The following is a 144,179-nucleotide window of genomic DNA, read 5'->3' on the forward strand; positions in this document are numbered from 1 at the left end:
TACTCCATAGCCACACTTTGGAACCTCCTCCCACCCTCCCTTCGAAGCACTGCAAATCCCACCAACTTCAAATCCCTCCTTCACTCACATCTATCCTGCAACTGGATTTGCCCCTGCTCTTCACCCATATGGGTTCCCACTTTTTAATTGATCATTCACACTTAACACACCGCTTTTCTCGTGTATCCTCTATTCTACTAGCATATTCTCTGCACAGACTATACTATGTTCACTGTCTATAGAACAAATTTTCACTACCACTAGACCTATACTACCATTGACTTATGCTAACTTCACTAAGTTGTAATGTAATATGCACTGTATGTCTGTTGTTTTGAACATCTAAATTCACTAAGTTGTACTGTAACATGTACTATATGTCTGTTGTTTTGAACAAATTGTCCTCTAAATGATGGATCTAACTTGCTATTGATAATATTTTGACATTTTTGAATTGTAATTTGTCTTGTTACAGTAACTGTATCATGAAGCTTATCTCCCCAGGCCTCCACTGAAAATGGGCCTTTCAAAGCACAGTGGACTTCCCCGGTCATCAAACTGTAATAAATACATATTCACCTTTTAATTTATGTCTCCCAAATCTCATATGCTTAGTTTTTGATGTATATACCCCTGATGTTATATGCCGAGATTCTGATGTTAAACATTTTTTTTATTTTTTTCACTCAAACAATTTATCTTTCAAAACTTTCTACATTCCATCTGCAGTTTTTCCACTGAACACCTCACTCCAGTTAGTTTTACATAGTGACTGTTTTGCTTTCATATACTCTGCAATTAAGCTACTGTGCACTGGTTTAGATTTCAGTTTGGCAGAATTATCTAGCAAATATATCTTTATAACCCCATGATCACTGTACATTAATAATGGTTTTTGGTCAGCATCCATGAATTTGGGACTCCTTGTGTGATGTGAGGAGGTAGGCTTAACTTGTTGAGCATGCTTTGCACTTGTGTTGTATTTTGGAGGTCTTTGATGTTTAGGCAAATTAATATTTAGAACCTCAGTATATAATGGGATTATGAGTATTGTGATGGCCTTAGTAAGATGTTATGTACTGTGTACTGCTGACAGTTTTGGTATCTGCGTTTACAGTGTGTGAGATTTCTGCTGGCAAGGGCATTATATTGTATATTGTATTGTATATTATATATACACCTCTCACACATTATGCTGTTTGAGTGATAGACAATAGTCTGACAGCATGACAATTCTTGCACTTTCTCAAGATACCCATCTCAGTCAGGATGGCTAGAGAAGTTGTGGGGAAGTTCTGGTCCATGGTACTGACAGGAAGGACTCGGGTGGGGGGGGGCAGGGATAACCATGACTGCTTTGAGTTTGTTTTGTTTATTATAAAATTTGGGTGGATTTGCTACTGAGTAATTAAAGTTTAGTACAAAACAACTAACCTGAAAACACTCTTCTGCCCCAGTAGGAAGCAGTAAACTAGTTATAGTAAAAAGTCACTAATTTAATACTAAAATCAATGAAAGCAACATCAGTACTTTCAATATTAAGCAATTTTATAAAGGTCTTTATGCCTGGTGAGCAGTTCAAGTGGAGAGACTTTGAAAAATTATACTTATGTCTTTATTGTAAATAACCAATAAATGAAGAGAAGGTGGGAATTATATTATAAAATAAAGCAGGCAACAACAGAAACACTGGGTTTAAGAACACAACTCCAACACAGCGTGTGGGAAAGAAAAAGTATTAAACCCTTATCTCTAAGCTGACTGGCCTGAACTAGCCTGACATACACTCAGTACAAAAGAATGAAACTAAACAGTAAGACTGGTTAAACAGAAAAATGCAGTGCAACGGTGTACTGGAATTACTAACAGGCTTAAAAACTTAGCTAAAGCAGATACAAATGGTTAAAATTAATTTCAAAACAGATTAAGAAATGAAAAAACAATATAAATTTCATTCTGTATGTGATGGAGCTATTACAAATGCAACAGTAATTTAAAAGATCACAGCAGATAACAGCTTCAAGTTGCTGAAAAATCTATTAACCACAGTATCAACTCTGAAATATTACAAAGTGACATCACCCAAATCTTTATAAGTCAGTGAAATTCAACAAGAATTACGATAGGGAAGACCTGTTGCTTATGCACCAAAGGCATTGACTGACGCTCAGATATTCCATGCATAAACTGGAAAAAAAAAGAATGATGGCAATCATGTTTGGATGTCAAAAGTTCATTGATTACTTTTGTGTGGAAAGTATTACTCATGGAGTTTGATTGTAAAACATTGCAGGGTGCCTTTAGGAGGTCTTTGCACAAAGGTCCTGCATGTCTACAAACAATGTTACTGTAGAAATATAACCTGCATGTACATTATAAGCCAGAGAGGCCTGTGCTCATCACAGATAGTGTCAGTGGAGTGTACTTAAATGGATGCAAAGTGGTCTCCTAAAGAAGGGTCTAGAAGTATTATGAACTGCATCACTGACAGTTGAGAAGTTGTGGGAACTGAAAGCTTGCACAAGAGTTGATTTAGAGTTACAGTTATTGTAAGGTATTATTGAAAGAAATCAACCAGATGGAATCAAGCAGTTGCATCCCTCAGTAAAGCCATACATATATATATATATATATATATATATATATATATATATATATAGAGCTATCTATCTATATATATATATATATATATATATATATATATATGTGTGTGTGTGTGTGAATATATCTATAGCTATATATATATATATATATATATATATATATATATATATATATATTTTTTTTTTTTTTCATTTTGTGATGATTTATCCTGTATGCAAGAGCTGATATTTAAGGGTAATAAAGCTGAATCGCTATAGAGTTATGTAAACAAATGTTGAAAAAAGTACATGAATCATACCTAATCCTGACAAAATGCATGAAAGGACACATAGTGCCAGGTAGTAGATGAATATAAAAATGAAAACAGAACAAATGATTCAGACGTTTGAAGTCTATGGAATGTTTAAAAACAGAACCAAAAGGAGGAACTTAGTGTACATAAAATTCTTAAATTGCCACTGTTGAAACTGAGCATTGATTTGTTTCACTATGAGAATCTTTGTTTTTTGCTTTGTGTGGATCACTATTTTAAGTAACCTGAAATGAGTGCATTTGAGAAGTAAAACAACAAAATCAGTGATTATATTTCTAAAATCTATATTTTTAAGAAATCGGATACCAGAGCAAGTGGTGTCTGGCAAAGTAGCACAATTTTTGAGTCACACATTTCAAGATACTGCAAAATTATGAGAATTTGCCTATATCACTTTGAATCCACATTAAAATGATGACTCGAGCAATAGAGAACATCCTCAGCAAGTGTAAAAATTCTTATGACGCAGATTATTTGTCATTAATTAACGAATTTCAGCCCTGCAATCTGTTGGTTTGTCAGTACCACAAGTCTTTATGGGTAGATGAGATTTAACGATCCAACTTAATTTCAGTTTTTGGTTCCTAAGAGTAGACAGTCAGATCTTGAAACAAAAAGAGAAGCTGGCTGTTTTGTCATAAAAGTAGCATGACTATTGGTTAGTGAAGTTGTAATATTAACTGTTGCATATAATATAACTATTTGTCTTTGTCGTTACTGATGTGGCAATGTCATCATGACAATGTGATGAACTAAGGATGTCTGTTTGTTGGTGAAAATGTTTAACGCAGAGAAGATGCATATTTTTAATTTCCTAAAGCTGTGATTTAAAATCAAAATTAACAATGATTTATTTTTACTTCCTACCAGAAATAGAATTTCAAGTAAGTGATATGTTGCTGACAAAAGGCCAAACTTTATTCGTTTCAAAGTAAAAACAGTTCTTTGCAGGGTAGAAGTGCTGATGGGCACATATTGCACATTTTTCTTGTTTTTTGTACAAAGTGACACTACTGTTCAATTACCTCTACATTATCCCAAAGGAAGTATTTTCCTTTACTGCATACATCAGCAACAGAACATAGCTATAAACTGGAAATGCAGTATTTACATTCATTTTCTATTAATATAATGCCAAGGATTATGACATTTTGAATGTGAAATGTCAGATTTTCCAACATTTCTGCTCAGTGTATTGCTGCTTGAAGATGTAGTCATAAACATGCCCTACAGAGTAACCTTCCTCATCTGGCCATCGCCTGTTATTCACTTTGCAGGTTTTCTGTAGTTCTATAGGTCACTTCATTTGCCAATGTGTCTGACTTGCAGCCTTTAGTTACCTTGCTGTCCATTTTAGCCTCTGCTATTTCACAGTGCGTATTTCTGTCTTTACAATAAATGCCAGAGGGTTTTCAGGAATCAGTGTCTGATGCAGTTTGGGTCCTAGATACTCTATCAAAAATATCAAGTGCAGCTGCAGTTAACAAACTACATCATCAAAATTATTTGTCTGTCGACATTTGGCAAACTAGGCAAACATGATAACTTGCACTAATGGCTATCAAACAATTGTTGGGATTCTATTTATGCATTTGTCATAGGAACTTAGAACTGCTAAGCAAATGTTACAAAGTCTGAACATATCATAAGGTAACAAAAGCAGATAGTACAATTAAGTATCCTGCATCTTCTTACTTGCCTCCTGTACTAAAAAATTCATAGTCCAACTCAATCACCTGTATAGTTAGGAGCAAGCTTTCCTCCTGCATACATCATCTCTTGGCCATTACTTCATTCAGGAGCGATAGATAGTGATGTTATACTAACACAGAAGTTGTGGTGAAGCCAGATCAATGTCATGATTTGTGCAATCAGCAGTAGACTCATCATGTCTATCTAGCCTGAAAGACAGGTTCCTTACACACGATGCAGGAGAAGCTTCAGAGAATGAACATGAATAAGTTATGTGAATATGTATGATGTGCTGCCATACTTATGGTGAGACCAGAAAATAAATGCAATTTGTTTTCATCTGCATCAACTGGTATGTGCACTGGTTTGAATGTATGTTGAAAGCATCCCATTGTGGCATGGTGTCAGATTCCAAATTTTGGGGGTTAGATGAATTGACTGCCATCAATGCCATAGAGGGCCAAGAATATGGATGGAGAAGCAGAAACCATGCCACATAGCCAATAAGAATGCCACCAATTAGTTTCAAGACCGTCTGATGTGATGATCGCTCTAGTAAAGGAATGACTGTTGCAAATCAAGCTAAAGAGCCAAATGATCAACACAATTCCAACATTTTACCTTCTAGATCCCTTCAGAATCTTGCAACAACTTATTTGACCAACATGGAAACAAAGGCTCCACTCCTCAGAATCTCATCCAAGCTTGACAAAGAGCAAACAGAAACCAAAGTGAATTCTTTATGTTATTAAATTTGCAAAGAATTTGAACTAATATGAAAAACATTTATTTTCCCTAAGGAAAAAGCACAATGTTTGAGTGTGTTATAACTAAATGGATGAACATTTTGCATTGAAAAGGAATGTGATTCAAGAAAGGACACATTTCCACACATGTATACAAGATGGTGATCAATCTGTTTTTTTTTTGGCTCTTAGCAGCTGACAAAAGGCTCCTCTCCTTGTTCACTGGACTACTGGACATGCTTAAGTCTCCTCATGGCTGTACCTGACCCAAATCCAAGGTCATTGAGAACTTTTGGGCAGCATTGTCTGGAGAGGACATGCACTGGGGATGTGCTGGAGTATCATCCAACTCTCATGGTGACTCAGCCAATGCCCTTACCTATCGCCTTAGAACAACACCCCAGTGCACATTTTCAGACTCCATCATGGACTAACCATGAATCATGTAATGGTCCATCCACTTGCACCACAGGATTGACATACCCATCCTTCCTGGCCAACACTTGATATGGTCAAGTTTCTAATTTAACCCAGATCACTTAGGGTATGCCTTTATATACATATGTTATAGTACCGGCTGAGTGGTGGTTAATCTGTTGAAGCATTTGACTCATTTATATAAATAGTTTGAACACTGCAAATTAAGGCTGCTAAATATGAATAAATAAGAGACAGAATTGTTATAGGCATTGCTGACAGTAAAGTTTTGCAGATGCTGCAGTTAGAGCTAATTTGAACACAGGAAAGATTTATACAGATAGCTCACCATTTTGATTTTCTTAAATGGTAGGGCACTGATATTTGTGCTGTGAGAGATGTGGTTGAAGTGAAAGATAGAATGAATGTTAAATAAGATAAAAAGCATGGCAATGGTAAAAAAAATATAAGTAAAAAAGAGGGTGAATGCAAGCTGGAAGATGTCTCAGTTGCAGTTCCAACACTGTATGATAAGAAATTGTGATGCTGTTGTCATAAGGAGAACATTAATCATTCTTATGAGAGAAGTGTCAGTACTGTGGTGAGTATAAAGCTTGACTGAAAGGGATCCATTTGTCCACTGACTGTAAAAAAAGTTTCAAAATCCTTGTACACAACCTTCTCTATAACTATCCCCAAAAAAGGGAGGTTAGAAATAGGGCAGTAACTGTTATTCTGGTCCAAAAATGGTTACTTTTGAGTTGGAATAACAATATCCACTTTTGTGGCAGAGGAAAATATCCCATCCCTCAGTGATAAAACCATACTCTGGTAAATTACTGGTCACAGCACATCAAAACAAGTCTGTGGATCAAATGTTTTAATAATTTGCTGAGGGTCAGTGAACTGGGATAGACTGAAAAATGTGATGACGTGAAAGTAGGTCTGTTTGGTAATTTCACATCCTTGATTGTGGCCAGTTAAAATGAGACTAAAACCAAGTGCTCTCCCATGTTCACTTACTACCCCTAGAGGAGTACTCTTCCTGGTTTCTCCAAGGGGAAGTGGAGTTAAAATGAATTCAGGCAATTGGTTTGGTAAAAGAGATTAGTAAGCCTACAGACTGGTGTGCAACAATGGGACTACTCATTAAAGACAGAATATGTGGTGATTTAAAGAAACTAAATTACGCAGTAAAAATGAAAGGTGTATGGTGACTACTTTGGGAGACACAGTACCTTAACTAGAAAGGGCAAAGATGTTTCCTACATTAGATGCATCAAGTGAGTTTTACCAAATTATTCTAGATCCAAGCAGCAAGAAACTGACATTTTTCACTCTGATGATAAGATTCTATTTTAGATGGTTACCTTCTGTGATCACATATCCACCTGAAATTTTCCAGCATGAAATGGTTTCCTTATTAAGAAGACATAAACATGCCATGGTCATAACGGATGGTATTCTAGTGTTTGGGCCTAATAATCAAGAAAAGAATGAATGGATCTTTGGAAGCCATATATTTAACCATTTAGAATGCAGAGCTCAGAATAACAAAGACAAGTGTTTCTTTGCCAAGACTAAAATTCAGTACTTTGGACATCGCATCAGTGGTGATGGTATCTGTGCTGCTGTAGTGGTAGTTCCATAGTGGGTAGTGTGCACAAGTAAATTCTCTTCTTGTGTTATTGAAAGGGGACCTTTTTCTAACTCCTTTAAGTTATTTATCCATTTCTGCTCTGTCTAGGCACATTGCTGACTTGAGCAGCAGTATAGTTGTACTGATTTGTGCGACCCTTCTCTTATCTGCTTGTTCCTGTATTAAATACATCACCAGTATAACAACATCCCCTGTTGTATTTCCTCAGTCCCTCTTTAGTTCCTTATTAACCTTTATCACAAGGCAGCACTTGCCATCATGGAGAGATAACAGATTAACCTTCTTTCTATTGCCATGTAGCACATGGTATCCTAAGACAGTGCAATAACTCCCTCATGCTACACTGCAGTTGTCTGTGAGAGGTGTAAATATTTAACCAAACTAGTGGTCTCTTTCTGTCTCTCTCCATTTCCTTGTCTCTCTGATTAAGTTACATGCAGTGAGTTTTTACACCCACACATATGCAACATCCACAAACTGTAAACACAGAACTGTCTTATAATGATGCAAATAAAAAACTCTACCTAAACATTCTAGAACTCGCAAGACTACAAATATACCTCCTACATGCAATCCAGTAACAGCACATCTAAATCAACACACAGCATACTCTGACTGTCCATGGAGAAAGTGGGTGTATGTTTGTGTGTGTGTGTATGTGCATGTGTGCATGTGTGCGTGCATGCGTGTGTGTGTGTGTGTGTGTGTGTGTGTGTGTGTGTGTGTGTGTGTGTGTGTGTGTGTGTGTGTGTGTGTGTGTATGTGTGTGTGTGATATGCTACCACGCTTATGCTGAGACTAGAAAATAAAAGGAACATACTGTCAACCACACTTACTAGTTTATACACTCATTTGAACTCTTGCAAAGAGTAACCCATGAATTAGAAAAGTTAGTGGTGGCTCATATGAATAGTTACAGAGATGCAGTATTTAGCTATTCATATCCTGTTTCAAGATCTTACACATCTGTTTTCATCTTTCCTGTCCACTATCCTTCTTAAAGGAGACTCGAATGTGCTTTGCATATGAATCCTGCTACCATTAGTTACCAGGGAAGTTCCCTTTATACTAGATGCTTCACTTGGCTGTTGAAGCTGTGGTCGCTGGGACATATATGCCCACTATGATTTTCATCATTCCATTTATTTATAAATATTACAGTATAAAACTAATTGAAATCAGTGTATTTTAAACAATTTGTCTTCCTGAAATGCTATATATTCTTGGAAATAACACAAATTGGTGCAGTGTCAAACAAATAAACTTAGAACCAAATTAAATCAGTGCCACGGAGGGTCCAGAAATGGTCCAAAAGAGTTTATTGAAGTAACTTAAAAATAAAAGTCTAAAAACATTGAGCACTTTCATCTCAGAAAAGAGGCTTCATCAGAAGTCTTTTCTTTTAGGTTACTTTAATAAACTCTTTTGGACCATTTCTGGAGCCACCGTGGTATTTATTTAATTTGATACTACATATCTTTACTATAAATTGCTCTTGCTATAGATATTTGTGTACATATTTTAATTAAATGTGTATATTAGCATTCAAGTGATTAAGATTCAAAAGTCAGCTGACAAATTAGGGGGATAATTGATCAGTAAGACTTTTGAGTCATCATATACCGATAAATAAGTAACCCACAAGCAAACCCTTCGGTTTCTGCTACTGCTGGCTTTAGTTAGTGTTAATGAATATGCATTTATACAGTGTTATGGGATCTGTCAGTGGTGAAGGAATTAAATGGTATTTATTTCAGGAGCTTTAGTGGGCTTATATGCTGTTCATCACCTAAAATGGCACTAGCTGAATTAGTTTTTGTGCCGCAGGGAATTCAACACATAAAGCAGTGAAAAGATATCTTTGTGACATACGACCAGTAATCCTTACTTTGTTAATTATACTCAGCCAGGGGAATAGATAAACTGACCTTGATGTGCTACATCACCAAATAAACAGACAGAGTAAACGTTAGTGTCGGTAATTGATAACATTAATGCTATATTGTTTATGAACAAAATAACTGTCCTGCTGTGCTTTCTCTCTGGGATTTTAACTGTCATTTGAGAGATATATCTCTCAGGCTTTAATGGGAAAGTCAATTCACTTGTATTTTAAAAAGGAAGAAAACTGAATGAATAGTAATATTGCACAGCTTGTAAAATGTCAGCTAAAATTAAAGGAATGTTTCACAGTATTTACTTGTTCTTAAGGAGTATATGTATCACACATTATTAGTAAAGCTGTGGTAGCCCATTATCAAAAGATATAGTAAACTATGGTCATATTTTTTACCAAGAAAATAATATTATCTACCTACTTGTCTATTTATCTATGTATCTATCTACCTATCTATCTAAAACCATTAATAAGTAAGGAAAAGGACAGTCATTAATGATTCATTCTAACCAAATTTGCACTTTGTCCAACTTCAGGATCTCAAAGCTAAAAGTTACCAAGCCTAGTATAGAGAAGCTTTATGAATAATGTCTTAAATACTAGGTAGAGCAATTGTTAAATGACACTTGGACAAAGACCTCGGCATGGAGTCGCATGGTAATTCAACCACCACACTGATGTGATAGATTGGGAATGTATATAAATGTAATTCATTCAAAAATTGTTCTGGCATCTCAGATTATGTTCACAGAAGGAATGCACATCCCTCGCATGACAGAGGATTGTGTAGGCAGTCCACATTTCAGAAACTGTGCCTAATGTTCAAATTAGTTGAATTCATCTTAAATGTACAGTTCCTTATGAAAGTTTTGCTGATCAAGAGAGGTAGAGGGATGGCAATGAATTCTTGCACTTTTTATGTTAACTTTTGCTAATAAAGGTAATAGAAAGAAAAGTATTTTTATATGTACTCCATTGCTTTTGTTGCTGTCAGTTTACATTTTATTTCAGACCAGAGTCTGTGCAAAAAAGCTTGTATGTTTCTTTTGTAAAACCGCAGCCTACAGCAAGCCCCAAACATGAGGACTCATGTTGCATTCTTCCTCACTATGACACATACAGGGACAAGATAGTGAAGTACAGTATGTAGATAAAAGGCCACGTTTTATGCAGCTAAATAGTTCTATATCTGGAAATAAGCTATTTAGTGTGAGGCACAAAAATCACCAGTTGTAGAGTGTCAGAGATGCCCATCCGAAGCTCATCAGGTCAGCAGTTCCAAAAGGACACAGATGGTGCATGCTGGAGGAATTTGATGACTTTCCATTCTCTGGAAACTATTTGTTTAGAAGTAGTACACCCTGACCTCATTTTGGTCATAAACAGACAATGGAGTACTTTTAATTTGATATTATATGCTCTTAGCAAACATAGCAGATCTGGATATTTAAAAATGTATATTTTGGAAGTCCAGTTTTGCTTTGATCTGATCAGATGAAATAGCCTGTCCATGTGAGACCAGGCAGTCACAAAACTTAAGATCCCTTGTTGCCGAAACTGAACGCTCTATTTTTTTTTTTTTTTTGCAAGGGAGTATTTAAATTCTGGAAGTTCAATTTAGGTTGTTAGTGTAGTTGAGAAGATGGGTTAACCTCAAGAAAATCAACGTCTGAAAGGAAGCTGGAACAAGGAAAGGAGTGCACTGTCTTAGGTGGGTCATTAGATTTACGTGTTTCCACAGAACAATGTAATTTGAATTAAGTCCTTATCTCATTGGCAGGGTATATCAGAAAAAACAAAACCTCTCCCATTTAGCAGTCAGGGATTTGGTCAATGAGATCTGAAGTTAATCTGTAGCCCAAACAAGACTTCTAGATTCTATACTAATGTTGTGGTACCTCCAATCCATGAAATGAGCTAAAATGGCTTGATTTAAATGCATGGGAAGAATAAGCATCTGAACAACACCTGTTTTGTCAGAGAAACATTAGACATCATAGGGTATGCTTTATGGCGGGTGCTAATCAAATGGGCCTACAACTGACCAGGTAAGCTTGGTTTGACACAGAATGAAATAACCAACATATCACAAGTTGGTCCAGTAGCACACAGCATGATATGTTCTGTGAAGCAGGTCAGTTTCCTATACCGGACTTTCGGTCTGGGAGTTTATCAGCCGGCACAGGGCTCATTCCTCTTCCATGATCATTCCCCAGCTAGGTCACAATACATGCCCTGTGTTCCAAATAAACAATGAATAGTAGCAATTCATTCAATAATTTCCTGTGTAAAAAATGGGAGAGCTGTGTCCCTTACTGACTTCCCAGTTAATGAGGTCTCTCATTGAAGGCATGTAAGTTATAATTTACTTATATGCAGCATAGCATATCATATGGAGTGTGTTGTGAATAAAGACAATGCATTTGGTGTACCTCTCTCATTGTACGTATGTCACTGAGCATTCTGCCATCTAAGTACTGACTGAATTTTTAATGCTTTAAGCCTATACCATGTCACTAAGTGTTTATCTGATGACTAAGACTGTATTATTAAACAAATATTTGGAATCCTGAACACATACACTCTGTTAGTGTGACAACTGTATTCTAGGAGAGTAATAACAAAGTTTCAAAGAAGATGCGTAAAACAACCAGCAAGAAAGACTATGGAAAACACAGAACTAAAAGATCATGGAAAACACAGAACTACGTGCACAAAGACATTTTCAGACCTTACTTTATCATGTCATTATAGAAAATTTGAAAATTTCCATGAGAAAAAGTTAAACCTTTTGGCTAAATGGATGAAGAATATATGAAAACGCACAGATCTTTAATAACATACTCAGATCTACAAAGCTGGATTCCAACAGCTTTTTGATATCAATATGATTTTACCTCACTAATATACTCCAAGTCCCTTAATGGAAACATAGAGAATATAGCCAAAAAACTCAAAAACACATAAACTCATGCACAAAGACATTTAAATCTGTCAATGTATCATAGGAAATTTATATTTCTGTCTCAAAAAAGTCATCACATTGCTTCAGAAAAGCAGTGTGATACAAAGATCTTCAGCAATGCACTCAAACCAGCAAGTTAGATTTGTTTTTCCTCATCACTTTACTCTAAGGAAAGATTGCATCTTTTTTTGTTAATCACTGTTTGACTAAGAGAATGTCTGATGGTCAGTAGTCAGTGGGCCAATCTGCCCATTTGTTTCCATCACTTGGTGAACGCTAACCAAGAGGGGTCATCATTCATGAGGCCATCAGGAGTGGTTCAAGTATTTTTCAGCTTTTATCAGCATCCCTATCCTTGCATGCACCCATTGAAGTGGCAAGGAAGGATGTGCAATGGGTTACTTACAAAGGGTGTCTTCTCACTTCTGCGAGAGGTGTGTCCTTCAAGCAACCTTGTCTCTCCGCTGCAGGACAAACGCATCTCTCTGCAGTCTCCACCATGGAGATCATACCATCTTGTATGACACCAAATGTCTGCAGCCCCCTCCCACTAGGAGGTGAGTTAGCCATGCACTTTCACCCCCCAACACCTGGTGCCTCTAGTTCCAGGACTTTTAAATGAACCTTGATCACCTGGGTCCCAGTCAGGTCTCCATCCATCTGCACCACAGATCTAGATAATAAGAGGAAGTGACTTTTTCTGTTTTTCCCTTCAGTACTTTGTATCTACCAATAGATTAGCAAGGTTTAATTAAATACTTAATTAAGTAATTCATTTATGTTTGTTTATCAGGGTAGAGCATGGCCAATTGCAGGCTCTGATTGAGTTGCATGATGCAGCTAAATAACAGAAAGTAGATAGTACACAGGTACAAAAGGAGCAACAAAAATACAACTTTGACAAGATTCAATAAAGTATACATGGCCAATTATTTAGACTGCTAAATGTATAAAAATGCAAATGAATATGTGTAGTGTTAACATAAATCACTTTATTTATTTTTCTAGAGTACTTTGGTGTAGTCATTGCTTCTCACATTTGCTGGAATTATCACATTTACTTATGTAATGCCATCCTGACACCATGTGTAAAAAAATTAGATCAAGCTGGATTTGAACAGAGTCACTTGGGCTTTGAAGAGGAACTTACTGCTCTTACATGTACTGCCACAGACAAATCTAGGCCGCTAGTGTACTTTCTTACACTCAGTACTGTCCAAAGTGCTGACGGCTGTGCCTCACCACTTAGCATGCTTGCACGAAGCAAGGCAGACCAATAAAATTATTACTGTTTTCCTGTTTAGCAGAGACCCATGTTTGCTCATCTCTTAACTCTGTGCAGACGGGGAAGGCAATAGCAACAGGTCTTAATGACAGACATAACATATACAATATAAACTCGTGTGAACACCATAGTATCTGTCAGCATATATGAATAACTACTTCTCAAGTTCAAGTTGTATTCATTAAATATGAATCTTGCATGTGCAACCATTTTGCCATCATTGGAAAGAAAGCTTCGATAAACCACCACGGCAATCCAAATTCCTGTTAAAATCAGATGAGCAATTTAATAAAACAAACAAAACATATGCAAAACATAAAAATAATAATAAAATGAAGTCCGATAAGCACTTTTGGCTATTCAGCCTTCTTCTGATCGTAAAACATATCTCCGCTGATAGTGTTTTAAAAATGTCACCAATCAATCATTTCTTTTCCTCTTACATCCCCCTTGGATTCAGGGCCAATAGCATGGTGATAATACTAGTTCTTCATAGGAGGCGATATAGAATTGACGACCAATCAGATGGTCAGAGATCACACCAATCACTTCTCTTCTTCACCACACACCTCCTTTAATCAAAGCCAATGACAATTATGTAATGGGTTAAACCTCCATTGGATAAAATATATACCATCAGCCAGTCATATAATCATAGTAAAGACAAGCCTCTTATTTATGTCCAATAATATTCCTTCTGGCTTTTAGTATGGGCTTCAATGGAACAACACTATTTAAGCCAGGTCGACGATGTGCTTGCATATTAACTATCCAGTTTACTTCACGTAACTCCATGCAGTTGCTTACATCTCCTGCTCTATAAGTTAGAGCCACTACTTCAATAGCTTTAAACATGAAATTACGTGAAAGATTGTCAACAACATGTGCTGCCAGTGCATTATTTATTTCCTTATGGTTTATGTCCCTAAGATGTCTCAAAATCCGGTCCTTAAATCTTTGATCCATTTTACCAATATAGAAAACATTGCATTGGCAGCATACCGCTAAGTAAACTAAATGTTGCGTATGGCAATCCACATACAAATTAAACATATATGTCTTTTTGGTAGTTGGATGTACAAAAATGTTAGCACTATCTATATAAGCACAAGCCTTACATCTAAAGCACTTAAAAGTGCCTTTTCTCTCAGATCGTGCATTATGAGAAAAGCCATCTTTGTTGCACAGGAGCCTCTTAATATTTTTCTTATTTTTTAAATAAAAATCGAGGGGTATCACCTATAACTTTTCCGACTTTGTCATCAGTGGTCAAAACAGGCCAAAACCTCTTAATGACACCGCGGATCTGTATGTTGTCATTACTATAGGTTAATGCACATTTGATTCGCAAGTCACTATTCCTAGTGACAGAGTCAACCATTTGAGGAAGTACCTCTTGGGATGAAAAGTAGGGTCTACCTTTTCTTTCCCTGAGCTCTTTAGAATTACCTTTCATGATCAAGTTAACATCTTTGTAACCTCTGGCTTTTAGGTTGCTGTAGAGATTAGTCTGCTCTGCTTCAAAGTCGCCTTCTGTGCACAATCTAGAGGCACGTAGTACTTGGTTTTCATAAATATTATTAAAAATACCCCTCGATTTTTATTTAAAAATAAGAAAAGTTATAGATGATACCCCTCGATTTTTATTTTAAAATAAAGAAAAGTTATAGGTGATACCCCTCGATTTTTATTTAAAAATAAGAAAAATATTAAGAGGCTCCTGTGCAACAAAGATGGCTTTTCTCGTAATGCACGATCTGAGAGAAAAGGCACTTTTAAGTGCTTTAGATGTAAGACTTGTGCCTATATAGATAGTGCTAACATTTTTGTACATCCAACTACCAAAAACACATATGGCCGGATTGACAACTGAGTACCGTTCTGCAAATAGCACAATGGAGCCTTGTCAGCTCTAAATAAAGGTTGCATATGGTTGAGGAAGCATGCCAATGGCCAAATATATGGCCATTGGAAAGTTTCCCAGATGCAAAATTAAAATAAAAAGAATTTATTTTTTTCGGCGATTTCCGATGTTTAATCGTAGCGCAGTGCTGTGCAAATGGGGTGCGCTATAAAAATCATAAAATAAGACAATAAAAGCCACAAACGTGGAATTTATGAAAATTGTTAAATGACAATGTAAGGGAATAGCAGGCTGAAGACAACATGGCCACCGAGTAGGGGTTGTTAAGGGGAGAAGCCCAGTCTAAGACATGTAACCAAGCATTAGTAGGCAATCCTATGTAAATGAGTGTTAGGATAGTGAATCGCACTTTTACAAAGCAAATGAGCACAGTCAGTGGAGTGTAAAAGTAGGATATGGGGAGGAACAGAGTAGGAGATAGGTGACATCACAAGGGGAGTATGCATGAAAGTAGTGAAGCTCATTGGAGCACAATGGCATATGTTAGCTGTCAGTTAGACAGCATGGAAAGAGGTGTGTCAACAGGTAGGCCAGGGAAAGCCAAGAAATGGAAGGTGTATACTGTGGATAACACCAAAGTTTCTTGCTGAGTGGGTATGCGCGTGTGTGCATGCCTGTAAACTCAAGTAAGACAGAGTGCATGCATGGAAGCGTGAGTGCGCGCGTTTAAGCAGGAGTAAGCATGTATACGGCTGTTGGAAGACCTGTAAGCATGTTTGCGCAGGTGCGTGCGCGGTTTAACCCGAATAAGCAAGTTTTAGTCCATCTAAGCCTGTGTGCGTGCATGTGAGCTGCTGTGAGTGTGTTTCCGCTTGTATGCGAGTCGCTCCCCTGAGGAAACAGAAAGGAAAAAGGAAGCAAAACAAATAGTAGGAAGCTACCAGGGAATACTAATAGAGCTAGAAGGTGCAAACAATCAGAATCAGGCAATTACACAGGCAGAACACTAGCCCAGCCCAGCACTTAAAACTCTGCAAACAACAGTGCAGTTTGTTTCTCTCAAGAGACATTGCAACACTGGAGTAAGCTACTAGAAGTGAAAACTGAAAAAGCTACACTCAGACAAAAAATGCTAGGGGCTGCCATTGCTGTTATAAGGCGACATATGCAACATGCTGAGGGTGGTGACAATGCAAATGCTGCTGGACAACCGACAGTGAGGAGACAGAGAAGAGTGTACAGGCTCAGGGTCACCTACCAGGGGTTACATGAGCTGGAGATAGTGGAGTGCTATAGAGTGGACAGAGACCTCTTGCAGCAAATTGTTGAGCTGTGCAGGCCACGCCTCACACACAAAACCAACAGAGGGGAACCCATCCCAGTGGAAACCAAGGTATGTGTTGGCCTAAGAATACTAGCAACAGGTACCTTTCAGAGACCAACTGGTGATATGATGGGGATGTCACAGGCATCAGCATCCAGGGTACTGCACCAGTTCCTGGATGCCATGTCAGCACATGTCGGTGATCATGTATATTTCCCCAATTCCCGTGAGGTATTGGCCAGCAATATGTGTCTCTTCCAGCAAATAGCAGAATACCCTGAGGTAGTGGGTGCAATAGACTGCACGCATATATGCATCAAAGCACCAGCTGGTGAGTGGGGTAGAGCCTACATTAACCGCAAGGGCTTCCCCTTCATCAACTGCCAGGTTGTGTGTGATGCCCAGGGCATAATAATGAATGTGTGTGCTGGCTGCCCTGGAAGCTACCATGATTCCCATATCTGGCATCTGACGCAGCTGTACCAGACATTTGCCAATGGGGACATCCCACATGGTCACTTAGTGGGGGATGCTGGCTATGCACTGGAGCCGTGGCTGATGACACCCATCAGAAATACACACACACCTGTACAGGAATGCCATAATGAGGCACACGCACAAACATGAAATTTAATCGAGCGTGTGTTTGGGTTGCTCAAGTCATGGTTCCGGTGCCTGGACACATCTGGTGGAGTCTTGCAATACTCACCAACTACATGCACCCAAATTGTCATGGTATGTGCTATGCTACATAATATGATTCTGAGAAAACAGCTGCAGCAGGACCAGCATAGGCCCGGGCCAAACAGCCCCCCACCAGTGCCAAGGCCATCACAGGCAGAACGTGACTCAGAGGAGGAACAACCTGAGCCTGCCCCAGTAGGCAGAAGGAGGCATGCCCAGTATGCCTTGGCCTTGGCAAAGAGGCAGCACATAGCACATACACTGGCTCAGTAGGAACCCTGGAAATGATACCTCTCTCACTCGCACATATAGTAAAAGGGATGCCTAACTTGACACTACCTGTTTCCAAACATGTATAGGGAGTGCAGTATGTGCATCTGACATAGGCAGCCCTGCAGCACCACCTGAGGCATGATTGACATGTGTTAAGCAATGTAAGGTAGTGCTAAACAGCAGTTACCATTATGTAGTATATGCAAACTTGATGACTTTGAGTATCATCCTACCCTCACCAAACATGAGGCCACAATATGAAGACAAGATGATCAATTACAACAATTGGCTTAAGTATTGGTGTCAGTAAAAGGTGATACAATGCCTGTCAGCCTGGGATGACATGCTCGACAAGACATGATGCTTCACTAGGGATGGATTTCACCTATCACCTGTGGCCTTTTGGATATTGTCAAAGGCTCTTGTCATCCCCATAGTGCCTTTTTTAGGTAAGGCTCAAAACACAAACCCACCTCCATAGGTATCACAAGGGATAAAAAACTATAAGTAATGCTACTCAATGCCAGAAGTCTAAACTGCAAGATGCATGCACACCAAACTCTCCTCAGCATGGAGAATGTTGATATCTGTGCAGTAACAAAAACCTGGTTCAAGGCTCCCAAGATCACCCTAGCATTAACAGGTTACACCTCATACCATGCTTCACAGCTGCAAAACATGGAACGAACTACTAAAGGAGGGTGAGTATCAATATTTTTCAAAGATACCCACACCCCCAGGTCGGTGGCACAGCATGAAGCATCGGAGACTATCCATGTGCAACTAACAGTGGCTAAAACCACCTTCCAGTTCATAGCCTGCTACAGACCACCCTCCTAAACCCAGGAACCACACTTGGCTAACTGGAGAACACATGAAAATATGAAGGTCTCCCCAAACACCATTACACTGGGTGACTTCAACTACCCAAACATAGACTGGGAGCATTACCCTAGCCCCAACACCCTAGCCCAAATGTTCCCAGAATTTATAAACCAAAAATGCTATGGAACAACTTGCTACCACTCACACAACAGGGGAAAACATACTGGACCTGATCATCACCAACATGGGGACTCTATGCCCAAGACCAGAAGTGTATCCCTCACTGGTAAGATCAGACCAGAGTGTAATCTCACTGGATATTCACATCCCGATCCCAGCCCATGGCCAGAAAAACACAGTGAAAATTATTCACTAAAGCAAATGTCACACTCCTCAAAACTGAGGTGGAATCCTTCACAGCCCCTGTGCCTGTGGAAAATATGGCCCATACCTCATAACCCTTTATAAACACATTCTATGAACACCTTCAGGAATGCATGGATCATGCAATCCCAAATAAAACCAAGACCCAATCCTCCAAAGCCAGGCATCCTGTCCGGTGGACCCCAGCCATAAACAAACCATACAATACAAGGAGGAAGCTACTATATGATAGATCAAAATCCCAAAAAGGGTAGTCATCTCTGATCAGTATTATTGAAAAACTACGGCCACACATAAGATCATCTAAGGCCATCTTTGAGATAAAAATTGTACAGGACACCAAGGATAATCACAAGGCATTCTTTACTTATGGTAGGAACCTATGTGGGAATCCCCAGATATGCTCAGAAGTAGTCAAAATGACAAACAATACATGAAACCCACAGACATTGCCAACATCTGAGCTGACAGGTTCAGTGCAAACTCTCCCCCCCCACCAAAAGGGCAAATATCTATCCCAGCAGAGTGCTGGCCCCCTGACATCGCAGATACTCAGGTAACAGCCAGCCTCTCCAAAGCAAAACACACAGCATCAATGGGACCAGACGGTGTCCTGGGCTGTGTCCAACATGAACCCCAAGAAGAATTGAACACAACATAAAACCACTCTTCAATCTCAGCCTTACCTCAGGATATGTACTCAAAGAGCAATGTACAGCAACAGTGGTCCCTCTCCACAAAGGTGGTGCCTCAACAGATCCTGGAAACTATCGTCCCATAAGCCTGACTAGCTTGGTCTGCAAAGCTATGGAAAGGATCATCATGGAACTCATAAATAAAGATATTGGGGACCTACAGACACTGGACCCTACCCAGTTCGGCTTTGTTAAGGGCAGATCCTGCCTCTTAAACCTGGTTGATTTCTTTGAAACAGTCACCAAGGCCATTGACTAAGGGAAGGTGGTCCACACAACCTACTTGGACCTCGCAAAAGCCTTCGATACAATACCCCACTCGGGCATCATAGATAAGCTATCCAGCTTAAATATAAACCCCTATGTCACTAGATGGGTTGCAAACTGGCTCAGGGACAGAACCTACATGGTTAGAATTGCTGGAGCCATGTCAGACTCCAAACCAGTTACAAGTGGCATCCCACAAGGCTCAGTCCTGGGACATCTCTTGTTCGGTATATATTTCTCGGAGGTACAGGCCAACATGGAAAGACTGTGGCTGACCAAGTTCGCAGATGACTGCAAACTGGGCACCATAATCAACTCTCCAGCTGACACAAGCATCCTCCAAAAGGGTCTCATAGAAACAGACAACTGGTGCCAGAGCCATGGCCTCAAGCTAAACACCAGAAAGTGTATAGTCATCCCCTTTGGCAAAAACAAAGTGCCCACAAATTACCACATAGGTAGTAATCCATTAAGTAATCCATTAAGTACGGAAGAAGTAATTAGGGACCTGGGGACCCAAGTTGATAGCAATCTCTCATTTGACAACCATGTGGCCAAAGTGGTTAGAAAAACATTCTCTATAGCCCACCTAATCATGAAGGGATTCACATCTAGATCAGGGAGGTCATTGTGCCTCTTTACTCGTCCCTCATCAGGCCCATAATTGAGTACAATGCCCCTTTTGGGATGTACCTTACCAGACACCTGCAGCAACTGGAAAGACCCCAAAAGTACCTCACCAAGAGGATCAAAGGGCTCAAACAGATGCCATATGCTGCCCGGTTAAAGAAACTCCAGCTCTACTCAGTTGCATACCGCCTGCTTAGAGGCGATCTGTGCATGATGTATAAAGCCATGTCCAACCCGGAATTAATGGACATGCTGCACCTCAGAAAATCCAAATCCCATCGAGCTACGCGCTCGAGGGACTTGAACCTCAGCACATAAATAAATAGGACATGCTGGAGGGACAGATTCATAACCCAGAGGCTCCCTTCACTCTGGAATAAAATCCCAGTCCAAGTTAGGCAGAGTCCCCCACTGACTCTCTTCAAGAGGAATCTTGATGAGTGGATGGGAGATCATAGGTTTACCACGATGATACACTCAAAAAATTGATTCATTAATTTCATGTAGCTCATACTCAGTTCAAGATTCAGCTGCTGCCACTGCATTAACAGTTCTTGGTAGGTATTACCATATGATGGCATCTTTAATATACGCAGTCCATGTGGTACTACCCCCATATCTAAATAGGCTAAAAAACTAAGCCTTTGCCATTGTAAATGTTTATAATTTTGAACTTTTTTCTCCAACAGGCTAAGCAGCTCTCTGATGTGTCGAAGAAGGAGCAGAAGTAGACACACTCGACGTATGTGCTTCCTGATTGGCTGCTGCAAGTCTTGGAGTTAACGGCAATTCAAATACATCTAGTTCATCAAGAAGCTTATTGGTGGGTTTTGCTGATCTACTATTTAATCTTTCAATTCTCCGTTGACCAAAATTTCCCCTCGACCAACTAAAGATATGACCATTTTTAAAATCATTAATATCAAGTTGAAGCTTTCGCTTTTTTTGTATTTCTAACCTGTGATCCAGTGCTTGAACACGACTTATAAATAACTGATATAATTCATTCAGACATTCTGTATTACAAAGTTTAGAGACTTCCTTTTCAAGACAGTCTATTTCCTCTAACAAATCATTTTCCACCCTCTCAAAAAATTGATTAATTAATTTCATATAGCTCATATTCAGTTCAAGATTCAGCTGCTACATAAATATTCCACCACGATGATACACTAAGTCACTGCTCATCCAAAAGTAACCAAAAACACGGTAGTCACAAACAAACACTTTTAATGACTTTAGTGACTTAGTGTATCATTGTGGTGGAATATTTGTGTAGCAGGTTGCCACTTACAACAACATAGGAGGAATTTAAAGCCAGCTTTTTGATATTGTCCTATAACACCACTGCTGTTTGCAGGGATGAATTCAACTAGCAAAAGGTTAATTAAGTCAACTAATCCGCTGCTACAGTCTAAGTCTGTGGAATCTTCACAAAGTGGTAATGTAACTAATGACTTAACTAAGTTTAATAAGCTGCTTAGCCTGTTGGAGAAAAAAGTTCAAAATTATAAACATTTACAATGGCAAAGGCTTAGTTTTTTAGCCTATTTAGATATGGGGGTAGTACCACGTGGACTGCGTATATTAAAGATGCCATCATATGGTAATACCTACCAAGAACTGTTAATGCAGTGGCAGCAGCTGAATCTTGAACTGAGTATGAGCTACATGAAATTAATGAATCAGTTTTTTGAGAGGGTGGAAAATGATTTGTTAGAGGAAATAGACTGTCTTGAAAAGGAAGTCTCTAAACTTTGTAATACAGAATGTCTGAATGAATTATATCAGTTATTTATAAGTCGTGTTCAAGCACTGGATCACAGGTTAGAAATACAAAAAAAGCGAAAGCTTCAACGTGATATTAATGATTTTAAAAATGGTCATATCTTTTGTTGGCCGAGGGGAAATTTTGGTCAACGTAGAATTGAAAGATTAAATAGTAGATCAGCAAAACCCACCAATAAGCTTCTTGATGACCTAGATGTATTTGAATTGCCGTTAACTCCAAGACTTGCAGCAGCCAATCAGGAAGCACATACGTCGAGTGTGTCTACTTCTGCTCCTTCTTCGACGCATCAGAGTGAGTGGAATACGATGAATGTAAATGCAGGGACAAGGAAACGCTACCTAGTGATGCAGTGGTTGGAGAATTAAATGAGTATGTAGCTACCTCCCACGCTGGGATTCCTGTACCTGGAACAGAAGGAAAGGAGAAGAGTAAGCAGCTTGAAATTTCATCTTTTTTACCTTTCAGGCTAAAACAACCGGAGGAGGTAGTTTCTCAGCAGAGGAACTTGCAGGAGCCTCAAGGACAAAAAACGCTGCAGAAACCTGCGCAGGTATTAAAGTGAAAAAACGTGAGTCGAAATTACCCAGCAAGACTCCTTGTCACTGAGGACAGAGGTTTGCTTATTACAAGGTACTATTAATCTTTCTAAATATGTTTTGACTGAGCAGCATTATGGTTTATTGAAGAATGGGATGAAGTTTATCCCTACTTTAAGGATAATATTGTGGACATTTTAACTGATGTTAAACTATTTGCAAGAAATGTTATGCTTAAAGCTTTGTATAAGCAAGCGAATGATTAGGACTCTGTATGTAAGACGTTAAGTATTTTTGTACCTCAACTTTCACCTGTCATTTTAGCTTTTTTAAATATTGTTGAGAATGTGATAAGAGTTTTGTATAATGCCAAAAGTAAACATAAAAGTAGGGATGTTAAATATAACCTATCTTTTAATGATTATAAGTTGTTACAGCAAATTAAAAAAGACAAGAGTATCGTGATTAAACAAGCAGATAAGGGAGGGGCAACAGTCTTTATGGACAAATCATGGTATATGAGTAAATTTAAAGAATTCTTGTCTGACACTAATACTTTTAAAGTGATAACATTTGCAGATGTGAAAAAATATATTTCTCAGGTGAATTTATTCTTATATGATATGCAATTGAATCAGGACATTACAATTGAATTATTTACTTATTTAACAGTAACATGTCCTAAAATCCCAGAGATTCATGGTATCCCTAAGGTGCATAAATCCATGAGTGATCCACCACTAAGGCCTATCGTATCTGGTAAAGGATGGGTGACTGAGCCCATCTCTAGGTATTTACAAAAAGTGTTAGGAAAGTATTTACTGAAATGTGAAACAGTTTTAAAGGATACGGTGCACTTTTTAGAGAAGCTTAGTCTGTGGTTTAATGGTGAAACTAGTTTTGATTATGTTTTAGTTACACTGGATATTGTGTCACTTTTTACGGTGATTCCGATAGAATATGGGATTGAGGCAATTAGAAGTTTTTTAATAATGCAATCCTCTTAACAAACACGTGAAATAGAGAATATTTCCCACTTATTAGATTTGGTATCGACTAAGAATGATTTTATTTTTGATGGTGTTCCCTACCTTTAGTTAACTGGGGTGGCCATGGGGCCGTCCGTGGCCAATACCTTTGCTAACTTAGTTTTATATGTATGGGAAAAACAATACATTTTAAATGAAAATAATGAATTTGCTCTTTACTTTGATTGTTATTGCAGATTTGTTGATGACTGTTTTTTTGTTTGGAAAGGGACTCTGACTCAGTTAGAAAAATTTCTGTCCTATCTCAAAACTAAGACAAGTTTCCTTAAATTTAAGATGGATTTTTCTTTAGATACAATGGATTTTTTAGATTTAAGGGTATATAGGAAACTTGGAAGGTTGGAAACAAAGGTGCATAGGAAGGATGTGCATGCAGCAAGATATTTAAATACTGCTAGCATGCATCCAGTACATATATATAGAGGCATTATAAAATCTCAGTTAATAAGAGTCAGTAGATTAACAACTGAGGAGGGTGTGTTTTTGGAGGAAACTGAGAAGATGAGGAAATAATTAATTGAGAATGGTTATTACCTTAGAGATGTAAATATGAGTTATGCAGAGGTTATGCAAGGCAGAAGAGGTCTTTATAAACCAGTTTTTAGTTCCGTGCCTTTGACTCACTCAGGGTATATATTAGGAAATGAAGCTGATAAGGTAGTAAACAAGCCTGTTATCAGGTTTACTACCACCTATAATGCCAATACAAATGATGTTTGTAAAATAATTCAAAAGAACTGGGTAATTTTAATGTCTCAACCAGATCTAAAGGACATTTTAGGTCCAGTACCAAGGTTAGCCTTTAGGAATGGTCAGACGTTTAAGCAAATATTATGTTATAAGGATTTTCAAACTGAATCTGCTCCTCTATGTACTAAAGTGGGCACTTTCAAGTGCTGTAATTGTGTCTGTTGCTCTGATATTAATGATAGTAATAATAGCTTCTGACATCCTACAACAGGTGAATGTTTTAAATTTACTTGCAAAGCAGATTGTAGTACCACTAAGTTAGTCTATTTAGCTACCTGTGTTTCATGCAATGCATTTTATGTAGGGAAAACATCCAGGAAGCTTAAAGATAGAATAATAGAGCATAGGTCCGAAATAAGACGGAAGATTGAGACAAATGGTTTATTTAGACATTTACATGAATTTCAAACTCATGCTTTTAAATTTAGATGCATATGCACTGTACGAATGGGTATTAGGGGTGGTGATTTGGAAAATCTTCTGTTATTGAAGGAATATGAGTGGATAGTACGTTTACAGGCTGATAAATGGCCTGGTTTGAATGGAGCAGTAAGTCTCAAACCAGTTTTGATTAAGCGTCAGAGGGAGAATTTATGATGCTAACTTTGAGCTGTTACCTTTTCATAAAGTTTTTAAAAAGAGTTTTTTATAAAAGTTCTTATTTGACATGAATGATTATTTATATGTAACAATTTTTAATCTATACAAAATTGTTTTTTATTAATATAAGTAAGACTTCTTTAAGAGTTTTGGGTGTGATACATTTTAATTAATTGTATAATTAATTTTGTTTTTGGTTGGCTGGCTTGATCATGTGTTTTTCAGTGCTTCCTCTATTTAAATGCAACTTATGTAAGGTGATTTTATGTGCTGATGAAGGGTGTAGACCCAAAAGCTTCATTAAAACTGTTTGTTTGTGACTACCGTGTTTTTGGTTACTTTTGGATGAGCAGTGACTTAGTGTATCATTGTGGTGGAATATTTGTGTAGCAGGTTGCCACTTACAACAACATAGGAGGAATTTAAAGCCAGCTTTTTGATATTGTCCTATAACACCACTGCTGTTTGCAGGGATGAATTCAACTAGCAAAAGGTTAATTAAGTCAACTAATCCGCTGCTACAGTCTAAGTCTGTGGAATCTTCACAAAGTGGTAATGTAACTAATGACTTAACTAAGTTTAATAAGCTGCTTAGCCTGTTGGAGAAAAAAGTTCAAAATTATAAACATTTACAATGGCAAAGGCTTAGTTTTTTAGCCTATTTAGATATGGGGGTAGTACCACGTGGACTGCGTATATTAAAGATGCCATCATATGGTAATACCTACCAAGAACTGTTAATGCAGTGGCAGCAGCTGAATCTTGAACTGAGTATGAGCTACATGAAATTAATGAATCAGTTTTTTGAGAGGGTGGAAAATGATTTGTTAGAGGAAATAGACTGTCTTGAAAAGGAAGTCTCTAAACTTTGTAATACAGAATGTCTGAATGAATTATATCAGTTATTTATAAGTCGTGTTCAAGCACTGGATCACAGGTTAGAAATACAAAAAAAGCGAAAGCTTCAACGTGATATTAATGATTTTAAAAATGGTCATATCTTTTGTTGGCCGAGGGGAAATTTTGGTCAACGTAGAATTGAAAGATTAAATAGTAGATCAGCAAAACCCACCAATAAGCTTCTTGATGACCTAGATGTATTTGAATTGCCGTTAACTCCAAGACTTGCAGCAGCCAATCAGGAAGCACATACGTCGAGTGTGTCTACTTCTGCTCCTTCTTCGACGCATCAGAGTGAGCAGAATATGATGAATGTAAATGAGTATGTAGCTACCTCCCACGCTGGGATTCCTGTACCTGGAACAGAAGGAAAGGAGAAGAGTAAGCAGCTTGAAATTTCAGCTTTTTTACCTTTCAGGCTAAAACAACTGGAGAAGGTAGTTTCTCAGCAAAGGAACTTGCAGGAGCCTCAAGGACAAAAAATGCTGCAGAAACCTGCGCAGGTATTAAAGAGAAAAAACGAGAGTCCGAAATTACCCAGCAAGGCTCCTCGTCGCTGAGGACAGAGGTTTGCTTATTACAAGGTACTATTAATCTTTCTAAATATGTTTTGACTGAGCAGCATTATGGTTTATTGAAGAATGGGATGAAGTTTATCCCTACTTTAAGGATAATATTGTGGACATTTTAACTGATGTTAAACTATTTGCAAGAAATGTTATGCTTAAATCTTTGTATAAGCAAGCGAATGATTTGGACTCTGTATGTAAGAAGTTAAGTGGTTTTTGTACCTCAACTTTCACCTGTCATTATAGCTTTTTTACATATTGTTGAGAATGAGATAAGAGTCTTGTATAATGCCAAAAGTAAACATAAAAGTAGGGATGTTAAATATAACCTATCTTTTAATGATTATAAGTTGTTACAGCAAATTAAAAAAGACAAGAGTATCGTGATTAAACAAGCAGATAAGGGAGGGGCAACAGTCTTTATGGACAAATCATGGTATATGAGTAAATTTAAAGAATTCTTGTCTGACACTAATACTTTTAAAGTGATAACATTTGCAGATGTGAAAAAACATATTTCTCAGGTGAATTTATTCTTATATGGTATGCAATTGAATCAGGACATTACAATTGAATTATTTACTTATTTAACAGTAACATGTCCTAAAATCCCACAGATGTATGGTATCCCCAAGGTGCATAAATCTATGAGTGATCCACCACTAAGGCCTATCGTATCTGGTAAAGGATGGGTGACTGAGCCCATCTCTAGGTATTTACAAAAAGTGTTGGGAAAGTACTTACTGAAATGTGAAACAGTTTTAAAGGATACGGTGCACTTTTTAGAGAAGCTTAGTCTGTGGTTTAATGGTGAAACTAGTTTTGATTATTTTTTAGTTACACTGGATATTGTGTCACTTTTTATGGTGATTCCGATAGAATATGAGATTGAGGCAATTAGAAGTTTTTTAATAATGCAATCCTCTCAACAAACACGTGAAATAGAGAATATTTGCCACTTATTAGATTTGGTGTTGACAAAGAATGATTTTATTTTTGATGGTGTTCCCTACCAGCAGTTAACTGGGGTGACCATGGGGACGTCCGTGGCCAATACCTTTGCTAACTTAGTTTTATATGTATGGGAAAAACAATACATTTTAAATGAAAATAATGAATTTGCTCTTTACTTTGATTGTTATTGCAGATTTGTTGATGACTGTTTTTTTGTTTGGAAAGGGACTCTGACTCAGTTAGAAAAAATTCTGTCCTATCTCAATACTACGACAAGTTTCCATAAATTTAAGATGGATTTGTCTTTAGATACAATGGATTTTTTAGATATAAGGGTATATAGGAAACTTGGAAGGTTGGAAACAAAGGTGCATAGGAAGGATGTGCATGCAGCAAGATATTTAAATACTGCTAGCATGCATCCAGTACATATATATAGAGGCATTATAAAATCTCAGTTAATAAGAGTCAGTAGATTAACAACTGAGGAGGGTGTGTTTTTGGAGGAAACTGAGAAGATGAGGAAAGAATTAATTGAGAATGGTTATTACCTTAGAGATGTAAATATGAGTTATGCAGAGGTTATGCAAGGCAGAAGAGGTCTTTATAAACCAGTTTTTAGTTCCGTGCCTTTGACTCACTCAGGGTATATATTAGGAAATGAAGCTGATAAGGTAGTAAGTAAGCCTGTTATCAGGTTTACTACCACCTATAATGCCAATACAAATGATGTTTGTAAAATAATTCAAAAGAACTGGGTAATTTTAATGTCTCAACCAGATCTAAAGGACATTTTAGGTCCAGTACCAAGGTTAGCCTTTAGGAATGGTCAGACGTTTAAGCAAATATTATGTTATAAGGATTTTCAAACTGAATCTGCTCCTTTATGTACTAAAGTGGGCACTTTCAAGTGCTATAATTGTGTCTGTTGCTCTGATATTAATGATAGTAATAATAGCTTCTGACATCCTACAACAGGTGAATGTTTTAAATTTACTTGCAAAGCAGATTGTAGTACCACTAAGTTAGTCTATTTAGCTACCTGTGTTTCATGCAATGCATTTTATGTAGGGAAAACATCCAGGAAGCTTAAAGATAGAATAATAGAGCATAGGTCCGAAATAAGACGGAAGATTGAGACAAATGGTTCATTTAGACATTTGCATGAATTTCAAACGCTTGCTTTTAAATTTAGATGCATATGCACTGTACGAATGGGTATTAGGGGTGGTGATTTGGAAAATCTTCTGTTATTGAAGGAATATGAGTGGATAGTACGTTTACAGGCTGATAAATGGCCTGGTTTGAATGGAGCAGTAAATCTCAAACCAGTTTTGATTAAGCGTCAGAGGGAGAATTTATGATGCTAACTTTGAGCTGTTACCTTTTCATAAAGTTTTTAAAAAGAGTTTTTTATAAAAGTTCTTATTTGACATGAATGATTATTTATATGTAACTATTTTTAATCTATACAAAATTGTTTTTTATTAATATAAGTAAGACTTCTTTAAGAGTTTTGAGTGTGATACATTTTAATTAATTGTATAATTAATTTTGTTTTTGGTTGGCTGGCTTGATCATGTGTTTTTCAGTGCTTCCTCTATTTAAATGCCACTTATGTAAGGTGATTTTATGTGCTGATGAAGGGTGTAGACCCGAAAGCTTCATTAAAACTGTTTGTTTGTGACTACCGTGTTTTTAGATCATAGGTTTACCCCGGGTATCACTTCTGTGTCACTGTTAGACAGAGGCACAGTAAACTAAGCCTCGAAAAAGGGCATAGCAAAATTAATTTAAATGGGTGGCGAATGCCAAACACACTCTGGCTAGGCTTACAAATGCCCTAGGGCAGATAGCCTAGTATGAACCTATGAACCTATGAACCTATGTTCAGACTTCAAAATGAGCATGAAGGAACCAAAGGTGGTGGTGTATCCATCTCCATTAATACCAAATACACTTCAAGACTGGTCAAACAGCATGACTGTCTCAAACTACTCCATGTCCAGTTAACTATTGGGAAAGTAACATACCACATCATTGCTATAGACCCCCCACCATGAACCAGGATAAGCACACCACCTACTTAAATTTACTGGAATCCCTTGCCATACAGCCCAGCACCTTGGTCATGGGAGATTTTGGCTATCCTTCCATAGACTGGGGGACATGCACAAGCGAAAACGCACTCTTCCAGAGGTTCCTTGACTTTGTTAACACAAATGCTCTGGAACAGATATTCTGCACCCCCACTATGGGCTCTAATGTTTTCGACACAGTACTCACCAACATGGGGGCTCACTTTACTTCCCCATGCATGATGGCCTTCTTGGTTAGGTCAGACCACAAATCAGTCTTGTTTAAAGTAATGGTTAAATTATTTAAAATGACAAGTGACCAGACTCTTAACATACTACTGTATCTGTTATAGTTTATTATAAGAAACATATATTGCCATGCAGTTATACTGTCTTGAGTTATTTTAGTTCTATTATAACATAGCTAGAAAAATGTCTGCTTCTCACAAATTGTGTCATGCCTAGGATCAATGCATACTTGATCAAGATGGCTTTAAAGAAGAGCAAGAAGTGTCCAGCCTATATACACTTTTAGATAGCAGCAGGTATTGTTTTTAGTGTCTTTGTGATTTGCATGTCTGATTTCTGTTCCATGTCATATTCATGCCAGTTGATGTGTCTGTATTTTATTTCTTTCACTTCTGTACCTGGAGACTCACAAAAAAGTCCTTGTTATTTCCTTTTAAAATATCAAATGTCTCAACAGCTTCCTTCTTTGTATGCTTCAGTTTGTCATAACAGGATGCCATTTTACTGTGACAGTTTAAGCCCACAACCACATGATTTCACAAACAATCTAAATTAGATATGTTTTATTTTTTCTGTGAACCGGCTGTAAACCAGATGTATTCACAGATAAACTAAACTAAGCATGTTTTATATTTTTTTAGTGAAATTGCTCTAACAGGTGTCCAACTGACATGGCTGTGGTAAGCACATTGTACTTTCCATATCTACTTTTAACTTTGCATTTCATGTTACATTTCTGCACTTTAGAAAAAGGACATTTCCTTTCTAAGCATTGTATTAAAAGCAAACATTTCTTATTTCAAACTTTGCATTATAAGCAAACAATTTATTTTACATTATTGCTTTGGAGAAAATATTTTAGTTTATATAATATCTATCAGTAACTATTGAAAGTGACACCCTTACAGGAACAAAAATTGTAAAAAACTATACCAAAGCTAACTACAGCCTACTAAGTGATGGTATAAAAGGCTTCATACCACCCACAATCATAGACATTATTTATTTATTTATTTATTTCCAGTTTGATTACTGGGGAAGTCCACTGGGCCCAGAGAGCCCATTTTCAGTGGAGGCCCAGGGAGAAAAGCTCCAAGAAACAGATTACAGTAAAGATTGCAGTCCAATAAAAAATAAAACTACAAGTACAAATACATATCAAATAATACAAAGCATGAGCAATATTGCCCATAGTGGAAAAATATCGTGCAGATACATTTTAACAAATTCACACAGTTAAAGTCAAAAGTCAAAAGCTATTTAAATATTTACAGAGTATGAGAGATCATATGGGAATTAGCTATAGAAGGTTATAGCCATCTATAAAGTGCTTAGGAACTCAGGAGGATACCCTCCCAGGGGCTTTTGTTAAAGAGTTCTAGGTAGGAAGAATGCAGTTACGTTTCCATTTGGAGGAGAGGTAGGTATAAAGCTGAGTTTTGAAGTGTTTGTGTTTGACACTGTCCTTAGTGTGGAAGGGAGAGTTCCATTTCTTACCTAAGGAGAAGGAGAGGAGAAGTTGTCTAGCAGGACATTTAGGTTTGTGGACAGCAATTAAGTTTTGGTGTTCAGATCTGAGAGTTCTATTTGGGGTGTATGGGGGAAGGATGTTAGTTAGAGCGAGGCATTTGGTTGGATTAAATATTAGTCTATGTGCTGTAGTGAGCTGGAGGAAGTCCAGGTAATTTGTGAATTCTAACCAGTTGAGTGACTGGAGGGTAACACAGTGCTAAGTGGAATGTTTGGCTTTGGTGGCAAATTTAGAAATTTTGTTATAACAGCTTTCAAGTTTGGAAGTGATGGAAGAGGACAGGTTAGGTAGTAGCGGGGCGCCATACAGAAGAGAGAGAAGGAGGTAAGAGGAGGCCAGAGTATGCCTGGTAAAAGTAGAGAGGAAGTGGTTGTTCCTGTATAGCATACCTAGTTTTTGGAGTGTTTTCTTTATATTTTGCAGAATATGGATGTTGAACTTGAGGTGTTCCTCTATAGTTACACCGAGTAATTTGGCAAAGGGAATAATGTCGATTGGAGAGTTGCTTTGGCTAAGGACTTGGAAAGAATTTTTATCAAAAGAGAAAGATTTTGAGGTGTAAATAGCATTTTAGATTTGTTAGCATTGACAGAAAGGTGATTTTGGTGCATCCAGATCTCAGTAGTTGAGAAGGCAGTCTGAGTTTTAGATAGGAGTTCAGGAAGGTTAAAGGCTGAGCAGACAAGTGTAGAGTCATCTGCATATTGGATGACTTTGACATTAGGAATAGCAGAGTAAAAGTTATTGATAAAGATATTAAACAGCAGTGGTCTGAAGATGGAACCCTGTGATAGTCCGGTAGGGGTGGGTAAGAAAGGTGAGGTGCCTTTTTTCCATTTCACAGCTTGTGATCTATCTGACAGATAGCTTGAGAACCAGGAAAGAGTGTTTTGGGAGAGATTTAGGTTTGAGAAGTGACGTAGAATGTGCTTATGGGAAACAGTATTGAATGCTTTAGAGAGATCTAGGAGCACTGTGGATACTAAGTTCCCAGAATCTCTGGTCTGATTGACAGTTTCTAAGAATGAGAGTAGAGCTGTTATGGTGCTATGTCCTGGTTGAAAGCAATGTTGGGTAGGGATAAGAAGTTGTTTTTTAGTCAGAAAAGGCATACGTTGGCGGTTGATGCATTTTTCTAGGATTTTGGAGATGGGAGAGAGAAGAGCTATAGGGTGGAAGTTAAAAATGGTAGTGTTTTTGCCTCCCTTGTGGAGAGAAAGAATAAAGGTGGAACACTAGAGTTTAAGGACATAGGATTCCTTTATGGATCTATTAATTTGGATACCAATTGGGAGGGGTATACCATCGGCAGCAGACTTGAGAAAGGAAGAGGGGATGTATTCAGGTTCATTGGAGCAGGGTTTAAGTTTGGATAGAAGTCTTTTTATGTAGTTAGTGGAGACAGGTTTAAGCTCAAACATGGGTTTATATTAGAACATCAAAGTGTTAAAACATTGAATGTTCTAATATCGACCCCTATTCAGTAAATGCTTGAAATAGCGAAGCTGCAGAACACCGAATATTTTCCTAGGGAAATATTCAGTGGGCCATTTCTGCAGCTTCACTATTTCCTCGACTGTGGTGTGAAGGTGACGGACCGGGTTAATGTAATTGTGCAAATGGACCGAGGTAAGGTGAGTGTGCAATAGTTAGGGACCTTAGGGTTAGGGAGTGTGTAAGGTGAGTGTGCAATAGTTATGGACCTTAGGGTTAGGGTTGGGTTAAGGTACGTGGATAGCTAGCAGTGTATGTATGGTTTAGTGTAGGGTTTTGTGAAGTGTGTATGTGTAAATTATGTATCTCAGAACAGTGAATTTTTTCCCTTGGAAAAAATTCACTGTTCTGAGTGTTCGAGTATATCACATCTCGAGATTCCAAGGTCAAGCTTATGGTATTCGATATTTTGGAATTTTGATAATGTAATATAGACCCCTCAAACATAGAGGAGAAATTATTTGGGGACTTAGATGAGGTGGAGTGTAGGAGAGATGAGTCGTTGTTGGGAAAAGGGTCGGATATTGATTCTATAAAGAAAGAGTTGAATAGTGAGGCTAATTCAAGGTCAGATTTACTTGGGTCTGGACAAGGGTTATTCTTGGAGCCTGGGTTGAGGAGTGAGCTTATGGAGTTGAAAAAAAGCTTAGGGTTTTGGGAATGGTTGGACTGGAGCTTAGTGTAGGAGGATTTTTTGTCTTTGAAGATTTGTTTTTTTGCAAAGTTACAGAGCTGTGTATATTGGAGAAGGGTGTGTAGAAGTGTATTCTTTTGGTAAAGCTTCCAGGATTTGTCTCTGATGCATAATTTACTTTGTTTCTTTGGTTAGCCAAGGGTCAGTTATAGTCTTTATTATTTTCTTCCTTGGTGGAGCTAGGTAATTTAGAGCATCTAGGAAAGTAGAATTAAAGTGGTCTATAGCTTTATTCAGTGGAAGGGTTTTTAGAATGTTCCAATTCATTTGTTTGAGATAGTTAGAGAAGGTTTTGGGGTCAAATTTACTAAGGTTATGGGTCTGAATATATTGATGTTGGTGTGGATGGGAGGTGGTTACATGGTAAATGAAAGCTAGGAGGTGGTCACTAATAGAGTCAGGGATGGTGCCATTGTTGGTAATTTCATTTGGATGGGTGACTAAGATCCAGTCAAGAGTGGGATCCTGGGGGATTTGTTTTATTGAGTCTGGTGATGGAGTAGGTTACTTGAGTAAAGTTAAAGAGGTTAATGGACAGGAAGGGTATGGGACTGTTGATTTTATTCCAGTTGATGTTTACATCACCTATATGTAAGTTTCAAGGTTAATTTCAGCTGAGGCCCATTGGAGTATGTCTTCAAGGGTTGAGATGTTATTTCCAGGTGGGATATAAAGGGAGATGATACAGAGGCTTTTGTAATTATTAATTTTTGCTAGACCAACTGTTAGTTCTGCAATGGCGAATTTAGGAATGGGGTTTGGTTGGAGAATTAAGGTAAGTAGATTGGAATAGATTAATGCAATGTCTCCACCTTTTTTCTTTGGATGGTCACATCTAAGAGTGTGAAATCCAGAGGGTAGGATTTCAGAGTCAGACATGTGGGGTTTGAGCCAAGTTTCAGAGATGGCTACAATGTCAGGTTGGTTATGACTTAGCCATGCTTGAAACTGATGTGCTTTTTATTGTTGTGACTCTGGGCATTGAGTGTGAAACTTTTAAGAGTATTGTAGGGGGATGAATGGTTAGAGGAAGGGGGAGGGTAATTATTATTTGTGGGTGTGTTAGGTCCGTGGTTGGGGTGAATGTTTTCAGTTAAGACGAGGTTATTGAAGGAAGTTATTTTAGTGTGTTTTGGTTTGGATTTAAGGTATTCTGGATGGTCTATTATTTGTTTAAGAGTAAGTGCCTTAGCAGTAGTGGAAATAATTTTAGGATTAAAAAGGTGCAGAGGGTTGAGCTGAAACAGAGAGGAGGAGATGGAAAAGAAATGTTTATTTGTGTGAGGGAGGAGATGGTTTTGTGTGGTAAGGAGTAGAGACTGGAAGCTGATTGGAGGTATAGGAGCTGGCATGGTATAAAGTTGTTAGGAGTAGTAGGAGAGAGATAGGAACAGTAAGCAAAGCATGGTTAGGAAAAGGTAGTTTAATATGGGAGGATTTGTATTTGGAGAGAAGAGCTGTGGGGTAAGAGGGGGTAGTGAGAGAGTGATATATTCAATTAGTGATGTATTTAATTACTGTGGGTGAAAGGAGGAGGAGGATTAAGAGGGGAAGGCTTTGCTTGGATGGTTGATTGTGGGTGGAAGGAGGAGGGGTAAAGAGGGGAAGGCTTTGACAGGATGGTTGAATGTGGGTGAAAGGAGGAGGTGTAAAAAGGGGAAGGCTTTGACATGATGTTTGTCTTGACTGGATGGGGAGTGGTTGAAATAAAAGTAGGAGTAGTGGGGGTGGGTGAGAATTGGGGGCAGGGTAGGGGAGTGGAGTGAGCCCGCAGGGCAAACAGAGTGGGTAGAGCCAAGGAGAAGGAAGAAAGCCAGCAAAAAAATATCAGTGAAGCTAAGAACTAGCTCAGAGGTAAAGAGGCACTGGCATAAGTCACATTATGTGTGAAATTAGAAGGATGCAGAGAGTTGACAGGGGATAGGAGCTGAAAACAGGGCAGTAGCATTTTAGTAGACTATAGTAAGTATTAATAGGGCTAAAATAGGGCAGAGGCAAATTAATAGAACAGTTACAGGGTTTTTTGGCTTGTATTAAAAGATAGGTATTGGTTGAACAATGCCACCTGGTGGCATAACTAAGTACAATGGTAAGCTATGAGCACTCAGAGCAACATCAATAATCACTATGCAGAAGTATACACAGATGCCTTGTATAAACACTTAAGTGACTGCATAAACTCTGCTGTAGCTGACTGGATCAAAACAGGCTCTTCCCATAGAAACAAGCCACCATAGTAGACTTCAAGCATAAAGAAATTATATAACAAGTGGAATAAACTGTTGTCCAAAAGCAAGAGGGATATCACTCTGCAGAGGAAGAGTTTCCTCCTAAGCCTAAACAAGACAATTGATAATCTTGTAAAGTCTTTTAAAACATTCTATGAAACTAAAATTGCATCCCTAGCCAAGGATAGGCATAATGCATTCTTTAACTACATCCGAAGTCTAAAAAGGAATGTCCAGCTATGTGCCAAACTGGTTGTAGATGGGATCACGCTTACTACACTGGAATATATCTCCAACCTGCTAGCTGACAGATTCAGCACAAACTTCACCCCCTATCCCCACCTATCATATCCCAAAGCATACCTGACACCAGCCCTCTGCCTAGTGTCTCTAGAGAACAGGTCATCTTTGCACTTGTCAAGGCCAAAAACACAGTCTCAGTAGGACCAGATAATATCCCAGGTTGATTACTAAACCATCTAAAAGAACTCACTTGGCATTCTCTTTAATCATAGCTTGAGAACTGGCTATGTTCCTGCAGAAAGGAGTACAGAAACATTAATCCCCCTGCACAGAGGGGAACCATTAACTGACCCTGGGAACTATAAACCCATAAGTCTAACCAGCCTCATCTGCAAGTCATGGAATGAATTAACATCAACTGTATCAACAAGGACATAGTTGACCACCAGTGCTGAACTCAGCCCAGTTGTAAGGGTAGATCATGCTTATTAAACCTGGTGGACTTCTTTGAGATTGTCACCAAAGCCATGGATGAAGGTAAGATAGTACACACAGCCTATCATGGCCTTGCCAAGGCTTTTGATACAATTCCTGACTTTGGCATCAGTGAGAAACTCTCCCAGATAGGGATTAATCCTTACTTTAATAGACAGGTAGCCAGTTGGCTCACCAACAGAACATACTCTATCAAAATTGGTGACTCCACCTCCACCAATAGACTTGTTACCAGTGGAGTACCACAAGGGTCTGTACTGGGCCCCTTACTGTTTAGCCTCATTTTCTCAGAAGTCCAGGCTAAAGTAGATGGACTTTGGCACACCATGTTTGCTGTTGATTGCAAACTAGAAGCAATTACTGAATCCCTCAAAGATGTCAACATGTTACATGAGGGGCTAACACAAACAAATGAGTGGTGCCAAAGCCATGGTCTAAAACTAAATGCAAAAAAAATGCATTATTATTCCCTTTGACAAAACAGAATTATGTGCAAATTAGAATATTGACAGCACCCCACTGATTTCTAATGCAGTGGTGTGAGACTTGGAAACACATGTTAATGGCAATCTAAATTTTGACCACTAAGTTTCTACAGTGGTAAGGAAAGCCTTCTATGTAGTGCACCTCAAAAGCAAGGGCATAGCACCTAGGTCAAAGGATGTTATAATTCACTGTACTTGACCCTCATAAGACCAATAATGGAGTATAATGCACCCCTTTGTATGTACCTCACCAGACACTTGCAGCGGCTGGGCAGACTTCAGAGGTTTCCCACTCTAAAAATACAGGGTCTTCAAACCATGACCTACATGGACAGACTGAAAGCCTGTCACTTTCCTCTGTATCTTATAGGCTGCTGAGAGGTGACTTGTGCCTGGCTTATAGGGCAATTTCCAACCCTGCCCTAATGGAAATGCTGTACATCTGCAAGTCAACTGGCACAAGAGTTACTTACTCTAAGGATCTCAGTCTAGCCTGTGACATTAGCAGAAAATGCTGGAGAGAAAGACATGTCTATATCAAAAGAAATTCCTCTACTCACATAAAGCCATATAACCAAACAAAACTCAAACACAAAAATGTGTAAAATGGCACCACAACACTCAAAAAGTAACAAAAATATGCTTTATTTCACATAACTGCTAGTAAAACAAACTTTCAACTTTCAGGCTTCTTCAGGCAAATAACCAGAACATCAGCTAAACACTAACTATATAGTCCAAATGAAGTCATGTGATATTAAAACCTTAGTAGAATCCAATTAGGCAATAAAATACCCAACAGTTGCTCAATATCCAACAATCGATTAAAAGTATAAAAATGTCAAAACATATAAAAGTATAAATTACATTGTTACATTAAACTATATTATGTTTTTCTTTCAAAACAGGTTTTATAGTAAGTGTCTTTAAGACCTGGGGGTTGGTGTGCTTTAAATCATACTATACATTTGTTTTCTAAAACCTCTATATGATTACTGTAATCACCCTTCTTATATTTTCATGCACATTTTGTAAAATAAAAAAATCTTAATTCATGGGAATTGTCTGTATTAATAATACAGACAGTGACTCCCCTGCACTGGCCCAGTAATCAAGGAGCCTCAATCCTAATAAGTGGCAACAGTGAGGAACATACACACTGGGAGGATGACAAGCACACACACAGTAAAATGCAATTTCCCTTAAGAGCACACAGAGATCATAGTCAGTCCGGGGCTGGTTTCTCTGTCTTTCTCCATATCCCCAATAAGACTCCCCACTGGCACAGCTACAGGGTTTAGATCTAATCTGAGTGGTCAAACCAAGATTTTCAGTACCCTCTCTGTCCAACCAGTGCTTCATGTCTCTGCCCAAGTAGCTGACACACAAACTCTTTGAAATTTGATTTATGCACATGCACGCATGCACACACACACACACACACACACACACACACACACACACACACACACACACACACACACACACACACACACACACACACTCACACACTCCTGGGAAAGGCTGGCACAGGTTTAATAGCTATATCCCCTTCTGCCTAGACTATAAGGTAGTTTCCACTGCCACCAGCCACTACTTATCAGCTACTTTAAGGCCCTTAACAAAGGGTCTCCAATCCTACTGTGTAATGTTACTATTAATCCAAATGGTAGTCTGACCAAGAGCAAGGCTATTTAGGAGTGGCCTGTACAGTGTCACAAATAGATCTAAAAGTTAAATATCTCTAAACAGACCAGCCACAATTAAAAGGTTTAAATATATTTAATAATAAATAATAAAAGAACAAGACATTACTCAGTAAGTAATCAGTTACATCAGAGTTCAAAATCACAGGAAATATGTAAGACAACTTTGCAGGACAGCCTCAAATAAATAAAGAAAACATCTAAGCTACACTTTAGTATATTCCTATCTGAATTTAAGAGTTACTATGCATTAAAAACTTACTTACAGCAAGGCAAGTGCAGAGGTGGTGATGAGTGGATGGTCTTGTTAGATAAAAGACAAAATACAAAATGCACAGTCTCTCTCTGAGACAGGTCTTACATTAATATCAAAGATTACTGCTGGGTAAGTTTGGATGACATCACCTTTTGTCACCTGACTTTAGTTCTCAAGCTAATACCCCATTGTCAGTACTAACAGAATTTAGCATCTCAAGGGGGGGGGGGCGGAGCCTAGATGGCCAACCGAGAGCAGTGAATTGTGAAAGCTTCATAAACTAGTATAATAATATAGGAAAATGTTATTATTTTCCAAGTTTAAAACATCAGAAATCTATAGATAAACTACTAAAGTACATAAATATCAATTTTGGTGGAGATATACAAAAATGCTCTTGTCAAGTAACTTGGAGATATATTGAGTCACTGAATATGAACAACTCAAGGAATTCTCATCCAGATGCTGCTTTGAAATAACTATCTTTGAAGATGGATGGCTTTAAAATTGACTTAGAAAACCTCAAATTAAATTCTCAAAAATGGACTGATACTCTTAAGGAACTATTGCGGCAGCACCATACAAAAATAACAAATATGGAGACTTCTCTAAATGACATTGAAGGGAAACTCAAAGAGGAAGAATTCCAAAAAGAATTTCTGCTTAAACAGAATACATGGCTGCTTAACAAAATAGATGACTTAGAAAGCAGGGGAAGGAGAAACAACATAAGGACCTTGGTCTGCCTGAAAACCCTGAATGAGAAGACATTATTTCATTCTTAACAACCTGGATTCCTGAATTTTTAGACTTGAAAGAGGGTCTTGGAATTGAAAGGGCGCATAGAGCACTGAGGAAACCTTCTTCTAACTCAACAAATACTCCACCTAGATCCATAGTTATAAAATTTCTTTCATTTCTGGACAAGGAACTAATATTAAAATCTGCTTGGAGAAAATGACCCTTAAAATACAATCAAAGCCTGATAAGGTTTGACAATGATTATTCTTACAGAATACTAGAACAAAGAAAAAAAGTCTGGCCAATAATAAAAATGTTGAAACAAAACAACATTAAAGCACAGCTGGACTTTCCAGCCAAGATAAAAATACTTTTTGACAATGAGATGAGAAACTTTAATGACATAGAAGAAGCTACTATATTCATCAAAAACAACACAGTGTCTATCCCAGAAGAAATGGAATGGATAGCCCCTACTCTTAATAGAATAAAAGAAACAAATCCTTGGACTGATGCTAGAAAGAAGAAACAAAAAAATGATTCTAAGATAACTGTCCCAAAATATATCTCTTACAACTACATCTCTCAAAGTATCAACTGATATGGTACATCACTTGTCATCTGTTTTTATTTTAAAAAGGAGGGTTTCTTAAACAACTGAGAAACAGTAATGTTTTATTCAGAATGTTCAAAGAGTCCAGTAATTCTTCACAAACAAAGGTAGGTCAAGATGGGCTGCTATTTACATTATATATAAGCCAAACAAGGCAACATATAATATAAACATAGAAGTTTCTATTTCCCTACTTGAACTCAGTAATTACTTATCTTGTTCATTTTTCATTGTTTTACTTATAATAATTTAAGTAATTAATTAACTAATTCAACAAGGTACCATTCATCAGAATTCAGACTGAAATGTAACAAATTAACATCATATATAATAGCAGTAATAGTAGAGTGCTTTGAAAAAAAAAATGCTGTCATGGAGACTAATGCCTTCTTCAGTTTAAGTATGATTTAGAAATATCATGTATATCCTGGTTGAATAATAGTAGCAAGCTCTTAGCACAAATGTCATCATTATTCTGTCTAAATATAGTTAATATCAATTATGGCAGGTATCACAGCTACGAGTGCTATTTTATCAATCTTGATATGGCGTGCATGGATGCAGCTGTGTCTGACAGCTAGTACAAATGTCATTATTATTCTGTCTGAACATAGTTAATATCAATTATGGCAGGTATCATAGCTCTGAGTGCTGTTTGATAAATCCTGATGTGTGTGTGTGGATGTAGCTGTGTCTGGCAGCTGTTGTATGTTGCCGTTTTCATCTCTGGGAAGCTGTGGGTTGCGGATTTTGATACGAGGTTTACTTATGCTTGTGTATTAGGAAGAGACATTTGGTGTTTTAGTCTGGATCCAGGGGAAGGTGGGTGGATAAAACTGTGATTTGGGATATTTTGCCAGAGAATAGTTTGTTTATACATCTGCTGAGTGAGAGGTGGGAAGTGTGAAAGAAAGTGTTATCTCTTGTTGTGGTGGCTTGTTGGGAGGGGTTTTCTTTTTTTTTTATCTGTTTGCTCTCTGTTCTTTTCCTGGCTGCTGCCTCAATGAAAGGAAGGGAATTTAGGCTTGAAGATGCAGTGAAGTGAAGCTTTGCTTCATGTGCATCATGAGCCACTGGTATGCAGTACACAGACACACTAACAGAAACAGACACTCCCAGGATGCTATGGGAATAGAGACAGAGTATCAGTAATCCTTAATGGCTCTGAGGAGCCTCTGAGATGATTCTTGGCAATGTTTTTGGTTAAAAAAAAAAAAAAATATATATATATATATATATATATATATATATATATATATATATACACACATATATAAAAGGGCTGTTTTTGTCGTATTCTTTTACCTTAGAAAGAAGACGCGGGACAACTGTGTGCAGTTGGTACCAACTCCAAACTTTATTGACCGGCCAGCATACATACAGTACACAACAACTTCCTGTCTCACGCCTTGCGTCATGCACTTTCCCCGCCCCCAAAGAGCACTAGCTAAGGCAAGACAACACAGTCCATTGAATACACCACATCTCCTTTTCCACAAGGCCCCTTTTCACTTAACACAAAACCCAGATCTATTCAATTTCTTCCACTTCACTACGAACTTGGTACATTGACACCAAATGCTCACTTAGCCACATTCAGATTACTATAAACCCCAAATGACATTGTTATTTATACACTGATCTTCACAGATCCAAACGGTCCGGCTTGTTAATAACTCTTCCTGATCTGGTCCTCACAACATCACTGTGTGCCCGGGTTCGGGAGGGTCCTTGCAAATGGCAAGGCCTCATTGGTCTTACTAGCACACTTTCCGGACACTCAGGGTTTGATTCACAGTCAGGCTCAGATAGGGAATCAAATGCACGGTTTCGCACAGTCCCTTGGGGCACATCCACCTTGAATGACCTCGGCGAATAATGTTTTTGCTCTACAGTACCTGGGGTCTTCATATCTGTCACCCACACCTGGTCACCGGGCAACACATCCCCCAGCGGCCTCGCCCGATGGCGTCTGTTGTAGTTTTCGCCATTATACACCCTCTTCTCCCCCTCTTTCCCCCTGAGCCTTCTCCAGTCCGGCTGCACAGGGTCCAACTGCGAAGGATGAATCGGAAGAGAGGTCCGCAACCGTCGTCCCATAAGAAGTTCCGCAGGGCTATAACCATTCTGCAGTGGCGTTGTCCTGTACGCCAAGAGAGCCATGTACGGATCAGCACTTTTTTTTAGCAGGTTCTTCACCGTCTGCACCGCACGTTCTGCCTCCCGTTACTCTCGGGAACCTGGGGCTGCTAGTGACATGCTCGAAGCCATAAGCGGTTGCAAAGGCCGCAAAGACTGCCCTGAAAACTGAGGTCCATTATCAGACACAAGTACCTCTGGGATACCATGGCGGCGAAGAAAGATTTTAGGTGGGTGATGACCTCGTTGGATTTGCTATGTTTCAACAATGCGATCTCAAGAAACCTGGATAAGTAGTCCACAGCAAGAAGGTAAGTGTGACCTTTTAATTCAAATAAATCTGCCCACTCTTTGCCATGGTCGGTCAGGACATTCTGTTGGGATGAGGGGCTCAGGAGGATTCCTTCTCTCTGAGATGCACGTCCTGCATCTTAAAACCATGTCATTTATCTGCTGGCTAAGTCCCGCCACCAGACGGTCTGACAGGCTCTGGCTTTGCACTTCACGATGCCTTGATGTCCCTCATGTAATTTCAACAACACCTCATTACATGGCAGAGGGATAACAAGGCCGCGCCAATCTTTTAAAAGCAACCCATCTTTCACTGTTAGTGTGGACCGATCTGGCCAGTAGCTCTTCAGTAAGGGTTCCTGGTTCGCATACAGCGGCCACCCCTGGCTGCACAAGTCCATGACCAGCGCACACACACTGACCGCTTTCAGCTGCTCCCGTAGTGTTTGGAGGAAGGATGGCTTCACCTGCATGTTTTCCACAATACTGTTCACGTAAATATCCGTGTCCTCCATTAGCTCCGTTTCCTCCGGGTTAGCTTGGTTTTAAGTGGAGAACGTGACAGGGCATCTGCCACCCACAGTGATTTCCTGGAGCGTACTGCACCGTGTATGAGAACTGCATCAATCTCATCCTAAAGCGTTGGATTCTGGGCGGTAGAAGATCCAGCGCCTGACCTCCCAGCAATGAAACCAGGGGTTTGTGATCAGTCTCTAGACAGAACGATTTGCCTAATAGGTAATCTCGAAAGCACATGCCCAGGTAGACGCTAGGGCCTCTTTCTCAACCTGTGCGTATCGTTGCTCTATGGGTGAGAGTGACCTTGATGCATATGCCACGGGTCTCCAGCCATCCTCCCATTGTTGCTGCAACACACTCCCTAACCCAAAGGAAGAAGCATCCACGGAAACCTTCGTATCCCTCTCCGGGTCATACACAGCCAAAACTGGAGGTGAGGTGATGGCCTCTTTTAAATCCTTGAATGCCTTTTCCTGGTCCCCACCCCAGTACCAGCTGTTCCTTTTGGATAATAAGTCTCTCAAAGCTCTGTCCCTCTCAGCCAAATGAGGGATGAACTTCCCCACCTGATTCACCATGCCCAGGAAACTCCTAAGTTCTCCTACTGTAGCAGGTGCCGCCATCTCCGTGATGGACGCGGTCCTCCTTGGGTCCGGGCTTATACCAGCATTCGTAATGACATGGCCCAAGAAAGTCACTGTGCCCCTCGACAGGTCACATTTCCCTACATTCAACGTAATACCTGATTCTTCCAGTCTCTTCAATACCGCGTGAAGCCGGGCATCGTGCTCCTCCTGGCAACGCCCCCAGACCAACACATCGTCCATGTGACAAATCACACCCTCTAAGCCTTCAATGACCTCTGCCATCATGCGTTGAAAGTGTTCGGGTGCAGAATTAATGCCAAAGGGAAGGCGATTGAAACGGAAACCAAAGGGGTTATGAATGTGGTAAGCGGCCGACTCCTCTGACAAAGGAATTTGCCAAAATCCCATATTTGCATCCAGTTTGCTAAACACCTTCGCCCCAGCGAGCATCCCAAGACTCTGCTCAACCGAGGGCAGCACGAACCTTTCCTGCATACGTATTCATTTAGCTTAGTGTAGTCTACACATAGTCTCAGTCTGTTACTGTCTTTCTTTGGGACTACCACCATGCCTGCACACCAATCAGTAGGTTCTTCCATTCTGGTAACGACACCCAGCGCCTCCATCCTCATTAACTCCTCTTTCACTTTCCCCATCAATGGCAGTGGTATCCTCCTGGGAGTCTTCAGAGTATGGCACCTTTGGCTGAAGCTTTATGTGGTACTTTCGCTGCACTACCCCCAACCCAGAGCATAAGTCCGGGTATGAGGTCTTCAAAGACTCCATGGTGATAGTATCAACACGTTTCAGGAGGCCCAGCCCCAAAATAGCAGGAAGGCCTAAAAGCGGCATGCGGTCCTTTTACAACGTACACTTTCTCACATGTCTGTCTTTGCCCATAGCCAAGCTGAAGCTCCAAGGATCCTGTAACCTCCAGTGGCATCCCTCCAGGACCCAACAAGGGTTTCTCCGGCTGCTGGAGCACAGGAGCATTCTTCCCACTGAACAAGTTGTGCAGGTCTGACTTGGAGATAACAGTAACATCCGCCCCCGTGTCAAGCTTGAAAGTCATAGGTGTGCCCTGTATTTTCACCTCCACAATCCAGGAATGGTTCCCGGAGGAGACAGAACCAAGGAAGAACCCATGTTCTTCACGCTCACCCGCTCCTCGTCTTCCTCAATACTCTGCACCGCCTTGAACTGTCGGCAGACCGCTGGTAGTGGCCCTTCTTCCCACACGGCGACATCTTGCAGCAGTCGCCGGGCATAGGAGTCTATGGTGAAATGGCCCCCACACCTGTAACACTGCGAGCTCGGGCGTCTTTACTCTTTTCGCCTGGCGCTGAAAATCGGTGCCAAAGGCTTACCCCAACCTTTAGGCCTCTGGCCTGCGTCTGGCGTCAGTGGTGTCTGCACAGCATTCACGTTATACTGCAGGCGGTACTGTCGCACCGCAAGGCCGTTGCTGCTTCTTGACCTCCTCCGACTGTCTGGCCATATTTACAGCTCTCTAAGTCCAACTCTTTCTCCATCTGCATCCGCTCGGACAGTCTGGTGTCTGCCAAGCCCACAACAATTCTATCCCTTATAAGCTCGTGCGTAGCGTCCCATAACTGCAATGTTCGCTAAAGCATGCAGGGCAGTAACAAAACCATCAACAGTCTCGTTCAGTTCTTGTTTTCGCATGTTAAATCATGCACGTTTAAACAATGTTCTTTTGACAATAAAAATCTTTGAAACCCTCCTTCACTTTGGCATACTCTGATGCTCTGCCTCGGTTAGCTTGAGGCCTCTCAAGACATCGCCGGCCTCATCGCCCATACAGTATATCAGGGTGTTCACCTGGTTCCCCTCTGGGTTGGAGGATAAATTACTGGCCTGCGGAACCGTTCAAACCGGGCGAATCCATCGTGTCCATTGGGGTTTGGAGAAGTCAAAGGGCTCTGGCGGCTGAATACTGAATGTAGCATTAGGAGCACTAGCCGCCATGTTGATTCTAGCTCGTGGCTGCCGACCATTCTCGTTCCGACATGTCCGCTCTCCACGTCACTTGTCCACTCGTAGGGTCTTCAGCAACAGGTCAGCACGCCCAGGCACAGCCACACAGCAGTTCTGACAGGATGTCATATTCTTTACCTTAGAAAGAAGACGCGGGACAACTGTGTGCAGTTGGTACCAACTCCAAACTTTATTGACCGGCCAGCATACATACAGTACACAACAACTTCCTGTCTCACTCCCTTGCGTCATGCACTTTCCCCCGCCCCCAAAGAGCACTAGCTAAGGCAAGACAACACAGTCCATTGAATACACCACAGTTTTAAACCACATGTCCACATATTGATGGTCTCCCAACACTTCGTTTAGCTCATTAAGTTGATTCTTGATTAAAAAAAAAAGAAAATAATAAGCGTAGTCTTATATTTAAAATGTTTTTTGGTCCAAATACATTAAGGACTTGCATAAGAGTGGAAGTCTGAGCACTTGGTCTTGTGCAGAACCCTTTGCAGTGATCTGGGAGGTGAGCTTGCTCGGACTTGTTGGGCATATGGGGATAGCTGATTCTAGGGGCGTCTGGGGTTGCTGGGAAGTGCTAGAAAGTCATCAGATTTCCTTGGTGGAAATATCTGTGGGAATAGAAGGTGTGTTGAGTGGTTCACTGGCAGAGTGGCCACTGCATGGAACAGGCTGGTAAAATGGAACAGGGCAAATATTGGTTTGGACATTTTAAGAACAGCCTGGAAACACACCACATGAACTAGTGAATGGTATTCTGGCAAAACTGGATGGATATTGTTGCCCGTGCTTGAAGTACTGATATGTGTGTATGTAAGGATGGAAATATATATATATATATATATATATATATATATATATATATATATATATATAAATAAGAAACTAGAAGGGTCTCCTAATTTAAAGTCTATGGACTGTATAAACATGCTTGGAAGGAGCTAGTAATAAGAATAAGCATTACAGTTTGTGGTCTCTCAAATAACTAAGCAACAGCCAAAAAAAAAAAAAAACACACACAATAGTTATGTAATGTATGATTTTAGTAAATCTAGACATAAAATATATAATCATCATATAAAATGAAGCAGTTTTCTGAATTTAGATATTAAAGACATGATTTAATAACATGGGCTTGTGTATAATAACACCACTGTCTTAACTTGTCATAAATGACATACACTACATTGAACATCAAGGGGAAGCATGATGATTTTCTTATATAAGTAAATATGCATAACAAGTCATGCAATTGCTTTAACTTTGAATTGTAGTTTTTGTAACCCATCTTGACCATATATAATACTTAAGTGGTTACCAAGGTAACTAATGTTTATACATGACATCAAACTGATCAAGTTGTTCAAGAGAAACAATAGAAGCCTGAACTTGAAATATCACAGAATGTAACAATCATATTCTGAACAAATACTTTTAAATTGACAATAGACACTCAGTTTAATAACATGGGCTTGTGTATAATAACACTAGTATTTTAACGTTATAAATTACATACACTATATTGAACATCAAGGGGAAGCATGATAATTTTCTCATATAAGTAAATGTGCATAATAAGTCATATAATTGCTTTGACTTGAATTGTGGTTTTTGTAACCCATATTGACCATACATAATACTTAAGCTGTTACCAAGGCAATTAATGTTTTATACATGATATCAAACTGACAAAGTTGTTCAAGGGAAACAATAGAAACCTGTACTAGGAATGTCACAGAATATAACAATCACATTCTGAACAAATAGTATTAAATTGACAATAATCACTCAGTTTAACCTTTGTTGATTATACAAAATAGAATGTTGCCATTTAAATCTAAAAATGTTCAGTATATACCATACAATGGCAATTTATGAATATGGAAAGGGAACTTGTAATCATTAATCACAATAAGTGAATTTGTTGTTTTTAACCAATAATTTCACTCATTTTATAATATGAAATGACAGATATGAAAATCCTTATGTGTAGGAAATGGGGGAAGAGGAATGCACTGATAATTAAAATGCACTAACTTTCATCAATGTTCACATAAAACAAACTTGATGCTTTAAGTAAGTTAGCAACAAAGTGATTACTTAAATGCTGGCAAACAATGAAATATAACTTCTGATATATCCAGTAAAATACATTGTATTATAAACATTAGGTATAAATATTACCATCTATTTATATTAAGTAATATGTTTTGAAAGACTTCTTCAATAAGGGTGAATATGTTAAATAACTGTTTGCTATAATCTTTTACTGAGGGTTTATATATGATACATCCTACTTTACTATGACTGAATTGCTTGTTATATATATATTTCATGTAAATATTAATTGCTTATACAATAAGTAGACATTTATATTATATTAGAATTCTGTCTAATCTACAATAGTACTATATCTGTTCAAAATAATATAAATATTGCTTATTCCTATTACTAATATTATCCATATGATAATTTAATTTATGGAGCTCAGATGTTCTGGATTGTCAAGGTATGAGTGATAATCTGATGGACTTAGGTTTATCCATCAGGTTAGGAATGAGTTTCATTCCATGGCTAGTGCAGATCTTAGTTTTGTTAATATTTATTCATTTAAATTTATTTCACAAAAATATTTTTAGAATGCCTGACCAAAACATTATTTTATTGTCTAACACTCAAAGTATAAAACTGATAATTTCCTTTAAAAGCTCAAACATATACTTTGTTTTTATCAGAGGAAAATGTTTAATAGTCACAATTAAACAAAAAATTCATAGTCTAAATAACCTAAGATGGATTTAACTTTATTATCTTTAAATACCAATGGCTTAAAAATCCTAGCAAGAGATCAAATTTACTGAAATATTTAAAATTGAACAAAGCACAAATTGTCTTCCTTCAAGAAACTCATTTCAAAACAAATGACAATTATAAATGGAACCCTAAGGATTATATGATATTGGTGCAATCCACTTATAAGACAAAGACAAAAGGGGTAACAATTTTATGGAAAACAATTGTGACTAACCCAGAAATCATTTATAAGTATGAAGATAAAGAAGGCCTTATGACATTAGTAATAGTTAAATATAATAACAGAATATGGACCCTAGCCAATCTACACTGGTTCCCAAGCATTGGAACAGGAACTGTTAAAAATAAACCTTGGATTTCATTTCCAATAATTATAAAGGCAACTTAATATTAGGAGGAGATTTTAACTGTATATTTGATATTTCTGAAACTACAAATAAAAGACTGCTGTGTACATCTGCTGTATCAAAAGCTTTAAACAAGTGGGTAGAATCATTTCATCTTGTAGATACTTTCAAATTTAAAGAAGATAAATCTTTATTGTTTTCCCATCAAGATCACAGATTTGGTATCCAAACTAGAATAGATAAAACATTTTCTGCCCATGACTTACACTCTAAAATCATTCATTTCTTAATCACTCCCTGCCTGTTTTCAGACCACAATTAATTGATGCCAAAACTTCAAAATGGGTGCAAACCATTAATCTTTAACTCCAGAATTCCAGCATATATAACTAAAATTAAAGAGTTCTGAATTACAGTTCTTCTTAGATATTAATTACACCACAGAGATAAATAAAATATTGATATGGGACTCATTTAAAGCTTACATATATGATAAAACCCTAACTTGGTATAAAAAAATCAGAATGGAATTCTGAATTATTAGATCTAAAATCCAAATTTTGTCAGTGAAAGCTGAAAAAAATCAAAATCATTTGGAGATGAAAAAGAAAGTAGAAGTATTAAACAATAAATACAATGAAATTCTAACACATAAAACTAGTTTAGCTTTAGAATAACTAAAAAGTAATACCTTGGCCACTTCTTCCAAATAGCTACATAATTTATCTGCAAGAATCAAAATACAGTCAAAAGCTAATAACATTAAAAGTATCTTCCATGAAAAGAAAGGGAAAATGTCTCAGATATAGGTGACATTCTTGATGCCTATAGAAATCACTATATGGAACATTTCCAAAAAGAAAATATACATATCGATCAATTAAATGTAGATGAAAAATGTTCTAATATAAAGAAATACCAGAAAAATTAAAACTAGATCTGCAAGCACCCATATCCTACAAAGACATTACAGATACAATAAAAGATGGTAAAAATAATAAAGCTCCAGGTATAGATGGCATAATTATGGAAATATATAAACTTTTCCTTCAAAGATACTATCCCTCTTCCATAAAACCCTATTAGAAATTCAGTCACAAGATTTAATACCACCCTCTTGGAGATATTCCTTAATCACACCAATCCTAAAGGAAAACAAATCCCCAAACCTCTGTACTGCATACAGACCTATATCATTATTAAATAATGACTATAAGATATTTATGACAATATTAACTGACAGAATGAAAATATCACTATCCAAAACAATAAATAATGATCAAACTGGATTTATATGTCATAGACACACACATGACAATATTAAAAGGTTAATTTCTCTTATAGATTATGTTAATAAAGAAAATAAAGAAACACTCATAATTGGCTTAGATATAAAGAAAGCCTTTGATTCCCTAAATTGGGACTATTTATTCAAAATCCTAATGCTATTTGAATTTCCTTCATCCTTTCTTCATCTCCTTATGAATATATATAGAAACAATTTAGCATATGTCAAGTTAGGTCATTTTACTTCTGAATCTATACATATAACAAAAGACACTAAACAAGGATGTCCCTTGTCACCAATTCTATTTGCTCTGGCTATTGAAATATTGGCAGATTCAATTCATAACAATATAAAAATCAAAGGTATAGATGTTTATGAACAATACAATTCTAAAGTAATGCTATTTGCAGATGACATATTACTAACATTATTTAATACAAAAGAGACATTAGAAGAATTAGATATATTAATTGACAAATTTCACATGACTTCAGGACTCCATTTCAATATATCAAAATCAAAATTGTTATTTTTAAATTAAAAAAAAAACTGCAGACTAAGGGGATCACATCATAGGGAAACACAAATCTACCTTAAAATATCTAGGAATGGAATTATGCAAGGATAATAATGAATTAATCTCAAAAAACTGCAATAATATCATCAATGCAATTAAAATCTCTGTGGAAAAATAGAACAAAATAATATTAACATTTGAAAATAGACTACAGTTAATAAAAATGCTTTTACTGCTCAAGATCCTATATATAGCCTTGGCAATACAACTGTTACCAGAAAGGAATATACTTAAAGAAATAAATTCATGCCTAATAAAATTTTTATGGTTTCCCAAACGAAACAGAATAGATTTAATACAAGATATCAGACCATGGAAACAGGGAGGATTAAACTTTCCTGATATAGAAGCATATATAAAAGCATCAATATCTAAAACAATCTCAGATTGGATAAGTCCAAATGACTCTGCAAATTGGAAACAATTGCTAACTGTAATATCAATAAATTAATTTGATTTACAAAAAAATTTCAAATAACAGATAAAAACAATTTGCCATGGCACATATTATGTATTAGTGTGCAATATAACATAACTAAACCACTAAAACTGATATGATTAATTATTACATTGACTCGTTTAGGAAAATTATTAATGCAAATATAGATTTAAAAATCTGATTTGATCTTTTAACATCATTTATAGTCACAAATAACTTTCCACATAAAATATACAGAGAAATTATTAATTCTTTGGAACAGAAAGGATTTGTTTGTTGGCTCCAATGTATCAAACAACTAAAAGTTTTAGATATGCAAGTATAAAACAACATACAAAATTCCACAACAGGACTGGCTAACTTTACAGAGTATTCTGTCATATTCACAAGATTTAAATAGAATAATTAACAATTCTTCATTTAAAGAGATACCTAAATTTATGAAATACATATATGAAATCATATATAATGACTTTGATATGGGAAACAGTATTTCAAAATTTTACAGAATATTGATAAACTATAAAACAACATTCAAAACCTTACATTGGAAATATATAACAAAAGTACACTCAATACAGTTAACTGAAGATATTAAAACAAATATCTTATTATTGATAAAATATATGTATTTTACACAATACTGGAAAGTTTTTAATTGGAAATGCTTGTACAGAGCATTCTTAACCACAGATAGAATCAGTAAAATTAGTTCTTCCATAAAAGGAATATGAGGGAGATGTGAGCGAGTACACAATGCAGAAAGGAACCGCATTTTCTTTGAGTGTCTTAAAATTAAGACATTTTAGAATGGTATTAATAAACTTCTACAAGTTTTATTTAATGAGTAATTGTATTTAACTAAAGCTCTTGTATTATTAAATGTGAACGAATGTCCTCATTTGAATAGGTCAAACATGTATCTAATATGGACTATACTTGCAATTTCAAGGAAGTGTATATCAAGAAGATGGAATACAAACACAGCACCAACTTTGGAAGACTTCTTCAGCCTACTGAAGACCACAGCATTATTGGAAATTAAAATGAAAGATCTAAGAATTTATCCAAAGTCATTTATCAACAACCCTTGGGGAAATGTCTTATCATTGATTGACACTATACAATAATTGATCAGGCACTCTGATAATGGATTGGAGATACTTATAAAGTAACTGTATACATTATGATCTGTTATAGTGTCAGGCTAATGTAAATAGTGTACATAGTTATTTAAGATGTTATATTTAAATACTATGGAATTGATTCAAATGTATTTGAAAAATATAAAAAATTTGAGAAAAAAAAAGAATTTAGCATCTCCCTGTGAAAAATAATGTCTCAGATCTTTGCAGATCCTGGAAGTCATAAAACAATAAAACACTTCTACATCTCAAACCTAGTAAATATTTCTCTTTCAAGACAATACAAAAAAACTTTCAGCTCTATACATTGTGTCTGATCTTACACTGAAATTGAGAGATAACATATTTTGTGTATGGCCCAGCAATTATAAAAAACAATTTAATTTCATTATTTTCTCTGAATTTTTTCAAGATCACCTCCTGTGTTCCAGTTTCCATTAAACATATACATCTGAACAGTGACAATAGGTGTATGTAAATTCCTGTTCTATTCCAATAGGACATGCTGTGGTTACAGTTTAGCTCAGTACTTTGTACACGTCTGTATAAATCATATCAATATTCACAAATGACCTAGAATTATTTACAAAATTCCCCATATCTGGGATGGCAGTGTGACAGGGACAATGTTCATGAATTAAGATTTTTTTTTTATTTTACAAAATGTGCATGAAAATATAAGAGGGAGTGATTACTGTAATCATATAGAGGTTTTAGAAAACAAATGGATATTACAGCTTAAAGCACACCAACCCCCCAGTCTTAATGACACTGTTATTATAAAACCTCTTTTGAAAGAAAAAACACAATAGTGTTTAATGTAACTTAAAGTAATTTATACTTTTATATATGTTTTGACATTTTTATGTTTTTAATTGATTGTTGGATATTGAGCAACTGTTGGGTATTTTATTGCTTAATTGGATTCTATTAAGTTTTTAACATTCCATGACTTCATTTTGACTATATAGTTAGTGTTTAGCTGGTGTTCTTATTATTTTCCTGAAGAAGCCTGAAAGGTGAAAGTTTGTTTTACTAGCAGTTTCATGAAATAAAGCATCCTTTTGTTACTTTTTGAGTGTTGTGGTGCCATTTTACACATTTTTGTTGTTAAGAAAGATATGTTTCCCAGAGACTGGTGCTTCTCTGGAATAAACTTCCTATTCATGTAAAACAGAGCTCCTCACTAACCCTATTCAAATGCAACCTAGATAATTGGATAGGAGACTGAAAATTTGCCCCTTGGGTGGCACCCATGTCCCTCATGGATATGGGTAGCTGGTGTTGATCACAGACTTACCATGTTCATAAATTTGTTCTGTGAACTACTCAGAAAGAACATGGCTAGGCTTGTAAAGGCTCTAGTGCTGCTAGACTAGTAACCTCCTATGAACCAGTAAACCCACGAACAGATAAAAATGACATTGTACAGATGGAGAGGAAAAGTACGGTAGGGGAGTTCAGCCTTAGCCTGGGGTGCAGCAGGAGTAGAGCCAAGAGATATAAAGGAAGTCCTTTAGAGTATGCTTAAAAGCATTAATGTTAGAGCTTATTCTGATGGTTAAAAGTAAGGAGTTCTAAAGTTTGCCTCTTACTAGGTTTATGTATTGAGGAGTGTATTTTTCAGACCAGAGAGATCTGATTGGGTGGTAGCATTGGAGAAAGGGTTTCAAGGCTGTACAAGCTGATGGCTTATATATAATTTTAAATGTTGTAAGTAGTTTTACATAGGTTAGGGGATTAGAAAGTACAAGTCACTTTGGAGTTTTGTGAGATAGGCAGTGGTGTAAGAGTTGGGAAGCATATGAGAATTTTGAAATTTTGTTATATTTCAATTTTTGCCTTTAGGGAAGTTTGTTAGTTAGTGAGAGGGATCCATAAAGCAGTGGGGATAAGAGTAGAGCGCCAGCAAGTGTGGATCTAGTAGTTGTATTTAGGAAGTGTTTTGCCTGTAAAGCATTCCTAGTTTTTTGTGTGTTTTTAATATTATTGTAAATGTGAAGATCAAATTGGAGTTTGTCATTTATTATCTTGTCAAGTAATACTGTACTGGAAACAACTTCAATTTCTGTGTTATTTAGGAAAACGATTTTAAATCTTGTATTATTTTGACTGTGCTTTTGTGACGAATTTGAGTATTTGATTTTATTAAGGTTTAACAGACGTTTGGCATTAGTGAGCCAAGTCTGAATGGGAAAGAATGCTTCTAGTGTTATTTGTTGGCTATGTGACAGGTTCTTAGATGTGCATATAAGCCTAGAGTCACTAATGCATTGGATTAGTGAGGCTTGTCAAGAGGCAGTGTGCAGGTTATTGATGAAAATATTGAAAAGGATGGGGCCAAGAATGGAACCTTGTGGGATGCCTTTAAGATTGGGTAGATATGTAGAGACAGTAAGCTCTACAATTTTACACATTGTTGTCTGTTAGATAGGTAGCTAGTGAACCAATTGATGGTGGGGTAGATAGTAAAAGGTCAGAGTAGGAGTTAAGAGTGGCAGACTGTATTAAGGCTTTAGAAAGGTCAAGGAATAAAGATGAGACAAATTGTATGAGTCCCTTACTTTATTTACAATATCTGTGAAGAATAAACATGCTTTGTGTGGGTTGAATGCCATGCTGAGTGGGAGCCAGGAGTTGGCTTTGAAGGAGATATTGGAGAAGTTGTTTATGGTTACATTTTTCTAAGAGTTTATAAAGAGGGAACAGTATTGCAATGGGGTGGAAATTTGATATTTCATTCAATTTTCGTCCTTTATATAGGGAAATGATATGAGATAATTTCCAGATCGAGAAAATCTGCTCTTCCTGTATAGATCTATTGGTTGGGATGCTTACTGCATATGCAATGGCAACCCAGCTGGCTTTGGGTATTCGTGGCAGGTTGTAGGTAGAGAAAGAGCATTGTTTCAGTTTTATAAGTATATGTTTGTATTATGTTGGAAGATACTTGAGTTAAAGTGAGTGTTGGGTGAGTAGTGCTGCTAGTTTGGTTTGTATATTGACACAGGAGAGCTTTATACAATGTTACAGAATTTATGGGTATATGAAGAAAGGGGTTTGTAGGGTACATTTAATTTTGGTTAGGAAGCAATGCTTTCAATGAGTAAGTGTTTAAATCTGTTACAGTTTGCAGTGGGTTATTATTAGGAGATGGGTTATGTTGGGTTCTTTACTTGTACCTGGATTCATTAGGGAATTAGTTGAAGAGCAGAAATTTCTGGATTAAATCTATGGTTGGATTGGAGGCATTTATAGAATAGTTTCTTGTCAAGGTTAACTTGTTTTTTTCATCTGGTTACAGAGTTGTATAAAGGTGTGAATGTTATTATTTCTTTTGTTGTTTTGCCAGTCTTTCCATGCTTTGTCTCTATTGTACTTAAGGTTTTTAGATCTGTTGTATGACTTAAGACGTTTTTTCTATGTTCCATACAGATTATTAAAGTTGAAGGGGTACTAGGGTGATATGCTCTTACACATCCCATTATATCTGGCTTTAGTGGGATGGTCAGGTCTAGTCACTTATCTATGTGGAAAGTGAATTCCTTTATATAAACAGCAACTGTGTCAGTGTCAGGTCTGGTGAAGTTACAAGTGAATTTGGATAGCTCATTATAGAGTATGAGGACATTAGTTCATATGCTTTGCTTTACTGACAGTCTGGTATTTTGCATTATATTAATTTTCATTGTAGGTGCTGTGGTGAGGTTGTTTTTACTGCACTGAATAAAATACTGGATTAAAGTTTCTTTATTGAGTAGTCAGTTATACAGAAGTAAAAATTCTCCATGTTTCACTAGAAACAAAATATGTATTTTTCAGTTGTAATGCACTATGGCCACAATGACATGCATTCAAGTGCTAAAGCCAAAATCTCAAAGGTTGACAGAGACACAGCTTTCAAAGCCAGACACCAGTGTCACTATTTTATATAGTTTGTCTTTCACTGTCTGAGACTGCACTATACTTAGTTTTCATTGTGGGTCCTTCACTGAACTTTGTGCCAAATACACTAATGGCTTTACATTCTTCTTTGTTTGAGGTGCCAATGCATCAAAAGAAAAGTCATGTTTATTTCTGCTGAATAAAGATTTTTTTTTTCACTAGACTTGTGACACTCCCCCCTCCCCCCAAACTTTATATCATGCAAAGTAAATTGCATTACAAGAAGATGTTTTTACAGTTGGCTGTACCAGCTAAATGGTCATACATACATACAAACAAATATTTCAAGCATGGGCATTAATGCCCTTCTAGCCTGCCAATAAACCAAAACACTTGTTCCCATAATAAGTGTCCAGGCTGTTCTTAAAATATCTGAAGTAGCAGTTGCTTTAATGTAACTTGGTAGTCTGTTCCATGCATCAGCTACTCAGTCAGAGAACCAGTCAGTGAACTTCTCACTCCTATAGAATCTTCTGCATAGGGTGTCTGATGATTCTCTAGTACTTTTTGATAACCCCAAACATTCCCATAGGTAGCTGCCTCTAAATGCCCTTTATATCTGAATAAGATCTCCTCTTAGATATCTATAAGAAACACTGCACAAATTCAGGTATTTTAGTATTTCACAATAACTTAAATTTTCACATCCATGGATGCCCTTGGTATATTTCCGCTCTACTCTTTCCAGTTTACTCATGCTTGTTTTCTTATAGGGTTCCCATATTGTTATTCCATACTCAAGTTTGGGTCTAATGTAACTAACAAACAATGACTTCATTATTTTTGATTTCCTAGACTTTATAAATCTTTTTATACATCCTATAGTTCTATAATTATCATTAACCAATTGTTTGACATGATTAGAAAAATTCATAGCTGAATCTACTCATATACCCAGGTCCTTAAATGAGTCTACAGTTTCAATCACTGGGTGCTGTATGAAATATTCACCTTTTAATGTATGTCTCCCAAATCTCATATGCTTAGTTTTTGATGTATTTATCAGCATATTATTATCCTGTGCCCAAATGGTCAATTTAGTCAAGTTATTTTGCAGACATGCCTTATCTGTAAACCATGTAATCAGTTTACCCAATTTCAGTTTGTCTATATATAGACTGTAGAATACCTCAGATGGAAAGGTTAGTCTGAAAGATACAATCTAAACAAATAAGGGCCTAGGAGAGAGCCTCGTGGGACACCCTGACTATAACCAAGGATTTCACCTGTCCAGTTGCTGTATGATACTTGCCATGTCCTATTTGAAAGCAATGCAGCTATCCATCTTATCAAGAGTCATCGATACCTAGTGGTACTAATTTATTGATCAGTGTTTTGTGTATGACTCTGTCAAATGCTGAAGTTAAATCTATATAAATTACATCACAGCACAATTTTTCATTCATAGCTGTTATTATATTGTTATAGAGCATCATGTTACAGGTGGTAATAGATCTGTTTTCAACATATGCATTCTGATATATAGTTTCAAGTCCCAACCTATCCAGTTCTGACAGTAACTTATCCAATATTACCTTCTCCATTATTTTTCCACAACATGAAAGTAGACTTAAGGTTCTTTATGATTCTGGGATTATTTTTTCATAACATGAAAGTAGACTTGGGTTTGTCCTACTCCCGTTTCCATTAAAGACAGGCTTAATAAGCACGTCTCCAATCTTGAGGAATCTCCCCATATTTATATGACCTTGTGAATAATAGATATAATGGTACTGTAAGTTCTTGCTGAAGTGTATGCAGGTCATTCTTAATATTATGACACATTTGCTATAATATGTTCTACAGATGCAGAGATATGGTCCTTTATTGCTAGGTACAACCAATAGTCTTTTGTAGCCATTTGGATATACTGGTTTTGCCATTCATTTCACACAAAATAATGGATATTTTGCATTTCTTCAAGCTGACACTTAGTTTTAGGTTTATGAAACATTTTGTTTATTCTTATGAAATTAGATCCAAAAAAGAATTCTTTTTTTTCCTAGGAAAAAGTAACATGCTCAATTATGTAATATGCAAAAAATAATAATGATCTTTTTAGGAAAAAATATTTTCTCTAATTTTTGACAGTACAGCAAAATGTTAATGCTTTATTTGGTCTGAGAATCATACCCATATCTGAGACAAAATTTATAGACTAGTACTAGACTAACTGCTCTTGTTGATCATTTTAAACCTAACCAATTATTACATGTGGGGATCAAACCCTGTATGTCATGTCAGTAATGTAAACACCTTAAGCATTATGCCAACCTTCCATCTGGGTTAGGTAGGCTGTGCAAAACAAAGTAAATGTGAGATTGTGAAGGGGTCTTGTTAATTTTGTAAAAATATCTTGAAGCAGTAGACTGCTGTCATATGAAGTTAGGGAAGAATTCAGGCCAGAAGGGTCTTTGTAAATTAAGAATGCAAGTTTCACAAAAAAGTTAAATGAAAATAAATGTATAGCTTTCGGTTCTCTTCAGAGTAAATTAAACAAATGCTGCCAAAAACATAAACACATGAAGTGTTGTTTCATACATAAAATGAATGTGTGTTTCTATATAAAAGTGATCTTTTCATTTTTTTTTGTATATAATGAAGCAAAAAAATGTATCATTATACTTTATTTTTTTCATTAAAATTGAAGGTGGAGCTGTTTCTTTCCCCGGGATTCATGAAGCTCAGCATAAGGACGGCATTAAGCTTGCGCCGACCATGCGGCATAGAGATGGCGCAGTAGCACCATATACATATTAATGAAGGCACACTGCACCACATCCACGTGCATAGGAAACATGTGTGAGTGCATGGGGCGTGTTGAAGTGCTGCATGGAGGCGTGGACATGTCGGCTGTTTACGTGCAACCTAAAATGCTGAATATTACAGCCTGCCTCCAATAGTAATCACACATGTCAGTGTCCGTGGATACCGAAATGCATGCAAAGCATGCAAGACAGTTCTTGCGAACACAAAATTAAGAAGCAAACACAAATGCACGTAGCCGAATATTGAGTCCCCATCCCTCGAACAAATGACATTTAAAACCCCATGCCCGTATTCTAATGCAGTGTTGAAAGTTATACTAAGTGGAAGAAAAACGCATTGTGTTAGCGTGCCTCCAATAGCTAAGTCTAGCCCAATGGTCAGGGTTACCACCTGTCCCACATTGTGAGGGACAGTCCCCATCTGGGCAGTTGTGTCCATACCAAAACCATTATAAATAAAATATCCTGCGACCGTATGGCATAATTATGTCCCACATCTCATGTAATAGTCACATACAATAGTGATTTCCATATGTAACATACCTACATGTCATAGGAAATAGAATAAGCAAGTAAATGAAACAGAAGAAGCATCTAAACTGCTACAACAATAATCTTACATTCAGGCATAAAACAAAAGTAATATTCGTTGTACTGACCGTGGGTATGTGCTGGCCTGTAAAATCTGATGTGTGTCCTGAATATATTTGACTGTATTAAGGCTTTAGAAAGGTCAAGGAATAAAGAGGAGACAAATTGTATGAGTCCCTTACTTTATTTACAATATCTGTGAAGAATAAACATGCTTTGTGTGGGTTGAATGCCATGCTGAGTGGGAGCCAGGAGTTGGCTTTGAAGGAGATATTGGAGAAGTTGTTTATGGTTACATTTTTCTAAGAGTTTATAAAGAGGGAACAGTATTGCAATGGGGTGGAAATTTGATATTTCATTCAATTTTCGTCCTTTATATAGGGAAATGATATGAGATAATTTCCAGATCGAGAAAATCTGCTCTTCCTGTATAGATCTATTGGTTGGGATGCTTACTGCATATGCAATGGCAACCCAGCTGGCTTTGGGTATTCTCGTGGCAGGTTGTAGGCAGAGAAAGAGCATTGTTTCAGTTTTATAAGTATATGTTTGTATTATGTTGGAAGATACTTGAGTTAAAGTGAGTGTTGGGTGAGTAGTGCTGCTAGTTTGGTTTGTATATTGACACAGGAGAGCTTTATACAATGTTACAGAATTTATGGGTATATGAAGAAAGGGGTTTGTAGGGTACATTTAATTTTGGTTAGGGAAGCAATGCTTTCAATGAGTAAGTGTTTAAATCTGTTACAGTTTGCAGTGGGTTATTATTAGGAGATGGGTTATGTTGGGTTCTTTACTTGTACCTGGATTCATTAGGGAATTAGTTGAAGAGCAGAAATTTCTGGATTAAATCTATGGTTGGATTGGAGGCATTTATAGAATAGTTTCTTGTCAAGGTTAACTTGTTTTTTTTTTCATCTGGTTACAGAGTTGTATAAAGGTGTGAATGTTATTATTTCTTTTGTTGTTTTGCCAGTCTTTCCATGCTTTGTCTCTATTGTACTTAAGGTTTTTAGATCTGTTGTATGACTTAAGACGTTTTTCTATGTTCCATACAGATTATTAAAGTTGAAGGGGTACTAGGGTGATATGCTCTTACACATCCCATTATATCTGGCTTTAGTGGGATGGTCAGGTCTAGTCACTTATCTATGTGGAAAGTGAATTCCTTTATATAAACAGCAACTGTGTCAGTGTCAGGTCTGGTGAAGTTACAAGTGAATTTGGATAGCTCATTATAGAGTATGAGGACATTAGTTCATATGCTTTGCTTTACTGACAGTCTGGTATTTTGCATTATATTAATTTTCATTGTAGGTGCTGTGGTGAGGTTGTTCTTACTGCACTGAATAAAATACTGGATTAAAGTTTCTTTATTGAGTAGTCAGTTACACAGAAGTAAAAATTCTCCATGTTTCACTAGAAACAAAATATGTATTTTTCAGTTGTAATGCACTATGGCCACAATGACATGCATTCAAGTGCTAAAGCCAAAATCTCAAAGGTTGACAGAGACACAGCTTTCAAAGCCAGACACCAGTGTCACTATTTTATATAGTTTGTCTTTCACTGTCTGAGACTGCACTATACTTAGTTTTCATTGTGGGTCCTTCACTGAACTTTGTGCCAAATACACTAATGGCTTTACATTCTTCTTTGTTTGAGGTGCCAATGCATCAAAAGAAAAGTCATGTTTATTTCTGCTGAATAAAGATTTTTTTTTTCACTAGACTTGTGACACTCCCCCCTCCCCCCAAACTTTATATCATGCAAAGTAAATTGCATTACAAGAAGATGTTTTTACAGTTGGCTGTACCAGCTAAATGGTCATACATACATACAAACAAATATTTCAAGCACGGGCATTAATGCCCTTCTAGCCTGCCAATAAACCAAAACACTTGTTCCCATAATAAGTGTCCAGGCTGTTCTTAAAATATCTGAAGTAGCAGTTGCTTTAATGTAACTTGGTAGTCTGTTCCATGCATCAGCTACTCAGTCAGAGAACCAGTCAGTGAACTTCTCACTCCTATAGAATCTTCTGCATAGGGTGTCTGATGATTCTCTAGTACTTTTTGATAACCCCAAACATTCCCATAGGTAGCTGCCTCTAAATGCCCTTTATATCTGAATAAGATCTCCTCTTAGATATCTATAAGAAACACTGCACAAATTCAGGTATTTTAGTATTTCACAATAACTTAAATTTTCACATCCATGGATGCCCTTGGTATATTTCCGCTCTACTCTTTCCAGTTTACTCATGCTTGTTTTCTTATAGGGTTCCCATATTGTTATTCCATACTCAAGTTTGGGTCTAATGTAACTAACAAACAATGACTTCATTATTTTTGATTTCCTAGACTTTATAAATCTTTTTATACATCCTATAGTTCTATAATTATCATTAACCAATTGTTTGACATGATTAGAAAAATTCATAGCTGAATCTACCCATATACCCAGGTCCTTAAATGAGTCTACAGTTTCAATCACTGGGTGCTGTATTAAATATTCACCTTTTAATGTATGTCTCCCAAATCTCATATGCTTAGTTTTTGATGTATTTATCAGCATATTATTATCCTGTGCCCAAATGGTCAATTTAGTCAAGTTATTTTGCAGACATGCCTTATCTGTAAACCATGTAATCAGTTTACCCAATTTCAGTTTGTCTGTATATAGACTGTAGAATACCTCAGATGGAAAGGTTAGTCTGAAAGATACAATCTAAACAAATAAGGGCCTAGGAGAGAGCCTCGTGGGACACCCTGACTATAACCAAGGATTTCACCTGTCCAGTTGCTGTATGATACTTGCCATGTCCTATTTGAAAGCAATGCAGCTATCCATCTTATCAAGAGTCATCGATACCTAGTGGTACTAATTTATTGATCAGTGTTTTGTGTATGACTCTGTCAAATGCTGAAGTTAAATCTATATAAATTACATCACAGCACAATTTTTCATTCATAGCTGTTATTATATTGTTATAGAGCATCATGTTACAGGTGGTAATAGATCTGTTTTCAACATATGCATTCTGATATATAGTTTCAAGTCCCAACCTATCCAGTTCTGACAGTAACTTATCCAATATTACCTTCTCCATTATTTTTCCACAACATGAAAGTAGACTTAAGGTTCTTTATGATTCTGGGATTATTTTTCATAACATGAAAGTAGACTTGGGTTTGTCCTACTCCGTTTCCATTAAAGACAGGCTTAATAAACGTCTCAATCTTGAGGAATCTCCCCATATTTATATGACCTTGTGAATAATAGATATAATGGTACTGTAAGTTCTTGCTGAAGTGTATGCAGGTCATTCTTAATATTATGACACATTTGCTATAATATGTTCTACAGATGCAGAGATATGGTCCTTTATTGCTAGGTACAACCAATAGTCTTTTGTAGCCATTTGGATATACTGGTTTTGCCATTCATTTCACACAAAATAATGGATATTTTGCATTTCTTCAAGCTGACACTTAGTTTTAGGTTTATGAAACATTTTGTTTATTCTTATGAAATTAGATCCAAAAGAATTCTTTTTTTCCTAGGAAAAAGTAACATGCTCAATTATGTAATATGCAAAAAATAATAATGATCTTTTAGGAAAAAATATTTTCTCTAATTTTGACAGTACAGCAAAATGTTAATGCTTTATTTGGTCTGAGAATCATACCCATATCTGAGACAAAATTTATAGACTAGTACTAGACTAACTGCTCTTGTTGATCATTTTAAACCTAACCAATTATTACATGTGGGGATCAAACCCTGTATGTCATGTCAGTAATGTAAACACCTTAAAATTATGCCAACCTTCCATCTGGGTTAGGTAGGCTGTGCAAAACAAAGTAAATGTGAGATTGTGAAGGGTCTTGTTAATTTTGTAAAATATCTTGAAGCAGTAGACTGCTGTCATATGAAGTTAGGGAAGAATTCAGGCCAGAAGGGTCTTTGTAAATTAAGAATGCAAGTTTCACAAAAAAGTTAAATGAAAATAAATGTATAGCTTTCGGTTCTCTTCAGAGTAAATTAAACAAATGCTGCCAAAAACATAAACACATGAAGTGTTGTTTCATACATAAAATGAATGTGTGTTTCTATATAAAAGTGATCTTTTCATTTTTTTTTTGCATATGATGAAGCAAAAAAATGTATCATTATACTTTATTTTTTTCATTAAAATTGAAGGTGGAGCTGTTTCTTTCCCCGGGATTCATGAAGCTCAGCATAAGGACGGCATTAAGCTTGCGCCGACCATGCGGCATAGAGATGGCGCAGTAGCACCATATACATATTAATGAAGGCACGCTGCACCACATCCACGTGCATAGGAAACATGTGTGAGTGCATGGGGCGTGTTGAAGTGCTGCATGGAGGCGTGGACATGTCGGCTGTTTACGTGCAACCTAAAATGCTGAATATTACAGCCTGCCTCCAATAGTAATCACACATGTCAGTGTCCGTGGATACTGAAATGCATGCAAAGCATGCAAGACAGTTCTTGCGAACACAAAATTAAGAAGCAAACACAAATGCACGTAGCCGAATATTGAGTCCCCATCCCTCGAACAAATGACATTTAAAACCCCATGCCCGTATTCTAATGCAGTGTTGATAGTTATACTAAGTGGAAGCAAAACGCATTGTGTTAGCATGCCTCCAATAGCTAAGTCTAGCCCAATGGTCAGGGTTACCACCTGTCCCACATTGTGAGGGACAGTCCCCATCTGGGCAGTTGTGTCCATACCAAAACCATTATAAATAAAATATCCTGCGACCGTATGGCATAATTATGTCCCACATCTCATGTAATAGTCACATACAATAGTGATTTCCATATGTAACATACCTACATGTCATAGGAAATAGAATAAGCAAGTAAATGAAACAGAAGAAGCATCTAAACTGCTACAACAATAATCTTACATTCAGGCATAAAACAAAAGTAATATCCGTTGTACTGACCGTGGGTATGTGCTGGCCTGTAAAATCTGATGTGTGTCCTGAATATATTTGACTGTATTAAGGCTTTAGAAAGGTCAAGGAATAAAGAGGAGACAAATTGTATGAGTCCCTTACTTTATTTACAATATCTGTGAAGAATAAACATGCTTTGTGTGGGTTGAATGCCATGCTGAGTGGGAGCCAGGAGTTGGCTTTGAAGGAGATATTGGAGAAGTTGTTTATGGTTACATTTTTCTAAGAGTTTATAAAGAGGGAACAGTATTGCAATGGGGTGGAAATTTGATATTTCATTCAATTTTCGTCCTTTATATAGGGAAATGATATGAGATAATTTCCAGATCGAGAAAATCTGCTCTTCCTGTATAGATCTATTGGTTGGGATGCTTACTGCATATGCAATGGCAACCCAGCTGGCTTTGGGTATTCTCGTGGCAGGTTGTAGGCAGAGAAAGAGCATTGTTTCAGTTTTATAAGTATATGTTTGTATTATGTTGGAAGATACTTGAGTTAAAGTGAGTGTTGGGTGAGTAGTGCTGCTAGTTTGGTTTGTATATTGACACAGGAGAGCTTTATACAATGTTACAGAATTTATGGGTATATGAAGAAAGGGGTTTGTAGGGTACATTTAATTTTGGTTAGGGAAGCAATGCTTTCAATGAGTAAGTGTTTAAATCTGTTACAGTTTGCAGTGGGTTATTATTAGGAGATGGGTTATGTTGGGTTCTTTACGTGTACCTGGATTCATTAGGGAATTAGTTGAAGAGCAGAAATTTCTGGATTAAATCTATGGTTGGATTGGAGGCATTTATAGAATAGTTTCTTGTCAAGGTTAACTTGTTTTTTTTTTCATCTGGTTACAGAGTTGTATAAAGGTGTGAATGTTATTATTTCTTTTGTTGTTTTGCCAGTCTTTCCATGCTTTGTCTCTATTGTACTTAAGGTTTTTAGATCTGTTGTATGACTTAAGACGTTTTTTCTATGTTCCATACAGATTATTAAAGTTGAAGGGGTACTAGGGTGATATGCTCTTACACATCCCATTATATCTGGCTTTAGTGGGATGGTCAGGTCTAGTCACTTATCTATGTGGAAAGTGAATTCCTTTATATAAACAGCAACTGTGTCAGTGTCAGGTCTGGTGAAGTTACAAGTGAATTTGGATAGCTCATTATAGAGTATGAGGACATTAGTTCATATGCTTTGCTTTACTGACAGTCTGGTATTTTGCATTATATTAATTTTCATTGTAGGTGCTGTGGTGAGGTTGTTTTTACTGCACTGAATAAAATACTGGATTAAAGTTTCTTTATTGAGTAGTCAGTTACACAGAAGTAAAAATTCTCCATGTTTCACTAGAAACAAAATATGTATTTTTCAGTTGTAATGCACTATGGCCACAATGACATGCATTCAAGTGCTAAAGCCAAAATCTCAAAGGTTGACAGAGACACAGCTTTCAAAGCCAGACACCAGTGTCACTATTTTATATAGTTTGTCTTTCACTGTCTGAGACTGCACTATACTTAGTTTTCATTGTGGGTCCTTCACTGAACTTTGTGCCAAATACACTAATGGCTTTACATTCTTCTTTGTTTGAGGTGCCAATGCATCAAAAGAAAAGTCATGTTTATTTCTGCTGAATAAAGATTTTTTTTTTCACTAGACTTGTGACACTCCCCCCTCCCCCCAAACTTTATATCATGCAAAGTAAATTGCATTACAAGAAGATGTTTTTACAGTAGGCTGTACCAGCTAAATGGTCATACATACATACAAACAAATATTTCAAGCACGGGCATTAATGCCCTTCTAGCCTGCCAATAAACCAAAACACTTGTTCCCATAATAAGTGTCCAGGCTGTTCTTAAAATATCTGAAGTAGCAGTTGCTTTAATGTAACTTGGTAGTCTGTTCCATGCATCAGCTACTCAGTCAGAGAACCAGTCAGTGAACTTCTCACTCCTATAGAATCTTCTGCATAGGGTGTCTGATGATTCTCTAGTACTTTTTGATAACCCCAAACATTCCCATAGGTAGCTGCCTCTAAATGCCCTTTATATCTGAATAAGATCTCCTATTAGATATCTATAAGAAACACTGCACAAATTCAGGTATTTTAGTATTTCACAATAACTTAAATTTTCACATCCATGGATGCCCTTGGTATATTTCCGCTCTACTCTTTCCAGTTTACTCATGCTTGTTTTCTTATAGGGTTCCCATATTGTTATTCCATACTCAAGTTTGGGTCTAATGTAACTAACAATGACTTCATTATTTTTGATTTCCTAGACTTTATAAATCTTTTTATACATCCTATAGTTCTATAATTATCATTAACCAATTGTTTGACATGATTAGAAAAATTCATAGCTGAATCTACCCATATACCCAGGTCCTTAAATGAGTCTACAGTTTCAATCACTGGGTGCTGTATTAAATATTCACCTTTTAATGTATGTCTCCCAAATCTCATATGCTTAGTTTTTGATGTATTTATCAGCATATTATTATCCTGTGCCCAAATGGTCAATTTAGTCAAGTTATTTTGCAGACATGCCTTATCTGTAAACCATGTAATCAGTTTACCCAATTTCAGTTTGTCTGTATATAGACTGTAGAATACCTCAGATGGAAAGGTTAGTCTGAAAGATACAATCTAAACAAATAAGGGCCTAGGAGAGAGCCTCGTGGGACACCCTGACTATAACCAAGGATTTCACCTGTCCAGTTGCTGTATGATACTTGCCATGTCCTATTTGAAAGCAATGCAGCTATCCATCTTATCAAGAGTCATCGATACCTAGTGGTACTAATTTATTGATCAGTGTTTTGTGTATGACTCTGTCAAATGCTGAAGTTAAATCTATATAAATTACATCACAGCACAATTTTTCATTCATAGCTGTTATTATATTGTTATAGAGCATCATGTTACAGGTGGTAATAGATCTGTTTTCAACATATGCATTCTGATATATAGTTTCAAGTCCCAACCTATCCAGTTCTGACAGTAACTTATCCAATATTACCTTCTCCATTATTTTTCCACAACATGAAAGTAGACTTAAGGTTCTTTATGATTCTGGGATTATTTTTCATGACATGAAAGTAGACTTGGGTTTGTCCTACTCCCGTTTCCATTAAAGACAGGCTTAATAAGCACGTCTCCAATCTTGAGGAATCTCCCATATTTATATGACCTTGTGAATAATAGATATAATGGTACTGTAAGTTCTTGCTGAAGTGTATGCAGGTCATTCTTAATATTATGACACATTTGCTATAATATGTTCTACAGATGCAGAGATATGGTCCTTTATTGCTAGGTACAACCAATAGTCTTTTGTAGCCATTTGGATATACTGGTTTTGCCATTCATTTCACACAAAATAATGGATATTTTGCATTTCTTCAAGCTGACACTTAGTTTTAGGTTTATGAAACATTTTGTTTATTCTTATGAAATTAGATCCAAAAAAGAATTCTTTTTTTTTCCTAGGAAAAAGTAACATGCTCAATTATGTAATATGCAAAAAATAATAATGATCTTTTTAGGAAAAAATATTTTCTCTAATTTTTGACACTACAGCAAAATGTTAATGCTTTATTTGGTCTGAGAATCATACCCATATCTGAGACAAAATTTATAGACTAGTACTAGACTAACTGCTCTTGTTGATCATTTTAAACCTAACCAATTATTACATGTGGGGATCAAACCCTGTATGTCATGTCAGTAATGTACACACCTTAAACATTATGCCAACCTTCCATCTGGGTTAGGTAGGCTGTGCAAAACAAAGTAAATGTGAGATTGTGAAGGGGTCTTGTTAATTTTGTAAAAATATCTTGAAGCAGTAGACTGCTGTCATATGAAGTTAGGGAAGAATTCAGGCAGAAGGGTCTTTGTAAATTAAGAATGCAAGTTTCACAAAAAAGTTAAATGAAAATAAATGTATAGCTTTCAGTTCTCTTCAGAGTAAATTAAACAAATGCTGCCAAAAACATAAACACATGAAGTGTTGTTTCATACATAAAATGAATGTGTGTTTCTATATAAAAGTGATCTTTTCATTTTTTTTGTATATGATGAAGCAAAAAAATGTATCATTATACTTTATTTTTTTCATTAAAATTGAAGGTGGAGCTGTTTCTTTCCCCGGGATTCATGAAGCTCAGCATAAGGATGGCATTAGGCTTGCGCCGACCATGTGGCATAGAGATGGCGCAGTAGCACCATATACATATTAATGAAGGCACGCTGCACCACATCCACGTGCATAGGAAAAATGTGTGAGTGCATGGGGCGTGTTGAAGTGCTGCACGGAGGTGTGGACATGTCGGCTGTTTACGTGCAACCTAAAATGCTGAATATTACAGCCTGCCTCCAATAGTAATCACACATGTCAGTGTCCGTGGATACTGAAATGCATGCAAAGCATGCAAGACAGTTCTTGCGAACACAAAATTAAGAAGCAAACACAAATGCACGTAGCCGAATATTGAGTCCCCATCCCTCGAACAAATGACATTTAAAACCCCATGCCCGTATTCTAATGCAGTGTTGATAGTTATACCAAGTGGAAGCAAAACGCATTGTGTTAGCGTGCCTCAATAGCTAAGTCTAGCCCAATGGTCAGGGTTACCACCTGTCCCACATTGTGAGGGACAGTCCCCATCTGGGCAGTTGTGTCCATACCAAAACCATTATAAATAAAATATCCTGCGACCGTATGGCATAATTATGTCCCACATCTCATGTAATAGTCACATACAATAGTGATTTCCATATGTAACATACCTACATGTCATAGGAAATAGAATAAGCAAGTAAATGAAACAGAAGAAGCATCTAAACTGCTACAACAATAAGCTTACATTCAGGCATAAAACAAAAGTAATATCCATTGTACTGACCGTGGGTATGTGCTGGCCTGTAAAATCTGATGTGTGTCCTGAATATACCCATCCTGACCATATGAAAAGGTGGCAACCCTATCAATGGTCCAGAGCATTTGGCCAAAATCTGCCCATTTGCAGTCCAAGGCGTCCTTGTCAGGATGGGTCAAAGATGAACGGATATTACCCGGGTCTACCTACCATGTCTTGAAAGATAAGAATTTGCTTGTACCTATGTGCATGATGTACAGCATGTGGAAGGAGAAAAATGCTAGGGTAGTCCTCACAACCATACAGGTACCAGAGATATGTAGTGTATGCAATGTGCTCCCTTGACCGTGCCATGAGCCATCAACCAGAGAAGGGATGGATGGAGTGTGTGGAATATGGGTGTGGGGGGGATGGGTAATGTAATAATCTGCAAAGGGGAGACTGTGTTGGATGCACAATAGGTGAACTGGAGGTGTATGAGGGAACAGTGGGTGAATCAGAAAGAAACACAAAGAACAAACATACACAATCACAATACAACCTGACAGGCCATACTGTAGAACACAATCACACAAACATATGAATATAAAAATGTGCGATACACATGTACAGAAACGTCACTGGCACATACCCACATAATGGTCTGGACGGAACTGAGCCATCCACCTATAACTCACCTGGATGCATAATTGAATACCCATCATCCCCTCTACAGCACACATCCCCCCATTCCTGAATGTCCACCAAATCCAGCCATACTCAGGCTGCTAGCTTGGCGCATCCATATCTGCACATAGTGACCACTACTTATATCTAATAGGCAGTCTCACCCTAGGCAGTGTCAGGATTGCAAACTATGTATCCCTTGCATGTAAGACCCTATCATGTTTTTGTAAATCCAAAAAAATGGAAGTTTATTGTCTTGGTCAATTTTTGGATATCCCTCATGGGATAAGTATCCTGTGTAAACATCAGACTTGGTATCACAACATGATGTCCAGTCCTGTAGACATCTGGACACAAGTTGTATGTGCAGTAGTGGTTCATGAAACTGCTCAGCCATCAGCCGGTCATGCAGAACCTACTACCCAGGATTAAACACCTGACCGTGATGCATGGCTCCCCACATGAATTATCGAGAAAATATACTTTACACATTCGCATAGTGGCAGTTGGATATAGGGTGATTAAGGCACTGACGTAAGCAGAGTACCTCCTGTCCCACTTTGTGAGGGACAGTCCCTGTTTGGGTAGGTGTGTCCTGATCAAGAATGATACAATGGCAAATGTCCTGTGATTGCAGGAAATAACTATGTATCATATTTCATGTTAGAGGTAGCAGAATGACAAGTTTAGATAGTGACTTTATTAAAGAATGTAATTTTCTTGAAAATATGTTCATAGACAGGGGGTATCCTAGGGAATTTATTAATGTTATTAGAATTGAGGTAGAAAAGGGAAGAGAAAATAAATTTAAACCTATTAAAGGGGTTGTTAACACTCTTGATATAATACATAATTATAATGAGTGTAAAGAGATGGAAAATAGAGGTGAATTTCAACAAGCCCTAGTTTTGGAATTTAATGCAACTAATTATAACATAAGAGGGATTTTTCAAAAAGAGTGGGAAAAATTTATCTCCCTCACTGATTTGGAGAATGTACCTAAAATAATACCTAAGATAGTTTATAAGAATTCAAGAAGTATAAGGAATATATTAGAAAACAAGAATAATAATAATTCCAACTCCTGCAGGAATGGTGAAAGGAAATTAGGCACCTTCCAATGTGGAAGGTATAATCAGTGTGAATTTATTATTAATAAGGGGGATATATTTTTGGAAAGTAGAAATAGGATAAGAAGCAAAGGACATTATAATTGTGACACTAAGGGGTTAGTATACCTTGCCTTATGTGGACAATGTAAAGCTTTTTATGTGGGGAAAACGGAGAGAACACTAAAAAGAAGAATATATGAACACATTTATGATATATCTAAAGGTAAAGAAACAAATGCATTATTTAAACACTCTAAAGTATGTGTAGGTTATAAATTCTTCTTTTTAGTTTTGGAACAGATTAAGAATTATATTAGGGGTGGCCCATGGGAAGCAAGAATAGAGTGTAAAGAATTATCGTGGCAGTAACCCTGGAAGCAGGAAAATTTCCAGAGTTAAATGACTATCTTTCTATTTTGCCACTATTAAAGATAAGGGCTACAAAAATGTAAAGAAGAAAAAAATACTAGTGCAATATTTTTTTATGACAATAGATGGTGCTGTTTCCTCACATTCTGTATTGGCAAAGAAAGGAATCATATAAACATTGCATTTGTAAGCACTTTATTTCTTAAAAGATTAGATCTTATATTATATTTTAATTAATATTTAGGATTGATGTTTTTAAAGAATGTATGTAATAACATTTAATTATTAGTATGATTTTAATAATAATTTTAAAGTTAGTAATTATTTTAGCTGAATCCACAAGAATAGAATGTAATTGTAGTGATAAATATTCATGAGCCCACGTAGGGAATGATTTGTGTATTTGAAATGAAATTAAGGGATTTCATTGGTTTATTATTTTAAAAGTTGTATAAATGCAATTAAGACAATTAATTAACTCATCTGATGAAGTCTGAATTGTGTGGACGAAAACGCATGGTTGTATTCAAGGCGTTCATGTGGCTTTTTTATTTGCGTGTAGAATAAAGTGAAGATATTATCCAGTTCGTGCTTGCAGTCTCCGTAATCACAGCATTTCTTTTGATTTTACTTGTGATTTTCGAGTGCTTCCACTTGTTTATTTACTAGTTTCTTTTGTGGAGAGATTATGGAGAGAGTTTCCCCGATGAACGTTAAGGGGCAGGACGAACTGGGCCAATCGTGCAAGCTCATTGGCCAGTTAACTGAGCTGATAGACTTGCTTACTCCATTGTGCCATACCTTGGTAGGGTCAAATTCTAACATTTTGGAAGCTATAGGAAGCGGAACCGAAAGGTGCTCTATGCATAAGCATAAAAGGAAAAGGGAGCTTATTGGCAGTCATTTTGAAGCCGGCGACCCGAATGAACCGAATGTTGGAACTTTTAACCCAGAAGACACACCAAGGATTTTGTGCAACAATGCTGGTGAAATTTTGGGTGCTGAATCAACGGATGGTGCCCATTCTGGTTCTTTTTCTAAACGACCGAATTTGAACTTGGTTAACTCAGGTACTTTGTTTGATAAACAATATAAAGAGACTACTGAATGGCTTAAAGTCAATTACTGTTTTAAAATGGACAATGGAGCTCCTCAGGGACCTCCAAACACTGATTCTTTTTCTATAAAAATGGATAAAATTTCTAAATTGATGTTGAAATATAGAACTCTATGTATAGAAAATGCATATCTTTTAGAGTGTATTAATAAGAATATTGTCCCAAAGGGACTTAGAGTGTACAAATATCCCAATAATGTGCAAGTGGGCTCAGACTTCCATAAGCAATTATTGGAAGTTTTTAATAATTGTGGATTAGATATTTTAAAATTAATTATTAAGGAGAATAATAGAAATCAGGATTTGTTACAGAAAGAAATTGATGAATTAGATAAATATATTAAGGAAGATTTAATTTTTAGTATAAAGGAAGAAAGGGACAAATATTATAAAATAAGAAATTAAATAGATATTAAATGCAATGGTTTAATTGATAGGAAAGTAAACAAATTAAAGAGAGATATACGAGAATATGAAAATAACATGAGTTATCCTAAACCACCTTTTTCTAATAGGGTTGGTTATGGACTGAATAAAAGGGTGAACAACAATAATTATGTTGAAAAAAGATTTGACACATGGAATAATGATGAGTATGACTTAGACTTCCCACCATTAGTTAGGGAAGAGAACACTACTTATAGGGAAGTCAATGGGAGGGGAAATTTTCAAGTGAGGGGGGGAAGAAGAGGGAGGGGGAGATATTAGATATATATACCACTGTCCCTAGTCAATCCACCCCTCAACAAGAAATATTGGTAGAGGGATTTAGAAACACCTATGATGGTTTTTCCATATATAATTTTAGTAACATTCCATTGACTAAGGAACATTTCAGTCTCCTGAGTAAGGGACTCAAATATATTCCATATGTTAAGGGTGACCTAACTAGGACCATTTTAGACATAAAAATGTTTTTAAGAAAAATTAATCTAGAAGTGATATTTCCAAAAATATAACAAATAACACAACTTATAACCATCAAGAATTAGTACGTAGATCTACATATAACCCTCTGATACACCCCCAATTAAAAAATTTTGAACTTATTTTAGAAAAAGAAGTGAGATACATGGACAAGAAAGTTAAATACAAAGCTAATCTCAGTAAAGATGAGAAAATAATTCTGGATGAAATGACTACTAACCCCAGAATACGTGTTATGAAACCAGATAAAGGTGGGGGGATTGTGATTATGGATATAATACATTATGAGGGAAAAATGAACCAAATATTAAGGGATGAAAATAAATACAATTGTGTTTCTAAAAATGAAGTGTATTTGGCATATAATAAAATTGAAATAGCATTGCAAGATATGTTATATGAAGGTGTTATTGATAAAAAAAGGTATGCCTATTTGAATGTAGAGAAACCCAAAATCCCTATTATTTTTATAATACCAAAAATCCATAAAAATTCTGAAGACCCCCCACTTAGACCTATAGTATCTGCGGATGGCTCAAAAACATTGCCTTTAGCTAAATTTGTGGATACTAAGGTTAAACATATCTGGGTTAATAATAAAATAATATTAAAGGATTCCTGGGATTTATTAAGAGAGATTTCACCAGAACTATATTCTGATAACTTATTATTTGTTACTTTCGACATTATTGATCTTTTTTCCTGTATACCATATGAGATAGGTATGAAAATGTTTGAAGAGGTTGTTTTTCATGATAAAAATTTATCTCACAGGGAAAAGGTAGCGAGCACAGGCCTCATGGATTTGGTCCTACAGAATATTTTTTTAGTCTTTAATGGTGAATTTTTTCAGCAAATTCAGGGGGTAGCCATGGAAGCTGCCTGTGCTCCTACATTTGCAAATATAATTTTGTCAAAGTGGGAGGAAACATTTATTTTACATTCAAAGTTTAGTTCCTGTTGGACGCTATATCGCAGATTTTTAGACAATATAGTTATATTTTGGACAGGAAGTAACAAAGCATTTGAGGAATTTATAGAATACATAAATAATAGTACTAACTTTCTAAAATTTACCTATAATACGTCTTATGAAACTCTACAATACTTGGATTTGGAAATTTATAAGTCTGATAATAATAAATTGGAAACTAGAATACATAGAAAACCAACCTTTTGTAATTCCTTCCTTCACTACAATAGTGCACATCCAGCACACTGTAAAAGCAATATAGTGAAGGGACAATATGTTAGAGGTAGCAGAATGACAAGTTTAGATAGTGACTTTAGTAAAGAATGTAATTTTCTTGAAAATATGTTCATAGGCAGGGGGTATCCTAGGGAATTTATTAATTTTATTAGAATTGAGGTAGAAAAGGGAAGAGAAAATAAATTTAAACCTATTAAAAGGGGTTGTTAACACTCTTGATATAATACATAATTATAATGAGTGTAAAGAGATGGAAAATAGAGGTGTATTTCAACAAGCCCTAGTTTTGGAATTTAATGCAACTAATTATAACATAAGAGGGATTTTTCAAAAAGAGTGGGAAAAATTTATCTCCCTCACTGATTTGGAGAATGTACCTAAAATAATACCTAAGGTAGTTTATATGAATTCAAGAAGTATAAGGAATATATTAGAAAACAAGAATAATAATAATTCCAACTCCTGCAGGAATGGTGAAAGGAAATTAGGCACCTTCCAATGTGGAAGGTGTAATCAGTGTGAATTTATTATTAATAAGGGAGATATATTTTTGGAAAGTAGAAATAGGTGGATAAGAAGCAAAGGACATTATAATTGTGACACTAAGGGGTTAGTATACCTTGACTTATGTGGACAATGTAAAGCTTTTTATGTGGGGAAAACAGAGAGAACACTAAAAAGAAGAATATATGAACACATTTATGATATATCTAAAGGTAAAGAAACAAATGCATTATTTAAACACTCTAAAGTATGTGTAGGTTATAAATTCTTCTTTTTAGTTTTGGAACAGATTAAGAATGATATTAGGGGTGGCCCATGGGAAGAAAGAATAGAGTGTAAATAATTATAGTGGCAAGTAACCCTGGAAGCGAGAAAATTTCCAGGGTTAAATGACTATCTTTCTATTTTGCCACTATTAAAGATAAGGGCTACAAAAATGTAAAGAAGAAAAAATACTAGTGTAATATTTTTTTATGACAATAGATGGTGCTGTTTCCTCACATTCTGTATTGGCAAAGAAAGGAATCATATAAACATTGCATTTGTAAGCACTTTATTTCTTAAAAGATTAGATCTTATATTATATTTTAATTAATATTCAGGATTGATGTTTTTATTTATGTAATAAAATTTAATTATTAGTATGATTTTAATAATAATTTTAAAGTTAGTAATTATTTTAGCTGAATCCACAAGAATAGAATGTAATTGTAGTGATAAATATTCATGAGCCCACGTAGGGAATGATTTGTGTATTTGAAATTAAATTAAGAGATTTCATTGGTTTATTATTTTAAAAGTTGTATAAATGCAATTAAGACAATTAATTAATTCATCTGATGAAGTCTGAATTGTGTGGACGAAAATGCATGGTTGTATTCAAGGCATTCATGTGGCTTTTTTATTTGTGTGTAGAATAAAGTGAAGATATTATCCAGTTCGTGCTTGCAGTCTCCGTAATCACAGCATTTCTTTTGATTTTCCTTGCATGTAAGACCCTATCACGTTTTTGTAAATCCAAAAAAATGGAAGGTTATTGTCTTGGTCAATTTTTGGATATCCCTCATGGGATAAGTATCCTGTGTAAACATCAGACTTGGTATCACGACATGATGTCCAGTCCTGTAGACATCTGGTCACAAGTTGCATGTGCAGTAGTGGTTCATGAGACTGCTCAGCCTCCAGCCAGTCATGCAGAACCTACTACCCAGGATTAAACACCTGACCGTGATGCACGGCTCCCCACATGAATTATCGAGAAAATATACTTTACACATTTGCATAGTGGCAGTTGGATATAGGGTGATTAAGGCGCTGATGTAAGCAGAGTACCTCCTGTCCCACTTTGTGAGGGACAGTCCCTGTTTGGGTAGGTGTGTCCTGATCAAGAATGATACAATGGCAAATGTCCTGTGATTGCAGGAAATAACTATGTATCATATTTCATGTAACAGTTGCCTAAAACAGTTATTTCTGTATGCAAAATATGTAAATCCTACAAGAAACAGAATAAGCAGCTAAACTGCTACAAGAATAAGCTCTCATCTAGGAAAATAAGTAAAGTTCTAAACCCTGTACTGACCGTGGGTATGTGTTGGCCTGAAAAATCTGGTGTGTCCCGAATATATCCCATCCTGGCCATATAAAAATGTGGCAACCCTACCAATGGTCAGAGCATTTGAACAATAACTGGCCAGCCTCTTAATCCTCCCTAAAAACCAGTGACCTTCGGAGGAAAGGTGTTGAATGACACTGAATGAATAATGACAATAATTAAGAGTAATAGACATTTTTAACTTCAGAAAATATGTATTAATACATATGCTCTGAATCTGTCAACATGTTTCAAGGTAATAGTACTAATATTGTAAAAGTGTCCATGATTGTCCTGATTTGTCCTTGCCTTGTCCCTGTCACTGTTGAAATTAGTCCCTGAGTGGTTGAGAGGTCCGTACACATATGTACACCGACCAACTGTCACATTTGTTGCCAGTATTGTTGAATACCTGTAGTGAAGTCATATATCCTAACTGCCATCCATGCGGAATGTACCACGGATGGTGTAGTGGTCAAACTGGTGACTAATGTAAATCTGTTTTGGGGTCCAAGCCATGCAAGGGACGCTAATTTTATATGATGGCCAGAATAATGTCCTTCGGATATAGGGAGGTAAAGGCAGTGGGGATGCACAGCGGACATTCAACTGTATGGGAAATGTAAATAGGTATGTAGGTGTATACAGACAGATACATACATATATAAATGAATGAATATGGTCACAATATACAATAACTGTTACATGCAACTATTAGAGAAACATAGAATATAATATTGTCATGTAATCAGGACATTTGCTATGTCTGGATTATTTTTGCATGACACATATGTCTAAGGAGGGACTGTCCCATGCAAAGTGGGAGAGGTGTTAATCCTAAAGTCTCACCTCGACCAATTTAAAAGGTGGAAAACCTACAATAGGTATGCAGTAGCATGACCCGGCAGATGGATGTGGTTCCCAAAACACATTTACTTGTCTGCATTGCAGAGTATCGGTTCACATGTATTAGCCAGATGGGAGCAGATTGTATGAGGAACACGCATATAATATGATTAACTCACTGGACAGGCCACCGATTCCGTACAGTCAAACGCCATGCCGTCATCTAATGGTCAGCCATACCCGATACTTTAATCATGTAGTCCGATGTAATAGGCATCACAAGGGATCGCACCCACCCAGCGTAAGTGACAAATGCAAGCACCAATGTTGGTGCATGTGCAAGTGAGGGAGCGAGTGGGTGTAAGCGTGTTTGGCTACCAATATGCGAGTATTGCACTGTTAAAGAAATGTGGAGTCTAAACAAGTATAAGAAGCTGAAACCAGAGGTCAGCAGTGCTTAACACCATGCAAACCCATGCACAACCGCTCCCAACTGCTGCGATGTGCCTTACTCACTCCATATCCAATGGCCTTGTTCTGGCCACAAAAAAAGAACCGTCCTTTGCAAGTGTTGGTAGCAACACCCTGTGCACACAGCTAATGTGAATTACCAATACACCATGGCAAATATACAGGCAATAGACAGTACCACGCACATACCATACAGCACAGTCATCCAACAGTATAGCAATGTACTGGCAGATATGTCCGGACCACTGGTGTTTGCAGACCTGGCCATCTTGTGTTTACATGTGTGAGCATGCCCAGTATGACCGTTCTGCATGTTGTCGACTGACATTGCCATCATATCTTCATGTGTTTGAGCATGCCCAGTATGGTCAACTGGATTGCATGTGTTACATGTCCAGGTAGTCAGTACTGTGGTGCCGACCTCTGCGTTGTACACTGACAGGTGGCATGCTGTGTCTGCAGGGTATCCATCGGTCATGTGGCATTGACTGTTGCTACATTTCTGCACAGTGTGGGGGGACATCCGACTGTATCCACATTCCTACACAGCACTGGGGGGGGGTGCACCTGACTGTTACATGTGTACGTTGGAAGGGGGGCACAGCTGACAGTTGTACACTTTTGCTACTAGTGTAATGGTATGTCAAGTACTCCATTTCAGTGTGTAGACCTACCTAATGTGCTGGCTAGAGGCATACCAGTGTACTCCAGATCTTAGCTTTAATTGCCAACATATTAGTTTCAGATGTCCTAGCCTTCACAACCTACATCCAACTGCCTGGCCTGCTGTAGTCTGTCTGTGTGTGTGTCTGTGTGTGGGGGGGTCATCCATTGGGCATATTCAGAGGCCATTGTACAGCATTTGTCTGTGTTGGTCTACACCTGTCCAGCTGGTTGAGACTTGTGTGAGCTGTATGGACACACATGATGTTCAGCCCATTACCCGCAGTGGGTTAGGACACCCTGTGTACTACTGGCTACTATTGTGACCCCAGTATGTGCTACAGATGTCATGGTGACACTATGGACATCTACTGTCTGCTGCCTTAACATTAGGCCACCAGATTCCCTTGCATGCTTACATCCATACCATAGCTACAGGTAACAACACATTCTAATACAACTTCTAATTGGTAGGTTGATTGACTTACCTTGAGGTTGTGCCAGACCTGAGGATGGTGCTGGAGGGCTGCCTATGTCGAATGCACACAGTGCACTTCCTATACATGGCTGAGCACAGGTAGTGTCATGTTTGGCATCCCTTTTACTGTCTGTGTGAGTCAGAGAGGGTGACATTCCCTGGGTACCTACTGTGTCAGTGCATATGCTATGTGTTGCCTCTTTGCCAAGGCTAGGTCATACTGGGCACACCTCCTTCCACCTACTGGGTCCAGCTCAGGTAGTTCCTCCTCCAAGTCACTCTGTGCCCGTACAAGCCTTGGCATTGGTGGGGGGCTGTGTGGCCCTGCCCCATGCTGTTCCTGCTGCAGCTGTTTCCGCAGGATCATATTGTGTAGCATAGCACATACCATAGCAATTTGGGTGCATGTAGCTGGTGAATACTGCAAGGCTCCACCGGATGTGTCCAGACACCGGAACCATGACCTGAGCATCACAAACACACGCTCAATTATATGTCTTGCCTGTGCGTGTGCCTCATTATGGTGTAGTTGTTCAGGTGTGTGTGCATTTCTGATGGGTGTTGTCAGCCACGGCTCCAGTGGGTGCCCAGCATCCTCCCCTAGGTGACCGTAGGGGATGTCCATATCGGCAAAGGTTTGGTACATCTGCATCAGATGCCATATATTGGAATCATCATAGCTTCCAGAGCAGCCAGCACACACATTCAGTAATATGCCCTGGGCATCACATATGACCTGGCAGTTGATGGAGGGGATGCCCCTGCGGTTAATGTAGGCCCTACCCCACTCACCAGGTGGTGCTTTGATGCATATGTGTGTGCAGGCTATAGCACCCACTACCCCAGGGTAGTCTGCCATTTGGTGGAAGAGACGCATATTGCTGGTCAACACCTCATGTGTGTTGAGGAAATGTACGTGCTCACTGGCATGTGGTGACATGGCATCCAGGAACTGGTGGAATACTCTGGATGCAGATGCCTGTGAAATCCCCATGATATCCCCAGTTGTGCTTTGGGAGGTACCTGTGGCTAGTATACCTAGGCCTACACATACCTTGGTATCCACTGGGATGGGTTTCCCTCGGCCTGTTCAATGTGTCAGGTGTGGCCAGCACAGGTCAACAATCTGCTGTAGGAGGTCTCTGTCCACCCCATAGCGCTCCACTATCTCCAGCTCATGTAGCCCCTGGTAGGTTACCCTGGGTCTGTACAGTCTTCTCTGTCTCCTCACTGAGTGTTGTTCGACAGCATTCACATCTTCACTACCCTCAGCCTCCTGCACATGTTGGTCTATGTTGCCTGCTGCAACCCTTCTCATTTCATTGGATTGTTTCATAAAATTTCCTTGCATGTATACACTGGTGGTGTAGAGTGTGGAAAAAACCCATGGGTATGGTGCTTGCTCACTTTATCGTAGTGTTCTGGGCCGAGCTGGGCCTGTAATCTGCTGATTGTGATAATTATCACCTGTTTGCCCAGCTTGTTCACCTTGACTACTCTCCTACTGCTGTTGTCCCTCCCAATTGCACTAGGCAGGTATAGACACACTCCTAGCTTAGGCGTGCTAAGGCAAGAGCAATCCCGAGACACAAGGCTCCAATGTACGTACAGTATGCCTGACACCCACCCCTCATGCTTTCAACTATATTCAAGTCCTGCACCCTGATATCTATACACATACACTCTTGGGATTTGCATCACACCCTGGGGATAAATGGGATTCACTATTTTCCACCTCATTTGCATAGTATTGTCTTCTAATGCATAGTTACATGACCCATACTGAGCTTCCACAAAAATAGCCACTGCTTGCTGTCATGCAGATCCGCACACAACTGTTTAAAAGTGCTTTACTATCACTGTATTCAATGTCCCTTGTTCTTCCCAGCAACAAAATACACGCCTCCAACCCTGGACCCTGCACACCGCAGACAATGTGCTTTACCACTAAGCTATGGCAGATATACATGCATCTGAGGTTATCAAGTACAGATCATCCAGCACAGGCATTCTACAGCATAGGACATGTATTCCATCATGTAGATTTATGTGTGCTAATGTCCACACACACATATATATATATATATATATATATATATATATATATATATATATACACACACACACACACACACACACACACACACACACACACACACACACACACACACACACACACACACACATATATACATATACACACACATATGTAGATATAAAATATATAACTCAACAGCGGACCACGTGACACCTAAGCATTAGAGAAGAATGAAAAGGAAACCACATGCGTCTCCTGCATTATGTACTGGTATTACTATCAAGGCAAGTGTGTTTTTGTGCATCACACTGGTTCAGACTGTATTAAGGGTAAGATTAGGGCTGCTGACATTACGCACCAGACCTATTGTCAAATGTATGTGTATGTCTTGCCAATCCAGTCTCTTGGGCGATTGTGACATTCATGGACACTATATAGGAAAACAACAAAACACGCTCCTCAACACATCCTGAAGCTAGGCACTCACAGATGCCAACACATAGGATATGACTGTCAAACACACACATCTGTCATGCCTTGGAATAGAACACCTACCTGTCTATTCTATCACACTACAGCATTACGCAGTTACAGAATTACTGGGACACAGCACTCCCAGAGGCATACTTCTAGGTGGATGACATCATCAGCAATGGAAAAGATGCTGATAGGGATTGTATGGAGTGTGAGCAGTCTAAAAGCATATAACTGTCCCCAGGCAGATGGACACACACAAAGGCTGGGATTAGAACACAGACCGAATTACCTTATCACACTACAGCATTACGCAGTTAAAGAATGCCCTACCAAGATTACTGGAACACAGCACTCCAGGAGGCGTACTTCTAGGTGGGTGACATCATTAGCAATGGAAAAGATGCTGATAGGGATTGTATGGAGTGTGAGCAGTCTAAAAGCATATGACTGTTCCCAGGCAGACGGACACACACACACAGTTGGCATGGCTGGGATTAGAAAACAGACTGAACTACCTTTTCAGACTACAGCATTACACAGCTACAGAACACGCTACCGAGATTACTGGGACACAGTACTCCCAAAGGTGTACTTCTAGATGGTTGACATCATCATCAATGGAAAGGATGCCAATAGGGATTGTATGGAGTGTGAGCAGTCTAAAAGTATATTACTGTCCCCAGGCAGGTGGAGACAAACACACGCCAGTGGTGTGATCAGGACAACTGCCTATCTACGGACCACTATTACAATACTACATAGATACGAGCCGCGCCACAGACACTACAGCTTTCAAAACTGTCAATATGACTTCTAGGAATGCGGACATCGACATGGATGCTGGCAGTTACAATGTACATACCTGTGAACCAGTGTGTTCAATTTAGGAATCCATCCTGAAGTGGGGTATAGCCATCTGTTGCTTGGAAGACCACTATCGCTATACAGGGTTACAATGGCCATGCCCATACACATAGAGGCACATAACCGACACAAGGTGTCACTGGGCATGCTCACACACAGTAGCACATGGCCGTTTGGAATGCACTATGTGTCCATCTACACAACGTCATACTGGGCATGCTCACACACTTAGTAGCAAAGGGCTGTTTTGTATGCACTCTGATTCTAAACACCGAAGGGCACAATGGTGTCGATAGTTGTCATTGTTAGCATGAATGCTGAACTACATATATCTGACACCGGTCTCCTAAAAGTCTGCTGCTGTCCATCATCTTAGATGTACCAATCTAAACCTGGCACACTAATACCACCCGTGGTGATGTCCTGCCAGGAGTCGCTACTTTGCCCATATAGTGCCATTCATAGATGAATGTCCTGAGACCAGGTTAACACCCTGGCACCTAGAGGACAACTGCATTGTATGTGTATGCTAAACAGTGCTAGATGTGTAGCGTTCGTAAACACAGCTGCCCAATGTAGATCCAACAATGGGGAATACTGACATCTGTGCGGTGAGGAACACTTGGCTGAAGGCTCAATTGTGCACAATAGCACTACCAATGTAAACCTTGGATACAGACATGTGGGCCATAACACCGTTACGGACCGCTCCAGGTGGTGGTGTCCCCACGTACATGAAGGCCACTCACATGTACTAAACAGGACACCCTCAAAAGGCATCACAGATGTGTCAGGTGCAGATCACAGTGTCAAAAACCACATTGTAGGATGCAGCCCTCAGACATCACCATGTCCTTGGACCAGCAACACACATCCAAACATGTGGTCGAACATATATTAGTACAACACCATGTGACCCATGACCAGTGGACTGTACCTAGCTCTACAGCAACTGTGCAGACTACCCATATACTGACACAGTTACATCATGTGTTATGCAATGCAATGATTCCACTGTTCATAACCAGGTCGGCTGTACACATAACAGGGGCCCTGGGTCATATAGAGTTGTAACAGATGACTGTTGCTGTACACCAGTAAACACCCTCATGTTTGGATATGACATACATGTACCTGCCATGGATATGTACATGCCACACACACACACACAACACATATGTACATAGCATAGCTGTTGCTGTCCTTCATGCAGACAGGTGGCTACAGCAATTACACACATGCACATGGAAGGTAGGTCCATGGCTGTTGAATGCTAACAGTACATAAGGTGTGATATCAATGCTGACTGTGTTAACATTCCCTCTGTACTGGTTACCCATGACAACTATCATATCATACAACAGTCCATGTGTCATGTATGTCATCACACATGTCCACCAATTGCAATGCCTACAGACATGGCTAAATGACAGGAATGTAGGACCTACACACATGTACATGTAGTGGTGTGCATTCAGCTGCCATGCGTGTGCAGTAGCTGATGTTTGCAGGTGATCTGTGTCTTACTACAACATGCAGTTGCAATGCATTTCCATCATTGCCAACTGTATATGGTGAAATACTGACAGTACGGTAAGATGTACATCAGATATGGATGAATGTGTGGGCATAAAGTTGCGGGCCATCTTTGCAGATGGATGTTTGCTGAAGACAGCTCACAGGTGTGTCACAAGCCATCCTACCATAACATGTGCAAACACTAAGCTATGTTTCTGTTAATTGAAGGGGAAGGCATACAGCATACACAGCGGTCAGGGTGTCACTGACTGTAAATCACTTGACACCTGTAACACTTAAGACCTCCCTTGTGCATATATCAGCACAATTGCCAAAGGTAGCGTTGGTACACATTGTAATGTGGCCAATACTGCTGCATGTCTGTCATACGTATCATAAGATAGCAGGTGTTTGATTCACAGTACTGCCATGTGTGTTTGCTTGTGTGTCCATATATACCACGTATGGTGGGGAATATATCCCAATTGTTACTCACACCCCTGTACACTGTTGTAGAGATCTGTACATACTGCAGTGTAGGAAGAAGACATAAGCAGGGGTGAGGTGTGTGTCACACACATGTGAGCTATATGTATGTGCATGACATAGGTGCATTCAATTGTGGACTCCACAGTGTGTGTGTTTGTGTGTATGTGTATATGTATGGATGTCTGGTCCATGGAGTGAGGATGTATGTTACCATAGTGAACAGATAGGATCCCTAACCCCTCCAGGTGATGCAATCTACTACCCTATTGATGCCATCGATCTTAGGCATTACTGACTACCTGCACATGTTCATTCTCTGTGTCGCATCATGTGGGTGCACAGTACTGTAATGGTGATTGACACATAGGCAGGGGTCCTCACCTCAACACTATCCAGTGTGTGTGTGTGTGTGTGTGTTTTACAGTGTCATTGATCCCCTGAGTATAGGCGTGTTACTGTGTGTCTGAATACATGTGTGCGAATACCTGTGTTTGTGTGTGTGTGTAGTTGTGTGTTCTCATCCTGTAATGTGAATGTGTATTACTGCTACACAATGAGGCCTCAAGCTATCAACTGGCCTCTACCCTTGTCATCAGCTAGACCACTATGTAAACTCCCCGCCCCATGTAACTGTACCTGTGATGTCACCCGGTATGGATGTCCCGTCTCTAGCCACTGTAGCTTAGTACACAGCTCTCATGCTCCTGGATCAGTAGATGTGTAGACATCTTTGGAATGTCAGCCTTTCTAACAGTGAGGTTGAAGCTAGGAATAGCATGCTGATATTGCCATACATACCTGTGAGTAGTCCACATTTACACATGGGAATCTGCAAACACTGGCACTCAATGGCACATGCAATTAGACCTGAAGGAGGGAAGCAGAACATCATTACCAGCATGCTGTTACTGTTGTTAACAAGACACATACTGTGAACAGAAAACAATGCATTCTAAACCTGTACTACATGGTATGTCTGCTGCATGTCAACAGTACACAACAATTGTAATCTACACTTATCTCCCTATTCTGTTCACCCTGTGCATCAGACCATAATGAGCATGTCCCTGCATGAATGGTGTGGATGTCAGGGATGTGGCACAGGCATCATCATATGCACAGGGTGATAATGTTTGCCAGGGGCCTAGGCTGCACCAGTGGATGACATCATGTGTGTGGGTTAGGGCCTGTGATCTAATTGGCCATGTGTGGTTGTTATGCATGTGAGTGTTGCGTTGCCCTACAAATGTTTCTGGTGTGTGCATATATGTGTGCACACAGTTCTGCCATGTGTCTGGCCTACACAGGGGTATTACTGACAGCTCCAGACTGTACAGACCAGGTTTTATAGCTCACGGTATCCGGCCATGGCCACGTGATCTGTGCCTGCCAGGGGTTGCAAGGGCACTACCAGTAAGAGGTGCAGATTGGGTACTGTCCGATGGCACATGTCCACTGGAACCGTGTCCCTGTTGGACCATCCAGGGCCATGTCCACATGGCCTGCTGTGTCCTGGTGTGGACAGCGCAGCACCAGCTGCACTGCTGCTTCTACCGCCACTATGGGAGCGGGCATGTGAGGTAGCTCGTTCACGTAGACCTGCACCAGGTGACATAGCTGGCCTACATCCCCATGCCCTACGCCTCACTCCTACCAGATGTTCCAGCACAGGCAGCTCATGCTTGCAGATTGTCATGCCACGGTCAAGGATTCCAACCATGTCACCCAATCGTCTGTCTAAACCTCAGCAATCTGCTGTTGAGCATTTGCCAATGCCTGGATGTTGTCATTTAAAGAATGGATAGCAGCCCTCTGAAGCCTCTGCCCTTCTGTGTTCTGCCATTCAGCACATGCCTGTGCTGCCATTACAGTCTGAAACATGCATCTGGTGACACCAGTTGCTGTGGTCTGTCCTGCAGGGGCATGTCGGCCAGAGGTCCTCCTACGAGCAGCACTGGCCACATGCCTGTGTGGCCCATCTCCAGTCATTTTCCTGACACCATGGTGTGAATACACACCTTCCGTAGCCACCACACTTTCCTGTTCCATGCTACCACACACTAACTATCCTTCCTCTATGGCCACCGGTGATGGGGTATGTGTTGGCATGAGATCTGTGTGTGGGGATGAGGGGGATATAGGTGGAATGGCAAACAATGGCACAGATTCAGCCCCTGACAACCCTGCCTGTGCCTTAAGCATATGTTCATCATCACTGCTAGAGTCTGTGGGGACACTAACATCAGATGGACCGCAGGAGGGTAATGCACCTACATCACCTGTGAAGGAAAACAAAGACTCTACATTATAATACAGACACACACACACACACACACACACACACACACACACACACACACACACACACACACACACACACACACACACACACACACACACACCATGCATGTGATTTTACAGAAGGCATGCAACATGCATGTGATACAGCAGACGGCATGCAGCTCAGACAATAATAGTGGTAGTTATCATACATCCCTGGGTTGCACACAACAGCAAGCATGTGTCATAGCAGAAGCCATGCATTTCGCACAATCATGGTAGTAAGCATGCATCCCTGTGTTACACCATGTGGACCAGCACAGGTTAACAGTACACATGTCTGATGTGTGGCATATGACCTTGACATTAACATGTAGTATGACATGTAATCTGCTGACGTGTGCATTGACATGCATACATGTTTGACACAATGGTGTCCTGTCACATATACAGTGGTGTAATGGTGTCACATTGCAGTGTTGTCTGTCCACCCTACAGATAAAATGCACTTTTAGCAGATGTGCATGACCATTGAAGGGTATTATTTGGCATCTATATTGCTATACAGTGTGAAGTACAGACACAGTGCCATTGCATGGAATCATGAGGTGTCTCTATTGCTATACAGTGCGTATTACACACACAGTGCATAGCCATGACTGTGTGCATACACAATACATATATACTGTGGATTGTGACCCACATCACTGAGGTGTATACACAGTAAACCATGATGTGTAATGTGAGACACAGGTTACCAAAGGACATACGGATGACACCCCTGCACATCTGCAAGCATATTTTAGCTGCCTGGCAACCATGTCCACACATGGCAGACTTGTCAATACAACATGTCCCACATGACATTTGTGTACCACACACACGAGGTGCATGGCTGACAGTGATGTCCAACAGCAGCAAGGGAAATGTACTGTATCTGTGGCCTAATGTGGTTGTCTGTGCATGTATGTGGATGCTGTACAGGTGACTACTGTTGTGCTGTGACACAGTCATGATGTTCAACACATCTGTTGTGGTCAAATTAAGTTATGCCACCACAAGTTGTGCACAGGCTTGTAGGATGTCCAGTGTTCCACAACTGCAATATAACCATTCAACAAAGGCTATAGTTGAACCATGTGTAGACAATGTACAATGGGGCGTACACACAAACACATCACATCTACTGTATGTTGCTACATGTCTCTGGCCATCCTCCATGGCCATGTGTGAACATGTGTTGGCCAAACAGTTGCGATGGCCATCTATCTCACATGTCTGTGTTGTCTCATATGACATACATCCATAGATGTTATATACTCCACTGTCCACAGGGTTATGCAGACAGAGGGTTGCATGTTTGGTATGTGGGGTATGTTTTATAGGATAGTGAGACAATGTTGCAGCCGGACCACTACATGTCATGGACATGTCAGATGGCACATCACAATGTGTGCAATCATAGCAGGGGCATAATCCACTATGGTGAATCTTGTGGGCTGCCCATACTCCAGCTCACTGTGTAGTACTGTTTGTGTACCCCACATGTGTATTCTGATGTATAGTACAGGTTCCTACATTGAACAACACCTCCACCATTGTATGCACAGTTGTCCACACATCTAGCAATGACAGTTTCTGAGGTTTCATGTCAGTGTTTCACTTAGTTTGTAAGTATTGCACATGGGTAGCCAGTGTGATGGATTAAAGATGCGACCTACATATTGTGATCGGAGCATACATTATGTGCACATGTGTTAACTGACCATATCGCAAATAGATCTGTGCATTAACATGCCTGATACTTATAACTGTCTCACCTGCAACGGCCTGCTGTCTCTGTGGAATGCCAGAGGTACCTATATAGGGGTGACACAGCAGTATGATCATTATCCACGCCTGTATGACAGCTACAGGGTGGAATGTGCATGTTAACACATCCGCCAGTACAATAGGATATACTATGGAGTATGCACATGTGTGCATACACAGAGTAGCATACTATAGTATGCGGCATGTGTGTATACATGCCTTGCATATGATGTTACATTACATATTGCACAGTGACACATGCAACTATATGGGATATAATAGTTATATGTGCAGTAGTGACTTACCAGGCAACTCCAGGCTCGGTGGTTGAGAGACCCCCACCTCCACGATGGCAGCTAAGGATTGTGGATGCTGTTCTGACGGTGCCCCCAGGTTGGCCAGTAGCTCCTCAGTACGTGTAAGTGGGGGCTGGGTTGATGGCCCACCACCTGTTGCCCCTTGTTCCCTGGTGATTGAATTTGCATGCTGTTTCGCAATCTGATCAGGTCTGTGCAGTGTCTGCACACCTGCTGGTATGTGCAGTTATGGCCACCTACATCATTAACCCTCCTGCAAAGTTCCTGCCACAGGTCAATCCACTGCTGTGCATGCTGTGGCACATGGCTAAATAGGACATCATAGTTGTCTTGGAGGTAAGGTATAAGGGCCTCATCCTCCAAGTGGGTATAGGCTGGGAGCCTTGCTTGTGGCATATCTGGAAGACATAATGATGGAGACAGGTCACAGTATCTCAGAGATGCACAGAGATACAGCTGCACATACATGTGTATCACATTTATTACATATAAACAGTTGTCTTTGCAAATCTTCATGACACTGACACCACTGACATGTTTGTGTCACACACATGTGAAACCCAATGGGGACTGGATATTATCACCATATATGTGTGTCACCTGATTACATTGCTCATACTCCATGTGGATGCTGTCTTGATGTGGGCATGTCTGTTTGCCTGTATTGGTGTTCTTACCCATCAGCACATGCCTGGATGTGTCCACATTAATGCTGTCGACCTTGATGCTATGTATATGTCACATATCAACACATACAGTGCCTTAACAGACATGACCTGTGACAATGCAGACTTGCACACAAAAGCCTTTACATGCATGTGTTTTGCCATATACATCTACATGGCATTGTACAGCAGTTCAACATCCTGCCACGTATCGCCTGTGTTGCACATGTGATACACAGGGGACACTGGCTAGCCAGATGGTATTTGCAGAGATGGTTATCAACTATAGCATGTATGGCCAAGGTCATGTAGTATCTGTATGCCCTGGGCCATGTATGAGCATAGGATGTAAGGTTACCTAGCTGTAGCCGACAGCCATGTTTGCGGCACCAGGTGAAGCAGTGCCACATAACTGTTCCAGACAGTTAATGATACATCGACCATGCGATCATCACACCATGTCTGACAGAGGTGAAATGTGCAGCTTTGCTGGACAGGGTTGCATACTATGGCAGAAATATGTAATGTGTATGGCACAAGAATCTGTCCAGCATGTGGCGATCCTTGTACTAGGAAGGTGGATGTCCATGACGTATGTATTTCAGATCAGGATATGTACGTGTAGCATGTCCAACATCACAGTGTTGGACATGTCTTTATGCAGGGTAGGCATCATGTTACAGAGTGGAGATGAGGATTGTGAAGGCTGATGTCGCCCATCCAAACATGGGCAATACCCCTTAAAGGTGATATGTGATTTGATATTGGTCACCTGAGTGACGAGTATGGCTGTACAATGATCTCCATGTTCATGGATGGCACCCTGTCATGGCTAGAGTTGCCTCTTATGACTACCTAATAGGCTTGGTGATGTCACAAGCTCAGGGAGGTAAGCTGCACAGCACCATCCCTTACACACATTGTCCATTATGTTGACCGCTGCCTAGTTGGTAGTTCATGGGTACAGGGTTATTAACCTAGCAGTGACAATGCAATATGCAGCTGTCAGACTGTGCACATATGTCACACACCTCACCCACAAAGCCCATTCTGTATGTTGTCCACAACACTGAGTCAGCTATTGCTCCTAGGTCATAGCCATTCACATACTTACATAGGCAGATGCCTCCCATTTGTCTGTGTGGTATGGGCTACAATGAGGGAGAGTACAATGAATTAACCCTGTTTTACTGTAGCTGCCACTGGTGTGATATGCACATATTACTCAGACACCTTTTGTAGTGTTGGTTCTGTCAACAGTCTACTGGAAGAACACTCCTGTGACATACAATGGTACATCTAGTATACTGAGTGTAGGTGGAACACAGTATGGTTGATGATGTCCTATGACCTGTCACAGGTATGATATACAGTGTGAAATCATCCGTACTGTCATCTACATCTGTACTGTTAACAACATATACGTTGATTAAGGTTCATGGACTTTCAGACCAGACTCAGCAGGGTAGTAATGCAGTGCCTCCCATTATGAGTGGTGTCTCCACTTTGTGGGTTGTGATAACTGTTGGAGTGCACCATTCAGTGTTTTCATAGACTGACATGAAGCTATGTTTTACATGATGTGTATGTGTAGAGCAAACTGTTTTGCCATATGTGTCTGATACAACCAGGGATGTGGACAAGTCCCATGCAGCCGGAGTGCACCTTGTACCATCATAGTTATGGTTACAGGGGCCCAGTAGTGTTCATGGATATGTGATTGTGTACCTGTTGGGGAAGCAGTGTGTTTATGTTATCTGACACCCTGTCTGTATTGCTTATTCATGCTCAGCACTTGTTCAGAACATGTAAGCACTTCATGAGCTACTAATTACTATAGCACTCAATCCTCCTCATTACCTACAGGTAAACACTGTTTGTACTTACATTTCCCACTTGCTTAGAGTAAAACAGCACTTGTACACACTTTCCTCACATATCTAGTGGGAAATAGTTAAATATTCAGGCATGTCCAAGTGTCAATTCCCAGTGTTATTGCCTGTCTATATGATGAATATGGGCATCATGAGGCACTATAGAAATGGTCTCGTGTACACAGTCAATACTCCCCTCCTAACATACAACACTACAACCTGTGGAAGATGCACATATCTTGCCATGCTGGAGGTAAAGCTCTCTTCAACCCAGACTGAACCTGACAATCATGTGGGGATGTTAAATGTTTGCACCACACCACACTCATCACATAGTCTCACTAGATCTCCACCACCACAGGCCACACATAGTAAGACTACAACATTTGTGGAGCCTCTCAATACTACTCTATCTAGGCAACAGAGAACTCCAAAGCAGAAATTCAGGCAGCCCCCATCACCCAACACAACACCAATTACTTATAGCCCACAGACTCAGTGTGCCCATCAACCACAGCCAATAGGGCAATATAATATACCCAACACACTAGTCATAGGTGACTCTATAGGCGGTCACACTGATGTCCCACTCAGCAGGCTACACAAGGCGATAGTTACTGTCAGCTGCCTGTTGGGTAACTGGATCCACAACATAACCTATGCACTCAGGTCACTCCTCAACAGGTACAATATGACTGTGTCATTCTCCATGTTAGTGTGAATGCCCTGAGATGTACCTTCCTGGAATACATGTAAAGAGACATGGAATAGCTCTCCGATCTTGTAGCCCAGGCAGGTATCAGCCTAGCCCTGAGAAGCATTTGGCCATCGTCCAGACTGATAACACAGTACAAGGACTGAATTATTTACTTCAACGTTTGGCTATGCTTCTGGTGTCATTCCAAGGGTATCCAGTATCTGTCTGTTTTGAATGACATGGTCAACAGAACACGATGCGTTGGCACAGATGGCCTGCACCTGTCAGCCCTGGGATTACGGATAACAGCTAAGACCCTTGCTGCTCCTATAGTGCCTGTTTTAGGCACAGTTCAAATAACATATTCACCACCATAACAGGAACAGGCAAGCAAAACCTGAGGGTAATGCTACTCAATGCTTGACATCTTCATCTCAAACGCACTCACCCGAGGCACTCCTTGTAATGGACCACTTTGATATCTGTGCAGTGACTGGGACCTACTTCTAGGCTCCTAAGAGCACCCCTGCACTACCAGGCTATTACTCATACCACACCTTTCAGTCATGCAACCAGGACCAGAACACCCACGGCAGAGGTGTGTCCATATTTCCCAAGGATATCCACACCTCCAGGCTGGTTGCTTAGCACAAAGCATCAGAGGTAATCCAAGTGCAACTAACTCTGGCCATAACTGCTATACAAATTGTAGCTTGCTACAGATTCCACACCATACCCCATGGTTAACGGTCCTCACTTCTTGGTGTACTGGAAAGTAGGGTTCAAACAGACACTACTGATGTGCGACTGACACTACCCCACCATTAACTGGGATACCTACTCATGTACCGATACATTAGGCCAATGCCTTCTGGGATTCATAACCTCTAATCGCCTGGATCAACCTATCCACACCACCACCAGGGCCAACAATTTCCTAGACCTGGTCATTACCACCTTGTGTGACTGGTGTACCACACCTGAGGTTATCTCCTCATTGGTCAGATCCGAACGTATGCTAATCTCCCTTGCTATCCACATCCCGGCACCACATCCTTTATGGAAAACACAGTACAATATTTCTACAAAGCCAACTTCAGGCTTCTTATGACAGCAGTAGTAAACATCATGACACCCGTGCAGATGGACAATACAATTACAACCGCTGAATCATACACAACTGCACTTAATTAGCACTTACACGACTGCATGGATCATGCTATCCCAAACAGAGCCATGATGGTACCCACCAGAAAACGGACACCACTCTGGTGGTCCACTGCCATGGACATAATGTACAACAGAAGGAGGAGACTGTTGCAAAGTAGAGTACAATCCCATGAGTGGAGGAGCTCCCTGGTCAGTCTTAGTAGGAATCTGAGATCCCTTATAACATTCTCCAAAGCTAGCTATGTAAACATTACTGTGACTAATTCCAAGGACTACTACAAAGCATTCTAGAGGTATGTCACTACTCTCGATGGCGATACCCACATCTGCTCTGACATACAGCAGATAGGCATGAACATTACAGAACCGACTGATATTGGCAACATCCTGGCAGATAGGTTCAGTGCTAACTTTACACCCCTCTCACACCCTAAAGGGCCCATATCTATACAGGAACAATGCAGAGTCCCTGCAATCACAACTACGTAGTTCAAAGCTGCACTCTCTAAAGCCAGGAACACAGCATTCATGTGACAGTACAACATCCCAGGCTGCGATTTACACGAACCTCAGAATGAAATGGCTCCCCACTTGGGCACCATATTCACTAATAGCCTTGCATCAGGCATTGTGGCCCCTAAATAGCACACCGCAACAGTTATCACACTCCACAAAGGTGGCACCACAATGGACCAGGGGAACTATTGCCCTATATGCCTGACTAGACTGTTTTGCAAGGCTATGGAGCACATCATCATGGATCTCATTCACAGAGATATTGGTGGCCTCCAAACCTTTGATCCCACCCAGTTTGGATTTGTTAGGGCCAGACCATGCCTCCTAAACCTGGTGGAGTCTTTTGAGACAGTTACCAAGGCAGTAGATGAGGGTAAGGAGGTCCACACAGCCTACCTTGACCTCTCAAAGGCTTTCAACACTGTTCCCCATTCTGATATTGTCAACATACACATCCACCTGCACATCAACCACTACGTCACGAGATGTTATGCAAAGTGGCTCATGGACAGAACCCACAAAGTGAGGGTAGCATACCCTAGTTCCTACTGTAAATCAGTTACAATTGGCATCCCCCAGTCCTCGGACATAGGGCCCCTCATGTTCGGTATATGCTTCTCTGAGGTACAGGCTAGCACAGGAGGACTTACCCTGAATAGGTTTGCAGATGACTGCAAACTAGGGTCCATGACTGATTCACCAGCTGATACAGACACCCTCCATAAGGGTGTCACTGGGACGGATACCTGGTGTCAATAGCAGGGCCTCAAACTGCATGCCACAAGGTGCATAGACATCCCCTTTGGATTACACCAAATCACCCACAGACTATCACATAGGTGGTAGTCCCCTACATACATAAGACATAATAAGGGATCTTAGAACCCAAGTAGATAGCATCCACTCCTTTGATGACCATATTGCCAAGGTGGTATGGATATCCTACGTGGCCACCCTAATCTCTAATGAATTTGTAGCCAGAACAAAGGCAGCCATTGTGCCTCTCTACTCATGACTTATGAAACACATTAAAGGGTACAACACCCCATTTGGGATGTACCTTACGAGACAACAGCAACAACTTTAAATACCACAACATTACCACACCAAGAGGAATACTGACCTCTGAAGGATGACGTATGCAGCCCAAAAACAGAAACCCCCAACTGTACTCATTTGCATACCGCATACTCAGATGTGATCTCTGCTGAACATACAAGACCCATGTCCAAAACAATATTGATGGATATGCTCCACATAAGCAAAAGACACTGAGAGCCACATGCTCTGGGATATGTACCTAAATGCAACAATGACTAGGACGTGCTGGAGGGATACATTCCTGACCCAGACACTCACCATGCTTTTGAACATGATTCCTATGTACATCAGGCAGGGACCATCACTAGCACTCTTCAAGAGATACCTTGATGGGTGGATGGGAGACAGACATGTACACCAGGGATCACTGCAGTGGCTCTGCTGTACAGAGGCACAGGAAACAAATGGCTCTGCTGTTCACAGGCACAGGACACTAACCTAGGGAGGTGCCACAAGTGAAACACTGTAGTTAGGCTTATGAATGGCCTTGGCCAGACAGCATAGTACCTAACTATGAACCTATGAAGCTATTACATGTCCTTTGTGCATGGATAATTGACTAGCTCTTCCATTTCAATTAGCTATCATGCTGATGCACTGTCTGGTGACTACAAGTCATATGTATCCTGTTATTGTGTATTGTACATGCCAATAGACATACCTGATGTTTGCATAATATAACAGTAATGCTATGTAAAATGTTAGACATATCTACCTACAATACTGTACATTTCACATTTTTGCCACAATATCCCACAATGCAAATCATAATTGCACAGCAGAACCACCTTAGACACGTTATTCTTAGTTATACGCCCATACATATGCCCACTGTTACAGTATATCAACATATACTATCCCCTGTTATGGCACATACTTGTTGGACAAACCCTGCCACTGACAGCGGCTGGAGTGGAATTGTTGTGTTTAAAGTCTTTATGTAGCATCCCTTGTGGTGTATGAGGTGTTTACCTTGTGGCCTACAGCAGTACACACAATTTCTACAAGCGTTACTATGCTCAACAATACATCACTACATAATACCTTTTCCCACTATATGCATTGCATACACGTTAATTAATACAGAACAGGTACTACATACACTAACATACTGAGTGTTCTACATACCTTATTAGTATCCTGAGTTGACGATAATATAAGTCCTATTCGTTTTCTGTTTTAATGTTTTTCTCGAATGTACATACAGTTTGAATGTATGACTAGCCATCCTTTTATACGTAGATACCAGTAACATGTGGTATCCTGCCACCAATTGGTGTTCCAGAGTAGATGATTACATGCACATCAGCTGTGCCGCTACTCCATTAGCCAATTACATGGCAACAGTGGGGTATAATTGAAACTCCACTTGGGCATTGTCCCTTTGCCCTAACTTCGAGGAAGACGGCCTGGATGTGTTGTTTGTGATGAATTGCAACAGCTATATGGAGACACACAGAGATATATTAACTTCATGGCCACCGTGGATTGTGTGTAACGGCTAGAGGATGTAATTCTACATGTGAGTGTAGCTGTTATATCAGCCGTCTGATACGGGATTATTGCAACCAAACCCTGTAACATCGGCGTCTGTTCCATTGTACAACAGCAACGATTTCACATAGGGCCATTATAGTGTGTCTCTCACAAGGTATGTTAAGGCTTCTGCAGATGTCATAGAGTGAGTGGATGTTTGTGATGTTATTACAGTCTGTATTGCAATTGTTTCGGGTGTGGGGGAGATGTAGGTGGGTGTACATAGCAGATGAAGGTGTGTAGGAACTGCATTTATACATATTCCATATGTGTGTGAGGGCTCCTTCCCTAATTGAAGACCTATCATTTAGTAGACTAATATTGTGGTTATTGCAAGCTTATTAATTAAGCCATTGTTAATTGATTTCTGTATAGCATGCAGGTGATGTTGGTCCTTCAATCCCTTCGGACATACATCGGTATGTAATGAAATGTTGCTACATGAAAGCTGTCTCGTGTATTTCTGTCACAGTTATTTGCACTCATTGGAGTTGTGTTGGTGACTGAATGTCTTTGGCTTGGGTTGCCACCTTTTCAAACGGCCATAGTGGGACATTTGCAGGACACACATCGGATTTTAGAGGCCGACACATACCCACAGTCAGTGCAAAGTATATAACTTTACATATATGCCTATATAAAAGCTTATATTCTTGTAGCGGTTTACTTGCTTATCCTGTTTCTTGTTACATGTAGGTATTTTAGATACAGATGACTATTTTATGCAACAATTACATTAAATATGGAACGTGCAAAATGTCTCGAGATTGTAGGACATTAGTATTTGTACTCATTTTGGTCAGGACACTACCGCACATAGAGTGACTGTCCCTCAACAGGTGGTAACCCTATCTTTGGCTCATGTCCATATCACATATTTGTGCTAGTGTATAGACATATATGCTCTCCATATCCTTTGTTCATAATGTTCGGTTGTGGCGGAATGTGTGATTGCTATGGTCCATGTTATGCATATATTTGAAGACTTCAACTGCTGTATACGGCATACCCATGGATTCAGGAATGCACACACTTCCAACAACCACATTACCATTCCGAGACTCCCAAGTCCCACAATACCAAACACTCAAACTCCCGGAACTAACACAAACACAGAACACACAAACGCACACACAGACACACTGCTACCCATCACATCCAAACAAACCATCCTACACTACGTATGGCCAGGTGGCCATGCCCCCATACACACCCCATGTGGGTGGCTGCACCCCTCACACCACACCTACTGTAATAATCTACCTCTGAGATAGCACAAACAGACACACAAAGCAAACCCACACACACACATTACAGTCCCCTGGAAGCACACACCACACTCAGAACACACACTTACACACACTACAGCAATCAGAAACACACTAAAACACAGTACCTACCTGTACCGCAGCACCAGAAGCACTAACTAAATGTCCCTTAACATCGAGATAATAGTACTCGCGGTTCTAGTATTCCGGTACTATGGTCTTTCGGTCTTTAAGCCTCGTGATTACGCATGTCGGTATGTAAAGCATTCGGTATTTGGTAGTATCCTATTTATATGTACCTCCATGGTAGTGTAGATGTTGTTAACCTATCTATATATTTGTATATATATATATATATATATATATATATATATATATATATATATATATGTATATTAGAAGTAGACCCATATATATATATATATATATATATATATATATATATATATATATATATATATATATCTGTATATTTCGATATATATCTCTCTATATTATATATATATAGAGAGAGAGAGAGAGAGAGAAAACACACCTTTCGTTGGGTACATGGTGGTGTATACTATTTCCCGAACTTTGCCCTTTTGTGTTTTAACCTTTCACAATACACAACTGCTGTTGGTACATCTCAGGTAGCTTAGTGGTAGGTGATTGTGTACATGGTTGCGTGTTCTATTCCTGGCAGTGGTTGTTTTACCTCTCAGAGCAGGCACTATTAGTACAAGGGTAAATAATGCACATTTCAGTGGTTATGGGTAGCTTTGCCCGTGATCTGCATGATATTCAGCAAAGGTTAGACCTGTGTTGCGCATATCCCTGTAGTCATGTTTAAACGGCGCTTACTGGTACTTACCGGTGCAAAAACCCGCTAACATGTGCTTAAAAACATGCTCTAATGACCTGCATCCAGCATCCATTATTCGGGACATTGGAATTACGTAACAGCCCTTGCAGGTCGTGTAACTGGGAACATGCACGAGACAGTCAGTGGCTTTACCACTGGGGCATCTGGGATATGTACAATGTTGTGGTGTTTAGTATGTGGACTGTACTACGGCTGTTCCTCCATACTGCAAACAAATGTGTAACTCAGTTAGCTTACATATGGATGATACCTATTAATGGTATGTCCAAGTGATGCTTAATGGATGTGCTCCAGCTATAGGAATCCATGTCACAGTGAGCCACACACTGTAATGTGCTACACCTTGCCACAACCATAACTGGAGAATGCTGGGGTGACAGATACCTGTCATGGGTACTCCCCATGCTTTGGAACTACATCCCTGATTACATTATATGGAGCCCCTCATTAACACACCAGGGAATCCTTGCAGAGTGGGTGGGGAACAGTAGTTACACCCCAGGGATCCCACAATTGGTTCTGCTGGACAGATGGACAGTTAGTTAATCAATGGGGTGGCGACAGCAGACACATTTTGGCTAGGCTTATGAATGGCCTCTGACAATTAGGCATGTACCTACGAACTTATACATACAGTATCAACACATGCTGTTAGCTTAATTTACTGTTCAGGTGTTGATTTACCTTGTACCAGTAGCTGTTTTGTGTGCAATAGTTGAGGGCTGCCTATGTAGGATGCACACAGTAGACCACCTATACATGACAATTTACAGGTGGTCTCGTGTGTGTGTGTGTGTGTGTGTGTGTGTGTGTGTGTGTGTGTGTGTGTGTGTGTGCCATCCATTTTACTGTGTGTGCAGGTGGAGAAGTGTGTCAGTCCGTAGGGGCCTACACTGTCAGAGTATGTGCTATGCGTTCCCTCTTTGCCAAGGCATGGACATATTGGGCACACCTCCGTCTGCCTACTGGGGCTGGCACAGGGTGTTCGTGGTCTGAATCCCTCTGTGCCTGTGATGCCCTTGGCAATTGCGGTGGGCTGTGAGGGCCTTCATCATTATGTCCCTGCTGCAGCTGTTTCCACAGGATCATATTATGTAGCATGGCACATACTATGAAGATGTGGGCACATATGCCTGGAGAGTACTGCAAGGCTCCACCAGATATGTCCAAGCAACAGAACCATGATTTCAGCATCCCAAACACATGCTCTATGATGATTCTGGTTTGTGCGTGTGCCTCATTATGGTGTTCTTGCATGGATGTGTGTGCATTTCTGATGGGAGTCATCATCCATGGCTCCAGTGCATAGTCAGCATCCCCCACAAGGTTGCCATATGGGATGTCCCCCCTGACAAATACCTGGTACAGCTGTGAGGCATGCCAGATGTGGGAGTCATGGTAGCTTCCAGGACTGCCAGCACACACATCCGTGATAATGCCCTGGGCATTACACAAGACCTGGCAGTTGATGGAGTGGTATCCCTTGCGATTTATGTAGCACCTACCATGCTCACCGGGTGGTATCTTGATATGTATGTGCATGCAGTCTATTGCACCCAATACCTCTGGGTAGTCTGCCACATGGTGGAAGAGGCTCATATTGCTGGCTAACTCCTCCTGAGTTCAGGGGAAGTATATATGCTCATTGGCATGTGGCAACATGGCATCCAGGAACTGGTAGAGTACCCTGGATGCTGATGCCTATGAGATCCCCATGATATTTCCAGTTGGCCTTTGAAAAGTACCTGTGGCTAGTATTCTCAAGTTGCAGATACCTACGATTTGCTGTATGATGTCCCTGTCCACCCTGTAACGCTCTAATATCTCCAGATCATTTAGCCCCTGGTAGGTTACTTTTGGTCTGAACACTCTTCTCCTCCTTCGGTGCCCGAGGTGGTTGTCAGCATCATTCTCCATGCCACCTTCAGTCTCCAACACATGCTGATGAATCACAGCTATGGCAGCTCCCAACATGTACATTGTAAATGTTCTGCGTCTGTTTACACCGATGGTGCAATGTTTGGGAATACACGAGTGTGTGTGACGTGCCTTCACACTTTATACTATTGTGCTTTGGAAGCTGATGATGTCATAGGGTGGTTATGTACAATTCGAGCTGCAGGGTATCTTACTTATGTGTTTTACTGCAAGTACTGCTATTGTGGTGTCATTGGTGTTGAATTACATTTAGCTGCTGTGGATCACCTCTTGCCCTTGCCTTCACTTTTCAAAACAATTCCCCTCCCATTGTCAGGCATGCATCCAGCAGCCTGCTTTCTTGTTTTGTACTTTCCGAACCCATGATTGTGTTGCAAAATGTGTTCTATAGCTGATCTACTGCAGGTTTGCTTTGCTCTGCTGTGACAGTTCTCTTTTCTTTGCAATCCGGCACTTCCCCTGTCCTGTTCTGCAGGTTGCTACTAGCAGCCTTGTTAGCTACCGTCAATGGCCCACTGTGAGTTAATAGGTGTTAATTACTCAGCTGTACTCCAATTACCCTACTGTCGCATTTTCTTATTGTCTTCCCGTAACCTTCCTGTTTCAGCTGTGGTGCGCACCGCATGCAGCCGTTTACCGGATTTCGAGCATGTTGTCATCCGTGTACACATGTGCTTTCGGTCACCTTGTGTGCTCTCAGCTAAGCTAATCTATGGCTACATCCACACCCCTATCTTGCAGCTTTGCTTAGCAATGGGCAACCCAGATTAGCAATACTCCAATGTGCTTACAGCTACGGTAGCACACCCCTCTGCTGATGTCATGTATAGCTCCAGGCCACTCCTCGGTGTTGTACCGCTGTGCCGTGTGGTACATCCTTAGGCCGGCGGGACGTTTGTGATTCAGGATTACTTGCCTCATTTGCATGGCATTGACTACTAATTCATAGTTACCGCACCGAACACTGTCACAGACCCTTAGCAACCCTTGTGCCTTGGTTGTGGTGTAGCATGCATACCATTGACTATTATGGCGAAATCATGATTTGTGTTACATTGCAATTTTATGCCATTCTTACATATATTCCTTGTGTTCCCATTTGCGCACACATGCCCTGTGGTTGTACTTTGCGTTAGTGTGGCCATGAAATTAAATGTTATTTTTTATGTGTTGTGCATGTTTTTTTATGCCATTGGCTGTATATTTAGCCATTGGCATATGTTAACTTTGTAAGTTTGGTCCGCTTTCATGGCTCCGACGTTCTGTTTGGAAAAATGTAAACCTTTTTCTTGGTTTACATTTCTCTATGCTTACACTACGCCTGCACCACTTCATGAATCACTATGTACCATAATTTGCATGCTGCACTACTACGCATGGGGTGATTAGCATACATGAGCCGAGAGCTGCGCAGATATGGCATACACTGGTAGTGCACGTGGAATTGGATCTTACTTGAATCGTTCGGCGGCCATATTTGGCATTAGACAGCCTACGCTATGCCTGCGCCTGGCGCAAGCTTCACGAATCCCGGGGTTTGTCTTTCTGATGAAGGTGCAGCTGTTTCTTTGTCTTTCTGCTCAGTTCTGGCTTATTTTATAGACAAATATGCTAGTAGTACTACCTGTAAATTTCATTAATAAACAGAAAATTTTTGGAAATGTTGGCTTTTAAATACAAAAAGCAAAACAAGCTAAACAGCAAGTATTCTGGGGACACACCTGTATGGAAATGCTCAGTAGTTAAGCAGATAATGCTGTACTGGAAATGACAATCCACATTCCAGCAGATGCAGACATATGCGTCTCTATCATTTTACCTGTTCATCACACCATAAGTGGAAGATAGCAAATGTCCTGAACCAGACTAAAAAACCCTTTGATATTCCTGTGTCACAGGAACCATTTCTTCCCAGGTTACAATCTTTCATTCAATGCCCATCCTAGACTCAGGCTCAGGGATGGAATGCTGCTTTTATATAAGTCTAACGTTAACATATCAAGCATCACCCTAGAAGACACCATCATCACCAATGACTCTGAACCAAACTGGCTTCTTACTAAATTGCCCTCCATGTCCTTTAACCACTTTTACTTTGCTGCCTTAACTTGGCAGGAGCTGATTGGCAGTCCTATCTGTTTTGCCAGGTATGGCCTAAATCTCACTCCTCAGGGTTTTGCATATTGGCGCAAATATTTTATACCCCTATAGAGCTGTTTTTTCATTGAAGAAACACCGTCAAGCAAAATTAAGACTGCATAAAAGTAGCACTGCTTAATGCTAGAAAAAGTAATCAAAAAATATACTGATGCAAGCTTTCTTGACCACTGAAAAATTTGATATCTGCACTGGAATTGAAATGTGGTTCTAATGCAAAGATAGCACCCCTCCTTACCAGGTTTCAGGGCCTTCAACTCATTGAGACACAACTTTGGGAATTACAGTGTTGTAGATGGTGGTAGGTCTATATTACTAAGAAGTTTAATCACACATAGACTATAGACTTAGACAACAAACTTGAGCTTCTCCACATCCTATTACCATCAGTAAGAATTTTTATTATATTAGAGCCAACTAAAGAATTCTTTCTATGTCATCAATAACCCATGAGGTATATATCAAAATTAATGTCCCTCCTCACTGATCCAAATTCTGTTCATCTAGCGTATGCCAACTATATATCTATGAAATGAGAAACATATATTACTGTGAATAAGTATGTAGAATGAATGCTTCCTCAGTTTCATAAATGCACACAACTTAGAGTTGTATCTACTGTTGTAAGGATGTCCTTATACATAGCCCAGCTAACCACCCAAAAGGACATATCTTCTAGACCAATGGAAATTATTCTGTCTCTCTATTACTCCATTATTAGGACCAGAAAAGAATATAATAACTCTTTGTTATGCATCTGCACAAAAGTAGGACTCTACCTAAAAAAAATCAGAGCTTCCTCACAAAGATCAAGAGCTTGACATCATGTTCATTTTACATTAAAAGGTTTTTTTGCTCTCTGGTCAGAGCAGATGATTGATTTAACCCATCCAAGTTCAGAACTGCTGGTGGAAGGCTTCTTGTATGTTTATCTGATTGCCCCAAGGGCTTAAACTGTATAAAGGTCTTTCATCCTGTTGGTATAAAACCCTTACATTTTTGAGAGATTATCCTCATTTAATCAGAGCTTCCCTGTATCTGGCTTTGACACCTGTGACTACAAGATTTGGATTGCTTCTAAAACCATCTGGACCTACAAAGCTGATAGAAGTATTTTTTTTTGCACTTGCTCTAACTGTCTCAGAGCTATTTGATACTTGTGCACTGCATTTATTGATTTGGTTGAAATTATCACAATTTTTAGCCTTCACTTGTTAAAGCAATACCATCTCTTTGCTACTGTACTGCTTTTAGGTTGTTTTAACAGTATTGTGATATTTTGTAACCTCCTCTGATACTACAAAAACTGTTCAGAGTTTTCCAAAATCCTCCTGAGTTTGCCAAACTAGTTCTAAGTTTTTCAATGTTTTTCTGTGTTTGCAGAAGTTCTCCTATGTTGCACACTTTTTTCTGTAGTTGTGAACATTTCTCAGGGTTTATGAACTTATTTCCAAGGATTCCCGATACTGTAGGAATTCTGCCTTTTGTTGTAAAGCATTTGTTACTGCACTTCAGCTCTAAACCAGTTCATTTTACATTAAGATTTTTTTTGCACTCTGGAGGGAGAAGAGGGCTGATTTAACCCATCCAATTTGGGAACTGCTGGTGGAAGGCTTATTGTGTGTTGATCTGATTGGCCTGAGGGCTTAAGTGTGTAAATGTCTTTTATCTTGCTGGTATAAAAGCAATGTGCTAACACAGTTACCCATGCCTTGTACATAAGCAAACCACTACAGTTTAAAATTCTATGTTAGAATGACTCTCCATAGTCTCCCACTGTTCACAGCTGTTTGAAGAGCTGCGAGTTTATGAAGAGGGTATCATCTAATAGTGTACTACAAAACACTCTCACTTACACCTTTAATTGATTCTCCCCTACTCCTTCCCATCTACTAAGGATCTGGTATAATGTGTAAGTGCTTCCCTGTCATCCCTGTTTCTGGCCTGGTGGGACGGGCATTTGAGGCAGTGTAGTAACTACCTTGTGTTCACTGACAGCCATTTAATTTTAGAACAGATGAACACAGTGTGTAAGAGATGTAGATACACAATGTCATGAGAGGCAAAGCTCTCACATGCATGAAAAATGCAATCTAAAACACTCACTACCAACACTAAGGAATGAAAAGATAGGCCCACATATGAGGAGGTACTCACTTGTAATCTACCTAAACATCAAAAAACCTCCTAAAAGTATCTCTCAGTGGCCCTGCGCACACTCAAAAAGACAGGTCTGTATATCAGTTCAGCGAACCGTCACTTCAGAAAATGGCATTTTATTGGAAATGACACTCACCAAATTTCCCTCATGTGAGGGGGCTGTGCCCCCCACACCCCTTGTTAATTATATATACCAAATCCAAGACTGAACTACAGTGGGGAAAGGGCAACTTTCCCAATCCTCACTGTACCGTGATCTCACTATGAACAGTTCGACAAATGGCATGTTCCACGTAATTGCACTGAAAATGCCATTTGATGAACTGATTTTTCACTGAACTGATAGGTACTCCAAAAAGACAACACACCACAAAACAAATAACTCTGAAAATCATAGTAGCTCCACTTCCAAGCTCATAAAAAGACACAACACTCCGCCAACCATTCTAGTTATTCGGGATTCCATTGTAAGACATACTGATGTCACCCTTACAAGGCTAAAGAAAGAGAAGACCACAGTGAACTGTCCGTCTGAAGCCAGGATCCACCAGGTCATGCATGCACTTAGGTCTTTAAACCACAAGTACCAGTATGAAACAGTTATAGTCCATGTGGGCGTTAATGACCTAACGTGTACCTCACTGGACTATATGAAGAGAGACATGATGGAGCTTGCTAAATATGTGTCACAAGTGGGTATGAATCTAGCCTTGAATAACATCCTACATTCACCAATGATGATGCCACAGTACCAGCAAAAAATGATTGAATTCAACAATTGGCTTAATTTCTGGTGTCACAACAAGGGGATCCAATATCTTTCAGCCTGGGAGACATGATTAACAAACCGTGATGCCTTGCCAGAGATGTTTTGTACTTGTCAACACATGGCATCCAGATACTGGCAAAAACTTTATCAATCCCCATAGTGCCTTTTTTAGGCCATGCCAGATTGTTAAACTCTCCAACATAACCAAAATCTCTCATGACTACCTAAAGGTACTGCTGATCAGTGCTAGGAATTTAAATAAAAAAATTTACTCTCTGGAAGCACTCCTCACCCTGGATAAAGCAGACATATGCGCAGTCATGGAAACATGGTTAAGAGCCAATGAAAACAACCCAGCTATCAAAGGCTACAATGCCTTTTATACATTTTGGTCACCCTCAGTGCATTATAAATCAAATCAAAGGTAGGAGGTGCCTCAGTGCTCATAAAGGAAATATGACTTGCTTGGGGATTCAAAGATGGCTGCCGTTCTGTAAACACTGCTAATCTACAGCTCTCCAAATACTCAGAGGAAAAATAACCCATGGGATATATCAAGACTTATTTAACAATAATTTTGTGAAATAACTTTATTTATTGTCCAGAATTACAGAAGGGGTGACTGAACCGGAAAATCAACTAATCTAGCTGGATTACAAGTGATTACCTGAAACTAAAGGAAGTCTTAAACAAAGAAGCCATGTGCTCAGAACAGTCGTTTCTGTTATATCTGAAAATATAGTAAGAATCTGCGTTTCTACAAATGTCAAAAGAATATAAAAATATGGACACAACTACAACAAAAACTAAACTGTCACAGCTCTTATCACCGGAGAAAGATTTAAATTCGAAAAGACAGAAAATCACAAAACAACAAGAGTCTTTGAAATCAGGGAATAAAAGTAATCCAGAGCAATTGGCAAATATGGATGACATTAAAGCAGCTTTACTACCTATTCAAGACACTATTAAAGAATTATCTAATCAAGTATAATCCTTTGGTACTGCCTTTACTCAAATCTTGGAAAGAATGGATAAATCAGAAGCCAAAATCACAGAGAATGAAGACAAAATAGCCTTGCTTGCCAAAAAAGCTGACTCACATGAAGCAGACATTCAATCTATGCAAACTAAAATCATTGATCTGGAGGCAAATCCAGAAGAAATAATATAATCATCAGAGGAATGCTGGAAAGTATACAATATAATGATCTAATTCCATCCATCATACAAATATTTACAGCATTATTCAATGACCCCAAAGTTGCACATCAAATAACAATTGAGAGAGCCAACAGAGCTTTAAGGGAATCTCAAGCATCAAATGTTCCAAGACCTGTTTATGCAAAAATTCTCAACTTCCAAGATGTTAATAAAATACTACTAACTGTGAAGAAAAATGGGGGTCCATTCATGTGGAATAACAATTGAATTTCCCTGGCACAAGACTTACCCCTTCAAATCAGGCAAGCCAGACAACTTCTATTTCCTTATTGCAAGTTTTTGATCGAAAAACAGATAAAATTTCAGATGAAGTATCCAAATTCATTAATTTTTGCAGTTGATGGTGTTAAATATTCAGTTTCAACAAAAAAAGAAGCAAAATCCACCTTTATGGCGATTTTTAAATCCATACCTGCTTCAGAGAATTCGTGCAAAGTTCTGATCTGCTCAGTGAGACCGCCGGATACTGTTTCATATCCTACTACCAGTCGAGGACTTGTTTTCATTGTTTTTGTATTGTTCTTCCTCTAGGCCCTGTTTTAGGGCTGGTGCAACTTTTGTTTTATCAACTTTAAGCCGTGAGACCCACAACTGGAAGTCCGCAACCTCCTTGCGTCCGTTTTTCTCACGAGAGGAACAGAAAGGTTTTAGGAGGTATATTTATGATGTGGCATGTCCAGAAGTCCATCTGGAATACCGGTCCCCCATCGCGAAGCTAAGCAATCAGCTTAGCTGGTCGGAAAGCCGAAGGAGACTCTACTGGATCTCTTCTAGGGGGAAAAAAAAAGGAAAAAAAAAAAGTTGATAAAAGTATTTAAACTCACACACAGATACCTAATACATGCTCTGCAATACCAAATACAAAATCAATGTTCTAATAATATTACCTAATATGCTTAAACTGATAATTGCATGACAATATTTCCAGTCATTATTTAGCTTATGTGAGATACTGATTGACAGCAAACTAGGTTATACCAAGTTATAAGTTGCTTATACATACATAACTGGAACATATATTAATTACAGCTAAATATGTTTACTTTTACCCATATATATTATAATTTATCATCTAATTTTTTATTTCCAAAATCTTCCATGTATCTTTTTAAGCTTAATTTAAACAAAAATGTTTATTTAAATACAGGCTTACTATTACCAACATTCTGAGCTCCAATCAATGTATACAATTTAGGCACAACTTGATACTCATTATAATCCATAAATAATTTGTGAGGAAGCAATATAATAATGCTTAGTGATAGACCCTGCTTAGGATTTTAGTATAAGTCAATGCATAAATTCTACTATGTAGTTTTTGCTATTGTATGGGCAAATGTTATGCATTTGACTTTTACAGGAAATAAGTAATATAAAATTTGCTATGGCAAGCTATGGCAATCTAGGTTTTTTTTTTTAAAGTTAGGAGATAATTAGTATACATAGATTAGATAGTTTATATAGTTTAAGCTGACATACTTGAATACTAAACATTTTTTAAATACGGGTAGTTATATATAATTTCTAAGCACAAATCCAACAGAGACAAACCACTGAAGAACGAACCAGTAAACCAGAAACCTCAATTTCCACGGACACTTTATTTAAAATCCTCTCTTGAAGTGCGATACATTTACATACACTTTTCGTTGCGATACATAATGCTAACTTCTTCAGAAGACAACAACCCGTACCAATTATACAAGGTACTTATCCACGGACACTTTATTTAAAATCCTCTCTTGAAGTGCGATAAATTTACATACACTTTTCGTTGCGATACATAATGCTAACTTCTTCAGAAGACAACAACCTGTACCAATTATACAAGGTACTTTTTTTTTGTTTCTAGTGTCTATAATCCTCCCCTTCATCCTTCATTGGTCTTGTTTGAAAAAATCATGGAAATGGACCTGTGGAATTTGAAGGATGTAAAAAGTAGATACAACTATAATATAACAAAAGAAGAAAGGGACTTGATAAATTTATTGAAACAAGCCCCTATACGAATAATGAAGCCAGATAAAGGAGGAGGGTTAGCCATAATGTTCAATAGTGATTATGTTGAAAAAATGGCATTAATTTTAGATAGTGACACCTATTCAAAATCATCACAGAATGAAATGAATTTGGCACATAGTAGAATTAGATCTTTGTATGAGGAATTGTACATTGAAGGTAGGATTAATAATGACATGTATAATTTTCTCCAGCAACCAACTGTGAAAACACCAGTACTGTTTGGGATCCCAAAGGTCCACAAAGATTTACATAACCCACCTATGAGGCCTTTAGTGGACGGTAGAAATAGTATGACTTACACTTGTTCAAAAGTGATAGATAAAATCTTGCAGAAATATATTAAGGTGGAAAAACAGATTTCTAAGGATTCATGGTCCTTTCTTAAATCTATTGACGGGTTGCAATTTTCTGCTACTGGATTTTTTATTACTATTGACGTTAAAGACCTTTATTCATGTATTCCACATGATAAAGCCATTGAATGGGTTACTGACATGTTGAGGCTCCTCGGAGCGCCCCTTAGTGAAATCCAACTAGTGGGTGAACTAATAGATACAGTGCTTTCTTACAACTTTATATTATTTAATAAAGAAATTTTTCATCAGAGGATTGGCGTGGCAATGGGGTCTCCATGTGGTGCCAGTATTGCTAATCTTGTGATGGCATTTTGGGAGAGGAACACTGTACTGGAAAATGAAGGAATTAGGGATAATGTTGTTTTTTATACTAGGTTCCTTGATGACATTTTTATGTTGTATAAGGGTTCACAGGATGGGATTGACCAACTGATGGCAGTTTTTAATAACAGCACCGACTTTTTAGAATTTACATTTAAATATAGTAAAGATTCTATTAATTATTTGGATGTAGACTTGAAAAAAGATTATAATAACAAAAGCTATATGTCTACAATTTATAGGAAGGAGACATATTCGAATATGTTCCTACATTTTACAAGTAGCCACCCTACCCATCAGAAGAAGGCGGTCATTAAAGGCCAATTGGTTAGGGCGGCTAGGATGACAACAAGGGACACTGATTTCCTTGAAGAATGTAATTTATTGGAAAAATTCTTCCTGCAGAGAGGGTACCCTAATGAATTTATTCGGGAAATTGCCACTGAGGTTAAGAACAAGAGATGGGGACGTATATATATATATATATATATATATATATATATATATATACCCCTGCTGGGGGGGTCTGTGGTAGAAAGCAACCATCCAAGTGTGGTAGCACCAAATGAAATTAAGTTATCGTACTTGTGTAGTTTTATTGCTTGTTTTAATTTGGATGCCCAGGACATTAAAAATATTTTATTTAAGAATTGGCATCTTTTAGCTACGGATAGCAATATGAGAAATTTACTGCCTAAAAAAACAAGGATTATTTATAAAAGAGGGCTGAATTTTAAAGAAATCTTGCAAATTAAAAGTTGCAACCCACCAGCTAATGCTGGAATGTTTAAATGCAATATGTGCAACTATTGTAAATTTATTGAAGAAGGCTGCACCTTTAGAATAAGGAATAAGACTTACAGAATTAAGAATAGGTTTAATTGTAGTAGCCGACAATTAGTCTATATGGCTAAATGTTTAAAGTGTGCAGCCTTCTATATAGGTAAAACTGATAGAAAGTTACATGAAAGGATTTATGAGCATACATACAGTATTAATAAGGTGAAGTTGGAAAATGCACTCGCTAGGCATTGTCATGCAAATGAGGGACATGTTTTTAAATTTAAAGCAATTGACCAGGTACCTGATGACCCTAGGGGGGCTATGAGCCCTTAAAATTGGAGAGAAAAGAGCTCATATGGCAATTGAAAACGAATGCTAACCAGTTTCCTGGGATTAATGAAATGTCTTCTATTAAATGCATTTTAAGGCTTAAGAACTTGGAGAGGTAATTTATGATATACTCGAATTATATTACTTTAGATATGAAGTTGCTAGTTTACTCTGGTTTTTATATAGGCTTTTATATTATTTACATATAGTGTTATTTGTTTTAGTATATATTAATTTATTACTTAATATTAGATACTGGTATTAAATACATCTATTTATATATATATATATATATATATATATATATATATATATATATATTTATATACATATATATATATATATATATATATATATATATATATATATTTATATACATATTTATATATATATATATATATATTTTATGGTTCATATTTATATAAAAATATTTATAGTTATGATTATTTATGAATACCTATCTAGAACTATTTTACTTATATTGTAAATTAATTAGTAGTATTGATATACAAGTTTAAAAATTTATACTTTACTAATGTTTTTAAAGTTTTATGAATTAAATAATTTTTCTTATATGGTTTCCTTATATGGTTTGGCTATATTTTAAAAACTGGAATATTTAATATGTAAACAAGTAATACGATTGATTGGATATTTAAGGCGTTAGTGTTGTTCCTGTATAGTTTTATAGGTTAACATGCTGTAATGAGTGGATAGTTATAACACTAATGTATGATTCATATATATGAATTTCTGTTATATTTAAAGTTTAGTACCTGTTTTCAAGTTGTGTGAGTCCGATTTTGGTTAATTAATTAACTAATTGATTGATTGTTTAGGAATTAGTGGAAGGCTACTATATAAGTACCTTGTATAATTGGTACAGGTTGTTGTCCTCTGAAGAAGTTAGCGTTATGTATCGCAACAAAAAGTGTATGTAAATTTATCGCACTTCAAGAGAGGATTTTAAATAAAGTGTCCGTGGAAATTGAGGCTTCTGGTTTACTGGTTCGTTCTTTAGTTATATATAATATTTGGTTTAATCTAAGTCAACATTGGGAATAGATTAGGATTATATATAATTTTATGGGAACATACACTAAAATATTTAATAATCCTGTACAGGTTTGCTTAAAATGAGGTATCTTATTAAGAATATATTTTACAGGTTCACTTTGGTGGAAGTTCATGAATCTAAAATCTAAAGAAAACTCTTATGTTACTTTTTTGTTTATTTTCTATCAGATTTAATTGAGTGTGTTGATAAACTTGAACATGTCCTTTACATTATAATCCAATGTTTTCCTAACTAACATGTCTTTAATCATCATAAACTTGTTTTAAGTAGAAATACCCAACTACCTATGTTTAAGTTGCTTTTTTTTTTTTTTTTTTTTTTTTTTTGAGACTGAACTGAGAAATATTTTCACTGTTTTCTCCAGGATTTTATGACCCATTACATAATTTAGTAGATGTTGTATATTATATTTTACTTTGAAGACATTGCACCAAACCTATCTCAAGGTGTGGTATATAAGCTTTGTAATCACTAGGTGAAAGGGCTAAAGCTGGTATACGTTTGAGACTGGTATCTCATAAACAATAAGATAAGCTCTGAACCTAGAAGTAAAGGTACGAACACACACTCATGATGGTTACATTAGGTGGACAAATATTTTATGTATCTTGTATTATCAATAAGTTGAGAATCTAGACTTAGTAATGTCTTAAATTATCACTACTAATAAAGTCTGTAAATTGAAGTTTATTATGTTGAATCACATAAACAAATACAATTAAAAGAGAAGTAGGTAGTAAGCAGTGTTGCTAGGGAATGAGTGGGATAGGCTTTGTTTATATAATTGTACATTATTCAGGGCCTATATGTTGCATTTATCTTTCATATGCTAACTTACATGACATATACTTACCAATGACACAAATTAATACATTTCCCAATTATGTTAAGGTCCTGTATACTTTCTGGTCCAGGGGTTTAGTGGGTAGGCACTGGGAAGGGATGGGAATTCAAGAATGCTTTCATAACTTACATTTTGAAATAAATCAAAGTATTTTTTCTTATTTTTTTCAGATTTCTAGATTACTTACACAATACAAAACTTGAGGAATGTGGGGAATAGATTAATGGAACATTAAAGGGCTCCAGAACACTAAAAAGTGAAAACTGTTTCTTCATTTATTTCTGCAGGCTAAGGCATCTTTTATACTACTCCAGGAAACACATTTAGTTAATGAACAATGGGCAGAAATTAAGAAGAAAAAATGGATAAGAGAAATAATAACCTCTGAAGGCAAAACTAATAGTGCGGGCGTTGCAATAATTATTAAGGATCAATTTCAAAATAAAATCCTAGAATCCAAAATAGACAAAGAAGGTCGATGGTGCTTAGTGATTCTTTCTTCTACTGAATTTGATAAACCTATTATAATTCTTAATATATATGCACCTTGTTATAATCAGCATTCCTTTTTGCCTCATTATATTCTATTTTAAATCAATACAATGATCACTACATAATTATAGGAGGTGACTGGAATGCATATCAAAAGCCTAAACTGGATAAATCAAGTCCACAAAGATCATATAATACTCAAGCAGTGTTAACATTAACCGGACTTAAATATGATTTTAATTTATATGATCCCTTTAAATATGGTAATAAATCTCATAATTCAAATATCTTTACATTTTACTCAAACTGTCATAAAATGTGGTCAAGAATTGACTTTTTTTTAAATTTCGGAACCACTAATCAATTTTGATCCCTCAGTATCTATCCAGGCCCGCTACCTTTCAGACCATTCTAAAATTACATTAAGTTTTAACAATTACTCTGGAAACAATCTACTCCATAAAGGTTATAACTGGTCCTTAAACCCCAATTTATTAAAAAAAAGGAAATAATACAGGAAATACAGAATATTCTCAAATCCTTATCATAAGTTACCTAAACACCAACACCCACCTGATATTGAATGGGCGGCAGCTAAGGTGCAGATAAGGGGTATATTTCTCCAAAAAGCTTCTTATTATAAAAAAATTCAATTCAGAGAAGAACAAATGTTAGAAGAGAAAATTAAAAAAACTAGATCAAGAATTAATGGTAAGTCATAACATACAAACTGAAACAGAATTGTTGAAATGTCAGAAAGACCTTTTCGTGATCCAAAATAATAGATTGTCATTTCATGAAACTAAAATACTCGCAAAATATGCTAACCATATTCCAACTCCATCTAGGGCACTAGCAAGAATTATTAGTCAATCTAAATCTCCCTCTCAAATTCCGGAATTATACTATAAAAATAAAATGTATATGAAATCTGATGATATTATTAACACTTTTGAAGTCATATACTCTCAAATCTATGGAGAACAAGAAAATTCACCTACAACTGAAAATGGTAATGATCTCCTACAAAAAATGAAATTCCCAAAAATAGACGATAATTCGCAGAAAGATTTAATAAAACCTATATCCATTGAAGAAATAACAGCAACAATTAAAAGACTGAAATCATACAAAGCCCCAGGCCCAGATGGCCTTACAGCAGAGTTTTATAAAACCATCTATAGTATTATTGCCAAAATTTTGTCGTACATATTAAATTATATAATCAATAATAAAATTAATGATCTACACTTTAATGCTTCCAAAACAATTTTTTAACTTAAAGAGAACTCGGATCCCCAGAACTCAGACAACTATAGACTTATATCACTTTTAAATATTGACACTAAAATTTTGACATCCATTCTAGCTAATAGACTGAAGAAAATAACGAGCCTAATTATTTCCAATGAGCAAGCTGGATTTTTAACATCTAGACAGACCAGTGATAATACTTTAACACTTCACACATTAATCTCATATGCCAATCAAAAAAATTTAAATATGTACGCACTCATCATAGATGCTCAAAAGGCTTTTGATAGAGTTAACATAAAATTTTTATTTAAAATTTTACACTACTTTAACTTACCTCAAGAATTCATTCTAACTTTACAAATACTATATAATAACCCTTATACAACCTTATATATAAATAAAATGTGTTCTAAAAGGTTCCAAATCAGAAATGGAACCAGACAAGGATGTCCTTTATCCCCCCTACTATTTAACCTATATTTAGAACCCTTATTTTTACACATTAAACAAAATATATATCATAATGCCCCAGTAATTTATGGTACTAAGATCTCTCTGGCAGCTTTTGCTGATGACCTTAATATATATTCTACAACGCCGTTTTCAGACACCAAAAATACTATCTGCTATTGATGATTTTGCATCAATATCAAACTATAAAATAAACCTTAAAAAAACAATATATTTTCTTTAAAAACTCCAAAACCCTTCTCACTTTTACCATTGATAGGTCAAGTAAAATCTGAAGAAAAAATTAAATATTTAGGTATTACATTTTCGACAGATAACAAGGACTTTTATCCTAATAATGTTAAACAAACTTGGGAACACATTCTGTCTGATCTAAAAAGATGGGAAATTTTGAAACTACCACCACTAGCAAAGGTCTCTATTATTAAAATGAATGTTTTGCCCAGATTATTATATATATTCAGGTCAGCACACTTGATAATACCTAAAAAGTTATTTAAACAAATTCACACCGAATTTGCAAAATTTATATGGAAACCAAAGAAAACTAGAATATCATATGACAATCTGATGATCCTGAAAGATAGAGGTGGTTTAGAGTTACCCAATTTTGAAATCTACTTTTTAATTATAAATGCCAACAAAATTTTAAGAATTGCAAACTATGATTCACGTAGCAATAATTGGTCTCCAAACTGGGTAAGACTAAGTTATAAACATACTGAGAGTTTGAATATAAATCCCAAATCATTACCTTTTTTAAACAAGAATAATATTAAATGTCATGATCTAATGTATTATATCAAAAACTATATTGCATTATTACAAGATCTATTTAGATCATTAAATCTCTTTCATTGTATGATGATCTTACAACCCTTCCATAGAAATCCTAACCTGAAAATTAGTAATCAGCTAATAGATCTAAAAAGCTTTCTACTTATAATTAACGTAACCCTTCATGACATATACCCATATTTGAATTACTCTGCTCATGAACTAAGACAATAAATGGGTTTACCTAAATCATATTTATCGATCTTGAGACAGATAAAAGATTTGTCCATAAGTTACTTTGAAAATTTAACCATTAGTAAAGATGACTTAACGATATGTATCTCATTATGGCAAGCCCTTTTACAAAGTACTACATTTATATCATGCACATATAAATTGATAAAAAAACTTTAAATATCAAGACCGCCTTCTCTTATCTAAATATTGGAAAGAAAAACTTCCATCGGTTGAAGAAAGTAAAATAATTAAAGCAATCAGTTTAACCACAAAAGCCATCTCCCTTCAAAAGTTAACATTTACTCAACTCATGATAAATAATAATGCTTACTATACACGTCTTAGATTGCACAAATTTAACAATAATAATTCTCCTAAATGCCCATATTGTAAAGATGTAATGGCTGACCTCTTAAATATGTTCTGGAGCTGTAAATGCATATATAAACTTTGGAATTCCTTAAAATTACAATTACAAAAGATGAGTTATCAAAACTCAACGCTTTCCTGGGAATTTATGATATTACATATCCCTCCAAATAACCTATCTAGATCCCAAATAATCATACTCATCAATATTTGTCTTTTAATGAAACTCTACATAGCTACTAACTGGTTGACCCCATCTCAAACCTCATGGGAGAACTTTAGGACCTTAGCGATAAAACACATTTTAGCCCACAAATATGTAATTAATATTCAAAACAAAACCCCCCATAATTTGAAAATCTGGGAACAACTTTTCAATATTATATTGGCTTAAAACTTGAAGTCTGAACTATTCTTTTATTATACCTATTTTATAATACAATAATATCTGTAACTTTATTATCACAAATACTATACCTGGAGGAAATAATCTTAATTTTTTACAATTGTGAAAAAGCATGGAAGCATTCATGTAAATAATGTATATATGTTGTTAGAATGTTATTAGAAATTTTGTTTGGTAATCATTGGTTTATTTCTATGTTATATGTTTTGTATGAATAACGTGAAAAATAATAAAGAATTATTATTGAAAAAAATAAAGGAAATATGACTTGCTTGAGCTGCTCCATGCCCAACTAACCATAGCTGAAACCACTTATCATATTATTGCTAGCTAAAGTTCCCTAAAATGAGTCTGGAAAACAACACCTCCTACCTAAACATACTGGAATCTCTTAACATTCAGCCTAACACCAGGCTTATAAGTGACTTCAACTACCCCTCCATAAACTGGAAGACTTATATGACTCATAATTCACTTACACAGAGGTTTTTGGACTTTGTCATTGGAAACACCCTGGAGCAACTAGTTAGCTCCCCAAATAGAGGTACAAATATCCTAGGCTTATTACTCATGAAAATGGGGGGTGGGTACTGCTCCCTCCCATGTATTAATTCTTCCCTGGTAAGATCTGACAACTAAATGATCTTCTTTAGTATTAAAGCTAACCTAGAGCCCCCATTAAACTCCTTACCTGTTAAGAACTTTGCAAAGGCCAATTATCTCAAACTAATTGACAGCTTATTAAACTTCCAAGCCCCTCTGAACCCAGATGACACTGAGGCCTACCTTGAGCTGCACACAAAAATACTGCACAACCACATTCATAGCTTCATAGAGGAGGCAATACCTGTCTGAGTGAAATAAACCACCCAGGTGGACCCTAGCATAAACAGTCTATTAAACAAAAAAAATCCTTTCAAAAGCCAAGAAGGAACAGACAAAACAGTGCAAAAAGACACTCACTAATCTAACAAACAAATAAAATAACTGGTCAAATCTGCCAAAACAAACTATGAGGGAAAGATACCCTCCCTGGTATATGATAACCATTAGGCTTTTTTTTAATTATGTTCATAACCTCAGGGGAAATGCTCAGCAATGTGTTGAATTAATCATGAATGACAACACTTACATCAGCCTGAAACTATAGAAAATCTGCTGGCTGACAAGTTCAGTTAAAACTTCTCCCCTCAACCATGTGCCTACCAGTCATTATGAGGGAACGGATCCTTACTGTGCTCACTAAAACCAAAAACACAGCCTCCATGGATCACAATAAAATTCCGAGATGCTTCTTAAAAGCTTAAAACAGAATCTATCCGGGTGACTAGAAACCATCTTTAATCACAGTCTCCAGATGGGCTTTGTCCCAGAGAAATGGAGGACTGTACAAGGGAGGCCCATCAACTGACCCAGGGAACTACAGACCCATATGCTTGACCAGTCGTATCTGCAAGGCCATGGAAATAATTATCATGAACCTGATCAATAACAACATAGAAACTCTCCAAAAACTGGAAGAGACCCAATTTGGCTTTGTCAAAGGGAGGTCTTACCTGCTCAGTCTGGTGGACTTCTTCGAGAGAGCCACCAGGGCCATGGATGAGGGTAAAATGGTACACACCGCTTATTTAGACCTGACCAAAGCTTTTGATACAATCCCTGACTTGGGGATCCTAGATAAACTTAATGAGTTAGGTATAAACCCCTACATAGTCAGACGTATAGCCAACTGGCTCACTGACAGGACACATATCCAGAGAGCTGAATCCATTTCCAATAAGAAACCCACAGTGCTCAGTGTTGGGATTCCTCCTGTTTAGTATGTACTTCTCTGAAGTGAGGAATAATGTTGGGGGCCTCTGGTTCACCAGTTTTACTGACTGTAAGCTGGGAGCAATCACTGAATTCCCAAATGATGGTGACATCCTACAAACAGGCCTAAAAATGGCAAACGACCATTGCCAAAACCATGGTCTGAGACTAAATGCTAAAAAATGCATAATCACACCCTTTGTTAAATCAGATATCCCTGCAAGTTATAATATTGATAGTAAACCCCTAAACATAGATCCAGTGGTGAGGGACCTAGGAAGACAGATAGATAGTAACCTAAATTTTGACCACCAGATAGCTGCAGCAGTGAGGAAATCCTTCTATGTGGCTCAACTTATAATTAAAGGCATGGCATCAAGCTCAAGGGAAGTTGTGGTGCCATTGTACTCATCCCTCATCAGGTAGATAATCAAGTACAATGCTCCCTTCTGTGTGTACCTATCCTGGCACTTACACCAACTGGAGTGGCCCCAAAAGTTTCTCATTAAAAAATACAAAGCTTAAGGCACATGTCTTATGCAGACTGACTAAAGGCCTTATCTCTTTACTCCCTCTTATATTGTTTATTGAGAGGGGACTTATGCTTGATCTACAAGGCATTCTTTGATCCAGCCCTGTTGAAAATGTAACATATTTGCAAGGCTAATCATACAAGGGGTATGGGTTCCATGGACCTGGACCTTATTTGTGACTCTAACAGAACTTGCTGGATAGACAGATTTGTGTCCAAAAGGCTACCTCATCTATGGAATAAACTTCCCATCTTCATAAAACAAAGCCTATCCCTCACTAATTTGGATAAATGGATGGGGAACCATAAATTAACTCATGGGGATATTGCCCATGTCCCTTATGGACAGAAGCAGTCTGTAAAAAGACTCAGGGCTCCAACACCCAAAGACCCACTACCCAGATACTACCGCATTCCATACCTGGGGAATTAAGATATAATATTGCCAAAAAAAACTTTGCTAGAATCTCCTTGTTTTCTGACTGAGTGTGCTTCTCAGCTGATAAGTATATTTTTTGGCACTTTTTAACTCTTCAGAGACAAATAAAACAATAACTGAATTCAGTTCAGAATAAAGTTTGAATAAATTGCATTTATTTAAACTGTATTTGCTTTAATATTGCTACACACTCAGGTGTGCTAGCTTGCACTGCACTTGAATTGCTTTTAGTGCTGTTTTACCTGCTTTATTTGAAAAAAAATTCTAAGCTTGTTTCCTGCCTTTCTTGTAACTAGTCTAGTCCAGATACATATTTGATATATCCAGGACTGTTTGTAAGCTTCTGAGCCCCCCAAGCCTTTCTGTGTTGGAGGGAAGCCTTCTAGCTTCTCAGTGGGAGTGGTAAGCACTAGGTAGTCTCTCTACCAAAAGAGTGGTTTCTGGCCCAGAAATTGTAGGTTCTTGGTCATTTGGGGAGTTTTTCCATCTCTTTCACCTTTCTGGTTTAAAAGTCCACATTTGCACTTGTTTCTCACCTTTCCTGTAACTAGTCTAGTCCAGATATAGATTTGCTGTATTCATGACTGTTTGTAAGCTTCTGAGTCCCCCCAAGCCTTTCTGTGTTAGAGGGAAGCCTTCTAGCGTATCAGTGGGAGTGGTAAGCACTAGGTAGACTATCTACCACAAGAGGAGTAGTTTCTGGCCCAGAAATTGTAGTTTATTGGCCATTTAGCCAGTTATTTCCATCTATTTCAACTTCTGGTTTAAAAGCTCACATTTGCACTTGTTTCCCACCATTCCTGTAACTAATCTAGTCCAGATACAGATTTGTTGTATCCATGACTGTTTGTAAGCTTCTGAGCCCCCCCCCTAAGCCTTTCTGTGTTAGAGGGAAGCCTTCTAGCGTGTCAGTGGGAGTGGTACGCATTAAGTAGCCTATCACAAGAGGAGTGGTTTCTGGCACAGAAATTTTACTTTATTGGCCATTTGAGTAGTTTTTTTATCTCTTTCAACTTTCTGGTTGAAAAGCCCACATTTGCGCTTGTTTCCTGCCTTTCCTGTAACTAGTCTAGTCCAGAAACAGATTTGCTATATCCAGGACTGTTTATACGCTTCTGAGCAGTGCCAAAGTCTGCTCTTCAATTTTTCCCTTAGATCTGCTAGTTCTCTCCTCCTGCACTTTTACTAGCTTATTAGTGGGTCTATATTAGAACAGCGAACATTCAAAACTTCAAGTGTTCTAATATCGAATCTTATGAATGGAAAATTTAAAACATCAAACACACTCCACGTTCCTAAGCACCCTGGAGAATGTTAGGGTCCAACCTAACAGTCTTATACTGGGTGACTTCAACTACCCCTCCATTAACTAGGAAAACTACTCATGTATCAATGCACTTGCCCAACATTTCCTGGAATTCATTAATTCCAATGCCCTGGACCAGCTCGTTCTTACCCCCACTAGAGGTAGCAACATCCTTGACCTGGTCATTATTAACATGGGCGACCATTGCTCTACACCAATAGTCAACTCCTCCTTGGTTAGATCCAACCACAAACTAATCACCTTGGAAATCCACCCCCCCGCAAAGATAACCATCATGAAAAACGTCTCCAAAGCTAACTTTGGGCTCCTAAAAACAGAGGTGGCTAACTTCATGGCACCCATGCAAATGGAGAATAGATGCATGACTGCCGAATCATACACCAATGCACTGTATGAACACGTACACAAATGCATGGATCTCGCCATACCCAATAGAACCAAGACGCTCTGCTCCAAAAAAAGGAAGCCAATCTGGTGGTCCCCTGCCATAAACAAACTCTACAACACAAGGAGGAAAGTGATGCGGAATAAGGTGAAGTCCCAAGACTGGAAAAACTCCCTTATCAGCCTCAACAAAAAGTTGAGATGCCTCATCAAATCCTTTAAAGCTAGCTATGAAAACAGAATTTCAGCAAATAGTAAAGACAATCACAAGGCCTTCTATAGTTATGTAAAGAATCTCCATGGCAATACCCATATTTGCTCTGAGTTACTGCACAATGGTACCTCCTATACTAAGCCAACAGATATTGCCAATATACTTGCTGACAAATTCAGTGCCAACTTTACCCCTCCCCCCAAAGGACCATTAACAATACCAGTAGATTGCCAGGCACCCAGTATTACTGCTGCACAGATTAAAACAGCACTATCCAAGGCCAGGAATACAGCTTCTATGGGACCTGACAGTATCCCTCGCTGGGTTCTACATGAACTACAGAATGAACTGGCACCTCACTTGTGTGCCCTGTTCAATCACAGCCTTACCTCAGGCTTTGTCCCTACCAAATGATACACTGCTAAATTCATCCCTTTCCACAAAGGAGGAGTGACTACAGACCCTGGGAACTATCGCCCTATTAGCCTGATGAGTCTGATATGCAAAGCTATGGAATGCATCATCATGGACCTAATAAACAAGAATATAGGGATTCTCCAAACTCTGGATCCCAAACAGTTTGGTTTTGTGAAGGGTAGATCATGCCTGCTCAACTTGGTTGACTTCTTTGAGTCAGTCACCAGAGCTGTGGATGAAGGCAAGGTGGTTCATACAGCCTACTTTGATCTGGCCAAGGCCTTTGATACCATTCCCCACTCAGGAATCATAGAAAAACTCACTAAGCTAGGCATCAACCCCCATATCACTAAGTGGGTTGCCTATTGGCTCATAGACAGAACCCACAGTGTGAAAGTAGCTGACTCCAAGTCAGACTGCCGACCAGTCATGAGTGGAGTCCCACAGGTTTCGGTCCTGGGTCCCCTTCTGTTTGGCATCTACTTCTCTGAAGTCCAAGCCAACACAAAGGGACTCTGGCTGGCAGACAATTGCAAGTTGGCAGCTATTATTAACTTCCCAAGTGCTGTTGACATCCTACAGAAAGGCCTCACTAAGGCCAACGACTGGTGTCAGAATCATGGCCTTAAACTTAATGCCAAAATATGTGTCATCATCCCATTTGGGAAAAACTGGGTTCCCATAAATTACCACATCAATGGTAGTCCACTGAATACAAAAGGCGTTATAAAAGATCTGGGAACACAGGTTGACAGCAACCTCTCTTTTGACCACCACATTGCCACTGTGTTCAGAAAGTCCTTCTATGCGGCATATCTCATTACTAAGGGTTTTGCATCCAGGAAGAAAGAGGTCATTGTCTCCCTCTACTCTTCCCTCATTAGGCCAGTCATCGAGTACAATGCCCCATTTGTCATGTACCTCACTAGACACCTGCAACAACTGGAGAGGCTGCAAACTTACCTCACAAAGAGGATCCTAGACCTTAAACACTTGTCCTATATGGACAATCTCAAAAAACTCCAGCTATTCTCTGTCTCATATCACCTACTTAGAGATGATGTCTGCTTGACTTACAAAGCCATGCCTGACCCAGCTCTGCTTAAAAATGCTACATATAAAGAAATCCCAATCCCTCTGCACCACATGCTCCAGACCTCAACCTAATTACCACAATCAACAGAATGTGCTAGAGGGACAGGTTCATAACCCTGAGAATGCCCATGCTATGAAATAGACTTCCCATACATGTCAAACAGCGCACCTCACTGACCCTCTTCAAGAGAAATCTTGATGAGTGGATGGGAAATAGAAAATTCACCCCGGGGATCACTCCAGTGGCTCTACTCGACAGAGGCACTGAGAACTAAGGTCGGGTGTCCCGAAGCCAGGGTAATCCTATGGGCTAGGCTTATAAAACCTCCAGGACCATTCACCTAGTACACACCTATGAACCTATGAACCTATATCCTGGGTATTATTGGTTAGGCTGTAAAGGATCTTGTGCCATTAGCCTAGTAATCATCTATGAAACCATGAACCATTTTGTAGTATTGCTGTACAAACTGAATTACAATTTTTGATCATCTATTTTCTACCTCTTAGACCACTGCTGCTGTTGTGCTCACTTTTCCTCTAGTTGCTCTTCAAAACTCAGTTCTTATTTCTGAATTGTATAGACAGCATTGTAAACCACTTTTGTTCTTATATACTCATTCTGTCCTGTTCTGTTGTGATGCAGACAGTATTAACAACTTTTAGGTTCATAGGTGTTTACTAGGCTAATGACCACAAGGGTCCTTTTAAGCCTAGCCATACATCCCAAATCTCTGACAAGTTCTGGTACTCCTGATAAGTGTAAGCAGGGGCTTGGTAGATTAAACATTTACAAGCAAGGGTGTAGGAGGTGAACCATTTGCAGGCTGCTTGTGTCCATTAGAGACATAGGTGCTAAGCCAGGGATGAATTTCCTGTTCCTCATCCAATTGTCCAAGTTACACTTGAACTGGCTTAGAGAGGAACTCTGCTTCACATGGATGGGGAGCCTTTTCCAGAGACAGGATAGTCTATGGGATACATACTTGTCTCTACAGCAGGTCCTATTTATATTACAGGTAAGGTTTAAGTCTTTAGAATGGGTAATTCTGGTGCTGTTTGTTTTGTGAATATGCAGGAGGTCCATCAGATTGGAGTCTGACAATGTCTGGTATGCCAGGCATAGATCTCTCATCAACAGCATGTAAAAGACAGAATACAGGGATAGGACCATGAGGTGGTCTGCATAGGACATTTTACTTATTCCTTGTATTCTTTTAGTGAAGAATAGATAAATTAATACTAGGCTAACTTTACTTGTGGGCTATTTTAATCCTAGCCAATTACCCATGTGAGAATCAAACCTGCATCAATCTCCCAGCATAAATTAGTACTAGGATAACTGCCCCTGCGGGCAATTTTAAGCTTAGCCAATTACTGCATGTGAGAATCAACCCTGCACCTTGTGTCTGTAAGGTAAACTCATTAACCCCATGTACCTTCTCAGGGCACCTTAGTGCTTACATCTGAGTGCTCTTTCAGGTGCTTGGAAATGTATGCTGTTTCACCCGAGTGCCTTCCACAAGCGCGGGTAAATTCTCAGTCCATTTTTAGCTCCACTGTTAGAAATGAAGTTGAAAAAGTACCTGAACTTTGTCAGGTACCTTCTCAACATTGTTTTCACTGTGGAGTAACATCTTGTTGGTATTTACGATTTTGGAGAAAATTGGCTTGCCATGCACTGTGTATCTGCTTGTGATCACAGCAAGCCGATTCTGTATATTTTGCAGGAAGCAAGTGGTGGCAGCCAATCGGATTCTTGCAATCCAAGCCACCACTTGCCTAACAGCTTCTTACAGTTTCTGGTCATATGTTTATTAGTATTAGTTAAATGCAGAGTTTTTACATCCTATATTCATTATGTTAAAGTTCTGTTTTTACCTCTGACATAAAAGAAAGGTGGGACTGCATAATCAGAAAAAAACACTTAATTACTGTATTTACGAAACGCCGGCACTATTAGTTAAATGCAGAGCTTCTACATGCTGAACTGTAACAATATAGCATACTATGTCCTGAGCAGCCTTTCAATGTGCACAACAGCTCAAACAGGGAGGTCAAAAAGTATAGCTCCTATATTCATTATGTTAAAGTTTTGTTTTTACCTCTGACATAAAAGAAAGGCGGGACTGCCTAATCAGAAAAAAAAAAAAAATTACCACATTTAGGATGCGCTATCAACAGAAGGTCTCCTTTCCTAGTTTCCAAGTTCTTCAGTGAAGTTAAAGTTTCAAGCTTGCACATTTTCGATGGCAAAATAAAGCCTTCATATAACACTTGCAAATCTTCTGGACCTGTGTTTTGTGCATCCAAAGGTACTTTTGAAAGGTCACTCATGAAATGTAGAACGCCTAAACTCTGTAGTTTTGTTTGCTTTACTTCAGTCCAACTTGACTGTCTTTTGAGGAGCTCCAAAGTACAAATTAAGTTCAGTAACTCAAAGTATGCACTTAGCAACCTGCGGGATGCAAAACAGTGAGACCCACCCACTGATCTCCTTTGTTGCACGCTCTTGGAATATGTAAGCAGGACAGAGCACATCCAGCGGTGACATAACTAAAACGTATGCAACTAGTAGTGTTTTTTTCTGTCCGGTTTAAAGTGTGTTGGGCAATAAAAATGAAATGCATCTTGTGGAAGGTAGAGTTGTTAAGCGGCTGCAGCCACTCCTCATGTGAAAAGCCAGACAACAGTTGTCATTTACAGTACAAGCAGCTTTTTATGAGCTGCTCCAGAGTGAGTGATTTCAATATTACTGCCAAAAGCAATATGCTTTTTTAAGCTTCATTCTCCGGATGTTATGATTTATTACAAGCTCTTCAGCCAAGTGAGACATTCTGCTATTCAAAATTTTCTAAGTATTTTATTGTCTTTTATCCCAAATGTTTCTGCTGTGTCTATCTGTCCGGATTAGATGTCTATGTTGTTTGGTTTTCTTGTAAGTCGGTGACGATCACAATCAATAAGTTCAGACATTATAGTTTAATACTTATTCATCAGAACATATCCATTGATTTAAAATATGTTATTGTGTTATTCTGTTACTGTCTGGCAGTTATTGTAGGGGATTATGGCTTTCAGCTGTTAATAAACTAATCCATACAAGCAAGGGTACAGGATTTTATTTCTTCCCTTTCCTATATTATATATGTATTTATTTTTGACTTTGTGCAAGTTATTTAAACTGTGGTCCTGGGTCACCCTTCAAAAGAAACACTTTGTCCAGGGTGCTTATCTGGTTAAAAAATACACAGAAAATTTGAATGACAGAGTAATATTTAAAAAAATGTCCCTTATTATTTTTTAGCTTTCTCACTGATTATTGAACAAAGACATTGAGGGCTATATCTTTCAGGTTTATTCTTCAGCACACTATCATGAAGTCAGTTCATATATTGATAATGAAATACTTATGGGGGAGCAGATTCAAACTATTTCATTGGCAGCAGTAGTATTGAATAACTATGAATCTTTCCCAGACTTCAGACCAATATGAGATGTTGCAAAATAATATTTATTAATATTGTTTATGGCCTAAGAATGCACACTGCTAAAGAAATTTTTTTTCTTTTTGTTTTAATAAAGGTACAATAAACAAGCTAACAACGTATGCTTATGCACATATAGATAGATAGATAGATAGATAGATAGATAGATAGATAGATAGATAGATAGATAGATAGAAATAGACTTGTCTGTCTGTGTCTACTTTAATCATATAAGAATTAGAAAACATTAACTTAACATACTTTTCAAAGCCAAATAAGAATAAAGTAACAAGAACATACCCCCTGAGATTCATGAAGCTTGCGCCAGGCACAGGCGTAGCGTAGGTGGAATAACGCCAAATATGGCCGTCGTGCGATTCAGGTATGATCCAATTCCATGTGCACTACCGGCGTACGCAAGAACTGAGCAGCCCTCGGCATAGGTATGCTAATCACCCCATACGCAGTGTCGCACCATGCAAATGAAGGCAGATAGTGATTCATGAAGTGGTGTAGGCGTAGTGTAAGCCCACAGAAATGTAAACCAAAAAACACGGTTTACATTTTCTCAAACAGAACATCAGAGCTATGGAAGCGGACCAGACTCATGTATTACAAAGTTAACATATGCCAATGGCTAAATATACAGCCAATGGCATAAGAAAAGATGCACAACACCTAAAAAACAACATTTAATGTCATGTCCACAGTAACACACAGTACAACCGCAGGGCATGTGTGCGCAAACAGGAACATAAAGAAAATATATAAAAATGTCATAAATTCGCAATGTAATACAAATCAGGTTTTCAGCATAATACGCAATGGTAGGCATGGAATACCACAACCAAGGTGCAAGGGTTGCTAAGGGCCTGCAACAGTGTTCGGTGCTGTAACTATGAATTAGTAGTCAATGCCATGCAAATGAGGCAGGTAATACTGAATAGCAAACGTCCCGCCAGATGAAGGATGTACCATATGGCGCAGCGCTATAACACCGAGGAGTGGCAAAGAGGAGATACATGACATCAGCAGAGGGGTGTGCCACCGTAGCAGTAAGCACATTGGAGCAATGTAAATCTGGCCTGGCCTTTGCTAAGCAAAGCTGCAGGACAGGGGTGGGGAGGAAGGTATAGAATCGTTTAGCTGAGAGCACACATGGTGCCCGAAAGTGCATGTGTACAGGGATGAAAACATGCCCAAAACCTGGTAAGCAGATGCACGCACCACAAACAATAGCACAAACAGGAAGGTCAGGGGAAGAAATGAAGGAAATGCCGAAGTAGGGTAACTGGAGTACTACTGAGCAATTAACACCAATCAACTCACGGTGGCCAATTGACGGCAGATGACAAGTCTTCTCGCAGAAACCTGCAAAACAGGATAGGGGAGGCATTGGATTGCAAAGAAAGGAGGGGAGGCATTGGATTGCAAAGATAGGAGATCTGTCATAGCAGAGCAAAGCAAACCGACAGTAGACCGGCAATAGCACACATTATGCAAGATAAGCCAGGTCTAGGAAAGTACAAATGAAAGCAGGCTGCTGGATGCATGCCAGAAAATGGTAGGTGGAACATGCAGAAATGTAAAGGGATGGTCAAGAGGTAATCCACGGCAGTCAAATGTAATTCAACACCAAAGGCACCACAATAGTAGTTCCGGTAGTAAAACACATAAGATACCCTGTAGCTACGATCATACATACACACCCTATGACATCATCGGTGTTCACAGCACAATAGTATAAAGTGTGAAAGCACCCTACACACACCTGTGTATTCCCAAACACTGCACCATAGGTGTAAACACACTGGGAACTTTTAAAATGTATTTGTTGGGAGCTGCCATAGCTGTGATTCATCAGCATATGTTAGAGACTGACGATGTTGTAGAGGATGATGCCGACAACCACCGCAGGCCCTGGAGGAGGAGAAGAGTGTTCAGACCAAGGGTAACCTACCAGGGGCTACATGATCTGGAGATAGTAGAGTGTTACAGGGTGGACAGGGACATCTTACAGCAAATAGTGGAGCTGTGCCGGCCACACCTGAGAACCAGAAACAACAGAGGGGAACCCATCCCAGTGGACATGAAGGTATGTGTAAGCTTGCAAATACTAGCCACAGGTACCTTTCAAAGGCCAACTGGAGATATAATGGGGATCTCACAGGCATCAGCATCCAGGGTACTACACCAGTTTCTGGATGCCATATTACCACATGCCAATGAGCATATATACTTCCCCGAACTCAGGAGGAGTTGGCCAGCAATATGCATCACTTCCACCGTGTGGCACACTACCCGGAGGTACTGGGTGTGATAGACTGCATGCACATACAAATCAAGTCACCACGCAATGAGCATGGTAGGCGCTACATAAACCGCAAGGGATTCCACTCCATTAACTGCCAGGTCATGTGCAATGTCCAGGGCATTATCATGGATGTGTGTGCTGGCAGCCCTGGAAGCTACCATGACTCCCATATCTGGCATGCCTCACAGCTATTTCAGGTATTTGTTAGGGGGGGACATCCCACATGGTCACCTTGTGGGGGATGCTGTCTATGCACTGGAGCCATGGATGATGACTCCCATCAGAAATGCACACACACCCATGCAAGAACGCCATAATGAGGCACACGCACAAACCAGAATCATCATAGAGCATGTGTTCGGGATGCTGAAATCACGGTTCCGGTGTTTGGACACATCTGGTGGAGCCTTGCAGTACTCTCCAGGCACGTGTGCCCACATCATCATAGTATGTGCCATGCTACATAATATGATCCTGCGGAAACAGCTGCAGCAGGGACAAAATGGTGAAGGCCCTCATAGCCCACCGCAATTGCCAAGGCCATCACAGGCACAGAGGGATTTAGACCATGAACACACTGTGCCAGCCCCAGTAGGCAGACGGAGGCATGCCCAATATGCCTAGGCCTTGGAAAAGAGAGAATGTATAGCACATACTCTGGCAGTGTAGGCCCCTACGGACTGACACACCTCTCCCCCTGCACACACAGTAAAATAGATGGCACACAAGCACGACCACCTGTAAATTGTAATGTATAGGTGGCCCACTTTGTTAATCCTACATAGGCAGCCCTCAAACATTGTACACACAACAGCTATTGGAACACGGAATGTCAACACCTGAACAGTACATGCACCTATCAGCATATGGTGGTGCTGTGTGTATAGGTTCCCAGGTACATCGGTAGGTACACAGCCGATTGTCAGAGGCCATACACCAAACGGAGCAAACAGTGTCTGCTATCGCCACAACATCGAGTAACCAACTGTCACTTAGTGGAGCAGAGGCAATCGCGGGAGCACATGTGTGTAAGCACTGTTCTGCACACACTCAGCACAGAGTCCCTGCTGCATTAATGAGGGGCTCCACATAATGTAATCATGGATGTTGTGTCAAGGCATGGGGTGTACCCATGACAGGTATTCGTCACCCCAGCATGCTCCACCTACGGTCGTTTGAAGGTGTAGCACGGTATCGTGTGTTGCTCACTGTGATATACATACCCAATGCCGGAGCACACCCAGTAAACATCACATGGACATACCATTAACTGGACTCATCAATATGTAAACTAACTGAGTTACCCATGTGAGTGCAGTATGGAGTAACAGCCGTAGTATACTCCACATACAAAATGACATAACACGTGTACAAATCCCAGATGTCCAAGTGTTAAATGAAGTGACCGTCGTGCACGTTCCCGGTCCCACATCCTGCAAGGGATGTAACGTAATCCCGAAGGCACGAGTAATGCATGTCGGATGCAGGTCATCATATCACGTTTAGCACACGTTAGTGGGAATATCCGTTGCCCACTGCTGGTAAGTGACATTTAAATATGACTATACGGATATGCGCAAAACAGGGCTAAGCTTCTCCGAATATCATGCAGATCACGGTCAATGATGTCCAGAACAGGTGAAACCAGCATTATTCACCCCTGTACTAATAGTGCCTGCTCTGAAGGGTAAAACGACCACTGCCAGGAGTAGAACACGCAATCATGTATACAATCACCTAACACTATTGCTAGCCAAGATGTTACCACCTCTTCAAATGACCAATGTGGGACATACGTCAGATGTCTGCAGGCCGACACATACACCCGGCCAGTACAAAAATCAGAACTTCACTGTTTTGCCTAGATAAAAGCTTATTCTTGTAATGTTTACTTACTTATTCTGTTTTTATAACATATAGGTGGTTCAGATACAGAATAACTGTTTTATGCAACTATTACATAAACTATAGGAAATACGTATGTCCTAAAATCCCAGGGCATTTGCCATGTTTACACATATTTTGCAGGACACAACTGCTCATAGAGGGACTGTCCCTCGCAAAGTGGGACAGCTGGTAACCCTGAGGTAGATCATTACGGTAGGTGTGGGTATAGCTAGCCATAGGCATACGGTTACCACCTGTCCAACATTAGGAGGGATAGCCCCTCCCTGGGCAGGTGTGTCCTGACATAAAACATTACAAAGGGCAAATGATTGTAGGACATTATTATGTCCCATATATTATGTAATAGTTGCATTAAATAGTAATGCCTGTATGTAAGAAACGTAAATGCTACATGCAATATGATAAGTAGCCAAAGTCCCACAACAATAGGTATGTATTGAGGATAAAAGAATGTGCTATCCTCTGTACTGACCTTGGCTATGTGTCAGCCTGTAGACACTGCTGTGTGTCCCACAAGTGTCCAACAATGGCCATATGAAAAGGTGGCAACCCATGGCAAAGCGGTTCTGTTACCAACACAGCTGCAATGACTGCAAATATCTGGGACAGAAATACATGGGATAGCTGTCATTTAGACATATCCCTTTACTTATTGCTGCAATTTCGGAGGTATGGAAGTATCGAACTCACCTGCATACTATATAGAAACCAATTAACAATGGCCTAATGTAAAATCCCGTAACATAAGTCTACTAACTGACAGCTCTTTAATTAGGGACGGAGCCCACACACATATATATGGAATATGTAGAAATGCAAGCCCCACAAACCTGTATATGCTATGTACACCCACCGACATCCCCCACACTAGAAACTATAGCAATACAGACTGTAATTACAGCACAAACATCCAGTCAGTCAATTACATCTGCAGAACTGTCAACATACCTTGTGAGAGACACAATTAAAAGCGCCATGCAAAATTGTAGCCGTTGTATAATGGAACAAACGACGATGTTACAGGTTTTGTTTGCAGTAGTCCGTTATCAGATGGTTGGGATGACAGGTACACCCACATGTTGAACCACATACTCTAGCTGTGACACACAATCCACGGGGGACATGAATCCAAAGTATACTTGTCTCTACACATAGCAGATACAATTACACACAACAAAATACAATACAGGCCGTCTCCCCGAAGGTAGGGCAAATGGGCAATGTCCAAGTGGAGAATTCAATTATACCCCACTGTTGCCATGTAATTGGCGAATGGAGTAGCTGTACAGCTGATGTGCAAGTAATTAGTCACACAGGAACACCAATTGGCAGCAGGAAACCACGTTACAGGTATTGACGTATATAAGGATGACTTGCCAGACATTCAAACCGTATGCTCATACCATATACCTGTTTAAACAGTGTAAGAGAGATAGAGACGAAAGTCCGGAACGATAACAAGGTATGTAGAACACTCGGTATGTAAGTTTATGTATAGCATGTTTTGTATTAATTAATTATTTAGTGTATGTATATCCTGGTTTGCATTAATTAAAAGTGTCCGCAATACATAAAGTGGGAAAAGGTATTTATGTAGTGATGTCTTGCTGAGCATACTAACGCTTGTAGAAACTGTGCATCCAGCAGTGGGCCACAAGGTACACATCACAGACACCCCAAGGGATGTTACATGAGGGCTTTAAACAGAACAATTCCATACAACCTGCTGTCAGTGGTAGGGTATGTCCAACAAGTACATGCCATAGCAGGGGATAGTATATGTTGATATACTGTCACAGTAGGCATGTGTATGGGCATATAACAACAATGACATGTCTAAGGTGGTCCCGCTGTGCAAGTATGCTTTGCATTATGGGATACTATGTAAAATATGTGTAATGTATAGTATTGTAGGTAGATATGTTAGATATTATACACAGCATAACAGGCATATCATGCATACCAAAGGTATCGTCTATTGGCATGTACAATAACAGGATACATATGGCTTGTAGGCATGGGACATTGTAATAGCATGATAGCTAATCTAAATGGAAGGGCTACCAAGTGACCATGCACAAAGGACATGTAATAGCTTCACAGATTCATAGTGGAGTACTATGCAGTCTGGCAAGTCTATGTGTAAGCACAACTACAGTGTTCACACCAGTGGCATGTCTCTAGGGTAGTGTCCTGTGAACAGCAGAGCCATGTGTTACCTGCACCTCTACACAGTGCAGCCATGCAGTGATCCCTGCCGTACATGTGTCTCCCAACCACCAAGTGAGGTATCACATGAACAGTGCTACTGAGTATCCCTGCGTGATGTACATAGGACTCATGTTCCAAAGCATGGTGAGTGTCTGGTTTGGGAATGTAACCCTCAAGCACATCCCACTCATCATTGCGTGTGTGCACATATCCATGAGCATGTTTCTCACAGTGGCTTTTGCTTATGTCATGTAAGTGGAGTATATCCATTAATATTGTTGTGGACATGGGCCCAGTCTGTTCAGCAGAGGTCACCCCTGAGTATGTAGTATGCAAATGTGTACAGATGTGGTGTCCGTAGTTCAGCCGCATACTTTAACTGTCGGAGCTCAATAAATGTCATGGCGTGTTAATGTTGTGGTATGTAAAGCTATAGCTGTTGTGTAAGGTACACCCTAAATGGGGTGGTGTACCCTTGAATGTGTGTAGAATTCTGGAGTTCATAGGTACAATGGGTGCCTATGTACCAGCTACACACCCAGTACAGATAAATGTGGCCATGTAGAAGGATATCCATGCCGTAGAGGCAATATGGTAACCACAGGAGTGGGTGCGACATACGTGTGTACTACAAACACGTACAATGTGACATGTATGTAGGGGACTACCACCTATGTGATAGTCAGTGGGTGAATGGTGTAATGCAAAGGTGATGTTCATGCACCTTGTGTCATGCAGCTTGAGGCCTTGATATTCATATCAGGTATCTGTCAAAGTGACACCTGTATGGATGGAGTCAGTATCAGCTGGTGGATCAATCATGGTGCTTTGTATGCAGGGGGTTGTAAAGCTAGGTAGGGTAAGTCCCTCTGTGCTAGCCTGTACCTCAGGGAAGCATATACAGAACATGAGGTGCCCTATGACTGAGGACTGTGGTATGCCAAGTGTAACTGAAATGCAGTAGGTACTATGGTATGCTACCCTCATTGTGTGTGTCCTGTCCATGAGCCACATTGCATAACATCCTGAGACATAGGGTACGATGTGTAGGTGGATACGTATGTTGTCAATACCAGAATGGAGAACGGTGCTGAAAGGCAATGAGAGGACAATGTAGGATGTGTGGACCCCCATACCATCATCAACTACCCTGGTAACTGTATTAAAGGAGTCCACCGGGTGTAGGGGCTCTAACAAGTCCAACCCGGGTGGCATCAAAGGACTGGAGCCCAACAATGTCTCTGTGAATGACGTCCATGATGATGTGCCCCATAGCCATGCAGAACAGTCCAGTCAGGTGTGTAGGACTATAGTCCCACTTGTGCATTGTGGCGCCACCTTTGTGGAGTGTGATAACTGTTGCTGTGTGCCATTCAGGGGCCACAATGTCTGATACAAGGTTATTACTGAATATGGTGGCCTAGTGGGGAGACATGTCGTTCAGAGGTTTGTGGACATCACAGCCTGGGACTTTGGAAGGTGACATGGGGCCAGTGTCCCAGGACATATAGAGTGCAGGTTAGTACTGTGTAGGTGTGACCGCAGGGACACCGCAATGTTGCTGCATGGATTGTGGCCCTGTAGTGAGTGAGAGGGTGTAATGTTAGCATTGAATCCATCCGCCAGCATGTTGCCAACATCACCTGGTTCTGTAATGTTCCTGAGTGACTGTTGTATGGAGAGCAGATGGTGGTTATTGCCATTGACTACTGACATACCACCATAATGCCTTTGTAGTACACTGATGTGTCGCAGTAATGTTTTACGTAGCTAGTCTTGGAGTATGTGATGACCATGGGATTGTACACCACTGTGCACCAGCCTCCACCTGTTGTTGTAAAGTATGTCCATGGAACTTGACCACCAGAGTGGCGTCTGTTATCTGGTGAGTACCATCATGGCTCTGTGTGGAATAACATGATCCATGCAGTTGTTCCAGCATTTGTATGCGCATTGTCCATCTGCACGGGTGTCATGACGTTAACTACTGCTGTCATAAGATGTCTGTAGTAGGTGTTGTAGTAAAGGGTGATTAGCATATTTTTGGAATCCACCAATGAGGGGATAACCCCAGGTGTGGAACACCAGTCACATGGTGGTAGTGTTCATGTCAAGGATAATGTTGGTCTTGGAGGTGGTGCGTATGGGTTGATCCAGCCAAGTGGAGGTTATGACTCACAGATGTGTCAGTACATGAGTGGCTATCCCAGTTAAGTGTGGGTTAGTGTCAGTCACACATCAGTAGTAGCTGTCTGAGCCCTACTGTCCAGTACACCAACAAATGAGGTCCGGTAACCATGGGGTATGTTGTTGAATCTGTAGCTTGTTACAATGTGTATAGCAGTTCCAGACACAGTTAGTTGCACGTGAGCACCTCTGATGCATTGTGCTAAGTAACTAGCCAGGATGTGTGTACACCATAGTGGGATATGGGAACACCTCAGCCATGGGTGTGCCGGTCCAGGTATGTGCCTGAAAGGTATGGTCTGTCTATAACGTGTCATTGCAAGTGTGCTCTGCAGAGCCTAGAGGCAGGTCCCAGTCACTGCAGAGATATTGAAGTGGTGCATTATAAGGTGTACCTTGCCTAGGAAGATGCAAGCATTATGTCACATGACCCCATGTCTTGCTTGCCAGTTCCCGTTCTGCCGGTGACTGTTATTGGAAACTGTGCATGACAGGCAGTATAGAAGCAGCAAGAGCCTTACATGTGATCTGTACTCCCAGGGTTGACAGGTGCCGGTCATCTGTGCCAAAGCATTGTGTTTGACCAGGTCAGTCAAAGCGGACAGATACCAGATGCCTGTGGAATGACAGCAGAAGCATAGGCAACTGTTGAAGTGACACAGTCAGTCATTGTACAGTGGTATTGGGTCCGGATGAATGCATAATGCTCCCCAAGGCTTGGCCCACACCTTCAGGGCTACAACACTGGTGAGCTATTGCATGTCCCTGCACATGTAGTCTGTGAAGTAGCATCTCAGGGCAGTCACACTAACATGGAAAATGACAGTCACATCGTACCTGGTGAGGTGTGGCATGGTTGCATAGGTTATGTTGCAGAACCAGTTACCCAACAGCAAGATGTAAGCGACTATCGCCTTGTGTAGCCTGCTGTGTGGAACTGCAGTGTGATTGCCTACAGAGTCACCTATGACTGGTGTGTTGTGTATGTTATAACACCCTATTGGCTGTATGTGATGGGCACACATGAGTCTGTGGGCTATAAGTTGGTGATGTTGTGTTCCATGATGGGGGCTGCCTCTGGTGCCTACACAGAGTATGGAGAGGTACTGCACAAGTTGTCATCATATGTGTGGCCTGTGGTGGAGATCATGTGAGACTATGTGATGAGTGTGGTGTGTTGAGAATGTTACACATCCCCACATGACTGTCAGGTGCAGTCAGGGTTGGTGACAGCATTACCCCCAGCAGGGATGCATAAGTGCATCCCCCACAAGCTGTAGTGTCGTATGTTGGAAGGTGAGCATTGAATGTGTACATGAGACAATTGCTCTATTGCCACATGTGTGACATATCCATCATATAGACAGGCAATAGCACTGGTACATGACAGTTGGACATGCCTGTATATACAACCATGTGTCACAGGATATGTGAGTTACGTGTGTACAACAGCTGTTGAAATGTAAGCAAGCTGGAAATTTGAGGACAGCCAGTGACCCTTTGGGGAATGGTGTGGAATGGGTGCTATATTAATCAGTAGCTCATGACATGCTCTCAAGTTCTGAACAAGTGCTTAGCATGAACATACAATACAGATAGGGTGTTGGATAATATCAACCCACAAGTGGTGACGACAGTCATAATTGGTGGCACTGCACTATAACCCTGATGATTATGGTCTGCATGTCCATGAACCATTATCAATGTAGATGCTAGCAGTACAGATGTACAAGACAGTACGGATGTTTGATTACAAATACCTTTGTATGTCACAGGAGTGTTCTACCAGTGGCCTGTTGACAGACTCACAACTACAAAAGGTGCCAGAGCGACATGTGCATATCACACCAGTGCCAGCTACAGTAAAACAGGGTTAATGTGTTGTACTCCACCCTCATTGTAGCCCATACCACACAGACAAATGTTAGGCATCTGTGAATGTAAGGATGTGAATGGCCATGACCTATGAGCAATAGCTGTGTCAGTGTTGTGAACAACATACAGAATGGGCTGTGTGGGTGAGGTGTGTGACATATGTGCACATTCTGATGGATGATATCAGCATTGTCACCGCTAGGTGAATATCCCTGTACCCATTAACTACCACCTAGGCTGTGGTCAGCATTATGGACACTGTGTAAGGGATGGTGCTGTGCAGTACACCTCCCTGACTTGGTGACATCTCCAGGCCCCTTAGGTAGTCATACAAGGTACCCATGTCATGACAGGGTGCCATCCATGAGCACAGAGATCATTGGACAGGTATACACAGTACTGGGGTGACCAATATTGGATCACATATCACCTTTAAGGGGTAATGGCCATGTGTGGATGGGCGATACCAGCCTTCACAATCCTCACCTCCACTATGCAGCATGCTGTCTACCTTGCATAAAGACATTTGCTACACCATGATGATGGACATGCTACATGTCCATATCCTGATCTGAAAGACATACGTCATGGACAGCCACCTAATACTAGGATCGCCACATGCCGGACAGATCCCAGTGCCATACATGTGACATACTCCCACAATACCATGCAACCCTGTCCATCAAAGCTGCACATGTCATCCCAGTCATACATGGTGTGATGGCCGCATGGTAGATGTAGTATCAACTGTCTGGATCAGTAATGTGGCACTGATGCACCTTGCGGTGGCATAATGGCTGTAGGTTACAGCTAGGAAACCTTGCCCGTACATGCTATGGTTGATAACCATCCCTGCAAATGATGTCCGACTAGTCATTGTCCCATGTCTACCACATGTGCAACACAGGTGATCCGTGGCAGGATGTTGAACAGCTGTACAGTGCTATGTAGATGTATATGGCAAAACACATGCATGTACAGGTTTCCATGTGTATGTGTGCATTGTCACTGCTCAAGGCCATTAAGGCTGTGTCTGTGTTGATATGTGACATATACACAGCATCAAGGTCAACTGCATTACCGTGGATGCATCCAGGCATGTGCAAATAGGTAAGAACACCAGTGCAGGCAAACAGACATGCCCACATCAAGACAGCATTCACATGGAGTATGAACACTGTAATGAGGTGACACACATATATGGTGATGATATCCAATGTATAACGGGTGTTACATGTGTGTGACACAAACATATCAGTCATGTCAGTGTCATGATGATTTGCAAAGATAACTGTGCAGATGTACTAGATGTCATAGAAATGTATGTGCAGCAGTATCTCTGTACATCTCTGAAACTGTGACCTGTCATCATCATTATGTCTTACAGATAATGCCTCGTACATGCCTTCCAGCGTACAGCCGCCAGGAGGATGATGTCCTCATCCCGTACCTCCATGAGAACTATGAGGTGTTGTTCAGCCATGTGCCACAGCATGCCCAGCAGTGGTACGACCTGTGGCAGGATCTTCGCAGGAGGGTGAAAGATGTGGGTGGCCATAACCGCACCTACCAGCAGGTGCGCAGACACTGCACAGACCTGATACGACATGCAAAACAGCATGCCACTGCAATCGCCAGGGAACAAGGTGGAACAGGTGGTGGGCCACCAATCCAGCACCCACTCACACACACTGAGAAGTTACTGGCCAGTCTGGGGACACCCTCAGAACAGCATCCACAAACACTAGCTGCCATCGTGGAGGTGGGTGTCTCCCAACCAATGAGCCTGGAGTTTCCTGGTAAGTCTGTACTGCACATATGGCTACTATATCCCATTTACGTGCATGTGTCACTGTACATTATGTAATGTAACAACATATGCATGGTATGTGGACACACATGATGCATACTACAGTATGCAACCCTGTGTATGCACACATGTGCATACTATACGCTATTGTACAGGTGAATGTGTTAACATGCACAGTGCACCCTGTGGCTGTCATACAGTCATGGATAATGTTCATACTGCTGTGTCACCCCTATACAGGTACCTCTGGTGTGCCGCACAGACATGGGTCCATTGCAGGTGAGACTGTCATTAGTATCAGGCATGTGAAAGCATAGATCTATTCGCCATGTGGCCAGTTAACACTTGTACACTTGATGTTTGTTCCATTCATGATATACAGGTCGCATCACCCATCATTCACACAGGCCACCCATGTGCAATATATACAAATGAAATGATACAATGAAATGAAACCAGAGTATTTGTCATCGCTACATGTATGGTCAGCTGTGCATACAATGGTGGAGGTGTTCTACAATGGAGGCATATGTACTATACATTGGAACAACATGTGTGGTATGCAAACAGTACCACACAGTGAGCTGTGATATGGGCAGCCCACAGGAGTCACCATTGTGTTATATGCCCCTGCAATGGGTGCACACATTGTGATGTGCCATCTGACATGTCCCAGACACGTAGTGTATTGGCTGCAATAATGTCACACTATCCCATAACCCATACCCCACATACGACCTGTTGTCTGCATAGCCCTGTGGATGGTGACATATCTGCCATCTATGGGTGTATGTCATATGGGACGACACAGACATGTGTGATAGATGGCCATCACACACATTTGTCCAACACATGTGCACACATGGCCATGGGGGATTGCCAGAGATATGTAGCCACACAGTAGATGTGATTATGCACCCTGTTTCACATTGTCCACACATGGTCCAATTATAGCCTTAGTTGACCGATTATACAGTTGATGTGGTACACTGGACATCCTAAAAGCCTGTGCACAGCCAGTGGAGGTGTCACTGATGTCTACCATATAAGATGTGCTGAACTTCATGCCTGTGTCATAGCATGACAGTAGTCACCTCTACAGCTTCCACAGACATTGACACCACATCAGGCCACAGATACTGTACATTTCCCTTGCTGCTGTAGGACATCATCGTTAGCTGTGCACCTTGTGTGTGTGGTAAAGCAATGTCATGTTGGACATGGTGAATTGACAAGTCCTCTATGTGTGGACATGGTTGCCAGGCAGCTAAGACTCTGTAGTTGTTGTACAGGGGTGTCATCTGTAGGTCCTCCGGTGACCTGTTACATGACACAACATGGTTTGGTGTGTATACACCTCAGCCTCATGGGTCACATCCACAGTTATGTCATGGGTATGCATGCAGTTATGGCTATGCAATGTGCACATATTGTGCACTGTATAGCAATATAGATGCCTCATGATGCCATGCAATAGCACAGTGTCTGTACTTCACACTGTAGAGCAATGTAGACAGCTTACACTACCCTTTCATGCACATGCACATTTGCTAAACATGAATTCTATCTGTAGGGCATACAGGCAACACCGCAATGTGATGGCATTACGATGCTGTACATCAGGACACCATTGTGTCAGACATGTATGCATGTTAATGCACACATCAGCAGATTACATGTCAAGGTCACGTCAGCCATGTGTACTGTTATCCTGTTCTGGTCCACATGGTGTATCACAGGGATGCATGCATACTACCATGATTGTGTGAACTGCATGGCTACTTATATGACACCTGCTTGCTGTATTGTGCACCCCAGGGGGTATGCTTACTAACACTATTAATGTATGAGCTGCATGCTGTCTGCTGTATCACAGGCATGCTGCATGCCATCTGTCAAATCACATGCATGGTGTGTGTGTGTGTGTGTGTGTGTGTGTGTGTGTGTGTGTGTGTGTGTGTCTGTGTGTGTGTGTGTGTGTGTGTGTGTGTGTGTGTGTGTGTGTGTGTGTCTGTGTGTGTGTGTGTGTGTGTGTGTGTGTGTGTGTGTGTGTGTGTGTGTGTGTGTGTGTGTGTGTGTGTGTGTGTGTGTGTGTGTGTGTGTGTGTGTGTGTGTGCCTGTGTGTGTGTGTCTGTGTTTCTGTGTGTGTGTGTGTGTGTGTGTGTGTGTGTGTGTGTGTGTGTGTGTCTGTTGTAAGTTAGAGTCTTTCTTTGCATTCACAGGTGATGTAGGTGCGTTATCCTCCTGCGATCCATCTGATGTTAGTGTCCCTACAGATGCTAGCAGTGATGAACATATGCATGAGGTACAGGCAGGGTTGTCAGGGGCTGAATCTGTGCCAATGGTTGCCATCCCAGCTATGTCCCCCTCTTCCCCGCAGACAGTTCTGCTGCCAACACATACCGCATCACCAGTGGCCATAGTGGAAGGACAGTCAGCGTCTGTTAGCATGGAACAGGAATGTGTGGTGACTACAGAAGGTGTGTCTCCACACCATGGTGTCAGTGTAATGTCTGCAGATGTGCCACACAGGCATGTGGCCGGTGTTCTAAGTAGGAGGACCTCTGGCAGACATGCACCTGCAGGACAGAGCTCAGCAGCTGGTATCACCAGATGCATGTTCCAGACTGTAATGGCGGCACAGGCACGTGCTGAACAGCAGAACAGAGAAGGGCAGAGGCTGCAGAGGGCTGCTATCCGTACCCTAAATGACAACATCCAGGCATTGGCAAATGCTCAACAGCAGATTGCTGATGTTCTGGACAGGCAATTGGGTGACATGGTTGGAATCCTTGACCGTGGCATGGCAATCCGTGAGCGTGAGCTGTCTGTGCTGGAACATCTGGTAGGAATGAGGCGTAGGCCATGTGGACGTAGGCCAGCTACACCACCTAGTGCAGGTCGATGTGAGCATGCCACCTCACATGCCTGCTCCCATAGTGCCGGTAGCAGTAGCAGTGCAGCTGGTGCTGCGCTGTCCACACCAGGACACAGCAGGCCATGTGGACATGGCCCTGGATGTTCCCAGCGGGGACACGATTCCAGTGGACATGTGTCGTCGGACAGTAGCCAATCTGTATCTCCACTTGGTAGTGCCCGTGCAACCCTTGGCAGGCACAGGTCACGTAGCCGTGGCCGGACACAGTGAGCTGTACAACCTGGTCTGTACAATCTGGAGCTGTCAATAATACCCCTGTGTAGGCCTCACAAAAGGCAGAACTATGTGCACACATACACGCACACAGCAAACACATCTGTAGGACACCAAAACACCCACATGCATACTGAACAGACATATCCAATCATATCACCGGCCCTTACCCACACACATGATGTCACCCATTGGTGCAGCCTATGCCCCTGGCACACATTATCACCCTGTGCATATGATGAAGCCTGTGCCGCATCCCTGTCATCCACACCATTGGTGCAGGGACATGCTCAAATGGTCTGATGCACAGGGTGAACAGAATAGTGAGATGTGTATATTACATTAGGTGTGTACGACTAGTGAGGGAAGTGTATATTACATTAGTTGTGTAAGAATGGTGAGAGACGTGTATATTACATTAGTTGTGTACTGTTGACATGTATCACACATACCATGTAGTACAGGTGTAGCATGCATTGTTATATGTTCACAGTATGTGTTGCGGTAACAACAGTAACAGCATGTTGGTAATGATGCTCTTTTTCACTCCTTATGATCTACTTGCATGTGCCTACAGGTAGCAGTGTTTGCAGTTTCCCATGTGTAACTGTGGAGTACTCACAGGCACATATGACAATCTCAGCATGCTATGTGCAGCCTCAACCGGACAGCTGGAAAATCTAACATACCACAGATGTCCACACATATACTGATCCAGCAGCCTGTGTGCAGTTTAATAGGCTACAGTGGCTAGAGACATGACATCCATACCAGGTCACATCACAGGTATGTTGACATGGTGCAGGGGTTGTACACAGCAGTCTGGACAATGATAACATTAGAGGCCACTTGATAGCATGAGGCCTCACTGTGTAGCAGTAATACCCTGTCACAGTACAGGAACATGCCCACACTCATGGGGTCAACAACACTATAACACACACCCCATAGTGTTGAGGTGTGGACACTTGCCTATGTGGTCATCACCCTCACAGTACTGTGCACCCACACAACGTGACACAGAGAAGGGACATGTACAGGTAGCCAGTACGGCTGAGACTGATGACATCAACAGGGTAGTAGACTGCATCACCATGAGGGGTTGGGATCCTGTGTGTTCTGTATGGTAGCATACACCCTCACTCCATGCACCAGACAGCCATACACACACACACACACACACACACACACACACACACACACACACACACACACACACACACACACACTGTGGAGACCACAACTGTCATACACATACAGATAGCTGATGTGTGTGATACACACACCACACCTGCCTATGTCATGCTTTCCACACTGCAGTATGTACAGATGTCTACAACAGTGTACAGGGGTGTGTCACAATTGGGATGTATTCCCCAACATATGTGGCATATATAGTCACACATGCAAACACACATGGCAGTACTGTGAATGATACACCTGCTATATGATGATAAGTCTGACAGACATGCAGCAGTATTGGCTGCATTATGTGTACCAACGCTATGTCTGGCAATTGTGCTGCTATATGCAGATGGGAGGATGTAAGTGTTACAGGTGTTGAGTGATGTACAGTTGGTAACACCTGACCACTGTGTAGGCTTTATGTCTTCACCATCAGGTAACAGTAACATAGCGTACTGTTTGCACATGTAATGGTATGATGGCGTGTGACACACCTGTAAGCCGTACCCAGTGAACATCCATCTACACAGGTGGATCACCACTTTACGTACACACATCCATC

The sequence above is a fragment of the Protopterus annectens genome, chromosome 12.part0 (assembly GCF_019279795.1).
Source record: "Protopterus annectens isolate FY-2018-M chromosome 12.part0, PAN1.0, whole genome shotgun sequence".
Lineage (NCBI taxonomy): Eukaryota > Metazoa > Chordata > Ceratodontiformes > Protopteridae > Protopterus > Protopterus annectens.